The 144,179-nt window shown below is 41.1% G+C and overlaps 1 protein-coding gene across 4 annotated transcripts; it reads right to left on the bottom strand.

Moving 5' to 3' along the window:
* Positions 1-30,717: 30,717 nt before the first annotated feature.
* On the bottom strand, positions 30,718-134,417 carry SGK1 (serum/glucocorticoid regulated kinase 1). Of its 4 annotated transcripts, XM_081094575.1 has the most exons (15): positions 134,299-134,417; positions 133,866-134,012; positions 101,299-101,514; positions 62,276-62,351; positions 35,921-35,996; positions 35,403-35,478; positions 34,915-35,019; positions 34,724-34,807; positions 34,474-34,605; positions 34,124-34,236; positions 33,652-33,775; positions 33,137-33,232; positions 32,504-32,659; positions 32,322-32,411; positions 30,718-31,911 (listed from the first exon to the last, which is right to left on the bottom strand). In XM_081094575.1, exons 2-15 carry the CDS (start codon positions 133,932-133,934, stop codon positions 31,744-31,746), a joined length of 1,581 nt encoding a protein of 526 aa, XP_080950701.1. In that variant the 5' UTR covers positions 133,935-134,012; positions 134,299-134,417; the 3' UTR covers positions 30,718-31,743. The 4 variants fall into 4 exon arrangements, with proteins under 4 accessions (XP_080950701.1, XP_080950702.1, XP_080950703.1 ...); XM_081094576.1 differs by lacking the exon at positions 134,299-134,417 and having other exon boundaries at positions 133,866-134,263; XM_081094577.1 differs by lacking the exons at positions 62,276-62,351; positions 101,299-101,514; positions 133,866-134,012; positions 134,299-134,417 and adding an exon at positions 37,010-37,255.
* Between the last annotated feature and the right edge of the window lie 9,762 nt (positions 134,418-144,179).

The following is a 144,179-nucleotide window of genomic DNA, read 5'->3' as shown; positions in this document are numbered from 1 at the left end:
TATGCATGCATACAAGTCCTTCAGTTGATCTCTTACCCTCCCCCCCACCGCCCCCCAACCCTCCCCAGCCTTCCCGCTGTAGTTTGACAGTCTGTTCGATGCTGCTCTGCCTCTGTATCTATTTTTGTTCATCAGTTTATAAGCCAGTCAATGAAACAAAAAAAAACCACATGATCTCACTCATTTATGGATAATAGAAAAAATATCTTTTGGAAAATTGTCAATAATGTAAGTTTCAAAATCAATCCTATTTAAGCATTCCTTGAGCACTTGAATTCATGCCTCTGCAGGCTGAGTAAGTGAGTCCATTGCATTTGTGGTATGAGGGATCAAGATTCTGTTCTGACCCTGTCTTTCCATATGAGATTGGAACTACATAGAGTTGCTTCTTGTCATTTGGGAAATATTTAATTGAGATGTCTTGAACTCATTTTATATTCAGAAGGATAATTTTTCAATAGGTAGAGATAAAAGTGCTTAATAGTGTGATTTTATAGCAGCCTGTCACACATAAAGCAGTGATTGATATTATCTGATTGTGGGAGCAGATGTTGGTTATGGGCACACATATATACTCCTTTGTCCATTTTTACAGACGCACATATTTTATTAATGTTTGTCTCAAAAAATAGAAGTCCAATACAATCACTTTGGCCAAGTTGACTATTTATTCTACTTATTTTGGAATCAAGTCAGTCCAGATCCTTATCGTCCTAGCTATTAATAATTCCAGTATCCTAATCATTCTTTCTTCTTTATCAATCCTGAAATCAATCCATACTATACATTACCAGAAGTTAGTTTTCCAAGCATGGTAATTTTATTATCACTTCTCTGCTCAAAAACATTCAGAGCTCCCCTTCTCCCCTGTCATTTAAAAAAATTCGACTTCTTTGAAACACTTCCCAAGTGTTCCATTAATTGGTCTCATTCTATCTTTTCCAACACCAATATTTTTCATTTTTATATTTGATTTATAGATCAGCCTTGTATTGCCATTTAATTTTTTTGCCATGAATATTTTTCTTGGTGATAGATCTCATTTTCTGAACAGAATTAAAAGGTCAATAGTGATAATGCCCATTTTTTTTTCTGTCTCAGGCACAGGTAGCTTATAGCTGAACTGCTAGTCTCTAACCTTGACCACAGGAATTAATCACCATGTTCACAGAATCTAGAAAAGCATCTAAAATCGCATTTGTGCTCAATAAATTATTGAATTGAATTCATTGATAGGTCTTTAGTAAATGAGTTGAAGAATTCACCTTTCTCCCAGCAGATGTCGCTAAATTTAAGGCTTAGTTTAGCTACTAGTATAAACTGATACTTATTTTCATATTGTAAAGCTTTGCCTTGTAGTCTTGTAAAGTTCTTTATCACTGCTTGTAGTAGTTCTTTGGCTTGTTCCAAATTGTGCATTCTATTCTTATTTTTTTCATGAGTAGCTTGTGTTTGCTGTACTCACAGATGACGATGTGGTAATAACAATGGCTGACACTTATAGGGGGCTTACATGTGCCAGGTGCAGGGCTGAGCACTTCATCTGCATTAGCTCAGTTAAGACTCATGACAGTTCGATTATCTCCACTTTACTAATGACAAAACTGAGGGAGGTTAAGTAACTTAGTGAAAAAATCTCACCGTTGCAAAGTGACAGAACCAGAATTCAAACCTAGGCATTTAGACAATTTTAGCATGATGTCATTAAGCTTTTTTCTGTGTCATTATATATTTTTGTAAACAGAACTTTACTAAATATTTAACACGAGTGCCAATATGTTTGCTTAATACAAATAACCTGTTTGGCAGTGGAGTGGGCTCCTGCTCTTCCAGTTTTCTGATAAACATTTATGTTTATTAGATTGAAACTTTTTTTAACTAGAAAAAAGGATGACTGAAATTTAAAGTTTTAAAACTCAAGCTTCTCTCTCAGCTCCAAACTAACTCAAAATCTTTGGTGAAGTTTTCTTCAATCAAAGAATTATCTTTAAAAGGACCTCTTGCAAAGGACGTACACAGCCCTACACAGAGAATGTTCTGTATTAGATAGCACAATTGCTATTATTATCTCCTGTATAGAAACAAACCAAAAGGTCATTTAGTGCTTGTATACTTAAAAACTAATTGTTAAAAATAAAAAGAAAAGATTGAACATGGGTCTTAATTCAGTGCTTAAAAATAATTATTGCATTCATGAAATCAAGGCTGTCCAAATGTGGGGACCACATGGCTCCTCCACCTGTTTTCTCTGGCTTACTCGCTTTCTCAAGAACACTCCTGTTGACACCTGGTGATCCCAGGAACTTCACTAAAACTCTAAACTCTCCAATCTTAAACCTCATCGAAGCCTATCCTTTCTTTTATCTATTTCTTCAAATGATTACCTCAGACAAATTGAGTACTTTAACCTGGGTTTGGTGCCTTATCTTATAGAATAAATTCATGCATTCACTAATCCGTACACTAAAGATTTGTGCAGTTTACTGCATGTAGTTAAGATTTTTAAAAAATAAGCTGAGGACAATGGGAGATTTCCCACAACTATCATCTTGCCTTTTGGAGCCTGACCTTAAAAGTAAGTTGGGATTATCCATTTCCCTAACAGATGGCAAAAGAAACTGATTCAGACACACATAAGACCCAGGGACCCTTCCAAATGTTTGTGGAGATAAATCCTAAGACATCTAACTAATCAAGCAGATGGGGACCTAGAGTATCAAGAATTGCTCTGTTTTCATACAAAGTGATCTCATTTGTAACAGCTGGCCAAACAGAATCTCTCTGAGTCAACTAAGCGTTAGAACTATGTTCAACCACATCAGTTCAGCTATAAAGCTAGCTCAGCACATTTCTTATTTTTTTAAAAGAGCATTACTAAGATGATTCACCAGCCAAATGCTTTCACAAGAAACAACACCTGATTAACAGAAATAGCTTGGTTGGTCTGTGCTTCTTCATTTACAAGTTTCCAAAAATTGTCCTTTGGGCCAAATACCTAATTTCTCTCCTTGATTTTTACTTTCATATATATTTCATGTTGGTATATGTAGTCTCTGATAATTTATTAAATGTGATCAGATTTGAAGCCAATGAATATTGGTAGTCAAAAGAATATTACAAAGCCAAGATGGCTCATCTTTGATATAAGCTTTCTGCATCTTCCAATAACTTATGTTTGTGTTTAGAGCTGCCAGGTGTGTGTGTGTGTGCGTGTGTGTGTGTGCGTGTGTGTGCGTGTGTGTATTTTTTTAGTGTGTAGAGAGACAGAGAAACTGGTCTACTTCAAGTTCCTCAGTGTAGTTAACCAAATAATAGCAATATTAACAATAGTGATAGCAGCAGCAGCTTAGCAGCAAATTTTGTAATCGTAGTGTCATTTAAGGACGAAGAGTTGCTTTGAGCACTTTGTTTCTGCTTGGCAGGAACACAATTTCTCAACCTAAATATTTCTGAGTTCCAATTCTGGATTAGCCACGCATTTACTGTAATAGTTAAATGACCTTGGGCAAGTTATTGAACTTCACTGAGCCTAAGCTTTCTCATCTAAAAAATGGAAAAAATAATCTCTCATAGTTTTTGTGAGTTGGAAATGTCAACAATATATGAGTGTCTAGTACATAAAAGGCAACATACAAATATGTTTTCTTTCTCTTGTCCCAACTGATAGACTATCCTGATACCTTTTTCTGGAAACAACCAACTCTTCCCCAGTCCACATGTGGGGGAGTTTCTTTTAGACTGTTGTAGATTTAGCTGAGGAATAAACATTTTGAGTTCCTGCACAGGGTCACTGCCTTCCAGCCAGTAGATATATTTGGACTTCCTGTAATGTATATGTGCAGCAGGGTGGATTAAATTTCTAAAATAGCTTATTGTATCTGACTTTATTATTTTATAAATTAACTGGAAAATTAAAATATGAAAGTTGACAGGTCGGTTTATGAACAAAAAAGGATAGGTCTTATAAACAATACCTTTGAAACAAAGATGTAAATCATTAGTCATGCCAAAGGCTGTGAATGTTCAGTTTTGATGAGATGTTCACTGTTAGGTTTGATCAAATAACCAAATTGATATCCCCTCCCCTGGAAAACTGACCTTTAGATCATTTCACAACTGACATTCCCTTTCGCTTAGACCACATTCCATCTGCTATGACCAATAACTTTCCCCTCTGGACTTGCCCAAGATCTGACCCACCCAGATAATTCCCCGTCAAAAAAAAAACCCACCTAGAGTCCTTTACAATCTCTGACTCCCCATCCCTGAGTGCTGATGCCGTCTTGGGGCTCAGCCCATCTGGTTTCCAGATGACTTAATAAATTTATATTTTTTTACCATTTTCGGGCTCGTGCATACCTCCTTTGGCGACCCTAACATTTGGTGCTAAATCCCAGGATGGGCCTACTTGTACTCAGGAAATACCATCCCTAGACACCATCACAACCTCCTTTTGTGTCCAGGCCTCATTGTCCCTCTGACAAAGCACAAAGATTTTTGGCTCTGAAGGAAAAAAACGTCAGCCCCTTTCAGCAGGAAGCAGCTATAGAAAAGTCCCTACACCCACCTTTTCCCTGAAAGAATTCAATGCCAAAAATCCTTGAGGGGGGAAATGTTAGACAGATACCCAGAATGTTAGACCCCCAGAGCAAAGAGGATGGGCCAAGTACAGAAACTCATCATCAGGGCAGAAAGCTTCAAAAGCCTAGCAAGGGGCTAATCTGGGAAAACAAGAACAAGAACCTTGCCCCAGGGTAACCTATCTTCCCCTTTCATATCACTAGTCAGACAGCTTTTCCTCCCTAAAGATAACATCGAGGCCTCAGTTGTATTTCTACTCCAGGCCCAGAAAAGCAGCAAAACCAGACAAGTGACGCCCTGGCTGCCTCAGGACCAGCTTTTACCTCCCAAGTCACTCAACAGGTTTCCGCAGCCTTGGGTATCACCTACAAACTCCACCCACCCAGCATCTTAATCAAGCACTAACTGTAATTGCATGTACTAGAAATTTTTCTCTACATCCCTTCTTAGCAGGAGACAGAGTTCTACTCAAAATAGGGATGATCAACTAGACAGGAACCTGTACTCTAGTCTATCTCTCAGCCAGTGTAGACATAGTCCCCCAGCCCCAATAATCAATGTTTACCTGTCCCCGTGACCCCATCATATGCGACACAAAAGGGAAGTCCAAATAATCCCTCTCCTCATAACCCTTAGTATTTCAGCCGGTGCTGGGACTGGCATAGGAGGCTTAACCACTGCTCACTCATGTTTTGAACTCCTGTCTCAGGACCTACAGGAAAGCCTAGATGACATTGCCAAAATTTAGTTCAAATTTAGTTCAAATTCAGGATCCGTTAGATTCACTAGTGGCTGTCACCCTCAAAAATTGAAAAAGACTAGACCTCCTAACTGTGGAGAAAGGGGGTCTGTGGCTCTTTCTGGAGGAAGAATGTTATTTTCATGTCAATCAGTATGGCCTAGTCAGGGATGCCGCCCAAAAATTAACAGAAAGGGCCACAAAGATTAGAGAACATCAACCAAATTCATGGGACTACTGGCTAAAAATATAAATTGGTATACCTGGCTACTTCCCTTCATAAGACCATTAACATTACAATTCTTCATCCTCATTTTTGGCCCATGTACTCTGCATCATTTTTCATCTTTCCTTCAGGACAGCTTTCAAGCCATCACCAATCAGTCAAGAAAATCATGCTACTGTGACCCTTCTCTCCAACTGTGAGAAATATTTACAGTGTTCCGACTGACTACAATCAAATTCCATCCCCTTATGATCTCAATGTCCCCCTTAAGCAGATGAAATGACCTTGGTCCCGATTCCATAAAACAAAAAGGCTGGAATGTTAGGTCTGATCAAATAATTGAATCGATTTCCCTTCCCCTGGGAAACCAACCTTTAGATCATTTCACAACCGACATTCCCTTTCGCTTAGACCACATTCCATTTGCTAAGACCAGTAACTTTCCCCTTCGGACTTGCCCAGGATCTGGACCCTCCCAGAGAAATCCCCACTGAAAAAGCCCACCTAGAGAGTCCTTTAAAATCTCTGGCTCCCTGGGTGCTGATGCCATTTTGGGGCTCAGCCCATCTGGTTTCCAGGTGACCTAATAAATTTATAATACTTTACCACTTTCGGCCTCATGCATACATCCTTCGGTGACCCTAACATTCACTGCCCTATGAATGAAAAGAAAATTAAAGAACGCTTATGATATGCTGAAGCTGTAGCATCATGTCTAAAGGCAAGGAGAGAATAAGATTCCTAGAAAATGCTTAGATTTTTGGGAACAACCTTGTACATGAAATTAAAGAACTGGCTATAATGACTTTATTCTCAATGTATTTAATTATGGAGTAAAGGGTTCCTCAATTTCACCTTATGTTTATTTCAAAGGTAGGATTCCTTGGCAAATAAACTAAAACTCGTTACTAAAGATTTACAGTGTATAAAGCACCCAGACTTACTATGTAAAAAATTTTAATTCAAAATGTGGCAAATACTATTTTAGAAGCCATCTTGGTAGCAGAATGTCGTAGGTCAGTCTTTTGCTGTCCTCTCCTGCAGACAGGGGCTGCTTTTTTTCCTGGCTAGTAGAACAGCAGTAACAGCCTAAAGGGGAAATCGAAGAGGATTTATATGAATTATGTGGACTCCAAAATGCAAGCAGCTAAACCCTCTTAGAATACTTATCGTCTCATGTATTCCACTTTGCTATGTAATAGTACTAAAAACTTGTTAAAGAGAATGAAGGAAAGTTCTCAAGAGCTGCAAGTTGAGAAAAGATGGTGAAAATGTGTTGGCCTATGATAGACGGAAGTGCTGGGAACATTAAATGGCCTCTTGAGGGATTCCTTGGGGAGCAGGTTCTCAGGAAGCACTGGAAGAATTGAATGTAATTGAACTCCCTTTTAGGCGAAGAGGCCAATTTAAAGTAAGACTAGTAATTTTAGCTCAAAGGATCTGTGACTGTCCTTACCTGGTGGCACAGAATTATCCTGAGTCCCCCGAGGGCCAGGCACCTTTCTCGTCACAGGGAGGCATTTCCTTTATCCTATCCTGGCCTGATTCAGTCTCTCCACTTTCCATTCTTTCTTATTCCCCCTTCCACACACAGAAATAGACACCTTTCCCAGTCCCTTATAGAAAAAGTGATCGTTGATGTAAATAAGTGTTTCCAAAGCATATTCAGCGAAAGGTCTTCTCCTGCCCAGTGGTTTCAGTTCTCCCTAGCAACCAGCAATAACAATTCCATTCTAATTACTTTTCATAGTTATGGCAAAGATTCAAATCACTCGATATTTTTTACTGGAATGCCTTTTTTTTCGGTCATTGGAAGACCATGGGGACATTATGTTGGGAATGGGGAAGTTTGAGGCACAGCTGTCCTCTGAGATGCCTCCAGAGAACCAGATGTCTTTACACCAGGGGAACCTGCATATACTGGTTTGAGCTAATAAGACGGCCTCTCTGTGAGAGCAAGAGGCACCCAAGACTAGTATGTAACAGACTGTCTCTCCCGCTGATAAACAGTGAACGATTGACCTTCCCCAGTGAGTCGGGGGAAGGAGTGCCCTACGTTTCCCGGCACTTCATGAACCGTTGTAAGTGTACTCTCTGAACTGTGTAGTTTCACAAGAACACTTATGCAGTGGGACACAAAAGAGAATTCTGGAAAACAAACTGGGGGTAGTACTCAGAAACACTTGAATAGGACTGTTGCCTGGGAAATGCTGGGAACAGAGCAGTGTGAAAGTTACCACCATGGAAAAACTTATGATTAGCATAAAGACACCAGGAAGCAAGATTCTGAAAAACCCACAGTGATACAAATAGACTGAATTCTGGATAACCTGTTGCTATTGTTATTATTACTATTTTAAAGGTCCATGCTTCCAGAAAAGGTGTAAGAATTAATTAATAGAGTTAAATTAATTCAAAATGTTAGAGATCATTTTTAGCTGTAACAAAGTTAAATGGAGTTTTTCTCACACAACCAAAAAAAAGAAAAAAAAAAAAGCTAAAATATGCAAACCAAAAGTTACTCTTAAAGTTACACACCATTCTTCTTCTTCTCTAGCTGAACAAATAGGTCCAAAACCACCAGGTGAGGTTGAGCAAGGTAGATGTGCACACAGGTTGGGGTGGGGAGCATCGGAGAGGTGTCCGAGCCTGACAGTGTGTGCAGGTTGTCCAGGTGAGGAGTGGTGGATGGGTGTGAGTGTTGAGCCAGTGTGAGGTTAGAAGGGTGTCCGGGACAGAGCATGATGAAGGTGAGTAGGGCACCCATGCAGGGGAGGATGGGGCAGGAGCAACAGGACATAGGTTATGTCCAGGGAACCGATCAAAGGAACAAATGCTTGAAAGATAAAGAGAGCAGGTTTCTCACTGCTGGAGCCAGCAGTGATAATTACAATGGGCAGAAAATAAGAGTAAACTGAATTGAAATTAGTGATATCAGCGAAATTTGTTTTTTAATCTAAATTAAGAGGGAGAGAGAGAGAGAGAGAAAGTCCAGGCTCTGTGCTCAAAGAGGTCCTGGGAGCAGTGACACCCCAGAGACCAGCAAAGCAATGAGCACACCTAGCACCTAATCTGGTGTCTAAACACCATCCTCCACATAAAGGACTTCTTGGAGAAATGGTTGACTTAACACCTTTATTTTTATTTATTTATTTATTTTTGCCAGAAAGTGAAGAAAATGCTCAAAACATGTGGGGACATGTCAAAAAGTACATGGAAATCAGCTCAAAGGGACTCCCCACATACCAAATTTGGGACAATTTGAGCATCAGAATAAATATTTATAGTAACATTTGGACCTTTCAAATAGAAAAGCAATGACTATACTGAAATGAATGAATGAATAAGCTAAAAGTTTGATGAGGAATGGTGTATTTACATAGTCTTACCACACACATCAAATACTTATCAATGATAGCTTATACAAAGTAATTCACAGTGGAGAAGCCTGGCACACCCACCTTAACAAGTGATCCAAGTTGACATTAGAAATAGGACAATGGAATTATATCATCAAATAAAATGCAGTGAGAACACGTAAGTTCTGTGATATTCCTTCTAAAGATGTGTGATCTAAATGCTATCATGATAAAATATCAGGAAAACTGACATTGAAGGATATTCTACAAAACTATTGGTCTGAAACAGAATATGTCAAAGGTCATAAGGATTAGGGAAAGTATGAGGAACTGTTCCTGACTGAAGGATACTAAAGAGATGTGACAACGAAACGAACGGCATGATTCTGACCTGGATCCTTCTGCTATAAAGGACATTGGGACAAATGTCAACATTGAATTGAGGTTCAAGGATTAAACAATAGCAATGTTATCAATGTTAATTTCTTACTTTTGGTGGTTGATTGCCGTTATGTAGGATAATAGCTTTGTTTGCAGGGAATATGTCCTAAAATATTTGGGGGTGAGGAGGCCACAAATCAGTAACTTACTCTGAAGTAATTCAGGAAAGTATGCATTGGTACTGAACTTGCCACTTTTCTCTAAGTTTGAGATTATTTAGAAAATGTTAAAATAGAGTAGAATGATGCACACAATAGCAACACGAAGAGGATTTTCCCATCTTTCAGTTTCCAAGGACTGCCCAGAGGACATGCAGGAAGCCTTGACTGAGATCGGTTTGCTCAGACCTTACAGGTCGGTCCCTGGTTTGAAAGGCTTGGGCCACGCTCTTCAGTGAGGACAGATTGGCTCAGATAATTCGCCTTGGGTTCCCATCTCTGCAAAGTTTCTAACCTGAAATCTTTGCATCTCCTTACCGCCTTTTATATCACACTGGTGACAATGGAAGGAACAGTTTCTCTTTTCTTTATTTTGCCAAGCTATAAGGCCTACTTTGTCAAATCCAGAAAGTGTTTGGCTATGATTAGAAAGATAACGTATCAACCTGAAAAACAAACAAACAAAATCTCCACATATAATTTAAGAAGACTGGTAAATCCAATCAAATAAGTAGATTTCCATTTTTTAAGTTGCCAGCACACAAGAGTTGGGAAAAAAATAAATAAATAAAGACCATGGTGTACATTAGTAGAGTGTCTTGGATAAGAAAAGGGCCAGAGCCTCGAAGGAGATTCCCAGGAGACAAATCCTGGCTCTGTCACTTCCTGGTTATGTGACCTTGGGCCAGTTACTCACACTTGCCCTGTCTCTGTGTTCTCATCTGTAAGCAGGTTTAAGACTTTGTAAATGTAAAGCACTTAGAATAGTAACTGACAGATAGTAGTTTCTCAATAAGTACTATTTTTAGACTTATCTGTTAAAACTGCAACTATTTATACCTTGCAAATCCCCTTCTAAGCTTTGCCTCAGAGAAACAGAGGAACACCTTGTACAAGAATGTCCAGTGCAACATTTGCAATAGAGAAAAATGTAATAACGGAAATATCCATAAATCAAAGGTTAGCTAAAACTTGACACATTCCTACCATAATTCTTATACTGGAATTCAAAAGAGTAATCTTCATGTCCTACTGTGAAGGAATTTGCTACACACACTATATTTATGTGGAAAATTCACTACATAATGTTATATATTTCGTTACATATAATGTTATATAGCTCTACATAAATATATATAACACTTAGAAAAAATATCTGAAAGGATACACAAAGAAAGTGTCAACCATTTGTTACCTTTTCAGGGGAAAAACTAATTAGAGCCATAATCAAATGGAATTTAATTGCCTGTAATCCCAATTTTCTATAAAGAGAATATGGTTGTGTATTATTTATATAACTAAAGATTGGCAATAAAAATCATTCTGGTATTTCCATGCTGTAGGTATAAATATTTTAAGCATACGATTAATTTTTTATTAGCATTGTAAAGAGAAGGGACACAATATTTTAATCCAAAATATTGAATTGGAGAGAAAATTTGACATACTTTATTCTGGGAGGTAATAAATGTTATTTGCTTGTTTGCTTCTTCTCCTGGCAATTTCCTGTTTTGTTTTACAGAGACTAAAAATAAAAGTTGTCTTTATTTTCCAACCCAGTACTGACAGATTATCTGTAGCCCCTCTGGGAAGGGACGCTGGGGGAGGGGGGCAGTAAAAACGTGCAGAAGCTTAGCTCAAAGGTGACAATTTTGTTCATAGCTTTTTGTAGTTGTTGCTGCTGCTGCCGTCACAACCTAAAGTGCTGGACTAGTGAAAGTTTTGGTCTGGGGCGGTTGTGTCGATGACCTTTGGGAGTGAGAACGTTGGGTTTTCTCAAAGAGGCTTTCCCTTCCCTGTGTTCTTTGTTACCATGAGGACCCATCTATTATATAAAAAGCCTGTGGTCGTCACGCCATCATGCCATAATGACCGATCAGCAGGAGGCTGCGTGCATGGGGTGGGCGGGGACTTGACTCTGGAGGACTTGACCGGAGGCGCAGGTGGGTTCCTGGGTCCCGCCGAGCCAGGGGTCTCTGGGTCCTGGGTCTCACTCGATTGCATGTGCTGGGCCCCTAGTTTTAGAACAAGAAGCAAAGCTGTGGTCCTGAAAGATGAAAGCTCAGACCTGGTCCTATCTATAGGGTGCTCCAATCAGCTGCCCTTCTGCAGATTCTGCTCCAAAGGCAAAAGGGGAATGACCTTGCTGGGGAAATGGAGATGGGGAGTGACCAGCAGTGACCTCAAACCCTGGCTTGAGAGATTATTTGCACTTTAGCTAGAGGACATTTAGCTTCTCCCTTTTCCATTTATAAAATAGGAACGATAATAGCACCAACAAATGTAACCCAATGCCACATTTACGTAGCACTTAAAACTCTTGGATGAAAAGCAACTTAGAAAATGTCTCCACTTTACTCATTGGGATAATGGACCAGGAATATGCTTCCTTTGAAAAAGTTAAACTAATAATATTCTAACTGGTTATTTGATCTCAATATTTGTGCCAAGTGCAATGGAGACAATACGGTTTCTTATGCTGCTTACATTTTTATTACTCAGCCATAGAAAGTTCAAAATCAAACCTCTACTTATTTTTGAAGGTAGGGGAAAGCAAACTAAAGCAACTGGCAGTATAGCCATAATAAAGATTTAAGAGCTTTAACTTCAAAGAAAATACAATGCTTATATCCATTTAGTCAAATGCCTTAAAATAAGACTGATTTTAAAGGACATGAAGTTAAAGAGTTGGCAAAAATTAGAGACAACTGGGATGCCAGATTTTCTGATGGGCTCCAAGGAGAAAATGAGATAGAAAAAGCCAAAAGCCACAGGCGTCAGTGTGAAGCAGAAATAATCCATCCACAAATAGGCCTCAGAAAAGCTGAGCTTGGGGAAAACACCCAATCTCTTCAGTGGGTCTGGAACCTATACCATGTCCAGGATCTGCTAGCCCTTGCCCCCCACCCCCCTTACCCCCAAAACCTAAGGGATTATCCTAGACTCCTGGGAGTTTGCTGCTGGAATGTCAGCTGCAGGTTTGGATTTAGAAGTTGGTTCTCACCAGCTAAGAGCACTCAGAGTTTCTTTTACTTATTTTTCTGTCTAGAATTTGGATGCAACTCAGTGCAGTTGGCCTGTAATTTCAGGCAAGCACAAGGGCTGGTCTGAACTGTCTCCAGAAAGAATGTTATGAACTTGCCATGTACTCATATGCTAGCCCATGGGAGGACCTGCTCTCCACCTGAGTCTAGTGACCGTGCCACATCAGTGAACACAGATTTGCACCTACAGAAATTTATTTGGTCCAGACTGGGTGATCCTAGGCTTGTGTAGCCTGTATCTGAGCCACCCTGATGTAGGTGCTGGTAGTAGGTATGTCCTGGGTGCTCTGGATGCCAGAGACATGAGCCTGTTCTCAGTGGCTGCTGGAAATGGCCCCAGACAGAGAAGAACTATCCTGCTTATTTCTAAGGAAGGATTTTATGTTCATCTATTCCCAGAATGCTTTCCAGAGTTTACTAACCCACAGCCCACACAGTTGGGGAATTCTTCTGTGCAATGAGATACATGCGCTCTTACGGGTGAACGTGGGTGGGCTCGGGGGAATGGAGTGAGGAGGGCCGGGGGAAGGTCTGTTTCCAGGATGTACCCAGGTTGATCTGGCAGTTGATGTGATCCTGGCTTAAAATAAATGATAGGGGGCTTTCCCCAGAGATTCTTTACCCGAATTTCCCCAGAATTTGCCTGTGTGAAGTATCAGTGGCTACAACAGAGCTCCTATCAGGCCTTTAAAAGAGTGGGGCCTCTCCAAGCAAGAGACATGGGTACCTCTCTACCACGACTACTTAGAGTTAAATGAAGAAATTTTCCATCTTCCTGTCAAATCTAATTTTTGATCTGTTTCTTAGTTGTTTCAAAAACTACAAGATAGCTTGTGTTTAAGTAATAAAGTTTAGGCAGAAAATTTTAATGATAGATAAAAATAATAGGTTGTGTTTGTGGAGCACTTTTAAACACTTCCAAATTGTTTTATTTATTCTCAACAACCCTGCAAGAGCACTGAAAATATGAAATATTTAGAGCTGGAAGAAAATGTAGGGGTTATCTGCCCAGGTCCCTGCATGATACAAGAATTTCCCAAGTAATCTGCCCCCAAAGGTAGTTACCGTGCGTGATAGTTCATTGTAACTGCTTGACTGGGCTCATGGATGCCCAGATAGCTGGCAAAACATTATTTCTGGGCGTATTTGTGAGGGTGTTTTTGGAAGGGGTTAGTATTTGAATCTGTAGACCTGGTAAAGAAGATCAACCTCACCACTGAGACAGGCATCAAGCAAGCTGCTAAGGGCCTGAACAAGGCAAAAGGATGGAGGAGTGTTGAATTTTCTCTCTTTGCTTGAACGGGGACATTCATCTTCTGCCCTTGGGCACTGGTGCTCCTGAATTACATCACTGGTTTTCCTGGCTCTCAGCTTGCAGATGGCAGATTGTGGGGTGTCTCAGTCTCCATGGTCACATGAGCCAATGAGGCAATCCTATCTAATAAAGGAGAAACATGGTAATTAGCGTACGACCGCTACCCTTCCCATTGGCTAATCAGGGCAATATGCAAATTAACTGCCAGCCAAGATGGCGGCCGGCAGCCAGGCAGCTTAAAGCGAACATGAGGCTTGCTTGCTTCAGTGACGGAGGACCCCAAAGTTCCCCACCTGCCGCTGCCGGCCTCTGAGCTGCAACTCTAAGCAACTATGTTACAAATATAGAAGCTAAACAAAACCCCAGAAACCTGCTTTAGTTGGCCGGGCTTCAGCCAGCAGGATCGCAACATTGTTTCAAATACAGAAGGTAAACAAAGGCCAGAAACCTGCTTTCAGCAGCAGAGGCCTAAGAGCTGGAGCCAGAGCTAAAGCTGGCCCAGAATAAAAAAAAAAGAAAAAAAGGAGAGGTTGGGAGCTTCAGTCACCTGCCAGCCTGAAAACAGCCCTCAGCCGCTCACCCAGACTGGCCAGGCACCCCAGTGGGGACCCCCCACCCTGAAGGGTGTGTGACCAGCTGCAAACAGCCATCATCCCCTCACCCAGGCTGGCCAGGCACCCCAGTGGGGACCCCCACCCTGATCCAGGACACCCTTCAGGGCAAACCAGCCGGCCCCCACCCGTGCACCAGGCCTCTATTCTATATAGTAAAAGGGTAATATGCCTCCCAGCACCGGGATCAGCGGAGCCGCGAGGCCTCCCGGCACCGGGATCAGCGTGACAGGGGGCAGCGCCCAAACCCCCTGATCACCCTGCGGCTCTGTGTGTGACAGGGGGTGGGGCCACAACCTCCCTATAGGCCCTGCTCTGTTTGTGATAGGGGAAGGCACCCTAACCCCCTGATTGCCCTGTGGCTCTGTGTGTGATAGGGTGCGGCACCCCAACCCCTCCTCCCCCACGGGCCCTGCTCTGTGTGTGACGGGGTAGAGCCATAACCTCACCATCGGCCCTGCCCTGAGTGTGACAGTGGCGGCACCCCAACCCCCTGATCGGCCCTGCTCTGTGTGTGACAGGGGGCGGTGCCCCAACTCCCCTATCGGCCCTACTCTGTGAGTGACAGGGGGAAGCTCCCCAACCCCTGATCGGCCCTGCTCTGTGCGTGACAAGGGGTGGCGCCGCAACCTGCCCATCGACCCTGTCTTGAGTGTCACAGGGGGCGGTGCCCCAACCCCCCAATCGGCCCTACCCTGAGCGTGACTGAGGGTGGCATCGCAACCTCCCAATTGGCCCTACCCTGAGCGTGACTGAGGGTGGCATCACAACCCCCCAATCGGCCCTACCCTGAGCGTGACTGAGGGTGGCATCACAACCTCCCAATCCGCCCTGCTCTGTGCATGACAGGGGGCGGCGCCCCAACTCCCCAATCGGCCCTGCTCTGAGCCCGACCAGGGGCTGCACCTAGGGATTGGGCCTGCCCTCTGCCACCCGGGAGCAGGCCTAAGCCAGCAGGTCGTTATCTCCCGAGGGGTCCCAGACTGCGAGAGGGCACAGGCCGGGCTAAGGGACCCCCCCTTCTCCCCGAGTGCACAAATTTTTGTGCACCGGGCCTCTAGTTTCTATAATAAATTTCTCTCCTCTCTCTCTCAACCCCTCCCTCCACCCTGAACCTGTTGATTTTGCATCTTCAGAGAACTCTGACGAACACTTGGAGCCACAATAACGTCACTCTAGCCATCAAGATCTCACGAGGTTGCTTCAAAGTCGGCCTCCCTTTGATTTCCACCCAGGTCTAGTTCTGTCCGGCACACAACACAGCAAGATAAGGCTAATCATTCTTCTGCACAAAATGCTTGTGGAGAGCTATCATGATTTCCATCACCCCCTCTCAGGCTAAATGCCCCAAGACTCCTCCTTTCCCAGCCAGACTCCCAGCTTTTGCTTATGGAACCTGGTTTCAGTACCTTTCCCTTCTCACTCATGTTCATCTGAAGGGGTTTTCTTGAAACTTCTCCTCCTGCTATTGCCTCATCAGTAAGAAAATGGAACTGTTTTTTATTTGGACACAGTCTTTCTGTTAATCAGCCAAGAGCACATTTGATTTTTGGAAGCTTCACTTGCACTTGACTCATATTGGAATTGCAATTAATGAGATCGTCTAATTTTCACATGTACTAGTCCGACATTTTCAGTTTTATAGTTGTGAAGTTGATTCTTTGTTCTTTTCCCTGAAACTTTATAGTTATTTTTTACTAGTTTTCATCTTACTTGTTCCTCTCCACCAATAATGGTTTTGAATTCCAATTCTATCACATATCATGCGATAGCTCCTTTCTTTAGTCTCAAGTTTTAATTTTAAGCTATTATTTTATTTTGTTTATGTATAGTTTTTATTTATTTGTTTTCACATTGATCCAAGTATTACCACCTTTGCATTTCCAGTACAGAGATTTTTTTTTAATGTCTGGAGAGTATCATACAAGTACTCATTTGTTCATTCAACAAAAATTTATTAACCATCAACAAAACAACAAGAAACCCACTACATGGGAAACATATTTGCCAATGTTATATCTGATAAGGGCCCAATCTCCAAAATTTATAGGGAACTCATGCATCTTAACAAAAAGGAAATAAACAATCCAATAAAAAATGGGCAAAGGGCTTAAATAAAGACCTTTTGAAAGTTGACATACAGAGAAACTAAGATGGCGGCATAGATAAACACCGGCAAATGGTCGCCTCACACAATTGAAAAATACCGTGAAGGTCAGAGCAAACATCATCCAGAACAACCAGAAGGCTGGCTGAGTGTAATTTCTACAACTAGAAGAAAAGAAAAGCACGCTGAGAGCCGGAGGAGCTGCGGAGGTGAAGTGCAGAGGTACGGCGGCAGCTCGCGCGCGCGGAAAGCGGGTGGCACCTGAGGACGCGGCTGTCTTTTTGAATCACAAGCTCCCGACTGCTCTGAACTCCGGTTTCAGCAAGTCTCTGGGGACCCAGGACTCATACGGGGAGAAGCTGGTCTGTCAGGCGGCAGCGGGCGAACTTGAGGGCGGCTTTCCCTCAGAGGTGCTTGCAGCCGTTACTGGGACACTGAGACGCGCGACTCCGGGCGCGGAGAATCACCATAGCTGCTTTCTCCTCCCTTTGACTCCCTGAGACCCCGCCCCACCCAGGCTGCAGCAGAGGCTTTTGCATGTGAATGTACCTAACTACAGCCCAGCCAGGCAGACCCGGAGCTTCCAAGGGAAGGCCCAGGGCCCCGCAGCGGCTTGCATTGCTTCACAGCTGAGCCTCTTCGTGGCTCCAGCTGTGTGGCCTCAGGCAGGGGCTGAATTAGCACCTCCTTAGATCCAGGAGCCACTGTACCCAGTGGTCAGAGGGGGACCATTCTCCCACTTCAGACACAGCTGCTTCCCACAGCCAATTGGCCTGGAGGTCAGTTCCTCCCAGTGATCCTACAACAACCAAGGCACCAAGAGTGTCCACCCCAGGTAACTGGGGAGGCTGAGCCACTGGGCCCTACAGGACACCTGGCGCGCAGGGCCACTCTATCAACACAGGGAAGCAGCCAAAATGCGGAGACAAAGAAACAGGTCACAATTGGCAGAAACGGAGGAGGGCAGATGACTGGATATAGAGTTCAAGGCCACGTTTATAAGGTTTGTCAAGAATTTTATGGAAACCGCCGATAAATTTAATGAATCCCTCAAGGAGTATAGTGAGACCATGGAGGACATGAAAAAGGACCAACTAGAAATTAAGCATACACTGACTGAAATAAAGAATAATTTACAGAGATCCAACAGCAGACAAGAGGATCCCAAGAATCAAGTCAAAGATTTGAAATACAAAGAAACAAGAAATACCCAACCGAAAAAGAAAAAAGAAAAGAGATTCAAAAAATATGAAGATAGTGTAAGGAACCTCTGGGACAACTTCAAGCGTACCAACATCAGAATTATAGGGGTACCAGAAGGAGAGAGAGGGCAAGATATTGAAAACCTTTTTGAAGAAATAATGACAGAAAACTTCCCCCACCTGGTGAAAGAAATGGACTTGCAAGTCCAGGAAGCGCAGAGAACCCCAAACAAAAGGAATCCAAAGAGGACCACACCAAGACACATCATAATTAAAATGCCAAGAGCAAAAGATAAAGAGAGAATCTTAAAAGCAGCAAGAGAAAGACAGTCAGTTACCTACAAGGGAGTACCCATTCGACTGTCAGCTGATTTCTCAACAGAAACCATACAGGCCAGAAGAGAGTGGCAAGAAATTTTCAAAGAGATGAATAGCAAGAACCTGCAACCAAGATTACTTTATCCAGCAAAGCTATCATTCAGAATGGAAGGTCAGATAAAGAGCTTCACGGATAAGAAAAAGCTAAAGGAGTTCATCACCACCAAACCAGCATTATATGAAATGCTGAAAGGTATTCTTTAAGAAGAGGAAGAAGAAAAAGGAACTCTTACCATTTGCCACAGCATGGATGGAACTGGAGAGCGGATAAATACCACAAGATCTCACTTATTTGTGGAATATAATGAACAACATAAACTGATGAACAAGGACTGATCCAGAGACGGAGAGGCTTTGATTGGACTGTCGGGCCTTGGAGGGAAGGTAGGGGAGGGTGGGGGCAAGGGGGAAGGATCAACCAAAGGACTTATATGCAAGCATATAGGCCTAACCAATGGACACGGACAACGGGGGGGGGGGGGTGAGGGGATGAGGGGGGGGGGAGGGTACACATATGTAATATCTTAATCAATAAAAAATATTAAAAAAAAAAGAAAGTTGACATACAGACGGCCGAGAGACATGAAAACATGCTCAAAGTCACTAATCATCTGAAAGATGCAAATCAAAACAACAATGAGGTGCCATCTCACACCTGTCAGAATGGCTATCATCAACAAATCAACAAATGACAAATGCCGGAGAGAATGTGGAGAAAAAGGAACCCTTGTGCACTGTTGGTGGGAATGCAGACTGGTGCAGTCACTGTGGAAAACAGTATGGCGTTTCCTGAAAAAATTAAAAATGGAACTCCCATTTGACCCAGTAATTCCACTTCTAGGAATATATCCCAAGAAACCAGAAACACCAATCAGAAAAGACATATGCACCCCTATGTTCATAGCAGCACAATTTACAATAGCTAAGATTTGGAAACAACCTAAGTGCCCATCAGTAGATGAATGAATTAAAAAACTGTGGTACATCTACACAATGGAATACTATGCTACTGTAACAAAGAAAGAACTCTTACCATTTGCAATAGCATGGATGGACCTGGAGAGCATTATGCTAAGCAAAAGAAGCCAGTCAGAGAAAGATAAATATCACATAATCTCACTCATTCATGGAATATAATGAACATTATAAACTGATGAACAAAAATAGATAAGAGACAAAGAAGCATCGAACAGACTATCAAACTTCAGTGGGAAGGCAGGGGAGGGGTGGAGGGTGGGGATAAGAGATCAACCAAAGGACTTGTATGCATGCCTATAAGCATAACCAATGGACACAGACACTGGTGGAGGGGGTGGTGTGAGGGCATGTGCTGTGGGGTGGGGAGGCATTGAGTGGCGGGGGGTCAATGGGGGAAAAAGGAGACATATGAAATACTATATGTAATACTTTAAACAATAAAATAAAACTTAAAAAAAATATGTTTTTTGAGCACTGACTATATGCCATGTATGTGGAGGCTAGGGATTTAACAAAGATCTGATAAAGTCTCTGCCCTCAGGGAGCACATATTCTAAGAAGAGACATAAATGAATATTGCAGAGTGTGGTGTAATCCTATATAATAAAAGCCTAATATGCAAATCGACCAAACGGCAGAACAACCAGTGGAATGACCAGTCACTATGATGCACACTGACCACCAGGGGACAGACACTCAGTGCAGGAGCTTCCCCCAGTCCACAGGCCCCAGGCCAGCCAAGGTGTATGCCAGTGCCCCCCACCCCCCCGATCACCCTACAGATAGGCCCCAATCACTGGCCAGGCCTAAGGACCCTAAGGAACTACCCATGCACAAATTTTGTGCACCGGGCCTCTAGTAAAGGATATAAGTATAGTAGGAAGACAGAATAATTTATTAGAGAGCTGCTTTAGATAGGGTGGAGGGAACACATCTTCATCAAAAGGTAGAGTAAGTGAGGCAGACTTTCAGGAAGAGAAAGAGCAAGTGGGAAGCTCTGAGACAGGTGAGAGCTTGACCAGTTTGTCAAGGTCCTGAGACCTGTTTGCCTGGTCTGGTTTGGTTTCTGTCTATCTGGTTCTGATTCTGACCTTGGCCCCCAGAACAGGACTTCTTGGCTTAACTCGTGGCTTCACATACCAGAGCACAGTGAGAAGTCTTTCTCCAAAGCACAGCCTCGAATGCAGGACACTGGTCACTCAGCCTGGCCCTGCCCAGCGCTCACATGGCCAATGCAGGCCTTCTCTCTTATGAGCCATTTCACGGGGATTTTCATTTGGAAGATGACATGCAGTCAGGAATTACAGGCTAAGCAGGCACAGAAATGATGCGAAGTACGGGTCCCTTTTGAAAAGTCCCAGTTACTGTCAGAGTTCAGCACATGTATGCGAATGCAAATTCCTGTGCAGTGTTCTTACTTTAAAGTATGCACATTTCCTTGCAGGTGGAGTCCTTCCACTACCCTTATTACCTACTTTCAAACTTCTAATGTCACACAGCAATGCCAACTCAGCCACAAAGTCATCTGGAAAAGTAATATCCACATCAAGTGACACCAGCCTCTTGCCCAGATTAGCTTTGGCTTCCAATTTTCCTTCTTCCCGTATCATATTAAATGACAAGAACAGTAGTCAAGGAGGAAGCACCATTGGGCTCTTCTCAGAAGTCCATGATGCAGAAAAATTGTGTTCAGAATAAGCTTCAAAATATTTCCCCAAAACAGACTAACAAACAAAATGCACTGAATTTCACAGACCACTTTTGATTGTACTAATTTCTGAGAAGGATCTTGATCTCCCTAGCTTCCTCTGTAAAAATAAGGAGATGGACACTAACTGTGATCAACTTCTTGGCGCCATTTAGAGTAGAAGTTTGTGACTGCTAGTGACTGGATCGCATGAAGAGTGAATACATTCAAGGTCAGGGAGGAGTGTGTTCGCTTCCATCAGTCAGTCTTCTGACAGGGAAGGGATGGACAGAGGAGGGTCTCTTGGTCAGCAAGTCTTGAATAAATTCTGTCTCTGCCATTCATGAGCTCTATGGATAAATTATCTATTCTTGCTTGTCTCAGAGTCTCCTCCATAATCCAGAGACAACAGTACTTATCTGATTAAATAAGACTACGTATCTGAAATGCTTAACATATATGTAGGTTTTAACACATGTTAACTCTTTAATCTTTCCCTCCTTTCTCAGGTATGTCTGGGCTTAATAGGAGAGCAAACTTTCTTATAACTGGAACAACATTTGATACATTTCCTTTATTCATAAGTGAGGGAATTATCTGAAAGATTGCTTTCATGGCAAGATTTCCAACAATATTGGGAAGTCTTTTCTGTTAATAATGTTTAGATATTCAGAAGTATCCATTATTTTCAATGGTATCTAAAGAGACAACCCAGAGAGTTAGGACTCATGGATTTTAGGTCCATTTCTCTTTTTAACTTGTCATGAGAGTTATGCTAGCCAGTTAAGCTGTGCTCCCTTCCTCGTCTAACCAGTTTAATTTAGAACATCTACTTTAGCCCAACTCTTGGGCCTAGTAAATGAGAATTTAGATATACATACTGGATGTCTTTGAAATGTGAATAGCTTATATTTACATGCAAAGATAATAATGCTATCAATATACTGTGTTCACAAAACTAATAATTTTCTCTTATTTTTGATTCACTTTTACATATTTTTCTTATTGTTTTAAACTTCAAGGTTCAGTAAATATGAGTGATGCATTGAAAATCATGCGGTTTTTGATATCATGATGCTTTAGGCAATATATTTATTAGCCACCTATTACATACCATGTGCTGTAATAGTCATGGCTTTCCCCTTCAAGGTAGGTATTATTATTATTTCTATAGTAGAAGAAAATAAAAAGAGTATCAGGGAGATAAAATTATTTGCTGAAGGCCACACGAATAGTGAGAAATCACAGGATCCAAACAGTGGTGCTTCTGATTCCAAAGCCCACTGTTTCACACAGTTATGCTATAAGATGGAGAAAACTGCTTTCTTCCTGACGATTGGCAGGTTTAAACAAAACAGCTTCAAGCCTTTCAATTGTAAACCCACAGCCCCCAAAATCCAGATATATATGAGGACAAATTAGGTTCTTGCTTTTTTGGAAAAACAACAACAACCAAAAACCAAGGAACAAGTATTCTCATTTCCCGAGCTAAGCGAGGCAATGACATTTGTGTAGTTACTTAATTACTGTGTATCTCTCTGACTAAGTTTGCAACCTTCGTGAACGCAGGGACCACATTGCTTTTTGCTCATTGTTGTCTCTCTAGCACTAGGCAGGTGTGGACTTAGCAATTTTAAGCACAACTTATGGGCAAATCAAGACAGAAACAGACCTCTCCAACAACATTCACAGCTTTTCCTCCTGTGTTAAATAACAGTTGGTTTATAAGAAAAATACTGACAGCTATGCAGGCTGAAGCATTCATTACACATTAAAATAGGGGGTCCTGCCCTTGGCTAGTTTGGCTCAGTGATTAGAACGTCGGCCTGCGGACTGAAAGGTCCCTGGTTTGATTCCAGTCAAGGGCACATGCCTGGGTTGTGGACTCAATCCCCAGTAGGGGGCTGCAGGAGGAAGCTGATCAACGATTCTCTCTCATCATTGATGTTTCTCTCTCCCCCTCTCCCTTCCTCTCTGAAATCAATTTAAAAAAAATATATGGATTTATGCTCTGAAATTTGGTTTTCTTGTTATGATTTATGAACATAAAATTCAGTCACAAAATCATATAAATAAAAAATCTGAAAGAAATATACTGAGTGTGAGCACAAGGCCTGTGTAACAGGTATGTAATACAGATAATTTACCACCTGAAAACAAGAAGATACATACGAAGTTCAAGCATTATTGGGCCACTGGGTGGCGCTGCAGACTGCGGTTGGTGTTATTTCACACATTGCTGAGGGGTCTCGGGTCAGGCAATAAAAGTCGGGACAGTGATTCCTTACATGCAAAGACTCCTTCTTTCACTTGATTCTCACATCAGCTCTATGAGGAGTGTAGAGTACTGTATAACTATTCCTTAAACACAGGCCTCAAACACATTAAACATCAGAAACCGCCTCTCAAGATTTGTAACAAATTCTGATGGAGCTATAAAATGGCCCGTTCACATTTGAGCTGCATATTCCAGTTATTTACTGGTGACCTTGGTTTCTTTCTTCAGTTTCAAGTGCCTGACTCATAAAAGGGCAACCTCTATGGAAGGGGGATGAGACAGCTGGCTTATCCATTCCTGGAGACTCTTCTGCTCAATAACGACGCCCTGATGCTCAAAGGAGCGGTGGAAAGAGAAAGTCTCTGTTGTCAGAAACAGTGGGCTCACGTCTGACTCTTCCACTTACTCCATGGGCCTATTCATGTAAACTTCTCAGAGCCTCAGTTTAGCATATGTAAAATGAAATAGATGTAATTTACCCCATTTACCTTATCTGCCTGGTATGATAAAATGAGCTAACAAGAGGTAGTGTGAAGTGTTCTGTGAATGCAGGTTATTTATTTTTTCTCTCTCTCTCCAAGTGGTTTTCACGAAACAACAACAATAAACAACTGAAAGAATAGTGAAATGATTATTTGGATATTCTTTACTTAGTAATATGCATTATATTTTCAATTATTTGTTCATTGTTCACATATAAGATTTAAACATGTTAGGGGTTAGCAAAATGGAGAACAGTTCTTAATCTCTGCATTTGAAGATTTAATTCCTTGAAAAAGCTTTCTGCTTTTAAGTGGAAAGAATTTTCAAAGTCCATTCAAATAAACATATGTATTGAGATGTGTTTAAGAACTAACTTCTAGGTGACAAAATTCACAGTAGGACAATCTATTAGAAAAGTGTTAACTCCTAGAGACCTTAAGTCTTGAAGGACTGTGCAAACTAACATGACTGTGTAAATTGACACCTCTGAGGCATGGCGTTTTCTAAGAAGGTTCTGAAAGCAGGTGATCACTTCCCAAACAGCGGAGGCCCATTCTCATACGGTGTCTCTCTTATTAGAGCTTTGCATTGCCCTGTGAAGAAAGCGGAACAGTTACTAGCATCCCCATCGAAAAAGCGGACTTAGCAAGATGACAGAGGTAGAATCTGAGCCTAAATCTTCTGGTTTGCATCCAGATATTCCCTCAACAACCCTAGATTTTTTCCCCCATGGATTTGATGATACTGCTATTCGCAATGATGAAAAAGTGAAGAAGAGAGATTTTATGAAAGTATCATTCACCTCTTTTCTCTTTTAAGGTTGGCAGGTAATGTCAGGCTATTGGAGCACTACGCTAGTCTGTTTTAGTTGGTGAGTAGAGTAATACAATTCACTTTTACTTTATGACATGAATTTAAGAGAAGTAAAAGAAATTTAATTTACTCAATAGCTCTTTTCTTGGCTTCCTGTTCATTGTAACTCAGGATAGCTTGGCCAAGCTGATTCCTTGTCCTTTTATGGAAGACAGAAAATTCTTCAGATTATCTATACTAATAAAAGGATAATATGCTAATTAGACTGGGAGACCAGACATCTTCTGACCATTTGACTTCCTTCTGGACAAAGCCATGGTGGTGGGGGCTGAGGCAGAGGCAGTTAGGGGTGATCAGGCGGCCGGGGAGGGCAGTTGGGGGCCATCAGACCAGCAGGGGAGCAGTTAGGTGGCAATCAAGCCGGTAGGCAGGCAAGAGGTTAGGAGCCAGTGGTCCTGGATTGCGAGAGGGATCCTGGATTGGAGAGGGTGCAGGCTGGGCTGAGGGACCCCCCTCCCCCACTGTGCACAAATTTCATGCACCGGGCCTCTAGTTATAAATAATGTGTGATCCATTTTCCCTTGTGAGTGAGTGGTCTGTTAAAAAGGGGGCCTCTTAAAATGCTCCCAGATGATACACTGAAGAGCCTGCTTCCTTTCCAAAACTGGTTATGGAATTCAGATGGGATTTGGAACCACTAGGTGTGTGAATATGATTAGAAGCTGGGGATAATCTCTATCAACCTGGATGGCTGGACTTTGTGTCATCTAATGAAAACTAGTGCTCTTGTAAGCCCATTCCTTCCCCTCTGTTGCACAGTTGGGAGAAGCAGAGCTCTCAATTCCTAGTGTTCCTGGGCTTTGTTTTTTGTTGAGTTGCTCATAGGTAACAAATACAAATGGTCACGAATACAAAAGACAAGGCAGCTGATTAAAATTTACATAATCGCATATGAGATTAGACTAGAAAATTTATAGATGTTTCTGGCCATAGACTCATTTTACTTGGCTAACACAGTGGTTTCTGTTTTTTATCTTAATTATTATTTTAATTTCAATGCTTTTAAGAGAAAATACATTGAACATGGTTCTTATTGTCTTATTCTAATATGATTTACAAGCCTGGCTCCTGAAGGCACTGAGTTTATCACCTCTGAACCTAGTGATCTTTCCTACCTTGATTTTTTTTTTTTTTTTTTTGGTTCTATGAAATGGGAAATGAAAAGATGGTTGTTAGGGAGAATCACTGAAGGATGGTAAGAAATGGAAAGTATTACCTCTGAATCAGGTAACTTGTGTGAAAATTTTTATGTGGACCCTAGGCATAATAACTATTTAGTGACGGGAGAATCAAGATGGTTTCTAGCTGTTTTAGAAAGTGTGTAGCTCGAGTGACATTGCTAAAGTATTAGGACCTAAAGACTGAGGGCAAGGCAAAAAACATACACAGTTGCAAAGGGTCACCTTGAAAGGCAACCATTGTGTCTCAGTGAGTCTACCTCTTTGTTGAATCTGCAACATGAAACCAAATTGCTGTGTCTTCATTCAGTAGCAGATGAAAAATTTGGCAAGCAGTCTGAGCTATATTGCACCAAGTATTTTTAAACACTAGAATCACACAAGTGAGATGTTAAACTTTTAAAAAAATATAAACAATTATGATACCAAAAAAACCAAACAGCAATCAAGACACCTCCTCTACTCTTTTCTTTAAAATTCTAGCTCTGTGTTATTGGAAGACTTTATGGTTGTACATGCATACCAAATCTCTAAGAAGATATACCAAAAAAAGCTTACTGTTGGTTATCTCCAGAGAAGGGAAATTGGGATAGGCTGGGCTGAATGAGGCAATTGTAAAATTATTACTAATTTTGAGCTGTCATGTTTTTATTTATTTACTAGTAGCCCTGTGCACAAATCCATGCGCAAGTAGCTCGCTGCCGCTTGCCTCAGCTGGCCACCCACCCCTACCACTGCTTCTGGTAGCTCTCCGCTGCTCATAGCTCACTGCTGCACTCTCCTGTAGCTCTTCGCCCAATGGCCCACCCTCCTGTAGCTCTCACCACTTGTAGCTCGCTGCCTTTTCCTCCTGTAGCTCTCCACCACTTGTAGATTGGTTGTGACGTTATGGTGTAATGGATAATTAGCATATTCCTCTCTTAAAATATAGGATTTGGCCTTGAGCATGTTATCCATGTATAAATGAAACATCATTTCTTTTACATTCTTTCTTTTTCTCTGATTATTTTATTTTTTGTTTGTTATATTTTTTAAAAGTCTTCTAATATGTCTGATTTGAAAATTGCCCATTATTATTAGGTAGCATGTAATTTATTTAAAGCATTAGATAATTTCTGTGTCTCTTTTTTATGATCTTTTAGAGGAAAATATAATCATTATTTTCAATTTGAACCCCAAATTGTCCAGCTTAACTTCAATTAATCTAATTAAATAAACTTTAATAGAGGTTCCCACTTCTGAGTATTTATCTGAAGGAAACAAAAACACTAATTCAAAAAGATATATGCACCCTTATGTTTATTGAAGCATTATTTACAATAGTCAAGATGTGCAAGCAGCCCAAGTGTCCATTGATAAATGAAATGAGTCGGTAAGGAGTTGGGATACACACACACACACACCACAGAATAAAATATTGCTCAGCCATAAAAAAGATTGAAATCTTGCCATTTGTGACAACATGGATGGACCTCCTAGACAGTATTGTGCTAAGTGAAATAAGTCATACAGAGAAAGACAAATACTATATGATTTCACTTATATGTGGAATCTATAAAACAAAAAGAAATGGTGAAATAAAACAAGACAGAAACAGATTCATAATACAGAGAACAAACTGAGGGCTGCTAGAAGGGAGGCAGGTGGGAGGATGGGTTTAAAAAGGTGAAAGGGAATAGGAGGTACAAACCTCTATGGTTATTTTAAAAAACCCAGTATGTCACAGGGATATAAAGTGCAGCCTAGGGAAAATTGTCCATATCATCGTAATAACTGTATGGTGACAGATGGTTGCTACACTTATTGAGGTGACCACATTGTGAGAAATAGAAACGTCAAATTACTATGTTGTACACCTAAAGCTAATATGATATTGTATTTAAACTATACTTTAATTTAAAAAAGAGAGTTTATGACTATCTAAAGTGGCAATAAATAAAGATTGAGCAGAATTATGTTTAAGTCATCTGGATATCTGAACAAATTGGCAGCCACTTATCTGTTTTGTGTGTATACGTCAAGTGACACTATGTCTTTATGGCGTACTGTTCACAAGAAGTGATTGTCTTCATGTACATGTTCTTGTGAACAGTCTGTACCTCATATATTATTGTTTCAGCATCATCATCATGCCTGTCATGATACCCTAGGTGGAGCAAGAACAGGCAGCACAGAAAAGAGGAAATCAAGAACCCTGCCCATTGGAATCCATGGTTTCCAAGATCTCCAAATACACAAACATATCTCTGAACACAATGTTATAAGTAAACACTAAGTAAACATCAAGGATTGCTCCTAGTTTTGTTGCCAAAGTCCTCCAGAAAAATGTGGAAAGCAGGGAAAACATAAATTAAACACATTCTTACATAGCAAGCATGTAGTGTCCAAAGACCAGGAGAGATCACATATAAGCCACTAGTAAAGTCTAAGCTATAGTATTTAATTGTTGGCTTTGATGATTGGTTAACAATTTCCATGCCATATGAGAAAAACATTTAAGTAATTTCTTAAACTGGGCTTAAATAATTTAGAGAAGTGTGTTTTTCTTAATAGAAATGCTGTTCTGATTAACACCATCTTAAGTTAACATCGTTATGCTAATGACTAACAAGCACACAATTTTTTGCTTCTATATTCTGTTGTCACCTGTCAGGCAGAATAACGTAATGGTTGTAAACATAGGCTTTGGGGCCAGACTGTCATGATTTGACTTCTAATCACACCACTACTAACCTGCCAATCGCCTTTCTGTGCTGGTTCCGTCACTATTGACATCGCAGGGTTGTTCTGAAGATTAAAGAGAGTATAAAATACTTAGGACAATGTCTGGCATTGTAAGAGTTCAATAGTATAGGTTGTTACTGATGTCTAATTCTCAGGGCCTGAATCCCATTAAACTCCCTAGAAGTAGAATTGGTTAGAAGAATCGTTGGCATCCTTCTGTGACGCCTGCTCCAATGGGCCAACCCCACAGAGAGCCTCTGGACTTCGGAAGTCCTCTAAAGCCCTCCTTCACCACTTGCCATATTCCATGGGTCGGTGCTATGTCTCCCCAGGTAGACGGCAAGTTCTCTAAGCACAGAGTTTGACTTATTCTTCACGGGAGCAGTGGCTTCGAGTCCCACTTTAACTGGTGGGAATCTGAGCCCAGTGATTTCCCCCATACCCACATCTGAGCAGACCCAAAGCTGGGGAGTTTTGAAGAGAGCTGGTCTCCTTTTGCAACCATCATGCTCCCATGTAGTTTAGAATGCTGGCAAGAATGTGCACCACTCCTCTGGGTAAGAGAGCCCTCTGTGCGAATGCTTTCGGACTTGAATCATTTGACATCAGTGCAGAGTAAATATTTGCCTTTTTTTTTTTTTTTTTTTTTTTTTTATTGATCCCTTGTCCTTTCTCAGCTTCCCTGTTCTTGCCTGGTTCCCCGTCCCACCCACTTGTTTGATCTAATCTCCTCCCACTTGTGTGACAACACTTGGGATTCCTCTGGCTCCTTTCATTTCTTGAACAATGCAATTCAGATCGTATATAGTGATTGACTGTAACCCAATAAACCAAATTCCTATCCTTAAAAAAATCAATAAGCCTTGTAATGCATGACTGGCCCCTTTGAGTTATTTATAATCAGATTATGGATTCCCAGCCAGCAAGAACTGTGTTCAAATTAAAATGTGATGTAAGCACTTTTTGTTCAAGGAGGAATTCATAACTGTTACTTATAATGAGAATGAGGGGAAGACATGCAAATCACCTCCCTGTGAGAGTTAGCATCAGTCTTGACTAGGAGAATGCCGGCTTTACATTCTCTGTCGCTGTAGTTGATTTGGGCATTTGGGGTTGCTGGGGATTTAATATGTAGCTACTGATGGCAGGTAGAGCACAGCAACTAAAAGGCAGACCTTTGACTGGAAGCCACTTTCTGCAAGAAGTCGCTGAGTCACTTTGATCCCATTCCTTCAATGGATTATGAGGGACAAGGACTAAGTAATCTCCAAACACCTGTTCAGCCCTGAGAAGCCTTGGGGGTGGGGGTGGGGGTGACGGTGGGATTGAGATAGAAGAGGCACAATAAAAGGGAAAACGATGACAACTTTCCCTGGGGAAATACCTCTGCAGACTGAGCGGTCAGGGTAGAGGGGGTGCAGTAGGCTTAGAGGCGAAAACAGAAGCAAGATCAACTGTTGGGGGGCTGACTCCCCATTTGATAGGAATTTGTGTGAAGGGCCTAAAAAAGTATAAAAGCCAAAAAATTTGGACACAAGAAGATGCTCTAATATCGTGCTACTTCCCCCTCTTCCACTGTAAATATTCCAGCGACATGAGCTCTAGGAGGGGCCTCTGCACGCCAGCCCCCGAGTATGCTGGGTCCAAGCAGTGCTAGCTGTGCACAGGCAGCTGGTCCATGCCAGGAATGTGCTCCTCCTTGGGGATCGTTCGGAGCCAGCACTGGGCTTGGTTCAGCTCTGGGTACTCCCTAAACTAGAAGTCCTGCCAGCTTGGGTTCTGGGGAACACCTCCATTCATGACAAACGTCCTCACCCTCTTCGGTGGCGTTCTCCTACCCATGCAGACTATGATATTGATCCCCCTTTCAATAAACAGCTCCACTGAAGAAGTCTGCCTCTCCTATCAAGGCCGGGATTGGTCTGCTTTGCTCACTGCTATATCCGCAGCACTCAGAGCTTGGCCCAGAGTAGGTGCTCAAATATTTGTTGGAAGCATTACCTGTTACTTCAGACAAGCTAAATGTCCGAACAAACAGCTGTCAACGTCATAGGACATGCAATAAATATAGGGAACATTACATCATGGCTGTCCTTGTGAGACCGGTAACTTGAAAAGGATTTGTTTGGATGGATTTATGAATAACTGACTTCATAAATGCTAAGAAGACCTGGAATATAAATTTGACTCTAAGACCACCCTCTACTCCCCTGGAGTCAGTAGATACTGCTATTGGAAGCAATTACAGTAGCATTTCCCTGGTTTTAGATTTTAAATGAACCCATTCTTGTTCTCTAACCCCCTCTTTCCCCCAGACCTAAATACTATGTTAAAAGAACACGCATGGCACAATTTATGTAAATATTTTTTAAGGTTTTATTGCAAACCAAAACTGGTTTATCACACACACACAAAAGGTGTGTGATGGGAAGGGGGGAAGAATTGTACATATTATAACCATGTTAATTACAGTACATTAAAATGGTGGTTTACATTACAAATAAGCCTGTAAGTTTAAATATACTAGTGTTATAACCCAATGTACAGACTTTATACAATACATACAATTACCGGGAATGCAAAAAAATACCCCATAAATAATGCCCATTTTCAGGTGACATTTTAAACAATGAAAACACCAGGCTTGACCGACAACTGGGGCATTGGTCCATAAAAACCCTTTCTAAAAATAGAAATATTTATAGCAGCAATGCTTTCTTTAAGCATCTGGATACAAGTCATTGCAAGACCATTTCAATAAATTTTAATTAACTATATCTTACAAAAAAAAAAAAAACAGTCTACGCATAAATTTATCTTCCAAATATGGAAGAAACAAACAATGTCCCACATTGTAGTGTCCTGCAAGTGTCACATTGATGCTTATAACTAAATCCATCTGTGCTCAGGCATACCGCACTCAGACCACTGTTCGCACAGCAATCCACAAGGAAAGATAAAGAACTGAAACACTGCAACAGGAAAAGCTTTGGAGCTCACACAATCTCATCAGAAAAGGCACATTTCATAAGATTCGGTATCACAGCCCGGACTGACCCTCCCCGGAGACCCTCCTGAGGGCAGCGTCCTTCTGACGGGACCACTGCACCTGTCTAGGGCGGCACTCTAATGCGAATTTCAGATAGCACCACGTTGGAAGGAAGGATAAAAATGAAAACCTCATGAGCTCACTGAGAGGAGGATGTGCTCTTCGAAAAGCTTCCAGCAAACAGTGTGCAATACGATTGCCAAGATGTGCAAGCTCCCGGAGATGTGCAAATTCTCTCTGAAGATGTCCTGTCAGTTGGCAGCTCTGCCAAGAGGCTAACTAAAACATTTCCAAACACACAGAAAATCCTTCAAAACCCACCCTCCGACGGTTCAGAGGAAAGAGTCCACGGGAGGTGCGTAGGAGAAGCCCAGGAAGGCCTCGGCGGCCTCTTTGACGCTGGCTGTGAGGAGGATGCTGTCGGGGGACCTGCCGATGGAGTTGGGGACGGGCTCTTCAGTAAACTCGGGGTCGAAGTGCCGCAGGTCGCTGGGTCCACTCTGCAGCAGGAAGGGAAAACCACGTTCAGTGTTAAGAATCCACACTGGATACAGGGCTGGGAAGTCCTTATTTAGGCTTTAAATTCTGGTGCTCAGGTCTTTAGGGCACAATACGGAAACTCCCATCATAATCACCCATTTCAGGTAGGACCCCCAGAGGCTGCACAGAGTTTAAATGATGAGGGTAATGTTACCCTTTTTCGGGTGCTTTAATTGATTAGTGTGTTGAAAAATCCTGTGAGCTTTGTTGGGACAAATATTCGACTTTTTCTGTAGTAAAATAATGGTCCATGAATAAAATATCTGCCAATTTATTCCGTGAGGGCCTTTCCCTCCCCACCACAACCACCAAATCTGACTTTAAAGAAATGACCTTGGGGCCCCCCTATTTTTAGAAGAAAGATACTCACCACATTTGGGTTAAAAGGAGGAGTAATCTTCTTATTAATGAGATCATCCCAGTTAATTACAGAGAAGAAGACATGATTCTTAATCTCCATCTGTTGAGAAGAAACACCAGGGTTAACTTAAACAGGCCGCATTCAAGAAGGGCGCTTCCCAGCCAACCAGGAGAACAGGAAGCAACACTCACAAAGTCGTCCTTGGCACCCAGCCGCTTTGTCCGGTCCTTCTGCAGGAGGCCCTCCAGGAGGTGTCTTGCAGAATTTGTGATATTTGGCTTCAACTGGAGGGGCTTGTTCAGAATGTTGTCGTACATCTCAGCTGTGTTTCGGCTGTAAAAAGGAGGCTGAAAGAAGGGAGACAATCACTTAATATTTACCTGGGAGCTTTGTACAGCACATATTATCAAACAGAGAAAAAGATCTAAGCTGCAATATATGAACTTGGATTGGGCAATGTCTTTTTCTTGATATTTTTTTGGCCTTGGATTTTTAAGTGTCTCTTTGGCAACTCGTACCAGGGGTTAGATGCTGATCAAGTCATGTTTGTCACGCTCACATAGGTTAAGTGTAAGCATATCTACTAAAATGTGAATTTACAAAAGAAAAATCTACTAGGTAAGAATTCACCCTCCAACACTTATAAAATAACCAATATGCTTCTTACCAGCATTTGATAAACTTACTGATAAAGGTCAAGACACAAGGACCAGGTATGCAATGGGGCCTACGTGCCCAGAAGAGTCTGGATTGTAAGAAGACTACATTCTAGGGTAGCATTATCCACCGGGGCAATATTCCGTGGATCTCAATGTGCTACTCACCAGGCCATAGAGCATCTCATATAAGACGGCCCCCAGGCACCACCAGTCCACAGTCCTGTCGTAAGGCTGCTTATGAAGCACCTCAGGTGCGAGATACTGAAAGACAGACCAGGAGAAGAGAGCTTAGAGCCAGCGGAACCAGGCAATCCCAAGGCCAGGCATGCACTTTGAAAGAGCTGAGAGACCCTGGATCCACTTGGAGAATGTGTTTCTTTAGATGACTCCCTGAGCAAACTAGTGGACTTGAAAGCTGACTGGCCACCCAACAGCATCTTCCTTGGGGATTTAGAAATCTTTTTTTGACATGGATCTTGCAAACGGCTAGCTTTCATGAAAGCAGCATACGGCCTTGGAACATCTCATGCTGCATCAAATAGCAAGTGTATTTTACTTGCGCTGAATGGGACTAAGAAATCTCGGAGAACAGTTGAGTCTTTCTGTTGGTGAAACGCATTGCTGCGCTCTCTCTCTGGGAAGGAGGGGGCGGGCCAGGCAGCAGTGGCGGGCGCTCCTACCTCGGGTGTGCCACAGAAGGTGGATGTCGTGCCATTGGGCTCGATGTTCTCCTTGCAGAGCCCAAAGTCAGTCAGGACAATGTGTCCCTGGGAATCCAGCAGAATATTCTCTGGTTTTAAGTCTCTGTAAAGAAATGACAGAAAGGGAGTTGCACAAGTTAATTTCACTTCATAAGAAATCCTCTGTAAAGAGAATTGTTAGGGGTATTAGAAGCATTTTACATTCACTGCAGTTGTATCCTGAATAAAACAGGGAGTCCTTGTTCTGCTAACCTATCCTGGATCAGGTCCAATCCTAGTTGGCTAATTCCCTAGTGGCCTGGAGTCAAGACAGCTCACATGCTGGGGGATCTGGTTTTAGGTGACCAAGTGGTACATAAACACATTATTTTAAGGCCCTGTCCAAGGCTAGGCCTCCTGTGTCTCCTTTATACCCACGAAAGAAGGCTGCCTTAGGAGAACTCCAGCTCACCTATAAACGATGTTCATGGAGTGCAGGTAACCCAAGGCACTGGCTATTTCAGCAGCATAGAAACGGGCCCGCGGTTCCAGGAAGCAGCGCTCCCTCTGGAGATGGTAGAACAACTGCAGAGACAGAACAAAGTCAGTCTGCGCTTGCCAAAGCCTGACAACAATGCATTTAATTAGTCTCGACATATATAGCTGAAGAGAACAATTGCAGGAAGTGGCCCTAAATAGTCTACTTATTAACTATTTGAGACCTGGATGGTTAAAGGAAATGCTAATTCTGGTAACTTTCCTCCCCTACGCATCTTTTAAAAATTGTGCACGGACAAGTTAGCTCATCTTCCCTCTGCTCACCTCTCCACCATTAATGTAGTCCAGGACAAAGTACAATTTGTCAGCAGTCTGGAAAGAGAAGTGAAGGCCCACCAGGAAAGGGTGCTTCACATTCTTCAGGAGAACGTTCCGCTCCGACATAATATGCTTTTCCTAGGAAAAGGACAGTCAAGATTTAGTGGCAAATTTCAATGTGGCACCGAAATTGCAAGGTGAAACTACTCAATGGAAGTCTTATCTCCAACCGCAACCCATCCAGCACTGCACGTACCTCCTTCTTTTTCAGGATCGCTTTCTTCTGTAGAACTTTGACTGCGTAGAATGCTTCCTCTGCTTTGTGTCTTGCTAGAAGAACCTGAAATGTCAATTAAAAAAATCATTTTGCCGCCTGCATCCAGGGCGATGGTAAAATAAGTGCAGGGAAGGCTACCTAGGGAACGGGGACATCAGATTTGAAATTACCTTTCCAAAACTGCCCTTCCCGATCACTTTCAAGAAGTGGAAGTCAGATGGTTTAGCATGAGGATTGGATGATGGGCCAAGGTTGATTTGCTGAGAAGGACTTGGCTGAAAAATAAAATGCTTTCTTTTAATATCTTGGTTTCAAAGAAAGACATCGATAATAAAGTCTAGGCGCTGTCAAAGATGTTACATCTGCAAATGACTGAGGCAAACACTCAAAACTACTTTTTATCCATGTTAATTTCTCAAACTGGAGTGTGGAGATTACACAATGTTATTGTAAGCAGAGAAATATTTTATGAAATATGCCATTGAAAATACTCCACTGACTCAATTCTCAAGTGCTTATGTCACTTGTTACGCGTGAACTAAAGAGGCATTCCTGCCTTAATACTAATTCCTAGAAATGCCATTTCAATTCATCAATGTAGGAATACTGACTCATTTACAAGACTCCTTCACAGACATTACAAATGGAGAATACTTACTGGAGGAGAAGGGTTGGCATTCATAAGCTCAGGCTCTTGAGGTTGGGAGATTTTCAAAATGGACTGAACTTCAGGGCTACAAGGAAAAAAAGAACAATTTAGAACCTCCTAACTCGCCACAAGGGGGCGCACCAGCACAAGTAGTGAGTTTCTGGCTCGAATTTTCCGGAGAATTCAGTGTTTAAACTAGACATCCAAATAAATTACTCAGTTAAAGAAATTAGCCAAAGAAAATAATAAACCCAGTTAAATAAAGAGATGAGGGTTGCTCTTCCTGGAGACAGAGGTGAATTAGGCAATCACCAAAATTTTATCTTACAACTTTAGAACAAGCCAAACCCGCAAATTAATTTTAAATTTTAATGTTTAAAATGCTATACGTAAATTAGAACTTGAAAGGGGATCCCCATCCCCGGGGAGGTCTTAGGCTTCCTGATCAACACAGTGATGAGAACGTCCTTATTGCTGGTGAACTTAAACCACGCTAATTTTTATGTGCCCCAGTTCCCCCAACTTACTGTTTGCATGCATAGGAGTTATTGGCAATCTTCTGAATAAAGTCGTTCAGGCCCATCCTCCTCTGTTTCATGAAAGCTGCGAATTAAAGAGAGATAAACGTTTAGATGGCTTGGTAACACCCGACGCCGCGCGCACTAATCGGATGCGGGATCTTCAAAAAATTTCCACTTGGCATAGCCTCGGTGGGAAATCCAGCGACTGGGGCACTCACCGATGAGAATGGCTACCATGCCCCGCATTCTGGAGTAAGTGAGGGTGCCCCTAGCAGCCTCGGTCTTCACTGTCATCGCCGCAGAGAGGGGACAGAGGAAGCGAGGCGGCGCGGAGAGGCGGCAGCGAAGGGACCGGCTGAACCGATAGCTCGCTCGGGCCGCGCCGCCGCTCTTATAAGCCCTGCGCCTCCGCGGGGGCGGGGCCCGCGCACAGGGAGGCGGGCTCGCGGCCAGGCCCCGCCCTCAGCCCCGCCCCCGCCCCCGGCGGCCCCGCGGCTCTGCAGGCGGCTGGACGGCCGGCGGCAAGCGGTTCCGCCCCGGCGGGAGGGCGAGCCGGGTCGGGGGTGCGGGGCGCCGGCCGCCGGGGCCGCCGGGGGAGGGCCCGGCGCGGGGCGGTTATCTGCCTCCCTTGCTCCAGGGCCCGAGAGAGGGAAGCCGCCGGCGCTGGAGCGGGCAGCGGGGAGCGGAGGGAGCCTGCGGTAATTTTCCACCCTCTGCTCCGCCAGCGGGAACACCAGTCGCGGCTCCCCGGCGCGTTCCTCCCGGTGCGCGCCCCCCGGGTGGCTGGGTGCCCGCTGGGCTCACCAAACCCGCATTCGGACGCACCCGGCCCGGCGCCGACCCTCTCCCCGATTCCCGCGGCGGCCGCCCGCCAGCAGCGGGGTTATCTCCCGGGCACAGGGTGGCCGCGCCGGGGGAGGGCGGCCCCGCGCGCCCTTATCTTGGGGGTCAGCGTGGGGCCAGGCGCCCGGCCGGTCTCCCCGCGCCCCCCGTCCCCATCCCGCCGCCCTCGGCAGCCTCGCCGACACCCCGCCCCGCTCGCTGGAGCCACGCGGCGAGGGGGGCAGTGCCAAGCCCCCGCGCGCCCGGGCTTACCCAGTCCGGTCAGCAGGAAGGACTCGCTCCTCTTCTGCGCCTCGGCCCTCTTCTTGTGGCGGGGCCGCAGCAGCGACTCGAGACGGGCCCGGGCCAGCGCGCCCTGCATCTCCCCCATGGCGAGCGGCGGCCGGAGAGCACTGGCGTTTCCTTGAAGGAGCCGCCGTGACTCAGGCCGGCCCGGCTTCCTGCCCCCGTCCCCAAACAAACAAATGGCCCTTGTGCGCGGCCCGGCCGCTTCCGAAAACGCCTTTTTTGTGCTTTTGGCCAAAGCCAAGCAAGGCTGAAAAAAATCCCAGCACTTGGACGGGGAGGAAGGAAGGAAAGAGAGAGGGAAGGGGGAGGGAGAGGTCAGGAATGTGTAGGGGAGGGGGGGCGGAAATAAAACTCGTCTCTGCACTAAAGGGGGAAAAAAGTACAATCCGCATTTCACTTTTTTTCCCCCTAAAGTAATCTCTGAGAACATCCTGTCCGTTCCGCGTGTAATTTTCCCCCTTGCATTTTTAATCCCCGCCATGCCCAGAACACGTGAGGAGGTGGCAAGTTGGGGCGCAGCGGCTCCGCGCAGGGCACCGACCTGGCATGACCCCGGGACACCCGGGGGCACCGTGGGCTCGCCCGGCTCTCCCACCTGAAAACTAGGCCGGGTCACGTTCCAGGGTCGTCAATCCCCTGAGTTTGTCCTCTGCCTCCCCTCCTTTCCCCTCCCCAGGTTACAGCAAGCGCTGGCGCGTGGTGGTCTTGCAGTTTTACCACCTGGCTCTTTCTCTCGAGTCCCAGATAAACTGGGAGCCGTCAGCTCCCGAAAGACTAGCCAGGAGCCTCGGCCCCAGAAAGCACAGGAGAGAGGGAAGCTCTGTGGAGCAGCAGCCGGTGCCTCCCTGTAACCCGCCGCAGGGAGATACCTGGACCTGCAGTCTGACCTCCGGCGCCAGGAGTCGCGCCAGGGTTGGCTGGGCGCCGCCAGTACCGCCACCGGGCCTGGAGCGAAGAGGAGGCTCTGCAAGTTACTAAGACTTGCAGGGCCCGGTACCTGGTGCGGTGGCTGCCCTGCCATGACCCCTTGCTGCCAAGGGCCCTGCCATTTCAGAGAGGCCTGCTGCTAGGTCAGACACTCCGAAATGCCAGCTGTCAAACCAAGAATAGCATTGAAGAGGGTTTGCTTCGGTCTTGGGTAGGGCTTTGCTTTGCAGGCAGCACCACCACCACCACATTTGGCCCAATGTGATCTGTGGCCTCAACTGCTTCTTGGTTTGCTCAGTCACCACAGCCCTGCACTGGGAGAAGGGAACACACATCCTTTCTCCTGGAGACGGGCTGAGAAATTTGGCTCAGCATCCACTCTTTAAAAAAGCACTATCGCCTGAAATTGATGCTCCAATCTAAAGCCAGGCTTAGGAAACTCCAAATCATAGTCACTGAGCCATTTCTGCTTCATCTCGCATGCCTTCTTCATATAGTATGATTTGTTACTGCCAATACCGTCCAGTACCACTTCAATTAGCCTAGCTCAACCCAGCCCTGACCCCACGCCATTCCTTCCCCTGTGAGGTGCAAATTTTGCAAAGATTGCCTAGAAACAGCAGCCCGCACAAAGATTTTGTTTGCTTGCTTAAACACACACACACACACATTAAATTAAGTACCACCTCCTGGGCCTCCCCCATGCCAAGTAGCTCCAAATCCTCCGTAGCATCTTTGTTTTATCCACTCCGTCCAGATTACAGTAATAAAAGCAGACGAACCTTTCAAAGGGGATTTTACAGTCTCCTCTTTCATTCTTCAGGTCGCCTCGGATATGAAGGCTGGAGGTTACTTTCTGGGGGCTGGAGGTAGGTAGGGCTCAGTTAGGGCTGGAGCAGCCTCCTGCTACGCGCCTGATAAGGCTGGAGGCTGAGATGACAGGGGAGCACGAGGAGCCAGAGGCGCCCGTCCCTGCTGTGTTATCAACCCCACTTTATATAAAGGCAATTTACATACACGAAGGGAGCAAGCTGCAAAGTTCAACACAGGGCCATTTATCCCTTCCATTGCAACATCACTCAGAAAATTACAGTCTTCAGCGTCCTGGGTTTATTACACCCTCAGCAAGATACACACACACGCAAATGTAACTTGACTGATTATCGTCACAAATCAGTCCAGAAAATCAAAACAGATGCATAGGGTTCATTTTCTCAAAGAAGCCCTGGCGCTCCAGCATGCATTCCAGGAAGAGCATGGAATGTAAGTTAGAGGACTCTTAAGTGGCACCACCGTATGATTTGTGGTTGGAGCAGAACGGGGACATCTGAAGTGCCTCCGCCTCCCCCGCTAATGTTCAGCAGTCGGAGACGAATGGTCTGCTAAACTTATCATTTAAGGGAGAGAATCAAGTTGTTGAGACTGGCCTTTCTTCCAACCGGATACCTGACGGGTGGAGCAGGCGCCCCCTGTTCGTCCCGGCAACCCACTAAGACTTCCGAACAGGAAGGTGACACACGGGCGGCGGGCGCACGGAGCAGGGGGGCGGCCGGCCAGGGAACTGCGAGGCGCCTGTGAACTGCGCAGGCTTCAGGCTGCCCCGCGGCCGCTATTGAAGCGCTTGATCAGTTTCTTCCTTCCCGTCGCCAGCTTCTTTCTTTGGTCCAGAAGGTCCTCCCACCGGGAGGAATCCGGCCCCTTCCCCCTGACTCCCTGGTGGCGAGATGGCCAGGGTTGCGTCACAAAACTCCGCTGGCAAATGCAGCCTAGGGGGCGATCGTGTTCTCTGGGAGGACGGCTCCGAAACGCATGCTTTCCAAACCCACTTCTCTCCTGAGGTTTCATCAGTCCCAGAAAAATGTCTACAACACCTAGTGCAGTCATAGAAATATGGAGGACTTGATATGATTTAGACTAATTAATTACCTGCCCACTCCCCGCAGCCAGTCCTCTCACGTTTAAGGCCTCACACTGGGCAAACTGCAGTCAAAACTCAAATGGAAATGATTCACCGAGACATTTTCTCAAGTGTATGTACTTTAATAGTTCAGAAAATCGTTTTGGCGCTTCTACTTTATTTTTCTTGATGGATTACGACATAAAAAACAGAAACTTTTATTAAGATACGGCCCTTTCCGATGCTGGTACTTCAGGAGTTCCTTCATGGGCTTGCAGGCCATCTCCATGCGGACCTTCATCGCGTGGAGGTGCACAGCCACACCCTCATTCAGCTGGAGAGGTGGTTCACAGCCACAGGCCAGAGCAGGCAGTGGCTGTTGCTCATGATGGGGGACTTGGCGAGTGGGGGCTCCCGCAAGGAGGTGCGAGGCCTTGAGATGCTGCAGCACGGTGGAAGCCAACCGCTGCGGGAGGATGACTGGCGGCCATCCCCAGCATTCAGCTGCACCCCCCAGCCCGACTTTGCCAGTCAGGGTGGGAAGCTCCAGGTCCAAAAAAGCAGCAAAACCGAACCAGTGACCCCATGGCTGACCTCAGGACCAGCTACATTGAATATGACCCTGTCCCGGTGCCAGCCAATCAATCAGTGGAGACCACAACCCTGAAAGGCCACACCTGGAAAACTGCTGAATATTCTATTGAGATCTTCTCCTGGGACCCCCCCGCCCCCCTAAGAATCTTCATCCTTAAAACACGTAGGGTGGAGGACCCAGTGTGCTCTGCCTCCCCCAAGCACGCCTGTGCCTTTCCCTTTTCCCTTCTCCCCGCTCACTCCCAAGCTCCTAGGCCCTTCCTTTACCGCTATGACTTGTTTCCTAAACCCATTTCTTCTACTTTTTATACATCTGTGATTAGCTAAATAAATGTTCTCTTATAAATAAAAAAGATATGACCCTTTCCATTTAATTTAAAGGCTTAGAACACAAATTACTGGTATTTCCTAATATATTAGAGGGAATTTTATAAAAAGTATTTTTATAAGGACTTAGGTATTGGACTGCTTAAGTGTGTCAGCTGCATGAGTCTTCTCCCTAGATACAGTATCTTCCGTTGGTAACAGGGCATATAATTGTTTTGTATGGCTCAAAGTGCCATACATTCTAGAACAATCCTGTGTAGTTTAGGTTCATATGCTTATTGATTCATTCGTTGATGCTTATAGAATTCTTTCCCTGGAGCATCACCGAAGAAAGCACATAGAATGCCAGAAACATAATTATTACTCTAGAGAGCAACTAAATGGACTGGTTTTTGTTGAAGGTTGTCACTAAGTACATATTTTTTTTTATAGTATTCATCAAACAGAAAATGATGACAAATGAATTTATTCAGGATAGCTAATATAGATAAGTAACTGGCAAGGGTAATTAAATGTCTATTTATAGAACACAGGTTCTACAGTGATTATTACCTTCTGTAATCATAATTGTCAAAATTGACATGCATAGAGGAGATAAGAATGTAGGTAACTAAGTGAAGAACACATTTTCTAGAATAATAGAGTTAAGAGTTATTTAAACCCACAAAACTACATGATTTCGATTAGCCTGAATAGGCACCTCTACATAGGACTTATTTTTTCCAAAACAGTGATTTTGAATAAACAAGACTATACACATAAGAACCTTGGAAATGGTTTTGTTAAATGATGTACATGTAGCTGTCTAACAGGGAAACCTTATCTTGTTTTCCCTAATATCATTTTTTTTTTTTAACTATTAAGGATTATGCAATTATTGTTAGTTTTTTTTCTGAGTTGGGCAAATGACAGGCAAAGTTGTTAACTAGCAAAACTTGCTTTTAGGACCAAATTTAACTTCTTTCTGTACCCCCTTTTTTTGTCACTTTAGTTGACTCCAATGCTTCTCCCACAACCCACCCACAGCACTGGCACACTATATGGTCCCCCAAACTCTAAACTATTGCCTCTCACCCTCTTTCCCACTAATGCCAACTGCCTTAGAGCCCTGCTCTCTGCTAATTGCCAAGGGAGATGTTTACTAGATCCTTCTTTCTTCCTCCCTCCTTCTCTCCTTGTCTCCCTTCAGCTCATTCAGGCAGGCATTTAACAAGCACTTATTAAGTACAAATATGAAGATCAAGGGACAAATATCAGTAATCCAGTTATCTGACCCTACAGAAGCTCTCATTCTAACGAGACATTATGAGTGTTAAACACAGACGTCTGAGCCGGCTAGAGAAGAACAGAGGAATTTTCTATTGGGTTGAAGCAGCAGGCATGGAATTGTTGAGGGAAGTTTCCACAAAGGAAAGGTATTTGGGCTGGTCCTGGAAAGCCCTGCTTGGTACAAAAGAGGAAAGTTGTTCTAAGCAGAAGCAATAGTCTGAGTACCAAACTCTAAGGTGCTGTGCAGCAGCTTGGGAATAATTTGGAAATATGGTCCTTACCCAGACCTTACACACAAGCAAAATGTATGTGGCCACTAGTAGTGAAAGAGGAACATAGCACTTTCAAGTGAAATTAAAAAGTACTGCCGATTTTTAGCCTGCATAGACACCTGATACAGCTCTAGTCATGGTTGGAGTTTACTCATCCACTCATCACCAGATGCTTCTAGAGCTATGCATCAGACACTGTGCTACATGCAGGAGACACAACGGTAAACATGAGCTCACGGGATGACGGGCAGGTGGGGAATTTGCCTACAAGGTGAGATTGAGCCGTAGTGTCTAAAAACCAAGGAAAACTCCTCCACCAACACTTTTAAAGTGTTGTAGAGAGTTAATTCAAACCAAAATGTAATTGATAACTCAACTATTACTCCTTCTATTAAGGATATTTGCTTAAAAAAAACATCCTCCTATCACATTAAAAATGAGCAAATTTACATACAGACATATAAGGGAGTGTTGAAAGTTGGAACGGGGAAATTTATGTGGTTGGAAAATGAATGAAAGCTTAGACAAGCATAGTCAAGGCCTAGCACAGAGATTAGCAATCTTTTCGCAGTAATAACACCAATGGTCTGTACCCATGCCTTCTAGAAAGTCAGGCCACAGGACAGTGGGTGGGAGGATGGGGGCATGGTTTGTAGTAAATGTTATATTTTAGTCAGGGCACAAATTAAAGAGGGGAGGCCAGTGGTTGCTCTTGACCTAGGAAGAATGGGAATCTAGCTAGCAATAAATCAGTGGCCTGACGACTCGCCTTATCTCTATCTTTGGAATGTTGTAATGTCTGATGTGGCATAATCCAATGAACAATAAATAAAAATCATAACTGTCAACTAGAACACAATATGAAGGGCAAAGAATCGCACATGTTTGACAGATTTATATTTGGCTCTCGGGATTGACCTGGAAAATGACACCCAGGGAACTTTCCATATGATTATGAAAAATAATACAAGAGCAAGTGGAAAAAATGTTCAAGTCAAAGTTTAATATTATCTCTGACTTTCTAAACACAAGAGGACTATGGCCTTACTAAAAGCTTTATATATTATCAACATAGCTTTAGTGTTAGGCATTTGTTATTAGGCATTTGTTTATTGTTAGGCATTTGCATTTTAAAATACCTTTCCTTTCAATTCAAAAAAATTACTTTGTGTCCGGTGAAGGCCTGGGAGGGGTGAGTGTGGGGTGGAAGGTGTCAATGGGAAAAAAACCCACCACCACCAACAAAAGGGACATCTATAATACTTTCAACAATAAAGACAACTTTTTAAAAAATTACTTTGTAATGATAGATGGTCAGATTATGGCAAAGAAAGGCAGAGAGTTTGGGCTGAGGAGCCTCTCCCTTCACTGTCCAGGGCCAACCCGCAAGCCCACTTACTTCTACTAGTCCTTCGGCCCAGCCTTGGCAGTCAGGCAGCACAGGGCTTGGCATTTCTTTGCTGAATCCTTGGGACACACATATTGAAGTTGCAACCTACACAAAGACAGTATAAAGGGCTCTCTTTCACCCCCACTTTATTCACAAAGTGCCAATAATAGAAAATCAGGAGCCTGGACTTCTGGCAGACATCTGTAACCAAACTAAAGTGAAACCTAAAAGCTTTAATCGGCTCAGTATAAATCTCCCCCCCAAATCGCTCTCATTTCTGACCCTATAATCAATCTTGCAAGAGAAGCTCAGGCGTCTCCTAAGGTCTGTTTCCTGTAAATCCTGCCTACAAATTACAGCAACAAAATAACATAAATGTAATAGTAGTCAGCAGTGGGGAAAGCAGTGAGGTGGCTGATTGGCATCATTTTAATGTAAAGCAGTTTAGGGAGCTTCCTTTTGATTTTAACCCTGAACACAAAGCTACATAAATGTTTAAGTCACCTCCCACGGCAAGTTCAGGAGTGTCAGTAACAGGCTGAAGGTACACTTTGGTCGGCTACAACTGAGGCTCATTATCTGTGAGCCTAGACAAGATATTCTCTAAACCTTAATCTTTTCATCTTTTACTTAGTATAAATTGTGAAAAATAGTTGAAATAAAGAATTTGGGGGTTCGGGGGGAAGAATATGGTAAGTAACCTGCTCAAACTGGAATCTCACAGAGAAGATATGCCTATGTTCCTTACCCTCACCCTACACCTACCACCACAACAGAACACATCAACAAGTCAAAATAACAATGGTATGTGCTGTGTTTACAGCACAAAACCATCCCTGACTGCTGGGCCAAGGATGGGCCATGGATAGTCCTGAATGATGGGAATTCCATTAAGGCCTGAAAAGATAACCCACTTTGTTTTTCAAACTTCCCACTCCTCCCTTGGTCTCCCCACAGACAATGCTCCAGAAAGGGCTAGATCAAAGAACTAAATGCTATGATAACGGAACAAACACTTGTTTACCAGGTGTTTGAAGTAGAGGCTTAAGTGTTGGATGGAAAAGCAGAGAGGGAGCCAAAAGCTAACCCAAAAGGATTTGCAATTGCTCATGGTGGATGGGAAATAATAGGTGTAAATATGGACAGACAGAGAGGGTAAACTTATTGAAAGGAGGTCAGAGAAGGCCAACTAACACAGAAGATGCCTTTTCTAGGTCACTCAGCTTATCCTTCAGTTATGGAAAGAGGAACAAGTTCCCATTGGTCATCGCCTGTTACTTTTAATTATTCAGACTTCTGTGGAGCACCTCCTTTGTGCCAGGCACTGTGCTAAGCCTTGGACCTAACAAGAATGCCTCAGATAATCAGTATTGCCACATTCGGGCATGGTCTATAATTATTTGGTTAAATTGAACAGTGCTTTCCCAAAAGGTAAGCTTTCAGATACAGTAGTTCTACTTTTCCTAAGGCTGTTGTGCCTTAATGCCATTAACATGCAAGCTTAGGCATGTTTAACCATTTAGAATATTCACTTTTTCAAGTGAGGAATGAGCTGGGAGTTCTCTTGCCGCTCTAATAGTGTGCAGTTCTGTGATATCTGGGAAAAGAGAAATCTAAACAGAACTTCTGGTAACTCAGAACCACTTCCCATGGCTTCCTGTAATAATGCTCCACACCCAGCTAATCCTCTGGATCCCACCCTGCCTCCCCTCACTGTAGCTTTCGGCAGAGATTTTGTGCTCTTTGTTATTTGAATCTCAGGTGCCTCTCTGGACCTTGAGTTCCTAAATACTGGACAGTACAATTCAAGTTTCTCACCTACCTAACATCCTCCAACCACATCCCTCTCTACTCGCCCTCTTTTCCCTCTCCCCTTTGTCCTCCAGGCTGATGCCATCCTGACTCTGTTCCTTTAGCAGCACAGCTTGTGTCTGCCTTGGGGACATTGTCTGTGCTGTAACTCCACCTGGAATGCTTTCCTCCTGATACTCACAGGGCTGGATCCTACCTGCCATTCTGATCTCAGAGTAAACACCACTTACACAGTGGAACCTAATGTAGGCAGCTGGCTGTCCTTTGTCACTCACCCTATTTCAATTCTCTGCATATTAGTCTATTATCTGACATGCTTCTTGGGTTTACTGTTTGTCTCCCCAAACTAGAAAGTAGTCTCTAGGGTTGGGATCTGTCTTATTCTCCATAGCATCTCTATGCCCAGAAGAGTCTCTGGCCCATAGGAAGTGCTTAATAAGTAAAATGGTTTAATGATATTCCCCATATATATTTCTGGGCACATTACTGCTTCTCAATTAACTTTAGTTTTCCTTCCTTCACATCATCAAGGGTACATTTCCCTTGCAGTCATTTTGTAACTCACTATAAAAAGCAAAACAGCCTGGCCAGTGTTGCTCAGTGGTTGAGCATCGACCTATGAACCAGGAGGTCATGGTTTAATTCCTGGTCAGGGCACATACCCAGGTGTGGGCTCAACCTCCAGGGTGGGGTGTGCAGGAGGCAGCTGATCAATGCTTCTCTCTCATCATTGATGTTTCTATCTCTATCTCCCTCTCCCTTCCTCTCTGAAATCAATAAAAATATATTATTTTTAAAAAGCAAAATGAAATCAAAGCAAACAAAAACCCTTGGCTTTTAGCTATTTTATTACCTACTAGAGACTGGTGCATGAAATTCGTGCACGGGTAGGGTCCCTAGGCTTGGCTGGTGATCAGGGCTGATCTGTGGGGCAACCGGTGGGGTGATTGGGGCCTGCAGGCTGGGGGCAGCTCCTGCATTGAGTGTCTGCCCCCTGGTGGTCAGTGTGCATCGTAGCAACCATTCATTACAGGGATCCTTCTGCCGTTCTGTTGATTTGCATATTAGGGTTTTATATAGATAGATTATGCTACTCAATTGCTTCAGAAATCTGAGGGACAAAATTTTATGATATACAATGAAGATTTAAAAATTAAGGCTATTCTTTTAGTCCAAATGGATCATTAAACAATCATACTGAATAACCATTTTTCAAGAAAACTAAAGTAGATGCTGATATTTTTTACAGATACCACTGAATAGATACTTTGTCAGGTTCAGAGAGTCAAACCATTGGAAGGGAGGCCATCAAGGCTTTCATTCATCCAGCTTTCTTAAAATGTCAGGTTAGCCTCTTGTTTCAAGGACCACAGATAATCTTCCAAGGAGTCAAAAAGACATATCCTCTTTTTCTCTTCTTTTTTACATTGCCCCCCAATTCTCTTTTGCCCCCAATTCTTTGCTGTCTATAAAGATACATTTTTAAAATGAGAAGCCCATTGGATATCATGATTCCTTACTTCAGGTTTTAGCTGAAGGCCCTCTGGCCTATTCTGTTTATGAACCTCCTCAGTTTTGCAGGTGTGGGATGATCATATTTATGAAACATTGGCCGTTGACCAAGGAGAACTGCCTTTTTTAGAGTTTAAAGAAAGTGATAGCAAGCCATCTTCCTAAGAGTGTTCTAGCTCAGTCAGGGAGGCAGCCTTGTGCTCTGCCAGGTCCCCTCCCATCTTTCTAGGATTATCCTGCATAGCTGTAGAAGCACATGTACCCTCGGTAGGTGATGATAGCAAAATGTCACACTGTATTTGCAGATATATCAGAATAAAGGGAGGGAAAACCCTCTTCATTAACGATACCATCTGAGTTTAATAGAGAAGAATGCTATCAGAACCTGTTTGACTTCTGTTCTTCAACCAACTTTCTCCACTTCTCACCCACGCTGAGGACACGGCATTAACATGGCCACATCACAGTGTTTTATTTCAATCTTGAAATTGTAAAGTTCTTCCATAACTTTCACATCATCAGAAAGCCTGAGTGAACATTTGATACAAAAGCCTTCCACTTTTTTTTATTTTGTAAATATCCTTCTCTACACAATGGTAAGACATTGATTAAAGGGCCCCTATTGTGCAGTGCCTGGTGTGCAGTTTCAAACCCACAGCAGAATGACCATTAGGTTGAAAACCTATTAACCCTTATCCCAGAAGAGGATGCAAAGTCCTTGGGGGATGTTTATTCTTCTCCTTGATATCCTGTAACTGAAATACTATGCTGTAAAGTCCCTAATTCTTAAATACCATGATATAAAGTTAATACATTTTATGTTACATGACAAGGGGATAAGAGAGGGAAGAAAATAAAGACATTTACTTCATACACACAAACATATTCATAACAAGTAAGGAAGAGAGATTCATGACAATTATAATCCTTGATTCTATAATTAGTCATGTGGTCATAGCTGGTATTTTTAACTGTCTCCTTCCACTGTCTATTTGTCCTCAGCAAGCACCTCAACTGGTCATGGTTCTTTACCTAATGGAGTGACCCAAGCTTTCATTCCAGACAGGGTCTGGGCCATTTAGAGTCCTGCCTGGATTGGGCTGTTGTGGTTTTCCATTGACTTTATTTACAGACATGGTATTATTAAGAGACACCCTAAGAGGTCTCTTGTATTCCAAACATACTTTTCCTTACCTGCATTGTGGAGTGGCAATCCAAGTTATGGGTAGCCAGGACCAATCATCCCAGCCAGCACACTCCTCCCTTCTTTGTCTGTTGATTTAGGGTCACAGAGAGCCCAGAGCTGTAGTAATTTCTAGCTCAGTGGAATCATTGTTGTGTCTCCCAGTGGAAAAATTCCTCCCTTTCAAACTAAGACTTCTAGCCCAGCAGAGCATAAGCTTGGAGAGACAGGAAGCAAAAATGTTGTTAATAGGTCACTAGGGCTAATAGTGAGTGGCACCACTCCTATTTCTACACCTTGATTTTTGGAGCTGGAAATCCCAGCTATGGGGGAAACAGCACCAAATATGGATGCTAATTCAGAGTATAATAAACTTCCTGGAAAACCATGCCCCAGCCCTGCAAGGTATATTGCCACCTAGCTGGCACTGTAACTGAGTCTTTGAAAGGCCATTCCACCATTGTATCAGGCCAAGTTGCTTCAGAATAGTAGCATGGGTCCCCTGGCCTTCCTTCATTCACTGTGAAGTTCGTTCCTTGATCAGAGGCAATGCTGCGTGGAATATCATGGTGGTGGATGAGGCGTTCTAGAAGTCCATGAACAGCTGTTTTGGCAAAAGCATTGCACACAAAGAAGGCAAATCTGTATCCAGATTAGGTGTATATTCTAGGAAGAACAAAAAGCTGCCCCTTCCATGACAGGAGGGTTGAATGTAATGAACCTGTTGGTTGATCACTTTGGGAACGGTGTGATATTAGGGGCTCAGTGTTGGTCTCTGCTGTCAACAGATTGGGCACTAAGCAGTGGACTTCGACAGACCAGCCGTGGTTACTAGAAGTGCATGTTTCTGAGACTGTGCATAACATCCATCATTGCCACCATAGCCGCTTCATTCGTTAGCCCATTTAGCGCTGATGGGGTGGGTCATCCTATCCACTTGATCACTAAAACCTTCCTCTGCTGAGGTCGCTTTTTTTGTTGTTGTTGTTCTGTGCCCTTGACCGGAATCGAACCTGGAACCCTTTAGTCTGCAGGCTGATGCTCTATCCACTGAGCCAAACCAGTCAGGGCATGAGGTCACTCTTTGACAAGCATTCACATGGGACACGTATCCTCACATTTCTTGCCCATTCAGAGAGGTTTATCCATATACCTCTTCCCCAGACTTCATGGTCCCCCAATTTCTAATCATGTTCTTTCCACTTCCAATTGCCTGACCATCCAGCCAAACCACAGGTCGCAGCCATGAGCTGGTCTATAATCACATGTCTGGCCACCTCTCCTTCCAAGCAAAATGAACAAGCAGGTGAACTGCTCTCAAGTTCATCCCACTGAGAGGATATGCCTTCCCACTACCCCTCAGCTATGTCCCAGGAAGGGACTACAGAATTGCAGGTGTAATTCTATGTGACTTGCTGGTGTCACCCACAGCACAGGGCATGACACACAAACTTCATCTCACACAGAGGTATGGAAATGCAGTAACCCACTGGCGGGATACTAAACACCTGGGGTTTTATTTCCTGAGTATTCTGCATCTTCATTTACTTCTTTCTTAGTGGTTAGTAGATCTGGGTACATTTTGCTATTTTTAAAACATTCCTGGCTAGCTTTGATATTTAGGTTTTGTTGCTTTTCCTTGCCTTCCCACTCTCTTTTTAGCTAATAATTTGCAACATTGTTTGCAACCTTAAGAAAACTGGGCACTGCATCAGTTTATCAAGCAAAAATTTAAAGAAAGATTACTGTGATGCCTTACCTACACTACCTGACCATCCATTTAATATATGTGAAAATGATGAGTGAAAATGGATGGAAGGCATTGTCTTGGCATTAGACAACTTCTGTGGGAAATTCTCTTTAGGATTATCGGTTTCTGTAACGTTGACAGGGACCCTGTAGGGCTCCCCAGGACTACTATATCTTTTTTTCTTAAAACAGTTACAGAGAATTAGAATTAATATCACACACATTATATTATGCATATATGCACATTATATACAGCATGAATTGTATATTACATATTAAAATATTAATGTTTTTAAAATATTAGAAAGCACATTTACTTAAAGGTGCCATAACTAGACCACTTCTAGGAGTACAGTGTCTAGCACAGGTGTCCTTGTCGGAACATGGTGCGGCTGGATCTAACATCTCATCTTCCCCATATGAACCAATTATTTTTCCTTACAGAGCAATCCTTTCTGATTTTCACAGGTGACTTTTTGATAATTTGTCTCACAAAGAGACTGGGTGAAGGCATGCATGGGGCTGGATAATTGTGGACTCACTGCCATTTCTAAAAATAACCCAACCACCACGCACCTTAGCTCTATTGTATTCACATACTCATGTGTATGAAGACAGTTCAGTTCGTAGCCAGCACACCAAATGCCCATTTCCTCTGTTTTAAAGTTTGAAACTATTGTATATACATGAAAGTTGGGGTTTTTTTTTTATTCGAATAGCACCGCCAGCCTCACTTCATACTTTTCATAGAATTGTCAATTCTATGAAAGACTCTATTAGTGTCAAAAATGAGGCAGTGTAGGAAAAAGCTAGGAAAGTCCCTTGGCAAGAGGAATAGAGAAACTGAGGCAGATAGCTGAACAAATTGGCTGAGGAATGTATAGCTAAATATAGAAGGTCACCAGGGCAGAAAGCACCAGGTGCCCAGCAATGAGCAAAAGGGGCGCTGGACTTCACCCCCAGAGTGGCCTTGCTTTTCCTGGCATATCGCTGATCATGTGGTTAGACCCCTGACCTTCCATATCGCTGATCATGTGGTTAGACCCCTGACCTTCCATATCGCTGATCATACAGTTCAGACCTCCTGACCTTTCCTCCCTCGATTTAACATGGAGGCCTCAGTTGTATTTCAGCTCCAGGCCCAGAGAAGCAGCAAAACCAGGACAAGCTACAACGACTAATGACACCCTGCCCTGGCGCTGACCAATCAGTGGAGACCAGGACCCAGAAAGCACACACCTGGAAAAGCTGATGAATATTCTATTAGGATCCTCCCCTGTTTCCTCCCCTAAGATCCCAGCCTTTAAAACCTGCAAAGTGAAGGACCCAGTGTGTGTGCTTCTTCCCAGGAGCACACCTGCGCCTTTCCCTTCTCCCTCTTCTTCCCCACAGGTGAGCATCTTCTTAGCTCTAAGGGGCCCCATGAGACTTGCAACCAGGGGAGCACTGAGCAACAATAGCAGCTGTCCCAGGCTAACCCCCTGAACTCTATTTTCTCTGACTTCTCAGTGAGCCAAGCAGCCCAGCCTAGGCTCTCTCCTGTTGCTTCTTCTGTCCTATGTCTTCCTCGTTTCACTGTCCCCAGCTTTAATAAATGTACTCTCAAAATCACCTGGACTCATGTTATGAGCTCTTTCCTGCATGGAGTCAATAACACACAATACCACCACCCAAAGGCAGACCTACTCTGGGCAGGTTCCTGTCCGGTAACAAAAGGACCATAGGAACTATGAATATTCCTGATAACCATTTGAGCTCTCTTAATTTTTTCTCTAAAATTGCCTGCACTTCTAAGGCTATCTCTATCATTGTCAACTAGCATCAGTTGTTAGGGGCAGAAATAGAAAATTGGGGACTAACTATGAGTTATTTCTAAATAAGAAATATTAATCATGCTCTGTAAACTGTGATTGTTTTTTTCTGATTAAAGAAAGCACATTCTAACCTGGCTGGGAGTTGTATGCCCTTGGGACCTGGGAGTCAACCTTGGAATGCAGTCTATCCCTAGTCAAGAACTACCTAATATCGTGGAAAGATTAACAACCTTGTTGCCCAAACAATGGAGTCCTGCCCCAGCTCCTCCCGAGCCCATGTTGCCTACTTCCCCATGCCTGTGATTCCTGCTCCCCCATGTAATCTTTGTCCTTTCCAATATAAGCAGCTGGCTTATGGGGGGCTAGAGATCTTTGTGGATGACCTGCTGCTCTCCCATACTACTGGCAGCATTGGAATAAATGCTCATATATGATTCAACACTATCTCCACCTAATTGGCTCAATTCCCATTGATTATCTGGTTTCAATACTGATAAGCAGAAATGAACATGGTCCTCTCTGTAACTGCCACAATTTAGTGCATCTAATCTAATATTAGACAAGCATGGTAATTGACTGTACCTTCCCTACGCCTCCCATGGGCTAATCAGTGTGATATGCAAATTAACCACCAACAAAGATGGCAGTTAATTTGCATATGTAGGCTCCAAGCAGTGGAGCGAAGCCTGACGGCCCTGGGCCGGTGGAGCAGCGAGGCCTGATGTTTCTGGGGCCGGCTCCGGCCAGAACGCGGCCAGAGCGAAGGCCTGGGTCCCGGGTGCCGGAGGCAAAGTGGTGCCAGCAGCCAGGGGAAAGGAAGGCCCATTGCACGACTCTCTTCGTGTAACAGGCCTCTAGTCTATTATGTTAGCTAACACTCAATTATTATATTAAGTGGCAGACACTATGCTTTAGTGCTTTTTATGCAGTGTCTCATTTAATCCTCATAATGACCTTATAAAAACTGCTACTGTCCCTGTTATAGAATAGTAAGAAGCTAAGAAAATTCCAGGACAAGCAGAATAGGAAAACTAAGTTAAACAGCAATTTGCAGCCACCTATCTTCCCTAAATCAAGGGCACTCAAGAGTAAATGGTTTGTACCTCTTCTCCCCAACCAGAGGGTAAATAGCTTAAATCACCCTACTCTGGGAGACAGATAACAGAAATCCAATTAAATGCCATTTTCAACCTCACCCAAGGACAGACAAATTTAAAAGAATATCTCTCATTTTGGTTCATCAGCATAAAGCTGATGAATAGTCTATTGATCTGTCCCAAGACTTCCCCTAAATGCCCAGCCTTTAAAATCCCTGAAAGTGAAAGTCCCAGCATGCCCATAATGCCCATACCATTCCCGTCTCCCATCTCCCACCCCCATGATGCTTGCCACCAGGGAAGCAATGGGCAGTGGCAGCTGGTCCTGTCTTACAAGGCCCCTATTCTATGACTTCCCAGTGAGCCAAGGCAGCTCAGCCTAGGCTCTTCTGCTGCTTCTATGCCCTTCATTGTTTCACTCTCCTAAGTATAGTTTCACTGCAGTCAATAGATTCTCGCTTGCTTTTCTACACTTTGTCTCCTAATTAAAATCTTCCCCTCCAGAAAACAAGACCTGAGGCCTCGTCATCTCCCTGACAACAGTCCCCTTATACATTCTTATGAGGCTTAAAGAGGTAAACAGTTTTGAGACACAACATAACTAGTAATGGCAAAACCAGGATGCAAATCTAGGTTTTTCTGGCACCAAAAATTCTGCTTTGAACCAGAATTTCTGATTCAAATGACAATCTCTCATGAATCTGTAGGTAGCTGTCATTATGTTAACTTATGCTTACACTTGTTTTATTCATAGTTAGTCTACCTGTGTCTGGCTAGTGTAGCTCCCTGAGTTTTCAAAGGCGAAAACTATCTCCTCTATAGAACCTAGCAGAGCACTGAACAGAAAGGGACATGCTATTTCTCACTCCTGTAAAACAAACCCTGCATTTGCCTTAATGTTCCCCTTTTCCCAGCTTACCAGTTTAAATCTCACCCTGTGTTTACTGCTCTTTCCCCAAACAATGGTGCCCACATTAAAGCTACTTTCATTGCAAAGCTTCCCTGTACCTTTTTGAAGCTGTAGAAAGAGAACTGGAGGAGTTTCCAGGAAATCTGACTTCAGTTCTGTCTTAGATTTTGTAACTCAGTATGTAGCTTTGGCCAGATCACGTAATATCTTCAAGTACCCTGAGGCTTAACAACCATTTTGCTAATCCAAAACCCACAGGGCATTTGGAAAGATCAGATGAGATTAGATGTGGAAGAATAACTTGAAAACTGTCTGTTATGTAATTAAATACCTATAAGAGCAGTGCAGCTAAACTATTAATATAAATTTTTTTCTCTAAGAGTGAAAATTTTAATCAGTGGGAAAGAGTTGATTGCCTTGTATTTCTGAGAAGAGAGGGTCACGGATTCCCAGAGCAACATTGCTCATTGAAGTCTATTTCAAGGGCCCTAGCCCACCCTGAACCACTTTTCCCCCCAAATCCTTCTAATTTTCTTTTTAAAGTCAATGTCTACTTCATAGTATAAAGGAGTTTCAGAATAAGAACCTTAGACTTGATTGGCTTCAACTTTTTTTTTAATAAATGAGTTTTACCCTAAATTCTAATTCTGTTCCCATCTTGGAGCCTCCCAGGTTCACACTGACCTATTTCCCTGTGCTTCTCCTGCCCCCATCCATCCCACACCTCCATGCTCAATCCCTCACTCCATCCTGCCCCTGCCTTCCTCTGTGGGCCACTTCATTCCCGGGATAGCCTGTTTTCATTACTTGTCGTTGGCCTATTCTCCTTGTTATGCGTAATTTTAAAGATGCAAAACAATTTTTCTTCAGAGTTTGAAAACTGTTTATGTATGACTAAGTAAAATGCTTCAGTTATTAAGGGCAAACATCCAAATGTTAATTATTTTTTGGATTTATTTATTTTTTCAATGATAGACATATAAACTGAAATATTGTCTTATGTACTATGTAGACTGTATCATGGGACACTCTTTTTAGGCAAAAAGAAAGCTGTTAAAGGCTGAATATCCTTCAGCACGTTTAAAATAAAACACAGGGCATTTTAACATTAACTGCAACTAAAATTCTCTAGATTTAAAAAATCTGCTATTAATAGTCTGATGCAAACTAATAGAAGGAGAAAAGGTTTATTAAAATATGGGAAAAATAACTTTGCTAAAGGTATGAGGTTGTATTTAATCTACTTTCCTTGTATTTTTTATTTTTATTTATTTTTTAAATTTTTATTGATTTCAGAGAGGAAGGGAGAGGAAGATAGAGACATCAATGATGAGAAAGAATCACTGATGGCTGCCTCCTGCATGCCCCATAGTGAGGGGTCAAGCCTGCAACCTGGGCATGTGCCTGGGAATCAAACCGTGACGCCCTGGTTCATAGGTCGATGCTCAACCACTGAACCATGCTGGCCGGGCTCCTTGCATTTTTGAAGTGAGAAATTTTCCTAGTGTTACCAGAAAGGGGTCCTGGCCCTGAACAGGTCTGCCTAGGGCCAACCCTATAGTGTGGGGTTCTTGACTTCACGTAGGAAAAATGTCACAACATAAGCCCAGGTGAATTTTAGAGACTTATTATTTATTAAAGCTGGGGACAGTGAAACAAGGAAGGGCTGGGGAAATGAGCCCAGGCTGGTCTGCTTTGGCTCACTAAGAAGTTAGAGAAGAGGGGCCTTGGGGACAGGTTCGGGGGTTTTGTTTGGGATGAACTACCATAGACCATTGCTGTCCTGGTTGCAAGCCTTGTGGGGTCCCTTAGGTTTAGGAGATGCATGCCTGTGGGGGAAGAAGGTGGGGAGAGGGGACAGCATGCTCCTGGGAGGGAGAGTGAGGACTGGGATCCTTGTTTTGAGAGGGGTTTTAAAGGCTGGGAGTTTAGGGGTAGTCTAAGGGGGGGAGGGCATCTCAGTAGAATATTCATCAGCTTTATGCTGATGCACCAACATAAGGTTTATTCTCTTAACTTCATCTATCCTTGGGTGTGATTGGCAAATGGCACTACTTGGACGTCTGCTGTCTATCTTCCTAAGAAGGATGATTTAAGCTACTTACCCTTTGGTTAGAGAGAAGTACAAACCATTCACTCTTCAGTGACCCTGGTTTATGAAAGATAGGATTTACTGGATGGCTGCAAACTGCTGTTTCAATGTCTCAGTTTCCCCATTCTGCTTGTCCTGGCTTACTGGCCTGTCTCACTGGTACCACTGTAACCATAATAATATGTACTCTGGAAATCAAAGACCTCAGACATGAAATGAATGATTTGGATAAAAGGGGAAGAAGGAAAAACTGTGTGAAAATATTTTAAAAGAGCCCTGGGGAATCAGAAAGCTCAGCCATTGTGAAACACTGTTAGTTTAGCCTTAAGTAAAACAGCAGAAATAACAGTAATTTTGGTTATAAGAAAGAGGAAGAGAAAACTGAGAGTTCAACAAAGGCAGAAACAGCTTTTGCTCCAACGGTAAAGCTTCGGAAAACTACACTTTAAATGCACACAGCCCAAGGGAATAGAGCAGGGGGCTTCTCTGCTGAGCTGACCTGAGTAAGTGGTCACACGTTCACACACGTGGCAGTAAGACAATCACGAGTATCAGATTTGGCGAACTTCGCTGCCAGACATACTTAAATGCTATATGAGCATGACTCAGTATCTTTAAACAGAGGGGTTTTGAAATGACATTTTGCTACTCACTGGAATAAATACAAGTCCATGAACTTGGAACCCTCTAAATCATTGTATTGGTTAAAGTCACGCAAAACTCGACAGATTTTAGCTTATGAAAGCAATATTTTATCTAAAAGACTAAGCGATATCTAAGGTTCTCTCTAGTTTGAGGATATTATGTCCAGCCATATGTCTATTTTCAGGAAGCTTATCAGTCTGGGGCCTGAGACAACAGAAGACAGTGAATGATGAGCTCTGTGGTTCAGGGAGAAAAAAACAAGGTTTAGATCTAGCAAAGTACAAAATAGTAACAGTAATGGCATAATAAAACATATCATTCTTTCAACCCATAGTTGGTAGTCCCTATAATAGAGCAGGTTTGTATAAATGATATAATTCTTTCTCCAAGTAAGAAGCAGCGCTAACATAAATTGACCGGTAACTATATGCTACATACAGTTCTAAGTACCTTTCCCAGCATTATCTTCTTTAACCCTCACACACCTCTACGATCTATTACTAATAGTCTACTGTTGCAGGTGAAAGAAAAGGAAGCACAGAAGGGTGAAATCATGTGTCCAAAGACACACAGGTAGAAAGCACTGAAGTTGACAGCCAACTCAGGTGGCCTTACTCAAGAGTTCAAGGCACTAAACACAGCAGATGGCAAACTGTTGAGCAGGTCCTGCTGCTCCACCCGGGGCTCACTGGGAAGCTTGGCCAAGTGGCCGGCGGTCAGCTCTGAGGGGAGCTCAGTTGGCTGAAGGAGATGCGGTTCAGGACATCTCCTGAGGATGACTGTGGCTGCCTGAACTATGACAGAGGGAATGAATACCAAGTTCAGTTTTGAAAAGTGAGTTGGGGAAGTAAGGAAAGTCAAACGCAGCATAAGTGCGGAGTTCCTCTGACTGTGCCCTGTCATTCTAAAGGCCGTGCCCCTTTCTGCTCCCACTCACAGCATTATGCGATCTTCGGAATTCTTCACTGTGGATAAGGGGACTTTTATTACTGAGATAGCCATCGCTTTTAGTAGTTAGGACCTCAGTAAATGAGGTCAGTCTGCTTAAAAGATTTTCATATATCCATAGATTTTTAACTCAGTGATTTATCTCTAACAGCAAGTGGCAGAATCTACACAGGCCACCATATATCAGATGGAAAGTTTCCATGTAAACAGATCATGTTTACCATTTGTCATATTTTTCTTTTTGGTTAGATAATGCCATACTTTGAGGGATGAAGCAACTGTTCATTAAGTATAAATATGAGAGTGTTTTTGCTTTATTGAAAAAAAAATTGGAAATTATGTTTCTTCACTTAAAAAATCTATATAATGAAGTCCTTCCTTTTCTTATATTAATTCAATGTTCTAATTTAATATTATCAGAAATAATAAAATATTTCTGTGGCCCATCTGTTTCCAAACCAAATCATTTTATTTCTCCATTTGGTACATAAACTATTACTGGTCCTGAATAAATATGAATATACCACTTTGTAATGATTTCTGCATTTCCAGAAATTTGGGCTGAATTTTAAAATATGGTGAATCACTAGAAAATATCAAGAAACAATGCATAATCTTGAAATATAAGCAAAAACTAAATTTTATCTCTGGGAAAAATTTTGCACAAGAATGATTCATTCTGTTTTCTTGAAAGAAATGTAGACATTTTTAACATCGCAGTGCTACAGCTGCATGTTCTTATTAAAAGGAGACTTCAAGTAAAAGCCCAGGGAGGACATCAGAGACTTATATTTTCACCTGGCAAAATGAGTGCCTGGTTAAAATCATGGCCCTTGCAAAAGAAACCTTATTGCTTAACCATTTCATTACCTGACTTCCTCTAAGCAAAGAATATGATCTGTGTTGCCAATAATAGTACTGGGGAAAACACACATTCTGAAAGTATGGGGAAACCCATCCTACCTTGAAATTCTAATTTAAGAGGATGTTACAGGCCATTGTGAGGACAGCATATGAAAAACAAAGATGTGCAAACTCAAATTTTATAGCCGAAAAACAAAGATAATAGAAAAGAGCCTAAACTTGTGCAGCCTGTTTGTGTATTCTCAGAACAAATGCTTGGAATGCATGAGAGACTCAAGTCCAATGAAAAAAAGTATGGGAGGTAGGATTATGGGTGATTAATTTTCTTTCTTTTTCTATTTTCCATTTATTTCCTATGATAAACATATGCTACTTTTATATTTTGTTTTAAAAAAACTTTTTAAATATTACTTTTGTTTCTCCAACTATCAATATCTGCATATGGCAACTGAGCATGCCAGGCCTGTTCTCTGGTAGTTGATGCAAAAAGAGAGTGAGATGAAAATCTAGACAATCTCACCAGATTTCAGGGTAAGCTAAAACTTCAATAATTCCTTACATTAGCACAAAAATAATTTTTTAATTTAAATTTTATTTTTATCAAGGAAAGTGGACAAGTTGCCTCTAATATTTAACTCTCCTTAAGCTATGTATCAAGAGACCATAATATTAGGTTAAATAAGTAAAATACTTTCTGATGATGTTGGCTTTGACTGAAAATATTCCATTCACTGAAATATATTTTCCATGGAAAATTATGGAATCATCACAATTATTTCAGGAATTGAAAAGGTTACCATAATAAAATTCATATTGTGACTAGAGTATTGCCTTTGTAACGAATGCATTTACAGGCTCATAAATTTGCATGTTGCAGAAGGATGGCTGTGGAGTTGCTTTAGCTTGTATTTGCATTAAACAGAATGGAAGGCATTTAGGAAAGGTTTTAGTTAGAGTGCTGATATGCTGAAGAAGAAAGGGCACACTGCTGTGTAGAAATCACAGCGGAAACAATTGCATCCCTCATTCAAATTCTTAAGAAAACTACTAATAAACTAGAAGAATGTTTTAACTTCTTAATCCTGAAGGGTATATATCTTAAAATCATAGATCATAGTCTAAACACATTACAGTCAAACTGATAAAAACCACAAGATTAAAAAAAAATTAAAACATCCAGTGAATGACAATACATTACATTCAGGGTAACAATAATTTAAAAAATCACTGACTTCTTAGAAACTATAGGGATCAGAAGACCATGAAAGAAAAAAAGAATATTCAGAATTCCAGATCTAGAAAACATATCTTTCAAGAATGAAAGATATTTTTTATTTACAACTGCATATCATTAAGAGAAAAGAGAACTAAGAGATAAACATTTCCAGAGAATCATTGCATTATAAGAAATGCTAAACGAAGCTTTTCCACACTAAAAGAAAATTATCCCTTTGGGAAACTTGGATTGTCAAGAAAAAATGAAAAACATCATAAGTGGTAAACATCAGAGTAAATATAAATTATGTTTTCCCTCTTGTTTTTCTTGAAATACATTGTACTATAGGCTTTATTTCATATGTAAAAGTAACATTTTTGAAAACTGTAATGTAAAGGATGGGAGGGGGCGTGAGGAAATGGACCTATGCTGATTCTGTTTTTAAAAAATATATTTTTCTTGATTTTTTACAGAGAGGAAGGGAGAGGGATAGAGAGAAACATCGATGAGAGAGAAACATCGATCAGCTGCCTACTGGGGATGTGCCCGCAACCAAGGTACATGCCCTTGACTGGAATCGAACCTGGGACCCTTCAGCCTGCAGGCTGACGCTCTATTCACTGAGCCAAACCGGTCAGGGCTGATTCTTGTTTCTATAGTAGTCTTTGAAAACTTACAAGTTATTCATTGTAATCCCTAGAGTCACCACTAAGTCAATAGATAAATTAATATTGATTTCTTAAAATTTTTCAAATAATCTCAGAGAAGTCAGGAAAGGAAGAACAAGCAAATAAAGAAGAGAAGGGATATGAGGAAAATAAATAACATGATGGTATAGTTTTTATCTAATGAGGTCAACTATCACATTAAGTGTAAGTGGTCTAAACATTCCAAGTAAAAAAAACCAGAGATTGTCAGAATTTAAAGGAAAACCTAAGTGTATGAGGTCTGTAAGAGAAGCTCTTTAACTACAAGACACAGGTAGATTGAAATAAATGGATAGAAAAGATACATCATTGAAGAATAGGCATAAGAAGACTGGCTTGGCTATATTAATATCAGAAAAAGTAGAGTTCAAACAAAGACTTGTACTAAGATAAAGAGGGACAAATCATGACAATTGAAAAAGTATATATGTGCTTAATATCAGAACTTCAAAATATATGACACAAAAATAATTTTTAAAGAAATTTTTAGGTAAGTATTCCTGTTTCCATTTCTTTACATGTTCTGCACTAGTGTTTCTTGTAACCATTTCTCCAGCTCTGAAAAGTGGCCGAGTATCATTTTCCTGGACCTGTCCTGTACAGATCCCCCTCCCATTCCTTTTTAGTTATGGAACTTCGAGAACCATTTATTTTTTAATTGTAACGTTTTATTCTCCACAGCTTCTTCACAATACATGTGCTGTGGCTCTTAATAGCAGTCTTAGCCAGTGGATGGCTTGCTTATTTTGTGGTTGTTCTACTAATGGACCGAAATGATGGCATTGAATAGGCCAATTCACTTTCATGTTTATTCATCTTTCTTCAAAAGACATAAAACAAGACAGAACAATTCTGTTGACAGACGAAATTGATAATAACTTTAGACCATAAGCCTGGTCTTTGAAAAGAAGGCATCAGAGAGTTTTTTTACTCCTCTCCTGAACCTCTCTCGCTTCTGCTAATAAGCATGGTCTCTGAGTCTCTTTTATGAAGAAAAGATTAAAGCACAAATTTAGCCCACGCTGCTTCTCACAAGAGCTGCTTCTTCCTAGGAAGTGAAATAAAGAACTGGGCATGCAGGCTCTTAGTCTTACTCCTCAGCCTCGCATTTTCTGCTTATGAGCTTTAAAGAAGTCGGCTAACCCCTTTCAGCTTCTGATCTCATCTCTCACTCAGGGAGAGGGAGGACAGGCTGCTCTCCTCTTTCATGGGCCTGCCATAAACACTGAATTAGATTTTTTGTGAATGTACTTTGTGAAGCTAGGAGGCTTAACACAATTAATAGGTGTCAGCACTGGTTCTCTATTTAATTAGAAAAGGTGAGAGCACTAGTAGCACTCTCTCAATTACTTTAGCTCTTTTTGCTCAGCCTCCCCCCCATGCTCAATGTCTTTACTTGGTGTAATTAGGCCTATGGCTCAATGTGTTTGTGAAAAGGAATGAAAAGGTATCTTCTATTTCCTATAAGAATTTCCTATTTCCTTTATCTGAGTATAATTATACAGCCTGAAGCATATTCTCTGATCTTAGAAAGTGGCATTCCTCTGGTTCTGATTAGATTTATACAACTGGATTGATAGAATAAGTCATACCTGCCCTACACGAAGCATTCTGAAGCGTGACTTACCTGAGGATTTTTAGTCCCTTCCTTTCCCTGGAAGACAAACTGGGATGGGTTTGCTTGCCCTCCTTATCCTGTTTCCCTGTCACCCACTCCAGGAAACAAACTCATTTCTCTGTCCTCCCCCTCCCCCCACAACACTTGAATATACTTCGAAATCCAGAAAGCTGCACCTGATGGTATATATGCTTTAGCTACTGAAAAATATGTCATAAAGGGTCCTATATCATTAAAAAAAAAATAACTGTGAAGTATATTCAAGTGATGGACTAGGTATAAACAAGCAAAACCCAAAATTTCCCTTAAGCCTTGTCTTTGTGCAGCACTTTACTACAGAACACTTTCTGGGCATCGCAGGACCAGAGAGCATTTTCCCAATAATACCTGAATCATCATTAGTCCAGAAGGTTCTGTGATCAGGCTTGGTCAGGATGTTGGCATGAGTACATGGTTCTTTCACCTTGAAAACATAAGGAGAAAAGAAGTGATGTAAAGATGGCTTCATGATTGCAGCTGTGTTGGGAGTACAGTTCTACAGGCAAGATTCCAAGGTTGACCCTACACACATGGCTCATCTCTACCCCAAATAGGTGACCAACCCCCCCAGGTTGACCAAGACTGACGTGTTTCCCAGGATATAGGGTTTTTAGTCCTGGGCACTACCAGGATGGCTGCTCACCCTAGGTTTGATGCAGTTTTACTGTCAGGGTTCACGGCTGGGTAAGCACATGGGGCTGGGGTTCAGTCCCAATGCACACCCTCCTCATTCTGTGCTTTGTGCAATCTGCTGTATGCAGAGGCCCTGAATAATTAACAAACTTATTAGTGTAAGAACACTCATCACATACAAAAAGTGTTTTGGATTTCTGCCTAACAACAATGGTACTTGTAGTCTATTATATGCTTGGAAAATATATATATTAAGGAAGAAGTAATTTTAATTCAGTAATGCTTTAAATTAAATTCTCCTTTTATAATCATAACTAGTGGCCCAGTGCACGAAATTCATGTGGGGGGGGGGGCGGGGCGGGGGGGAACAGTCCCTCAACCCGGCCTGCACTCTCTCCAATCTAGGACCCCTCGAAGGTTGTCCTACTGTTGGTTTACAGGGATCAGGCCTAAACTGGCAGTCGGACATCCCTCTCACAATTCAGGACTGCTGGCTCCTAACTACTCACCTGCCTGCCTGCCTGCCTGCCTGATTGCCCCTAACCACTCTGCCTGCCAGCCTGCTTGCCCCCAACTGCCCCCCCGCTGGCCTTCTCACTCCAAATCCCCCCCCCCCGCTGTCCTGATCACCTCCAAATGACCCCCACTGATGACCTGCTCGCCCCCAACTGGCCCCCTGCTGGTCTGCTTACCCCCAACGGCCCCACCCTCCATCAGCCTGATCACCCACAACTACCCTCCCCTCTTGGCCTCTAACCACTTCTACCTCAGCCCCGCCACCATGGCTTTGTCCAGAAGAATGTCTGGAAGGTCTCCTGGAAGGTCTCCCAGTCTAATTAGCATGTTACCCTTTTATTAGTATAGATAGAGGCCTGATGCATGGGTGGGGGCCATCCGGTTTGCCCTGAAGGGTGTCCCAGATCAGGGTGGGGTCCCATTGGGGTGTCTGGCCAGCCTGGGTGACGGGCTGATGGCTGTTTTCAGGTTGGCCAAGCCTCCCAGCAGGTATCCTCACCCCATGGGGGTGTGGCCAGCCTGGGTGAGGGCTTGAGGGCTGTTTTCAGGCTGGCCACACCCCCTTCAGGGTTGGGATCCCTACCGGGGTGCCTGGCCAGCCTGGGTGAGGGGCTGAGGGCCGTTTCCAGGCTGGCCACAGCCTCTTCAGGGTGGGGGCGTCCCACTGGGGTGCCTGGCAAGCCTGGGTGGGGGGCTGATAGCCGTTTTCTGGCTGGCCACGCCCGCCGGCAACCCAACCTCCCAGACTCTCCTTTTTTTCTTTTTCTTTTTTTTTCAGCGCCTCCTTGAGTGGAGGCCAGGATGGGCTGGAAGCAGGTATCTGGGATTTATTTATCTTCTATAATTGAAACTTTGTAGCCTTGAGTGGAGCCCAGGGCCAGCAGGGCAGGCAGGAAGCTTGGCTTCCTCCATCGCCGGGGGCAACCCAAGCCTCCTGCTCTCTCCAGCTCCATGGCCAACGCCATCTTAGTTGGGTTAATTTGCATACTCACTCCTGATTGGCTGGTGGGTGTAGCGGAGTGGCAGATTGATAGTTAATTTGCATGTTTCTCTTTTATTAGTGTAGACATTGTATATATATAGATATATATACCTATATCTATATATACATATAGATATAGGTATATATATCTATATCTATATATATATATATACATATATATATATATTTTTAATCCTCACCTGAGGATATTTTCTCCTTGAGTTTTAGAGAGAGTGGAAGGGAGAGAGAGAGAGACAGAGAGAGAAAAATCAATGAAGAAAGACATATCGATTGATTGCCTTCCCACATTCCCTGATGAGGGCTGGGGATTGAGCCTGCAACAGAGGTACCTGACCAGAATCAAACCCGGGACCCTTCAGTCCATAGGTTGATGCTCTTTCCACCGATCCAAACCAGCTAGGACCAGAATCTATATTTTTAAACGGTAGCACATGTATATATGTAATATGTATTATTTTTTTATAAAGGTTCTGCCTAGTGCACATCCAACTAATAGATTTCTTACAGTAAGTTCCAGGGAGCAGCAATTATCCTTTCTTTTTCAACTTTCTACTATTGTGATGTGTGCTTTTTCAAACACATTCTTAATCAGGGAAATATAAATCTTATTGTTCAAAAGGTCGTTCCATTTAAATCTACTTTATAGTGAGATAATTTGATTACTGTTGAAGTCTATAGTATTTATTATTTATTGAATAAATTCCTTTCATTGCAAAGGACTAAAAAATGTTACTATATATATTGTTTAGTTCCATTGACTTGTTTTTCCACAACAAGTCTTTATTGATGAGGGAAGCAGTGCATCGGTTTATAATCTGGCACAAACCCTTTCTCCTTTTGTGAACTGGTATCAAAGAATGTGTGGAAATCAGAATATTGAAGAGTTATTTGCACTTCCAGGTTCACTGCAGCATTATTCACAATAGCTAAAATGAAGAAACAACTTAAATGTCTATGGACACATGAATGGACAAAAATAATATAGTAGATACATACAATGAAATATTATTCTGCCTTAAAAAAGGAAACTCTACCATCCACATCAACATGGATGAAACCTGAGGACATTTTGCTAAGTGAAATAAGCCAGACACAGAAGGACACATATTGCTTATAAGAGGTGTCTAAAGTAGTCAAACTCAGAGAAGCAGGGCTTGGGAGGAGGAAGTGAGGAGTTGCTAGTCAATGAGCATAAAGTTTTAGTTATTCAAGATGATTAAGTTCTAGAAATCTGCTGAACAACATTGTGCCTATAGTTAACACTGCTGCATTGCCCACTTGCAAATTTGGTAAGAGGCTAGATTTCATGTTAAGTGTTCTTACAATTTAAAAAAATCTATATCTGCTAAAATATTAGATAGGCACATAAAATATTTCACGCATAAAAATGTGGGATTATTAGTGGAATTTTATGGTAATGTAAAATGTTCTTAATATATAGAAAACATAATTTTAGAAGTAAAACTGTGGTGGAAAATATCATCAAAATGTAAATCTCAAGAAAATCTCAAGCTGCAAAATATCTCTCCAACTTTACTAAGTAGCTTAAGTATAAATTTCTTTAAAGTATGTATGTATTCTACTAAAATATTGCTCCATATTGTTATCAAGCTCTTTGTTCGTTTAACTGAAATCTGGTTCCTTGAAACTTCCTGCATTCTGATATAGAAAAACAAACTGATTCTACATAGAACAGAGGTAATCTCTGTTTTATAAAATAACTAGAGGCCCAGTTTACGAAATTTTGTGCCCTGGAGGAGGGGGGAGGGGGTCCCTCAGCCCGGCCTGCGCCACGCCCTCTCGTAGTCTGGGACCCCTCCCTCCTTACCGCCTGCCTGCTGGCCACTCCTTACTGCTCGGCTTGCTGCTCCTTAGAGCTGCTGCGGAGGCGGGAGAGGCTTCCGCCACTGCCACTGGGCTTGCTGGCTGGGCAGTGCCCCCGCTTGTGGGAACACACTAACCACCAGGGGGCAGCTCCTGCATTGAGCGTCTTCCCCCTGGTGGTCAATGGGCTTCATAGTGACCGGTCATTCCTCTGTTCGTTCCACCGTTCGGTCGATTTGAATATTAGGTTTTTATTATATAGGATATCTCAAATATTTGAAAGTAGCTATTCTGTGTCACCGTAGTCTCCCATTCCCAGGTTAGCAGCCCTTTTCCCTTTTGCTGTTCCTTATGAAATGATTTTGTCTTGTTACTGAGATCACTCTGCACCAGAAGTTATCCTCTCTGGCATGTGAGCTAATCCCCTGGGAGTTCCCAGGCAAGGGCCAGATAACAGCCAATAAAATAAGGAATTGGTTTCGAGAGACAACTCTTGGGGAAGACTATAAACATTATTTCCAGATGTGAGTAATTAAAATTTTTCTAAGAATTATAAACAACTAGGGGCCCGGTGCACGAAATTCGTGCACTGGGTGTGTGTGTGTGTGTGTGTGGGGAGTGTCCCTCAGCCCAGCCTGCCCCCTCTCACATACTGGGATCCCTCAGGCGTTGACCCCCATCACCCTCCGATTGCCTGATCGGCCCCTTTCCCAGGCCTGACGCCTCCGCCAGAGGTGTCAGGCTTGGACAGGGGACCCCCATCTCCCCCCGATCACTGGCTCTGGCCCCCGCCCAGGCCTGAGGCCTCTGGCCCAGGAATCATGCCTGGGCAGGGGACCCCCATCTCCCTCTGATCCCTTGCTCCACCCCCCACCCAAGCCTGACGCCTCTGACCCAGGCTTCAGGCCTGGGCAAGGGGACCATCATATCCCCCCAATCCCCGGCTCCGCCCCCCACCCAGGCCTGATACCTCAGCCAGAGGAGTTGACCCTCATCACCCTCCGATCACCAATCACCGGATCGGCCCCTTGACCAGGCCTGAGGCCTCCGGCAGAGGTGTCAGGCCTGGGCAGGGGACCCCCAGCTCCCCGCGGTTGCAGGCTCCGCCCCTGCCCAGGCCTGACACCTCTGGCCTAGGCGTCCGGCCCAGGCAGCCGGGACCTGCAGTGGCAGCGGGGGGCGCCGCGATCGTGGGCTTCGCTTTAGGCCCAGGCAAGGGACCCCTAGCTCCTGGGACTGCCAGCTTCGACCGTGCCCAGCTCCCATCGCTGGCTCCACCCCTACTTCCTGCTATCACTGGCCAGGGCGGCAAAGGCGCCTGATTCTCCGATCATGGCTGGGGGGGCAGGGCAAAGGCGGCCCCAGGGCCGCCTTTGCCCTGCCCCCCAGCTCTTAGCTCCCCGCTGGGTTTCAGATCACTGTCAGTGGCAGGGGGCTTCTTCCTGCTTTCCCTTTCGCCTCCCTGCATTGTGCCTACATATGCAAATTAGCCGCCATCTTGTTGGCAGTTAACTGCCAATCTTAGTTGGCAGTTAACTGCCAATCTTAGTTGGCAGTTAATTTGCATATAGCCCTGATTAGCCAATGAAAAAGGTATCGCCGTACGCCAATTACCATTTTTCTCTTTTATTAGTGTAGATTCTCTATTACTTAGCCACTTTTTAATATTTTTTATTCCAAAAAGTCCTAATTCATTTTATAGCTATAGACCCATTTAGGAAGACTGCTGCATATGAGCATTTTTTCTGCATTGAGCTCTAATTACCTGTGTCCTTGTGTCAAACAGTTGTCATTCTTCCAAATCTCATTTACTTATGAACGATTTTTTGTCACTATATGTTTGAAATATTTTCTACAGGTTGAAGCTGCTCCTGTTAAATTCAGGGCCATGGAAAATTTATTCTTGCTCTTTGGGTTTTTATTGTGCAATAGATCATGCGATTCTCCATGAACCCCAAGCTCCAAAGTACCTACAGCAAATTATCTATAAAGTACACATAGTGAATTTTCAGCAGGAGTTTATATAAACCCATTAATTACTGTATATACTGCAACAACTTATCAACAATGCCCTACACCTGACTCCTGTAGTTTTAGGTGCTTCACATAAGTGAGAAAATTCATTATCGGCTGTCAATCCTGCTCAGTCTTCACAGAACCCTGTGGCTGAAGAAGTGACTAGCATCTTGAATTTGACCTTTGACCCCTGGCTGAATCCACAGTGGGCTCTTTGGTTCTTTCCTTCTTTTCCTAGGAAAGGATATACAGCAATATATATATATACCTTGGAAGTGTGATAGAGAGGGGTGAGAAGGTAATAATATAACAAGAACAGCAGAACATTATGGAGTGTTCAAACATTTCATTATGAACAATTTCAAGCATACACAAAAGTAAACAATATAATATATCTCTATGTAGCTCTCATCTAGTTTTAACAACTATCAACATTTTTTCAATCTTATTTCATCTATCCTCCCTTTTATAGAATGGAACATTTTAAAGCAAATTCCAGAATCATGACATTTCATCTGTAATTTCTTTAGGAATGTATTTCTAACAGAAGATTTTTTTTTTTTTGGCATAACTATCATGCCATTATTACAACTAACAACTTCAACAATAATTAGATTTATTAAAGTTTAATGAGGGTCATTAAAGTTTATTTATTTTATAACAGCATGTGCAGTCTGAAAAAGAAAATAAGTACTTCCACTGTTTTGCATACAGAACCATTTGAAACTAATGAATAAAAATGATCCTTTAACATTGTGAGTTCTACAAAGTCAATGGAACTTCTGACTTATGTAAATTCTTATAGGTTTATTTTTGGGGGCGGGAAGGAGCCATCATAAAAAGTCATTTTTCTAATAGAAATGGTATACTTTTTCAACTTATTTCCAATGCATCCTTGGAGAGAAAAGAGATAAAATTTCCTTGCTTGGTAGAATTGAAAGTGTTGGAGTGTGAAGGTGAAAGCAAGAGGGTCATTTCTGGAGGTCACTGTTGATTGCTTAATCCCTATAGTTTTGAAATCGAGTGCTTTAATAAATTATTATAACATCGAGTCATTAGAAAGATAGGGGCAATTGAATAAGGAGAGAAGGATTATAAAATTAAAGTGAGGGTATATCAGAATATCACATGTAGGGAGATGTGAGATATCCAGAAATTTTGGATAAGCTCTGGGAATAAATCCTTACAAATTCCACTGATATGAGAAATTAACCAAAGTATTAATTCTACAAAATGCCTACAATTGTTGGCAAGTTGCAATATTGGTAAGATTGCTAGAAAGGAAAGAGTTATGATCATCTTTCTCTGTTCCCTCTTACCCTGATTTAAAGAACATTGGTCCAAAATCATTAAATATAGATGCCTATCCACATTTAAATGCTGATATAGGAAAAATAAGTCAGAACATATGGACTTCTTCCTGATTTACTTTTGAGTTAATCATAATGATTTGTATATGACTTTCCATAAATCATTTTAGCAGTAAATGCTAAAGTCATTAGTCCTTCTTAAAATATAAACAGAAATTCTCAAAATGCTTGTCTCTTATTAGCCAAGGCAGTTGGTTCCCTCCCATCTCAGGTTACCTGATGTTCAAAAGCAAGCAAGGACTCTTTATATGTAGGAGAATGTAATTTTGCTTCTCAAACTGCTTTAATGAGGCTTTAGAAAATGTCCCCTGAACACTATTACAGGATGTAAAGTGATCCTGCAAATACTAATTTGAATTCAGTTCTGTGTATTCAGGAGAAAGAAAAGTCCTCCTTGATTGTTTGTCTTGGATGGCTCCAACAAGTATTTCAGGAGCATTTGTTTACTTCCCAAATGCTGCCCTGGTTATTATAAGGACACAAGGGAAACTTGTTGATTGCTAGGACTTTACATTCTGATTTGGGAGCAAGACATTAACATAGAGAAAGTGATGTGGAACCTGATATTACCTCTAAACTAGTATGGTAGTATGAAGAATAGTAGTATAGCTATTAAATTTCGTCAGCGTTGAAAGGAGGAAGCAATACTGTGGGGAAAGTCATTGAGCAAGGCTTCGAAGTAGAAGGAGGATTTGAATCAGTTTTTAAAATTCTGACAGTATTTGGCTTGGTAGGCAGGCAGCAAAGAGGTATCCAAGGTGAGAGGGAAAATGCAAACGAAGGTCTGGAAGCAAAACCTAAGAGGCATGTTTAAGCAACTGCTGATTGAATAATTTCCTGGGAATAGGAGGCTCATGGGAGAAATGATTAGAAACTAGGTAGAAGCCAGCTCTAGCTGGTTTGGCTCAGTGGATAGAGCATTGGCCTGTGGACTGAAGGGTCCCAGGTTCAATTCTGGTCAAGGGTACATGCCCAGGTTTTGGGCTCAATTCCCAGTGGGGGGTGTGAAGGAGGCAGCTGATCAATGATTGTCTCTCATTATTGATGTTTCTATCTATCTCTTCCTCTCCCTTCCTCTCTGAAATCAATAAAAATATATTAAAAAAAAAGAGAAAGAAACTAGATAGAAGCCAGGTGGTGAATGTCAATGCATCCTTTACTTTGGGGGAATTTAGCAGTTTCTATGAAAGACCAGTCAAAAAAGAACAAAGCTGAAGAGATAAGGAGGCTGCTTGTACCATCAGAGGAAAATTGTTGAGAGCATGGTGGGGACTGTGAAAATGGAATGAAAGGGATGGTGGGAAGGATAGCTGGAATGATTTGGTAAGATTTAACTACAGCAAACATTCCCCAGTCTGTGTATCTGGCATCACTAACCCCTACCCTCTTAAAGCTGACTGTTTAGACAAGGACAGCAGGAGTCTGGTGGGCTAAGGAAGGAATCTCATCGGAGATCATAGGTCTCAAGTTTTGATCCCTGCGAGCTAATGATTTATCCTCATTTAGTTGCTTAACATTTATTACATCCGTATAACGGGGCGCATAGGGACCATTCCTGGCCCCTGAAGAGACTGTGATCCCAAGCCACTGGGCACATGTCCTTCCTTTTGCGGCTTTATTTCACTTGCACTCTTATTGGATCTTGATATTTTTCAGTTTGGTCCTTGTGACTATGAATTGCTTAAGGCAATTTGCCACCCAACCCACTTTACTTATTTCTGATTCCTGCCTGGCCCAGCAAGTGTCTCAGTTTCAACCTCTGGCCTACATAAACTCAAGATACCCGGGTTAAACTTCACCAAATCAAATGTTTTCTGTATTCGATCTCAGTAGTATAGTTCAGAGAAACAGCAATTTGGGGAGCTGACAAAGATCTTTTCTCATCTCTCCGCTGAAGACTAGAGGGCAAGGTACCTTGTTAGTGATGGAATGAAGGTCAGAGTCTAAGTTTGACTGTTATATTTCAAGATGCCAGTTGAAACTGGTATTGGTTTCTTAAAGCTTGGAATTTCCTCAGTTTTGAAATTGATTCAGTTATACATTTAATTCAAAAATATTTGTGGATAACCTGTTGTATAGTGGGCAATTACTTAGGCTGTTTATAGTACACCCACTGTAGTTAAGAGATGCCTCCTTACATTTCCTTTAGAGCAAAGTTGATGGAAATCGTTAGATATCTCTTTAGAGCATGGCTTTGGAGTCAGACAGACCTGCAATAAAAAATGGCAGCCCTACACTTCTATTCGGCCCTGGGCAAGTTACATAGTAATCTTTTTTTTTTTTTGCCTTAGTCTCTTTGTTGGAAAAATTGGCAAAATTGGAGTTATGGTTAAGGTTAGCCCCTTCAGGGGTCAATAATTGAAGACTTATTTATTATATCTGGTCATAAAATAAAAAATGTTAATAGAAGTATAATGACTTAGAATGGAGGCTAGAAGAGATATAATCTTTGAAAAAAAAAAGTTTGCTCTCCACCCTAGCTGGTCTGGTTCAGTGGGTAGAGTGTCGGCCTGCAGACTGAAGGGTCCTGGGTTCGGTTCCAGTCAGGGGCACATACACGGGTTGCAGGCTCGATCCCCAGTAGGGGCCATGCAGGAAGCAGCCGATCAATGATGCTCTCTCATCATTGATATTTCTATCTCCCTCTCCCTTCCTCTCTGAAATCAATAAAAATATTTTTTTAAAAAGAAAAAGTTTGCTTTGTTAATGGAATTACCATATGCAAATAAGATTGACAAAAGTAAAAATACTTCTTTCCAGGCATAGTGCTTGCAGAGCACTCGGGCCAGAATTTACTTTGCTCAGATAGCTCATAACTTTCATCTCCTTCAGGTATCTGCTTAAATGTCACCTTCTCAGTGAATGCTTCCCTGATATTCCATTTAAAATGGAAAGTCTCCACCCCTTCCTGCTTTATGTATTTCCATGGCACTTAACACCTTTAGTATATAACTGTCTTAGTCATTTTCTTATGGTCTCCTGTAAATTTCATGCATCCTAAAGGGGTGCTTTCCATATAGTAGGCATTCAATAAACATTTGCTGAATAATTGAATTATTAATCCCTAAACAATTAAAAATAAAGATTTTAAGTCCTACTTAATTTAAACTATTAAAAGTAAAGGAGATAGTCATATGCCAAAATGTTGTGGTGTGACACATACATGTCTTCTCTTCCTTTTATGTTTTAACCCTCCTGAATTCTTGGTGTTTGGTGTTAGTGATTTAGAGTGGATTAACTCAGAGTACTTAACACCTCCATGCCTACATCTAAGATGCATTGCTTTTCAGTGGTTCTCAATCATAGCCACACATTATAAGGAACTGAAACACCAGTGCCAGGAGTGGGGAGAAGAGCCTGAGTATCAGTGCAATCTTAAGGCCCTCAGGGATCTCTTGCTTAAACCAGCTTCTGCCAAACAGAAGTAATATGGATTAAGTGGTATTTATCCACTAGCTACAGGGAAAAACTAAATGTAGCTATTTTATGGTCATATTACCATATAAGGGTAATATAAAAAATGATTCCCAGACCTAAGTTAGATGATCAACAAACATCCACTCCTTGATTTTACTGGGAAAAGGGAAATGTTTGAATATCTCTCATTGCACAGAACAATATATTCCTTAGTATTTTTCTCCTTGAGCTTACCTCCAAAAGGGTATTTGACAAGAGGAGAAAAAAAATTAGAAGTTTGAATCTGAATTTTATGTGAGGTTCTAGGAGAAATGTCCCACAGTTTCCTTACACAGAAGCTATGTGAGATTCAAGGCCAATGTGATTACAATTTACTCTCTGCTATAATTCTTGATGTTTAGTTTTCTTTTAATAAAAATGTCTGATACTCAATCTTCCAATAACACTTTAGCCAAGTGCAATTGCCAACAAATGCATAGTTTCTTTTTGCTTCTGCAAATGGAACGAGACATCTCCATTTAAATACCTACTGTTTGTCTCATGCGGTAGGCTAACAGTACAGTACTTAATGGTCTACAGGTCTAACAATATTTCTTATATGCCTTGGCTTGCACAGAGTGCTTCTGCAAAACCAGTTAATAATCTGGCCATCCCAAGAGTCCAGAATGTTGAGTTAACTTTTTTACAGAGGTTCCCAGATGTGCTGGAAGACTCACTCCTAGCAGATCTGGCCAACATTTTTTTAGATTTCATTTGACCTTCCTTGTATCTGATATGAAACACATGTTGCAAACAATACCTGGCCATTATGAAATGTATTTTTTGCATAAGCAAAAACACCATGAATACATCTTTTACAAAGTTTTGAATGGCAGAGATGGGAGGTTTTCATTGCGAAACTGTGTTAGCAGTTAGCCAAGTTAATCATATGTCTTGACAATGATTCCTTATCCAACATCTCTTTGGTATTCAGTGGGTAGGTCATTAGACCCATGGAGAAATAAGTGGGAGAATGTCCAGGGAATAAAAAAACATCTATACAACATGTGGAGAAGTGAATACTTTTACTAAGTACTGAATTTCAACTTCCAGAGGTGCAGGTTCTGATCCCAGCCAGATCACTTGAGCTCTTAACTTCTGGGAAGTAAGCAGAATAACAGTGTGAGGCTGTGAGGGTTCCAGAAGATCCTGCATTAGTTGTTTCCCTTTGCAAGCATTTTCCACATGTGGTTTTTACTTTGACCTTTTTTTCCTGCCTTGATTTTCTTTTCTATTTATTTTTCAGTGGGCTTTGGAAAGTTCTAACATAAATTGAGTTTGTATCTTATCATTTCTTATAGAGAACCTACAATATTTATGAAATATAATTGTAAATCCACAGTTTGGCCAAGGGTTAAAGAAACATTCTAGATTTTTAAAGGCAAGAGACTGCTACTGAGGAGTGAATGATTCTACCTTTACCAGTTTTTATTTTATTTTTGTTGTTAATCCTCACCTGAGGATATTTTTTCTTTTTCTTTTTTCCAAGGATATTTCTTCCATTGAGTTTTAGAGAGAGTAGAAGGGAAGGGGGAGAGACAAAAAGAGAGAGAGAGAGAGAGAGAGGGAGAGAGGGAGAGAGAGAGAGACATCAATGTGAGAGAAACACTGCAACCAAGCTACATGCCCTTGACTGGAATCAAACCCGGGACCCTTCAGTCCTTGAGCCGGCACTCTATCCACTGAGCTAAACTGTCTAGGGCAGCCTTAGTGTTTTTTTTTTTTTTTTTTTTTAAATCTTTGATTTCTTTATTGGTTAAGGTATTACAAATGTGTCCTCATCCCCTCATTAAGCCTTAGTAGTTTTTAAAAAGGAAGTAAATACTACTGTAATCTGGTATTAAAGTTTGTCCTAGACCTAAAATCTCAAGCATTTAGTCATACCAAATTTCAACATAATAATTACTAATAATATTTTTATGGAGTGTTTATAATGGGCCAGGTACATTTATTATATCATTTAACTAAATTGATTACTGAGGGGAAAGGTAATTCCTGATTATCTGATGAAGAGCCTAGAGAAGAGATGATCTGTCCCCAGTACCACACCCTAGTAATCAACAACAACATTTTTTCGTGGGTTCTTCTGGAAAATATTCATGCATATATACCCAAATATAAACTGAGTGGCCAGATTAGCCCACGTTCAAAGGCTGTTAAATCACGTTGTTTACCCATATCTTCAGGAAAAAATCACTTCTGTCGTGGTAAACAACCTGCTTCCCTATTTATAATGGTTTGGACCTCTAGCAACTTCAGTGCGAAATTATAGCAAATTTGCCTACAAATGTCAGGTGGTCATAATAATCTGGCCACTCAGTGTATATATGAAATAATTTCTTGTGTGCGTGTGTGCACATGTGCTCGCTTACACATACATCTCTGGGTTTTATCCTCTGCCGAGAATCACAAGCATGAACCCTCAGGGTCAGGAATAGGGAACTAGGTAAAAAGAAAGGAAAAGGCTTACTTAGGATCTTTCTAATTTATTTCTTGAACTCATCACTTCTGTCAACACCTTGGTTCCCAATTAAAGCCACGAAAAATTCTAATGCAAGATGACATTTAGTTCAGGGCATAAGAGTTTGTGGTGATAATGAACAGGACAACCTTGCAATATAGCTGCTGAATGTGGTTGGAAGATTAGCAGCTCAAAACACAACAGTTTATGTAGCTCCTCAAGAAGAGACAGAAATGAAAATGCTACAGAAAATCGGCCTCAGAGATTATTGTGGCAGATCATAACTGAAGATCGTGCACTGGTTTATCACCACACTCCTCAAATAAGCCAAGCTACCTGTGGAAACCCTAAGTGGTGAGTGCTTTGTCCCTATATTTTAAATAACACATATTTGACTTTTTCCCCCATATGAAAAAATAGAGTTAGGAATGATGTTACTTTGTTGGGATATTCATGCTTAAAAAGAAAATTATCTATATATATAAAAAGCCAGCAACTGTAACGCAGTAACAACTGGAACGACCGGTCGCTATGACACCCACTATGGCCAGCAAACGGCCCGATCAGGAGATGGGGCTGGCTGGCCAATCACCCGCAGCCCCTCCCCCCCAGCCAGCCCAGCCCTGATCGGCCCTGATCAGGGTGGGCTGGCTGGCCAACCTCCCACCATCTCCTCCTCCCGACAGGCTCAGCCCTGATCCGCCTCGATTAGGGCCGGGCTGGCCAGACCCCACCCGTGCACGAATTTGTGCACTGGGCCTCTAGTATTTATCATAATCTATGGAACTAATTTTTAAATGGCAATATTCAGTGTTGGCAAGGGTTTAGTAAAACCCGTATTCTCATAGATTGATCACTATATTTTAATTTTTGAAACATTTTCTGAAAGCAATTGTAGTATATTTTAGATGCTCAATAGTTTTACCCCATTAATCTTATTTTAGATAATTTATCCCACATAAATAATTCATAAATCTAAATGTACAGACGTTGTCCCGACATTAATCAAAATGACAAAACACTGGAAGCAACCTAACATTTAGTGGGGAAATGATTGGGTAAAGAATGGCATAGCCACTATTCACATGGTGTCCCTTAAGTATTTTTAGTAGTAAGAAAAATGTTATCTATATTATGTTAAATAAAATAAATCACAATATATAATTGTATTTCAATTGTGTATAGAAGGACAGACAAGTCAATGAATGAAGCAGTGTTTATTGTTTCACTGTAGTGATAATATGGATGCTTTTCTTTTGTTTCCTACTTTTTAAATTTTAATAATATTTTATATTATTGTCATAATTTGAAAATTATCTAGCATATCTACCTATCATCTATCTCTCCTGCAAACAGAACAGATTTGCCCAAATCTAAGAAATGGAGTGGAGGGATGAATGTCCTAATGATTGGGAAAGTTTCTGATATAAAGTGTTACTATAAAAAAATAAATAAATGATAGGCATTTGGTGGCTGTAGTCTCATATTCTTTCAGCATAGAATTATTGATGAACTTGAATGCATGCATTCCCTACCTTCAGTCTTCTAGTTTGGGGTTCTCAAGTTTCTCTGGATTGTGCAAAGATAAGACTCTCTAGTAAGAGCTCATGACAGGTTCTTTATATGGCACTGGGAAAAGGGGAACAGAGAGTGTCAAAATCTCCCTGTGAATATTTTCCTTTACATCTTATGGGCCTTCATCATTGTTTCTATTGCCCAGTTTCCCCATGGACCTGGTTCTTTCCCAAGGTAAATAAAAATTCACAACCCAGGGCAGCACTTTGTTGAACTTCCCAAGACCAGTAGTGGAATGCCAGATAGGCTTATCCTTTCTGAAGGCCTGAATCTTCAGAGGGATAAATGAGATTAATAAACTACAAGTTACATACTTCCATATGTTGTAATTATTTTCAGCTTGCTTTCAAAAAGAAAAGAAAAAGGAAAACAATAAACCTGGATGGAGAAATAATCCAAAACATTCCTAACGCTCTAAATTTGTTCATAATCAGACTGATGCCGAACTAAATTGGCATAGTTATTGCATTAGTATTATGCAGCTAGTTTCTGACTCTCTTTTTTTGGCCAGAAACTTGCTGGAAAATTCATCCAAGATTAAATAGAGGAAAGATATTAGACAAAATATTAAATGAAGAAATAATAAAACTATTTTAGCTACAGTTCTAATTTCTATAAATGCTTCTTGAAGAAAATTTACATATGTATCAGTGTTGCATTAAAATGTCAGCTCTGTATAGATAGATACCATTATCCAAAACTAATAAGTTCCATAAAAAAATCCAAATCTAGACAAAAAATTGTTTTTAATACTAGGACACTTAAAAAGACCAATGTAAAAATAAATAAATGTAAAATGAGAGTATGATATGAAGGAGCTATTAGATAATCTCAATTTAGTATTATTCTGAAATGTGAACTCCTGAATTCCATGTTTAAAGGCTGTTTGGAGAACTTGGAAATTATTTAGAAGGCAACCACAAAGATGGCAAAATGATTCAAGTGTTGGAAAATAAGACGGATGAGGAGAGGTAAACAGGACTGATATTCATTTTCTTGAAGAGAAGGCTAAATGGTTATTGAATACATTTTTTTGAGTATATGGAGAGTTTTGTTTTTTTTTTAATAAGGAGATGGTTGGCTATCTGCATTGAGTATAAAACAAGGGAAACAGAACACGTTTGGAATATGAAGGCTTTGGTTGTTAGACAGAGCAGTAGCATTTAAATGTCAAAATGAGATGCAGGTTGAGGTTGTGCAACCTTCTCTAGAGCCATGAAAAATAACCTTTGTGTGGCATCCTCTTTAGGTGGCTCTGTTTAGAGGTGAGGGATGTGCAATGTAAACTTTCTCATCCGTTCTAGGTCTAAGATTCAGGTCCCTGTAGGAAATCTTAGAGTCAGGGTCTTAATGTAAACTCTGCAACCAAGTTAGCTGAACCAGTAAACAAAAGAGAGAAAGCAATTAAGATCAAGGTGAAATTATGGCCCCAGGCCCTTTTCAGAAAAAAAAAGACAATAAGGAATTACTTAAAATAAAATTCATTATAAAAAATATTTAGATAAGTATTGACAGGAAGGAAGTAGAAAAATAGGTATTTTAAATAAAAAACAAAACCAAGTTTTAAACTACAAACTACATAATCAACTCATTTCTTCAAACATAGCATTAGGAAACAACTTTGAAACAGGGAGAGTTTAGGTTGGTCTCCACTTGGAGGCCCAATGCTCAGTGTTAGCACAGGGCCACACATGTGTGCGGCTCCTTAGTCAGTCTTATCTGATTATTCCATTAGTCTCCAACTTTTCTGTATAAATTTTAATGTATAGTGAAAGGGTCATAGTACTGGCAGGTTTGTCCCAAAATAGATTGTGAGTTAGAAAGATTCCAGGAACTAGAGTTTAATAGTGAAGTAGTTTTAAAAAATTACATATGACTCAGTTCCAACACATTTTACATACTATTGGGTACTTTCACTTCCCTATAATTGCTTCTATTGCTTTATCCTTAAAGTTTATTGTTTCTATCAATAGCCTTAGATAAGTGACTTGAAATAGTCATTAACAAATGACTACTTGGGGGTAGCTTGCCAGCAACTCAAATATCTGAAATAACCTTATTCCAAGTACTGAATGTTAGTTTTTTAGATAATTATATTAATTGCAGAATAAAATGGCTCCCTACTAGTAGAGTTCCAATTCTCCCCTTCTCAAAAACCAGGAGGCTATTAACTCCCAAGTGCTAATGGGACAGAGTTAGAAGCCACTGCTGCTATTTCCAGCTTCCCTACGCTTCCCACCAACATTACAGCTGAACAACAAAGCACTCACAGCAAGCATCCAACACTGTTATTAGTTTATTTATAAATAAATTCACTGTTGAGTGAATTCATTCCACTGGTGGAATTCATTTTCATTGGCCTTATTTTCACAAAATAAACTCAATTTCATTTATATATACTTTTTAGGTAGGTGTTTTTCCAGTTTTGTTTTCTATTAGCTTTTTTTTTTTTTTCTGTTCTATTGCATAGTCTGACTCCACTGAAATAGCTTGCCACCAAAATATTCTCTCTCTCAAGCAAAGGTATACTGAAGGGAGTAAATGAGTTATGTGTTTGTAATTCCAAAGGATCTAAATGGGAATAAACTTGCCATTGAGAATAACATACTATAAAAAATTCACATAAATCACATTTTATATCAATAAAAGTGTAATTAAAAATCTTACTCTCCACTATGATGCTCCCTCAGTTTATGTGACTTAATAATTTTTTAAGAGTAGAATTTTTCTGTAGTCCAGAAATTTTTTAAAAAGTGCTTATCTGTATCTCTGGGAAAGGACTGCTTTCCAGCTGGAAAGATAATCTTTCTTCCATTCTCACACCTTTTGCATAGAAAAGTAAGTAACCGACTTCCTGCCTGAGCACACCTGGATTGTTTCTCAGGAGAGTGAGAAATGGGTTGATTTATGAATTAGGACAGTGACGGACTGTAGGTCTTAGAGAATCATGGACTGTAGATGGGGGAAGGATCTTGGAAACCTGGTTTAACTTCTTCATAAATGACAAAAATTAGATGAAAAGAAAACAAACAAACCCTGCTTCTGAGAACCCTATTAGCATCAGAAGTGAGGTAAGTCCCTTTTCAGCATTAATTACACTAACTGCTGTATAACGAAGGGGGATTCTGGCAACGAACTACTTCCCACATGGCAGGAATCCAGAACAGACCTGAGACCAAAGAAGTAGGGTTGAAAGTCAAATGCACTGACCTAAAAACTTGTTTGTTTGTTTGTTTTTAATTAGGACTTCAGAGTATTAATATTTTCACTTGATTCCCAAAGTCATTTTTTAAAAAAAATTCCCTCAAAACTTTCATGCATCAAAAGATGGTCCTGGGATACTAGCATGGAAATAATTAGTACTTTTAATTAGTACAACTGGGAAATAAGGCAGACAGGCCTTAATAAGGGTCTCCAAATCTGGAGCACATTAAAGTAAAAACATTTTTTTCTAATATCAAAGCACATCCTCCTGACGAACACACAAAATGAGTTATTTTGCAAAATGGAAACAGTATAATTGGATTCAGAACAAGTTCAATGTATTAAGAAAGGAGACGCCTGGGAACTCTGGGACCTGGGAATTAGACTGTCTCGGATGTTCCCCACTACATTTCTAGAACCCACAATTCAGACGGAAAGGTTTTTAACTACTTAACCTCTAAATACCTTTACATACTGCACAAGGCCTATTTTGCGGTTCAGAAATTAAAATGGAAAATTAGCGAATATATTAGAAGCAAGCCAAACAACATATCTGAGTACCATCTCACAGCCGAACACATACTTGGCAAGAAGAGAGCTGCAGTCACATTACCCCAGATCGACAGTAGCAGACACATCTGGAATCTTAATGATCCCAGGAGCTTTAGGGCCTTTGGGGGACAGCCATCTGGTGCAAAGGAAATCTGGACAAAGTGTCCCACCCAACAGAAAGGACCTCATTGTGCTGCTATGAAAAGCAGTCAGCCCTACTTCCCTCTGATAACACACAAGTTTCTCAATTAATGAGTGATCAAGAGAAATATATGTGTACAGAGTGTTCACTAACAGACTTAAATCTACAACCTGGCAGAGAAGAAGTAGTCAGGAATATATTCTTGAAACAAAGGCCTGTTCTATGACTTTTATCTAATTTTCCAGCAATTTCTGTTTACAGGCTCCTCCAGGCCACAGTTTTTTATTTGTAAAATGAAGGGGTGAGCCTATATACATTTTGTGGCCCCTTCTAATCCTAATATCCCACAAGTTTGGGATTTTACAGAATATATACTGGGCAGTAAGAGAAAGGATCACTGAGGAACAAGGAATTTGAGGCTGTTTCTGGGAGAGCATGTTAATAGATGGCATCAGATCGTTAGAGGAAAGCTGTGCTCAGAGATGACCTCTCAAATGATTATAAATGAGTTTTATAATCCTGCCAGCAAATTAAGTGGGCGTCGCCTTTGCTCTAAGCTATCTGCAAATTATGCACAGTTTGTGGGGTCCGCCACACATTAAACACACAGCAGGAACTGCCAGTGGATGAAGAGCGGACTTACAGCTTCAACACATCATAGTGGCATCTTGCGTGCTGAAGAGCAGCAGTACAAGGACAATGATGGGAGGGCACGATGAAGGAGAAGGGCAGACAGTGGCTGTGAGTGAGATCAAAAGGCAGAAAGCTTTAGTCAAGAACTAACTGCAAAGTTTAAAATCTTGGAGAAAGAGCAGTTCACAATAATTAGAAGACCCAACAAATGATGGTGGCTGTAGGTTGATGAAAAAGTGAAGCTAGAGAGATGTGGTGGAGCTAAAGAGTTTGAATAACTATAAAGTAGGGGAAGATATATTAGATCATTTAAATATGGCTCTGAATCTTGATTCTACCACTTAATATCCTGTATATTCTTGGACTTGCTAAATACTGTATTTTCTTCATCAGCAAATTGGAAGCATTGGTATCTCTTTCTTACAGTGGTTGTGGAGATTAAATGAGATAATGCATGTTAAGTGTTAAAGATATTTATTGGTGCACAGTAGACATTTCAAATTATATCATTACTACTACTATTATTGTTATTGTTAGCTGAATTATGAGTGTAAATATTGAATTTGCCCATAATGATTGCTTGTGAAAGAATAGAAAGGAAAATTATAGCATCAGGCGCCAGTGATTAAAAGGTAGGAAGAAGTGTCTTGAATAGAGGTTAATAGATGATAATAAAGGCTGTAGTATTTTCAGGTCCTTTGTCTACTTTTTGATTGGGTTGTTTGTTTGGTGTTGAGTTTTACAAGTTATTTATATATTTTGGAGCTTAATCTTTGTCGGAGCTACAGTTTGCAAATGTCATCTCCATCTGGTTAGCTGTCGCTTTGTTTTGTTGTCAGTTTCTCTTGCTGTGCAGAAACAGTTTTAGTTTGAAGGGATAAAATAATGCCATTTGCAGCAACATGGATAGACCTTGAGAACATTTTGCTAAGTGAAATAAGTCAGTCAGAAAAGGTAAGAACTATATGACTTTACTCATATGTGCGATATAAAACTGAAAGTCAGGAACACAAACAGCAGTGTGGTGATTGGCAGGGGGGAGGGGGTGGGGAGAGAAGAGGGTCCTAATATTTGGCGACAGGAGATTTGACTTTGGATGGTGGGTACACGGTGCAATATATAAATCTTGTAACACAGAAACCCACACCTGAAACCTATATGTTCATGTTGACCAATGACATCGCAATAAATTTAATAATAAAAGAAATAAAACATAAAATTTAAAAAAAGTCTGTGGTTGAGTAAAAGTGGTGAAGTTCTCAAAGGCTAAGTTAGAGAGTACCTGCCAACCTTTTGGCCTCCAGCCATATCTGCTTGAGCGCGTGGCAGAGGATGTCGTCACTAGATGTCGTCAACCCAAATATCAACTAAGGCAGCACTTTCCTGAAGATGTTCTTTAAAAGAGCTTTTTGGTCCAATGTATCTGGGGACCAGCTCAGGCTCTGTCTTCTTGGGGATTCACAGAGCACATTGCACAAATGAAGGCTCTGGGAAGTCTAACTAACCTGGCATTTTCAAAGCAAACTTGGCCAACAAGCTCTGTTTAATATATGGCACATGTTATGATCTTGTAGAACAAAGTGAGAGGGCAGAAAGGAGGGTTTTGAGGAAAATTTAATGATTTAATGGAGTTTACTGACAGAAGTCCCAGAGGATGTTGTTTAAAGGGGAAGCAAGGGAATTAATGGTGTTGCTGAGTGAGAAAAAGGATAGACCAGAGATGAGTGGGATTAAGACTGTGAGAGGGATGGAAGGAGCTGAAGTGATTGCCAAGGGAATGGTACCAAGGAATCAAAATTGAAGAAGAAGAGCAGTTTGAGGAATATGGTGGCTGTGTGATGCACTGTTAGTCCAGATGCCTGTCCATTTCAATCAGTGTTGAAATGGAACTTTGAAAGAAGGAAGAGTGAGGGAGATAGGTGGTCTGGGCCAATGGGGAAGCTATTTTGAGCAATGTCACCATGTGAAATTTATCCAATGTTGCTTTATAACTCCTCAAACATTTAGAAATTTTTTTAAATTATTAATCTGTTCTTGAGTGGGAACTGGATTACATAGTGAGAGTCTGAATGGGTATTTGAACTAGTGATTTAAAAAAAACCTTAAAAAGATTCTCATGTCTTCCAAATAAAATACTTAAAAATGTTGTTATTGATAGGTTTCCCTATTTAGCTTTTGCCTTCTGGTATAGGAAATACAGAATCATGGATTAACATCTGAATAATAGAGAATATTATGCCATCTTCAATGTACTAATGATTGTTTTATTTCTAAATTGCCTGAATAGAGGCATATTAAAAGTAAGCTATAAAAGTATAACTGAAATAATTCATTATATATCAAGTTATAGCCTTGTTATTTTTATTGTAATTTACAGTTTTAAAGTAAAATCCTCAAAGAAATTCAATCGCTAGTGATTTTCTGATTTATATATTATCTGGCTTACATTCAGAAAGCTCAAGATGATGCTCATTCATACAAAAATAATTGTTATTTACTCAGGAGTATATTTTTAAAACTCTATTGCATTTTTATCTTTATAGATGAAGGAAAATCAAGTCTTGATGAGATTAAAGTTTAAAATAATAAAATGGACTTTTAGAAAACTCTAAATAACAATAAAAAATCTAAGAGTTGTAGCTTTAGACCAGCCGTGTGAGGCAGGGGGTCCCGCGGGGGTGAGGCCGACGGAGTCCTAACGAAGCATGCCCGACTCCGGAGACCAGGTTCAAAGACGCAGATCTGAGTTTATTGTGTAAGTGCAGCAACATATATAACATTTTGGACCAATCAGAAGTTTACACCATCCTTAGGGCAACCAATGGTAGGAAAGATCAGGGTACTATGTAGGGGCTCTAGGGGGCTTACTCAGGCAGGCGCTGCCACTTCCCGGTGTGCCGAGGAAGCTTGTACAGGCGGAGTGCGCTCACGCCATTGCATCTGCCACTGCGCTGAGATAAATCTCCTGAGCTCTTCCCACAGCCGTGGGCAAACTACGGCCCGCGGGCTGGATCCGGCCCGTTTGAAATGAATAAAACTAAAAAAAAAAAAAAAAAAAAAAAAGACCGTACCCTTTTATGTAATGATGTTTACTTTGAATTTATATTAGTTCACACAAACACGCCATCCATGCTTTCGTTCCGGCCCTCCGGTCCAGTTTCAGAACCCATTGTGGCCCTCGAGTCAAAAAGTTTGCCCACCCCTGCTTTAGACCCTCATAGTTTAGTCTTCTAGTCAGCAATTATTTCCCAGAAGTAAAGATAGGAGATCTTGAGATGCCTTTTCCTGAGATTGTATAGAGAATCTGTCCTTCAGAAGGCAGGGGTGCATGTGGTGTGTGTGTGGATGTGGGGAGTGCAGGGATGGGACAAAATGCCAATGGAATTCTTTTTAAAAAATATATATTTTTTATTGATTTCAGGGAGGAAGGGAGAGGGAGAGAGATAGAAACATCAATGATGAGAGAGAATCATTGGTTGCCTGCCTCCTGCACGCCCCACACTGGGGATCGATCCTGCAACCCAAGCATGCGCCCTTGACTGGAATCGAACTTGGAACCCTTCAGACCACAGGCTGATGCTCTATCCACTGAGCCAAACCAGTTAGGGCCCAATCGAATTCTTCTTTGGCAAGAACATTCTAGGTCACAGTGAGGGCTGGCTAAATAATCTGTGTGGTTTTTTCAATAGTAGATATTCCAAAAAGATCTAACCTTTAGAATTAGGGATGAGAATCTTAAAATTTTGCCCTAGAGAAATGTAAACTTGAAGACCTTCCTTCCAGTTTTCCCACTGGTTTAGCTTGGGAGATTCAGAAATGAGACATAACAACTGAGACTAGAAACAAGTTGATAAATACCTTGACTAGTAAAAAGCTCGCTTGTCCTGCAAGTTATACTGACACAAACTCATTTAATAATGCACTTGCTTTGCAATCTCTAGTTCCTCTGCTGAACAGAAAGACATAGAGCATAGGCTTATGATTAATGTGTTGTATCCAATGGACTCAAATTACAAGGCAAAGAGAAGTAATAGATTGGCTACATTACACACAGTTCAGAATCCCCATATAATTTTCATTGTGTAGGCCTCTTTGATTTCTTTTAGGCTTGGGTTTGAGGGCGGATGGAAGCAGAGACAAATGAAGTAAATGCCCATACGCTCTCTTGTTTGAACCTCACAGCAACCCTTTTAATTTGTATTATTGTCCATTTTATAGATGAGGAAACTCATGGATATAGCTGGTAAGTGTCAGAGCTGGGCTTCAAACTGAGAGCTGACACGAAACCCATGCTTGATACATTGTAGGCCAGTTATTATTTTCACTATTGGTTTTTATCAAGTAGCATGCTCAGAGACAAGATGGGCTGACCAGATTGTTCTGGGGGTCTTGTTCTTACTGTCCCTTTGTACCCCAGTGCTCAAACTCACCCTCATCCCCTATCCTTCTCCTCTCCCCATACAGTCACCCATGACAGGATAAATTATTAACTGTTTTGAGATATTTTTGTACTGTAGAGTAGAGGAAGGGGAAGTAAGTAATGTGTTCCAGAGCAGAGGGGAAAATCCCTCTTTTGATGAAACATCCTGTGTGGCAACTACGAAGCTTGGATTTCCCCAAAGTGAGGTTAGGGTAGCATGCTGCAGCTAGTCACATGGCCTCAGTTCAAAGTCACATCTGCTGTGGCCTTCTGTAAAATTTACCTATATATGGTTCACACAAAGCCACAAACAGAAAACCCAAAATGTCATTCATTTCTGAGATAATCAACAGAAAGATATAGCACTGCTTTTATGAATTAAGTGCATGCATGTGCCATGAGGAGGAAATGAACCCTATTAGCTTAAATTTGCACATCCTCTCAATAATTGCAGTGGCTAAGGTTAATAATATGGTTATTTGTGTCTGGATATGAATGTAACCTGACTGATTGGGAAAGCAGGTGCTAGATTGATGCACCATGCCTGTGACCCATGAGTCACATCCCTGATTTGCAAGCTGTCTTTGCCATGAAAATGAGAGCCAGAGCCAACTCTGTGTCATACAATTTATGCCATTCACTGAAATTATAGATAATTTCAGCCTGTGCATTTGTAAAATAGCCTATGCCATTTTTGCTTTAAACATCTTTTGTACTTGGTAGTTCTGACTGGCCTAAATAAATATTATCACCCACAATAAGCATTACCAATCATGAGACCTTGTGAAAGTACATACAGCCTTTAGACTTAATCTATGAAATAAAGCCTACGACTTCTGCTTGTGTCTTCATAAACAGTTGAGTTCTCACAGCTGCTATGATTTCAATTATGAAGAAAATTGGAACTTTTGATTCTTTGGTGGCTAAAAAATCACTCAAGAAAAACACTTCTTCAAATTCTGTTATTACTTTTCTTCATATGCATGGCAAGGCATGAGTCTGATTAACATAGTTGATTAGAGCATTGTGCTAAAATGCTAAGGCTTCTTGTTCAAGTCCAGGGAAGGTCAGTTAGATTAACCCTCCAAGTCTATTGAAAATTTGTTCTGTTAGTCTTCCATAAGTTTGGTCAAGAGAATATAAACAGAGAAGTACAAATTCAGTCTTTAATGCTAAGAAACACACTTAACATTCATGGTCAGTAATGTCACCTTCCCATACAAAGATTCATGACAGCCATGCAGAGGCATGTAAGGAACATCTGCTCTCCTCCACTTTCACAGCTGTGTGCTTACTCACACACTCAATCCTAGCAGAGAGAACTCCCTGGCTCTGACTCAGGTGGGCATTGCCTTTTCTCTTTTACCTTTTCTCTTCACTCACTAAATGATGAGGAACTTGGCAAATGACACAGTTTGCTTATGGTTTCAGACTTCTCTTTTAAATCACTTTTCCCCCTACCCCCCATCTCAGTAATGAGAGCTCTTCAGTTAATGTTACCCTTTCTGAAATTTAGAATCCTTGTTTCTCTTTGCAAAACAAGAATTAAGCTTATTGCATTAAAAATCTCAAGCATATTCATTTATTAACAGAGTCAGAGCCATAAACCAAAAGCCAAAGCCATAAATCTCCAATGGAAGAATTTCTGGAATTTGGCCCTTTCCTATCCATTCCTTATGCCCAATGATAACACTGTTGTGACTAAAACATTTCAATGGATCTTTGTTTCCTGAGGACAGCGTATAAATTACTTAAATACCTTGCAAAAACCTTAAAGATCTGAACACTGGTTCCTCAATTTGGCATTACTTTCCTTCCTTTAAATTTACTGTCACTTCAGTCTTCAGACCTTTGATAATTTGTCCCATCGGTCTGGGCTTCTCTTCCCCCCCTTTTCCCTACTTCATTAATTTACTCATTCTTCACTTTAAAAAAAATTATTTTGTTGTTGACAGTATTACAGATGTCTTCCATTTTCTCCCTTTTGCCCCCCTCCACCCACCTCCCTACCCCAGGCCTTTCCCATACTATTGTCTGTGTCCACGGGTTATGCATATATGCATATATGTTCTTTGGTTAATCTCTTCTTGCCCTCCCTCCCCCAACTGAGACTGGCTATTCTGTTCCATGCATCCATAACTCTGGCCCGATTATGTCTGTCAGTTTCATTCTTCACGTCTTAGTTTAGTTATTCTATTCTGCTGAAGCCTTCATTAATCCCAAAATATGGGCCCCTTTTATGTGTAGGTATAGTTTCTCCTGTGGTAGCATGTATCATGTATCGTAGTTGCCTGGTTCCTTATCAATATTTCCTGTCCCTTAGAAGTACTGAGTGGGATACCTATCTTACAAACTAGCTGAGAGAACAAACCCAGGCGCCATGGGGGCTGGGAAGGGCTTCGGCTGTCTGATGCCCCATCACCATTTTGTATAGGTGGTCACTGCCTGGAAGGTCTGCCTTCCTGCTGATATCGGATTGTTTTAAAAATATCTCAGTGTTGCTGATACATGAAATTCTTTTTTTTTCTTTTCTTTTTATAGTACCGCCAAGCTAATGTATTAAACATTTTCTATCTACAAAAACTCAACCACTTCACTCTGTGTTACGTAACAAGGGTGTCACCTGTCTGCTTCTTATCTAACCTGGCCAGAGGTGTTGAATTCTTGCATTTTCCCCCAAGTAGAAATCTAGGTGAATCTTTTGAAATGGTCATTTTATTTTATTTTTTAAAACTATACATATTTCTTTAAAAATTTAATTTGATTGAGAGAGAGGGGGGGGGAAGGGAGGGAGGGAAAGAGAAAGAAGAGAGAGAGAGATATCGATTTAAGTGAAATGGTCATTTTAAGATAAACTCAACAGGAAAACAACCTACCAGGGTGAAAGGGAAGAGGGAATTGAGAATAGAATTGTGTGTTTATAGTTAACAAGACTGATGGACATTGGAAAAATAAACTAAAATTATAGATAGCAAGCTGTGGAGCTTGGCTTGACTTCAAAGGGAGTTTTCATATACAGTATATATTTTTTACCAATGTCTGCTGTTCAGGGTCAACAAGAAGAGTTTAAGCCTCTGATGAAGTAATAGCTGAGTCACATGGTATTGGTGGACTTTTGCTGGCCATGGTGAGTCTCTCAAGAGATAATGTCACCCAAATTGAGCTTTGTTAGAATCTTGCCTAGAACTAGATTGATTGATTTACTAGCTCACAAGGACAAGGGGATCTAACATAGTGACAAGTGGAAATGGAATGATTTATTTACCCTGAACACCATGGACAAATGTGTATCTTGGCACATTTAGGTGTTTTTCCAAGGTGCTCCCTGTAAGCAGAATGAACAAGAAGCAATTTACTCCATGTGATAAGGAAATATCAAGGTGACAGTAATCATTTTTACTCTTCTTTCTTAAGAGAATTTTATAAGAAGAGACTTTTCAGGCCCCCAAAAGCAAATTTTAGAATTAAGTTATACTGTCTCAAGAAATAATCATAAATATGTTTCTGAAATTCTTTATGTTTTTGTTTACTGTGTTCTTTAGAGAGTAGTTTACACCATAGGGATGCTACTTAATAGAATAAATTTTATCATTTCAATAAGCAATCCAAGGAAATACATATAATTGTAAACTTTGAGAAAACAAGAAATAATGCCCAAAAGTCAAATGGCATACAATTAAACTTCATTTTATTCCTTAAATTCTGTTCTTGCTTGTAAATTTTTAATAGTTTGTAAGAATTCTTCTTTTAAAAATTTCCAAATCTCAAAACTACTAAGAAGGAATATTAGTTTAGTGGAAAATAGCCATATGGTTTCTGGGAAACACTGTACTAAAAGGAATAAGTTTAATTAGAAGCAGGAAAGATTTGGTTACATACAAGAGCCAAAACAATATGCTCCAACCCAACGGTAAGTGTAACCAAGGGTTAGAGATTTCCAGGAGAGGACAGGGAGCAACTTTCTTGGAATATTTTATGTCCTAAATAGCCTGGATGGAGTCCCTTATCTCTTTCTAGATTTATCGCCTGGGAAAGAGACATATGGTGGGATGTAACTCATAGGAGAGCTTAGGTAATAAAAAATGAAGCAAACTATGAGTGCAGACACACACTTGTTTTACCCTAAAGTCCTGAAGCTAAAATTTAATCTTTGTGATTTGATTCATGTCTTTAAATACAGCAGAAGTGTTTGCCAAGTTGTGGATAAAGCAATCCTTTGGTTAGTGCCTATAGGGGAGAGAGAGTGACTTGGAGTCCATGCTGCCCCTTCCTGTGCCCCGCATCCTGGCAAGGCTCCCCTCCTGATTCTAGGCCCTTGCCTCTGGAAGAGAAGGCAGCATTGAATCAGAGAGAGGGGGCCTCCTGGCACTAAGAGGCCTGGAAACAGACTGGAAGCATGGAAATACTCCTGGAAGAGTAGCCAGCTTCCCGGTTATCAAGCTGTCTGGCCAGATCAAATGTGCATGTGGCACAGACAGAAAGCCATCATCACCCAGGACCTGGCATTCCTTCACATGCAACCTTTCTTTTGGCAATAGGACCTTTTCTGGGGAAGAGAGTGTGCTGATTTCAGCTTTAAGCTAACATTGGCATTCCCTCTCTAACAGTACGGAAAGCAGACCTGGTTCATTTTTGAGTGTGTAATTACCAAGAACTCAGATTGGGGGGGGGGGGGGGGCGGGGAATCTGCCACAGATAGGATTAAAAGAAATTTTCAATCTACATTGAAATAATTCAGTTAAATTGACAAAATAAATGCAAAATTCCAACAGATAAAGAGGCAAGAATAGAATGAAACAATTCCCATTAGAAATTACAAGGAGCAAATTAAAAAATGGATAAATTCCTAAACTTTTTGGTAATCAAAGAAATGCATATCTCATTATTTAATTAAATTCACAAAAAATAAAAACATGCCCTGACCTTCAAAGGATGAAGTGCTAGTGCAGTAGATTTATTTAGATAGTGCTGGTGGCATATTTTATTGAGTTGACTCTAAATTAGTCTCAAATGTATTTTGGCAAGAACCATAATTATCTTTAAACTGTACTCCACTACTAGGAATTTATATGAAGGTTCAATTTACCCTAAGATCATTCAAATTGAGGGAGAAAAATAACTTGAAGCCTTATCAAAAAGAGAAAAAAATAATAAAATGAAAATGCTAACAGTAGGTATGTGGTTGCATAAAATTATATCAATTTAATGCAATGTTAACCATAATGATAACTAAATATATGTTACAACAAACAAATGTTTCCAACAAATGTTAAGTGAAAAAAGGCAGCTTTAATATCATATATACACTATGACAATAATCATGTACAAAGGAAATGCATGCAGGGAAAAGCAAAAAGGCTCCAAAAAAAATAAAAGCAGTTGGTATGTAAAGAAAATGAAATTGTTTATTTTTAAACCTCTCAATAATGCCATTATAATAATTCCACCTCCTAGCCAAGAAGAATTGCTTGAATTGAAAGCTACTTAGGACATTTCAAATCACTACGGAACAAAGGAACAAATATTGAACACTTCAAGGAGAAACCAGAAGAGTTTTCTCTATTTTACATACCCCTATCAGAAACAAACATCTTTTTAAATGCTGCCTTTCTAGGGAAAAGAATTCTAAGCTTTTCTGTGTAAAACTATCTTTTCTTCTAATTCTCCCTTAGTATTAGAATGATAATTTTCAGATAAATAATAGAAAGAGTAATTACAGGGATTTTCACTATCCTAAGAGGGCAACTTCTTAAGTCATTTTTAATGTTTCCCAAGACATATTTTCCAGGTAGTATTATTGTTATTATTATTATTACTAGAGGCCCGGTGCATGAAATTTGTGCACTAGGGGGTGGGGTGAGTCCCTCAGCCCAGCCTATGCCCTCTCACAGTCTGGGAGCCCTGCGATCGATTGCCCCAAAGAGGTAGGCCCCGCCCATCTGCAGAGGGAGGCCCCGCTCACCTGCCACAGCGCCTCAGCTGGGTAGCCTGGGCCTCCCTCTTTGGGACGATCGTGGAGCTCCCCGATTAATTGATCGCCCTGCTGGCCGGTGGCCTGGACCTCCCTCTGCAGGGTGATCATGGGGCTATGGCCAGGCCCCCAACCAATTGCATCGCACCCGCCTTGGCTGGCCTGGCACCTGGCATCATAGCATGGTCATCCGGAAGGTCGTCTGGATGGTTGTTCTGCTGTTCAATTGTTTGGTCGATTTGCATATTATGCTTTTATTATTATAGATTATTATTAGTAGTATTGTAATTACAAAAGCTGGGACATGTAGTGATGATTTGCTTAAGGCTGATTTACTTGCTTTAAGTCTTTTCAGATTTTAGTACCCTTAGGTGTATTTGCCAAACTAATAATATTTCAAATGATACTTACAGTTATTATTTTTCAGAGCTTCCACATGATCTCTCTCATTTGATCCCCATCCTCTCTCATCAGCTAAGTGAGATGGGGCAGCACTGTGCTACTCAATACAATATGCAGGTGAGCCCCAGGAGATCAAATAGCAAGTGTAAGGTCACATGGTCACATGACCCACCAGTGAGGAATAGTTTCCATACTGACTTACTTTCAGTGCAGAGCTAGGTGCAGAACCCAGTCTTTGTCCTGGATAGCATGTCATCCCCTCCATCACATTCTAAGTATGCAGAACAAAAGAAAAGGGCATTTTCTTACTTCTTCTTTAGTCGTCTAATCTTTCATTTTATGCAGTGAGTGCTTCCTCAATGATTACACGACTTAAAATGTGGTGCAGAATAAGGACGATTGTGGGTGATAAGCTTAGAAATCAGCAGATATCCCCCAGAGACCCTAACACATCATGTCAAGAGCAGAAAACGGGGAGGAGGGCAATTTGAAGCAATATTACTTTATTCCCCATAGCCTTCGTAAGAAAACATTTTTACTATGTAAATTGAAAGAAACCAGAAATCTATAAAGCCTGATTTAAGAATATATTTTACAACCTCTTCTTAAGAAAGATCAGAAAAACTCAAGACAATATGAAAGCAAGTCAGTATGGAAACTATTCCTCAGCTGACCACTTTACCACGAGCTTCCTGGGCTTCAAAGGCACAGCTCAATTTTGAGATGAAATCAAAGGTCAAGGCACACCTCTGTGGACGGTGGGAGCTACCCGATAGAGGTATGGCATCTGAAACACAACAAGCGCTGGGAGGCACACTCCCTCCCAGAACGGTGTGAAGTCAGTTTAGTTAAAAGAGCCTTCTATTATTGTCTTTGGGGATTTGTTGAAGAGGAAGGAAAGGAAGTAACCTTATATTGAATCATGTCAAAGACTGCATGTTCATCTTGCTATTAGTAGGGACCTGGTAATAACTTCTCCAAGTGGGATGGCTCCTCCCAGAGGCCCAGCTTCACTAAGCCTTAAAAAAAAAAAAAAAAAAAGCACACGCTACCCTGGCTTCGGCCGTTGGCTGCTGACTCAGCGCCTTTTGAGCTGTCTTGACTTGAAAGACAGAGCAGTCTGAGGAAATCCTCACTCAGCCAAATCTATTCCATATGAGAGGGCGATCTTAATGAAAATCAGGCGTGTCTCCGGAATGCATGAGATTTACAGCCAGCACGGGCTGGAGAGTTTCCTCACTCTCTCCTTTTCATGTTAAAAAACAATTTGCATGAAGAAAATTTCAATTTGAGCTAACAAAGGCAAAGAGAGAAAGAAGGCACATATCTCTATAACATGTATGTAAGGCCCTGGGAGTAGATAGGAAAATAAATACATTAGTTGTTTCATTTAAAAGATAGGTTAAAAAATTTTTAAATTTATTTTTAGAGAGAGAGGAAGGGAGAGGGAGAGAAAGAAACATAGAGGTGAGAGTAAGACTGGCTGCTTCCTGCATGTCCCCTATGGAGGATCAAACCCACAACCTGGGCATGTGCCCTGACTGGGAACCTGCAACCTTTCGGTGCACGGGACCACGACCAACCAACTGAACCACACTGGCCAGGGCAAACATGATACATTTAAGGAGTGCTGGGAGCTTAGAGAATCAATGGACACAGGGCAGGGCAAAATAATTGACAGAAAGAAGTAGAAGCAAGGTGCTGTGAGAGCATAATTATTGTGTGTTTTCCATTTTCTTGTAGGAGTTCTGTGGTGATGGAACGGTTTCATGGTGTGAAACCATCTTTATGATGGTACCTGACTTTCTACCAATAGGATTGAGTTGTAAATACTCATTTTCTACAAGTGAGTCTACTGGTGGGCTTTCTCCAAACCCACAGCTAATACAGTAATATAATCTTGAAAAATTCAACCAATATAGACAAAGCTAAAGTCCTTCTTGACTACTCTCTCCCACCTCATCTCCTCTCAAATATAATGTCTTGACAGTGATAAGCACCACTTCAGTTTGATGTACATATTTCTAGATTTTTTTAGTATTTGCATTTATATACACACAAGCATGTGATACACAGATATGGAGAGAGAGAAATATAAAGTCTTAAAAGTATAACTATGATAATGCTAGATACATATTCATTTTTAACTGCTTTCCTGACTTAATATACCTTTGGGATATGTCAGTACGTAAGGATTTCATTTTTGAAAAATATTTTTTTATTGATTTCATAAAGGAAGGGGGATGGAGAGATAGAAACATCAGTGATGAGAGACAATCATTGATCGGCTGCCTCCTGCACACCCTCTACTGGGGATCGAGCCTGCAACCCAGGCATGTGCCCTTGACTAGAATCGAACCCTGGACCCTTCCTTCAGTTCATAGGACAACACTATCCAAACCTGCTAGGGCAGGATATAATTTTTAATGAGATTCCATCATATGAATATATCATAGTTAATAATCTCCTATGAGTTTATGATTTTGTTAGCCATATAGTATGAATTAGTATGACTATGCCATAATTCCATAGTATTCCATATATGAATATGCCATAATTAATAAGTTCCTATGAGTTACAGTTTTGTTACCCATGAATGTTACCTTTTTTTTTTTTTTTAGCATTTCCAATATTACAATGGATATCAGTGTACCCATCCTCATTATTACATAAATAAGTACAGAGACCTAGATTTGCTAAATTACAAGGTATGAGATTTGAAAATTTTAAATAGAGGAACATTGCCAAAAAAAACTTCTTCACCAACAGTGTTTGCCCCATACTTTTACCAATACAACCGTTGACAATCTGATGGATTAAAACAAATGGGATTTCATTGTTTTAATTTGCATTTTCCTGGTGGTGATGTAAGCACTTAAATTAGTTTTTAAACTCCTTTTTTTATTTTCTATGTAAGCCCAGAGTTACCAGGAAGGGTGCTCATGGATTCCAGGTGGATGGATTGTATGGGGATGACAGTTGGCCCTTTATTGTTCTTAGTTTCTAATTTTATCAAATTGTAATCAGCTAGTGTGTATGGTCTGTGTGATTTCTGTATTTTGGAATTTGATGAGATATTCTTTGTGATCTAATTCTTGGTCAGTTTTTGTAACTGTTCCATGCATGCTTAATGTAATGTGTATTCTTTATTTATTAGAAACAAATCTCTACATAAATCATAGCTAGTCAATTGTTTTATTAAAATCCTCTACCCTTACATATTTTCAATCTTCTTGAACTGACAATTTCTGGGAGAATTATGATAAAAACGTCCCTCTGTGATGTGGTTTGCCAATTTCTCTTTGTATTTCTATAAATTGCTGCTTTAAAGATTTCCATGTTATGTTGCTAAGTGCACAAAGGTTTATGAGTGCTTTATCTTCTTAGTAGATATCTTTTATCAATGTGAAATATTCTTCTTTGTTCCTTTAAAAAGTGTTTTATATAGCACATGGTCTGAAATTTATATTGCTAAAACTCTTTTCTTTTTACTAGGCCTCCCCAGGAGCATCTTTGAATACATAAGCTTGCAATATCCCCATCTGCTGCAGCAGTTCCTTGATGTGATCATTTTGGACTGTGGTTTCCTCATCAATCTCATAATCCTACCAAAAGTCTTAATTATTCCTTATCCATACAATAGCATACTTTTTCTTTTTTTTTAAATTAAATCTTTATTGTTCAGATTATTACAGTTGTTCCTCTTTTTTCCCCCCATAGCTCCCCTCCACCCGGTTCCCACCCCACCCTTTGCCCTCACTCCCCCTCCCCCCCATCCTCACTGTCCTCATCCATAGGTGCACGATTTTTGTCCAGTCTCTTCCCACATCCCCCACACCCCTTCCCCCCACCAAGAAAGTCTCTTCCCGCATCCCCTACACCCCTTTACCCCCAAGAATAGTCAGTCCACTCCCTTTCTATGTCCCTGATTCTATTATAATTACCAGTTTATTCTGTTCATCAGATTATTTATTCACTTGAGTTTTAGATTCACTTGTTGATAGATGTGTATTTGTTGTTCATAATTTGTATCTTTATCTTTTTCTTCTTCTTCCTCTTCTTAAAGGATACCTTTCAGCATTTCCTATAATACTGGTTTGGTGGTGATGAACTCCTTTAGCTTTTCCTTATCTGTGAAGCTCTTTATCTGACCTTCAATTCTGAATGATAGCTTTGCTGGATAAAGTAATCTTGGTTGTAGGTTCTTGGCATTCATCACTTTGAATATTTCTTGCCACTCCCTTCTGGCCTGCAAAGTTTCTGTTGAGAAATCAGCTGGCAGTAGTATGGATACTCCCTTGTATGTGACTGACTGTCTTTCTCTTGCTGCTTTTAGGATTCTCTCTTTGTCTTTTGCTCTTGGCATTTTAATTATGATGTGTCTTGGTGTGGTCCTCTTTGGATTCCTTTTGTTTGGGGTTCTCTGCACTTCCTGGACTTGTAAGTCTATTTCTTTCACCAGGTAGGGGAAGTTTTCTGTCATTATTTCTTCAAATAGGTTTTCAATATCTTGCTCTCTCTCTTCTTCTGGCACCCCTATAATTTGGATGTTGGTACGCTTGAAGCTGTCCCAGAGGTTCCTTACACTATCTTCGTATTTTTTGGTTCTTTTTTCATTTTTCTTTTCTGGTTTGGTGTTTTCATATTTCAAATCTTTGACTTGATTCTTGAGATCCTCTAGTCCGCTGTTGGAACTTTGCATAATATCCTTTATTTCAGTCAGTGTATGCTTAATATCTAGTTGGTCCTTTTTCATAACTTTGAGGGTCTCACTAGATTTCTTGAGGGTCTCATTACATTTATCAGCGGTCTTACCAGTCTTTTTGAGGGTCTTACTAAATTTATGGGCGGTTTCTAGAAAGTTCTTGAAAAACCTTATAAGTGTGGTTTTGAACTCTATATCCAGTCGTTTGCTTTCCTTCATTTCTGTCATTTGTGACCTGTTTCTTTGTCTCTGCATTTTTTATGCTTCCCTGTGTTGGTAGAGTGGTTTTCTGTGCTAGGTGTCCTATAGGGCCCAGTGGCTCAGCCTCCCCAATTACCTGATGTGGACACTCTTGGTGCACCTCTTTGTGGGCTTTGTGTGCAGTCTTATTGTAGTTAAGCCTTGATTGTTGTAGGTATCACTGGGAGGAATTAACCTCCAGGCCAATTAGCTGTGAGAATCAGCTGTGTCTATGGTGGGAGAACTTCTGTGCTGAAGACACACTTATGAGGCTAGACTTGCTTCAGTGGGGCTTTGGTGCTCACTGAGTCTGCCCCCTGAGTGTGTCCCTTATGGATCTGAGGAGTTGTAATTGGATGGTCCCATTCTGACCACTGGGTACACTGGCTCTTGGATCTAAGGAGGTGCTAATTTAGCCTCTGCCTGAGGCTACCCAGCAGGAGTTACAAGGAGATCTGAAGATTCCCCTTCCTTGTTTGGGGTTTGGAGGTGCCCAAATGAGGCCCAGCTGTGAAGCAATGCAAGCTGCTGTGGGGCCTTGGGCCTTCTCTTGGAAGTTCTGGGTCTGTCTGGCCCAGCTGCAGTTTGTTAGGTAATTTTCAGATTGCAAAGGGCTAGGGCATTCATATGCAAAAGCCTCTGCCGCTGCCTGGGTGGGGCAGAGTCTCAGGGAATCAACAGGGCAGAGCAAGCAGCTATGGCTGATCCTCAGCCCTGCCCTAAGGGGCCCCGCTTCTCAGTGTCCTGGTAATCGCTGCAAGCACCTTTGAGAGAAAGCTGCCCTCGAGTTCTGAGTTCATCCCTCTGCCAGAGAGTGCAGTTTCTCCCCGTATGAGTCTGGGTCCCCAGAGACTCACCCCGACCTGGAGTTCAGAGCAGTCGGGGGCTTGTGACTCCCTCCTGATTCAAAAAGACAGCCGCGTCCTTAGTTGCCAGACCTTGCCACATGGGCCTCTGTACCTCGGCACTTCCGCATGTCCTCTGAGTCTCAGTGTGCTTTTCTCTTTCCTTCTAGTTGTAGAATTTCCACTCATCCAGCCTTCCTGTGGTTCTGGATGATGTCCGTTTTGTCTTTTAGTTGTATTTTTGAATTTGTTGTGGGAGGCAGCAATTTCTGGTGTTTACCTATGCCACCATCTTGGTTTCTCTCTAGCATACTTTTTCGTCTAGCACTATTATAAATTAAAATACAGGGTGTGTGTGTGTGTTTTCTGTCATTTAAGGCAGGAGGGAGAGGTGACATTGTATGTTTAGGCTGACACCTTGATCCATTCCTATGGTTGCGTAATGGATTTCCTTCCCCACTCCTACTCTCAAACATTCCTTTCCTCCCCTTCCAACTTGGTTGATCCGGATATTATAAGTGCTGTGAGAGATATGGTGCAGAACAGTTTGTGAATATGTTTAGTTGGCATGCACCCATTGAAAAACTAGTTTGGTTTCCATCTCTTTATGGCCTACACCAGTGATGGCGAACCTATGACACGTGTGTCAGAGGTGACACGCGAACTCATTTTTTTGGTTGATTTTTCTTTGTTAAATGGCATTTAAATATATAAAATAAATATCAAAAATATAAGTCTTTGCTTTACTATGGTTGCAAATATAAAAAAATTTCTATATGTGACATGGCACCAGAGTTAAGTTAGGGTTTTTCAAAATGCTGACACGCCGAGCTCAAAAGGTTTGCCATCACTGGCCTAAACATTGATTTCAGACTGAAATGCTACAACTTGAATTCCACTATCATGCATTTTCAGTTTCATTTACAGAAAGGTCTGCTTAAGTCACAAATAGTCCTCTTTAGTAACAACTAGTAACATTGCAATATCACTATTCTTCTGGGTAATGTATTGGCAATACGTGTATCCTACTTTCTCCCATGGGTGACACACGTTTAAAGGCCAATAACTACACCATTGGCAAGGCTTGGCCCAAGCTAACTGCAATGTAACTCGGAGATTGTTGGCCATGAAAGGTAGCATTTAGAATGTACTATTTATAAAGTCAGGAAAAAAGATTCCACAATTACTCATAAAAGACTCGTACTTTATTTGCTGTCTCCATTATTTAAATTATTCTCACTTCATTTTCTATGTTTTATCTTGACACATCCAATACAGAGTTCATTTTTACTTAAGGTTTATCAAATTCAAACTGTAGGATTTCAGATTTAAAAAGTTAATTAGGTTAGGCCTATCATCTGATATTTGAAAGGTTTTGTGACTTTTCCAAGTTCATATATTGACTTTGAGGTTGAGCTGGCCCCAGAATGTTGCCTGAGTCGAGCACTATTTACACATATGTTTACATTTACAAGAGATTTTAAAAACCCCATCTCATCTTATTGAGGGAACATTGAGAGGGAAGGATGAATTAATGACTTTCTTAAAATAATCCACATCAAGAGTTGTCAAGGGAACAGGTTGGCGTTCTTATTATCAGGTCTCTCCACTTCCTAAAAGGAGAGAGGTACCTTCTCAAGGAAATATTTCATGGTTTAATCCCTACACTCACACAAAATATAGATTCGTTTTGAAACTGTTGGAATAGAACTGTCTTCTTGATTTGTGGTGACTTTAAGAAAAAAAAAACTAGCCAGAACTAGGTAATTCATTATAAATTGGAGAATGATTCACCTGTTATCCCAGATAAAGTAAAAGAATGAATCACAGTGTTGCTTTAAATTCTTTCCAGCTTTTTGTTTATTGTTTCCTCTTGCATGGAATTCCATTTATTCATTCATTTATCCCAAGCCCCTAACAAAGGGGGCATGTAGTAAGCCCTTAAGTACACATTTAATCCTAGGCATTTCTGCTATGTATTATCTGAAGAGCTCTCTCTCTGCATCTGCCATGAATAGTTCTTTAGAATCGAAAGAGTTGGCAAACTTTTTTCAACACTAAGAGTCTGCAAACTATTGCTGGTAGGCCAGGCACATGTTTCTGTAAATAAAAGTTTTATTAGAACACAACCAGGCCCATTCATTTTTCTATTACCTATGGCTGCTTTTCCTACAAGAACAAAGCTGAATGTAAGTGATAGATACTGTATGGCCTGCAAAGTTTAAAATATATACTATCTGGCCCTTTACAGAAAAAGTTTGGCAATCCTTGCCTTTAGAATCTATTTATTGCCTTTTATGGCCAACCTGGCATGAAGCCAGAGAATAGCTGAACAATAAATGCACATGACAAATGTTCATCAATCAGCAAAGTGCTCACCTAGTTGTGGAAGTCTAATTTAGTGTTATAAAATCACAGACTTAGCTAATATATAAATTAGCAAACATAAGTACTAATGGTTTATATTATAGTCAGTAATCTGGCCTTCTTGGGTTAGCAATATTAAGACAAAAAAAAATTCTTGGAGTAGCAGAAGAAAATAAATTTTATAAAAATATGAGTATATATGAAAACATGGGCATATGATACAGTGCTTTGTTATGGGTCAAGTTATTTTGAGCTAAATATTTCCGTGGAAGCTACACACCTGTAGATGACTGTTATGATATATTTCTCATACCATACAAGCATTGGTCTCTGTGTGAGCAAAAATGAGACTTTTTAATGGACCAAAAAATTGCTGTATCAGTCTTGTAATGGCATAAAATAGTGCCGGATACTATATGATTCCAACTATATGGCAATTGGAAAAGGCAAAACTATGAAAAACAGTAAAAAGAATCAGTTATTTCCAGGGGTTTGGGGAGAGAGGGATAAATAAGTGGAGCACAGAGGATTTTTAGGGTAGTGAAACTATACTCTGATACTTTAATGATAGATACATGCCATTATAAATTGGTTCAAAACCAGAAAACATACAACACTAATAGTGAGTCCTAATGCAAACTAAAGACTTTGAGTGATGGTATAAACATAAGTGCTAATGGTTCATCAATTGTAACAAATACACCACTCTAGAGGGGGAGCCGTTGCATGTGTGGAAGCAGAGATATACAGGAAATCTCCATCCTCTTTATTTTGCCATGGACCTAAAACTGCTCTAAAAAATCCAACATATTTTTAAAAATTAGTACAATGGGCTAAAAAAAAAAAAGCCAAATTCTATATTCTCTGAAGCTGAATGTACATTAAGATTTTTTCTTTTGGCATATTACAGCATAGATACAAACAATAACAATAACAACAAAAACACCCCCCCCCCCCCACCAAAAAAAAAAAAAAAATCAAAACAAAGGCCGAGAATTCTTTCAGGAGAATTAATCCAGAGCGAAAATAAACTTACTTCACACCTGGGTTGAGTTTCCCATGGACACGACTCCTTCTCCTGAGGGAGAACCCCTCTTTGGAAAGCATGGTCTCCTAGGCACGTCCGACACAAGGAAGGCTCTAAGTCGGGCTCCCCATGGGGGCTGTGCACCACTGAGGGGCCCGTATACTTCAGACTGGGACTCTGATGCTTGTCCACACTGACCATTGGATTTTTGATCCATCTTCGGACCTACAATGTGCAAAAGAGAAGAATAAACAAATGCATTTGACCTCCTTTGATGTTTAATTGGGCTTCAGTGGGAAATATGGTGCATGGGTATTCATGAAAGGAGAATTCAGGCTCACAACTTCTCTATCAGGCTGACCAGTGGCTTTCCAGAAGTGTATGTTTTTTGGCTTCTTGTTTCATCTCGCTGAGTCCGTCTCCCCATCTGTAGGACTGGGGAAATAGTATTTTCTTTCTGGTTGTTGTGAAGATGTTATCAAACGCCCAAGTGTTTTGTCTGGTGCATAGTATTCAGTAGATGATGACTATTTTACTTTGACTCTCACTATTATAATTATGCTGATAAAATGGGAGTTCATAAATCTCTAAGGGGGATTATAGTAGTTATTCTAACTAGAGAAAGTACTAACTGCATAGCGTAAGATATAATTGCTGTTAAATGAGTTAACCTATATTTCATCATTGCAAAAATTTTATTACAAAAGAAGTTGCTTTTTGAGAGTTTTCATCAGTATTTCTTGCACTCCAGGGCCCCATAAGCATGTTAATAAGTGTAGTCAAAGTATTTATTTGATTCATTAATAAAAGTCTAAATGAAAATCTGGAAGTTTGAGACTACAGTAGAATCTCTCTTTGTTTTTAGTATCAATTATGTTTTTGATCAATCTAAAAAGTGCTAAATTTTATTAAAGATGAAAAATGTTTTTATTATTTTTATTTAGAGGGTTTTGAGCTTGATGTTTCGTAATTGTTCCTGATTAGTTGCCAACATTGTATTTTAAAAACAATCTTTTATTCTGGCTTATTTTCAATGTCTCTTTTGTCAAATAGATTTAACTTTGGGGTTACTATGAATAGAATTTTAAACAGATATATCTTCAAAAAATTTGTATGACCTGACTGATTAAGAGTCTAGGTATATTGAAATGTAAATCGTATATTTATGAATCACTATATATATATATATATATATATATATATATATATATATATATACACATATATATATATTTATTGATTTCAGAGAAGAAGGGAGAGGGAGAGATAGAAACTTCAATGATAAGAGAGAGTCATTGATTGGCTGCTTCCTGCATGCCCCACACTGGGATGCCAGCTTGAAACCTGGGCATATGCCCTGACTAGGAGTTGAACCCTGACATCCTGGTTCATAGGTTGATGCTCAACCACTGAGTCATGCCGGCTGGCCAGGACCACTACATTTTAAGTAAATCTCATATAATATTATTTTACAATTATTAATTTTAATGGAATAATGTTCATGTGACTGAATCTAACCTTCATTAGGTTATAGAGTGGTTTTATCAAAAGACAGAAATTTATATACATTACTAGTATATCCCACTTCAAAGTATAAAAATGATTGATATATTTAAATGATCTGTTGGATATTCAAAATCAGAAGGATTAAGAATCTCATAAGGAATTGTCATTTTATTTGGTATCCAGCTAAGAATTCCCAAAATAGTTCATATGGCCTTGAGCAAAGCTGTCAAACAACTAACTGATTTTTTTAATACAATTTTAGAGTCAGAAGAGACTCAAAGATGTTAGTAAGTTGCCCAAAGTCACACTGTAAATTATTAGGTGGTCAAAACTACACCTCTTGGTTAAAGCAAACATTAAATTATTTTCTAGTAGGGTATAATTGTCAAACTGAATGCTTTCAGATGCTGGCAGGAACAGAAAGTTCATAAAGCCCTATGACCAGGGTATAAAAATAGGGAGTGGTGAGGACTGTGGCAAATGTCCCAGTTTGCTAAGGACATTTAAATTTAAATTATAAAACAAATGAAACCCCCAAGCAAACAAACAATGTTGGCCAAACAAAACCCTAGTCAAATTTACCCCACACCTTCATGGGTCACTGTCATAAAGTTATTCTATCAAGTTGAACAAGTATGAAGTGGAATTCTATGAAGTAGAAATAAAATGATTTCACATCTTCTAATTAAAAAAAAGGCACAACAAAAAGACAATCTAATGTTTTCAACATTTTAACTTTCATTTATTCATTCACCATTCATTTTTGAAGACCAACTATGTGTCAGGCATAATCTGGGCATCTGCAATACACCAGTTAACAAAACATCCCACATGGAGCTGGAGTTAAAGTTAAGGGAATACATTTATTTATTAAGGGAATACATTATTTATTTAATAAAATAAATAAACTATAATATGTAAGGAAGAAAACAAAGTAGAGACAAGTGATCAGTATCATTTGGGGTGGGAGGGTACAATTTTAATTGGATGAGAAAGGAAGTTCTTCCTGAGAAGGTGGCTTTTCAGTAAAGACCTGATAAGGCTGTAAGACATCTAAGTGAGCTATCTAGTAGGCAACTGGATCATCAAGTCTGGATTTCAGGGGAAAGATTCAAGCTGCAAATATAAATTGGAGACTTGAAACAAATAGCTGTATTCTATTTAAATCTCTCAGGGGAAAAACAAAGAAATAAATGGCTTGCCTGGATCTACTTGTGAAGTATGTGTCAGGTATTAAGTTCATATTTCTGGGGCTTTGATTATTATAATCTATATTTCACTTAAACTTACTGCAACATATGTTAAACTCAAGTCTTCAAAGAGTGGGTATGTGTTTTGTTTCCCTACCACATTCCACTGGGGGCAAGGTGTGGGCAAGGCAATCTTTTATTAGAAAGGCCCAAGATTTGAATGACTTTCAATGAATTAATCCATCCTGAGCCTTTTGAATATTGGAAGATGATATTCCCTTTCTTTCCACAGAGAATGTGGCAGGGGAAGTGTAGAAATATTCAATTTCTCCAGAAGCATCAGGGAGAAAGGTGTTGCAAAAATAGAGTCATACATTCTGTAACAGCACTGTTCCTGGCATTAATTGCATGATTTGTCTTGAGATGTTTTGTCTGTTTTGGCTAAGTCCTCATACTGGCTTCAATGTGTACCTTCCCTGCTACCCCTTCACACATTTCACTGGCTTTGTAGCCTCCCAAGTGGTTTTTATAGGCCAGCGAATGAAGGGTTTATGATGTTTACTTGATCTTGAGAGAGGCTGGTTGTCAGTAAACTCACCAGGCTCTCCTCTGGCCTTAGTCAGGCCGGGTGCCCTCCAAAACTGCTGCGGGGAGCCGCTCTCTGCCCCTGAGGGAATTCAAGCTACAACTGGCCTATTGTGTTTCTCCAGGCGGAGAATTGCTCTGCTGGAGGGAGTAACTCAGAGACAAGTCACAGTGGCTCTCAGAAAGCTGTAGCAGCTGTGTGTGTGAGCAAAATGAATGCCCGGATACAAGTGACAGCCCTGCTCCTTGGCCACCTGGGCCATGGCTTTGTTCAGAGCTAGACAAGCGTTGTGGAGAGCATTGTATACAAACGTAGACTGGGGCAAGACATCCTCCTTACGCGGAACAAATCAAGAATTCCTTCACCCTGGCTCTACAGGAGCCTGGTCTCCTGAGCCAGACTAGAAGCAACTACCTCTCTAGACACTGGGGTGAGAAAGCAAGGCCCTCTGTCAACCATACAACTACTCTTACTGAACAATGCATGCAAAATATTAATCTAATTTCTCTGCTAAATCCAGTTGGCTCTGATTTTATTAATTTATTTATTTGAAAAAAAAAAATAGCTCAAAGCAATGCTCCCTCCGACTACAAAAAAGCCAGATGTGATTAAAGAGATGGGCCAGCTCCTGGGGATTTTCCAAGTGTGTTTTTTTCCCCACTTTGTAATAGTAAACAGATATTCTCCTTAATTTAAAATGTGTTCGCTGATAATAATATCAACTGATGCAGAACAATTCTAGAGTGTTCAGGTACTTACCAGTATTTGTGAACCCAAGGCAGTGCCTGCTAGTCCCATCATCCCTCTTGTTTTCCGGGAGTGGAAACCTAGCTGTCTTTTCCTTAAAATCCAACTAGACGTTGGACACAACTTATGCAATTTCCAGAGAGGCATATTTATTGCAGAAAACTGACTTAATTTATATGATGCCACAGTAACTTTCAATTCGGATATAGTCAAGCAAGTTTTCCCGTGAAATTATTTGGCTAATTCAGTTGATTATAAACAGGGACCTCCATAGCTACTCCTTTTCAGAGGGTACCTGTCAGCAGGTTGGTGATAACATTAATGTAATTCAGGAGAAGGCACCTGGAAGCAAATTCCTCTCTCACTGGTGCCTGAGGCTACTTCATAGCATGATCCCAATATATATATATATATATATATATATATATGTATCTTGGAGGCCCGATGCACAAAATTCATGCATTGGGCCCTCACAGCCTTGGCTGGCCCTTGCAGCCCTGGCTTTGTCCAGAAGGTCATTCAGATGGTTGTCCAGAAGGTCGTCAGGACAGTCATTCTGCTGTTTGGTCTAATTAGCATATTAGCTCTTTATTACATAGGATATATATATGTATAGTCTACATGAGATGTGAAGGAAATGAGCTGAAAGGGGAGAGGTGAGAACTGAAACTCCACAGAAAGGTTAGTAAGTGGTCAGTGAAGTATATGCAGGAGAGTGAGATTGTCAGATGTGTCTTTCAATGCAGAATGAGGGATGAATTTAAGATGGTCAAGAACACAGCTAGCTGGCTTACTCAGGAATTGATTATAAAAGAAATGGTAAGGGCCAAGCAAGAATAGTAGTAGTGAGAATGGAAAGAAGTGATGAATCATCAAGTCTATTGATGATTTAGCTCTCCAGTCTACATCCTTTTCTCTATCCAAGTATCAATGTTTTACCGTCTTTCTTCTGGATTCCTAAAGCCATGCTTGAAATGGCCTTCTCTTTACTCTGTTCTTACTGAAAGCACGGCATACTTATAAATGCAAACGTCCCAGCTCGTTAGTGGTTCCCTATCAGCAGAAGCAGTGGCTTTCAAACCTTTTTGATCAGGACTGACGTCCTGTAGGAATTACCTGTGCACATATGCATTTATAATAAGTATAAAGGTTCCATCAAACAACTGGTTCCATCCCAAAATTTACCCTTTATACATGAAATTCACTGACATTTTCTATTCTAGTCTATTCCTTTAAGTTGCTGATGGCAACCCACTGACTTGATTTCACCACTAATGGGTGCTACACACATTGACGAACCTCTCTAAAGTGATGAAACCTAAATTCCTTGGTCTGGGATACCAAGTTTTCTAGGATTTGAAGTCTCATCTCCCATTATGTCCCCAGTGCATCCAATTCCTCTACAAAATAACTTGATTGGCATTGTCTTAAAGACTGCTCTCCTACATCCTTGATTGTGTACAGACTCTTCCCTCTGAGCTACTTGTCCATCTGGGAACTCCTGCTAAGAATCACACACTTGGGACAGTCTTCCGTTGTCTTACCACCCCTTGACCCTTTGTGGTATTTATTTAAATGAAAACACACATTTGCTCTGCTTTACTTGTCTATATCCTCTATTAGAACACGAGTGTCACAAAGACAAAGACACTATTTTCTGTCATATTTCATTAATGGGACATTTACAAAGTTTCTTCTATGTGTTTTCTCTTTTTAACCTACCCCCTTTCCATGTTCTGTCTGCCTCACTTGGAGTTGCAGCTCCCAAGGACAGAAGCTTACTCTTACCCATTGCTTAGCACAGCTCCCAGCATATAGTAACTGGTGAAGACATTTCTGTTGATTGCTTTAAAGTCAGGTACTATGCAAGACACAAGGAATAAAAAAAATTCTGGTTCTAGCTTTGCCACTACCTTGAGCAAGTCACTCAACCCATTTGAACCTCAGTGCCCTGATCTGAGAAATGAAGGGCTTGGAGCAGGTGAGCTCTGCAGTCCTTTGTAGCTATGTCACAAATTCAAGGCTATTTATTTACTGGAGTTCTGTGAATATGATTTGGATGCTCCTACTTCCATAGTGTGCAGCACTCAGCCTAGGTTTATTGAATGAACAAGTGACCGATATTGCTTTACCCAGTCACATACTTCCATAAGTTCGTGTCACTTATGTTAGATAAACTGGACAAAAACCCCAAAAACCCACAAGGCCATTAAAATAATTTTATAGTGTTAAGGACAGTGGTTAGAAAATCCATTTAAATTGCAATGAAAAAAAAAAAACTGACTGCAAGTCTTATTATTTGAACTGTGTACATTACTTAATTAAATTGAAAGTGTTAAATGAAATGGAAGATGATTAACATCCAAATTGGGGGCTTATTACTAGTCCCTGCTGTTTCTGCTTCTCCGCTGAGTCCTCTTATACAGGAGGCTGCACAGCACACTCCATTTCAATTTTATGCAAAACCGATTTTCCTCCAAATGATGCCCGTGCTGCCTTGGTAATTTAGGTTTCTATTTTGGGATTCTATTTTTTCTCACTTCATATTTTATAAAAGAAAATGGCAAGACTTAATTGTTCCCTGAAAACAAGAAGAGAGTCAAAGCGAATGAATAGCTATTTGCTAAGTACCTACTGTGTCCAAGAATTGTGTGAGGTTCTAAAAATGTGGAAGATGGGAGAATATATTGAGAATGAATTGCAGATGTTTGAAGAGCCCACAGAAATTGCTGAAATTGGAAAACTCACTGTGACCTCTGGACAATTGAGATAGAGAAAAATGATTGTTACTGTGAGTCTGTGTAAGCAGGGAAGGCAAGAAGATATTTTTCAGAACAAATGCATTTTGTAATGTGCAAAATAATAATAATATTAAAGCTAAAGGGTCAGAATCAAAGAAAGGTCCTGGCAACATTACCCCTGGTGATCTCATCCTCTCCAGATATGGTGTGACCTGCCAGTGGATATCAATATTGTGCCTCATGGGCTGACTTGTGAAAGAAAAACAATGGGAATGGGGTATACAGTTTAGAAATATGCATTCATTGCATTACATTAGCATGGTCCTCATTAAACCCCAAAAGGAAATAGCAGACCCTTCAGCTTTATGAGGAGAGCTTTATATACATTGTGAATGAAAAGGTGGTTTGTAGAAACTTCTGATCAGCATGCTGTGCCAATCTTTTACCATAAAACCAACATTCAGACAAGTCAGGTATTGAGCTCACATACAAATTTGTAATCAACAGATATTCAGTAAGTACTCTGCAATCTTGTAAGCAAGAATGTAAACACTCAGCCTTGCTTAGAAAGTCTAGTGTTGGGGACATTCATTGTTTGTCATCCTGGCACTCTTTCCTCTTTTTATGGTAAAAGCAGCCCCACTCCCATCCCACCTCCACTTTCTCATTTGGAAACTACTCATCCATGGATACCTCACAGGGTAGGTGTGTGATTCAGACAAAGTGAATTATAGAACCCCATGCTTCTGGCCATGAGGACTGGTTCAAAGGTTGACATGTGACACAAACGGGGCCAAACAGAATCCTTCTCTGTGATTTTTTTTATTTTGAAGCTGGAGGTAGAGATCTCTCTCTCTCTCTCTCTCTCTCTCTCTCTCTCTCTCTCTCTCTCTCTCTCGGGATTGCAAGCTCTAGAGGTGTGCCACCAGCAGCACATCTCTTTTCACATGGAAGAGCCTGAGATGGCAGTTCCACCTACTGAGAAGCAGAAGTGAGAGGCAGAGACATATTAAACCCAGATTCCAGAATGTGTATTTTTAAGTGTGGACCGAAGTGCAGTTAGATGCAAAGAATGAAATTGCACAGGAAAAATAAAGTTGCTTTTAGATAGATATACTAATTCAAAATACTTTATAGGCTGAATAGCACAGCACAGATGTTGACTTGGGGTGGGGATGGGGTTGTCCCTCAGGGTGCCTGTGGTGCCAAGCATTACCCCTTTGCTTGCTGGAGTGTGGGGTTTTTGAAGAGTCCTCCGGGACTGACAGAAACAGCTGACTTGGTTGGGGGCAGGGGGCACTTAGAGGGTTCTAGACAATAGCTATTTATTAACCATTCCATAATGGTTATATGGAAATATTTCAATATTTTATTTATTTATTTATTTATTTATTTATTTATTTATTTATTTTTAACTCTGTGCTCAGACACTGTGATAGGTTTGTTTTAATATTCACACACTACAAACATTTGGGTATGTTTGACAATAAGTAGCAACAAGGTAAGGCATGTTTAAAAGACACTCTGAGAGCTATAATTTTGCACCAGAGAACTCCAGTCTGATGTCACTATTGCTTTGGTTAATTTACTTTACTTAAAACAATAATTATAAAGAATTAAACAAGAAAGACTATGGACTACATTGCATGCAAGTTTTACAGAATTCCATATCCCATAGGAAAAATTAATATTCTTGAAGTAATGTGAGAATCAAACTTTTTATTTTCTTCAGCATATAGAGATGAAAGAAAACAAGTTTCCATGGTATTAAATTATATGGCCAGTGTCTAGGAAATTTGTTTCCTACAGAAATTGGTAGAAGAGTTTGGGATTTGTCCTACTTTATTCCTGCAAACATTAAGGAGAACTGTTTAAGTGCCATTTCAAAAGAGGTCAGAGTGAGCAAAAACAAAATTAGTCACTATAGTGAATATAAAGAATATTAAAATTAAGCTTTCTTATTTGTAAATATGATTAATAGATTTTAAAGGAAATGTCATATGGTTCCAATTTAAGGAAGAATAGAATTGACATTTTAATATCACAGAGAAATGGGGTTTTATGTGTGTGTTTTTTAATAATGGATAAATAGATTATAGATATTGATGGGCTATTAGTTTATTTGAACTAAAAGTATGATAGAAGCAGAAAGAATAAAATGGGATGCCCACAAAGGCAGTAAACTAACCTTGGACAAGTAAAAGGGCTGTGGTGGAAACAGATTGGTAGGCAAGGCCCTGGAGGTGAGTCGAGGAGAGATTTGAGAGAAGAGATAGGGATGATGGCACTTAGGAGGTTAGTTCTTGAACACATGCTCCCACTTGCTAGTAACATGTTCCTGTGTTGTGGCTGGGACAAGCGTTATTTTAAAACCACCATGGCTTACAACACATACCAACTAAACATCTGATTTGGGGAAAGAAGAGATGGAATTGGGGCTGTTTTTGTGGAAATGACAGAGAAGACAGTGTGATATAGATTGCACATGGCTATTTAAGAAACCTGTCACATTGCTTGAACTCAAATTGTTCTTACAGATCTGGATCTTGGAGTCTTTCTTTACATTTATTAGTTGGCATCTCTGAGTCCAATGGCTTTAGTGATGTACAGTTTCTACAATTTTGGGGGAGATTGTGGCAACATAAACAAATAAATTCAATACTAGGTAAGCATAGAATCTAGAACTGAATTTTTAAAACGTCTATCTTTGAAATGAACAAATGGCATTATGTTGTAATGCCTAATGCTACTGTCTATGTCTCCCAAAACTACTGAGTGAACCTTATGAAAATGACTTCAAAGCTAGCAGGTGACTTTAGAAATCAGCCAACTATGCCTTTGAAATATATACTTTAAATGTGCCTCATACACCCAATTCTGGGTGCCATCATGCAAGCACATACTCGTGGAGGGCTTCTTTCTTAAATTTTACCTTCCCCAATGTACACTTCATGCAATTGCTTGCTATAATTATTTTTCCTACTCTTCAGCAACTCTGGCTGAAATATAGAGCCAATATAAAATATAATTACAATATAATAATCATCCCTTGCCACTGGAGATGAATATAATGGACTTCCTCATTTAAAACGAGACACCTTTTAACTCTAATCATTAGTTCTTAGATGAAAATTATACCTGTTTTAAGTCCCTGTGTCTAGGTACCTTGTAGGATTTTTTATGTGTTCTAATACTGGTTAACATAATCTTGTTTCTGCTTCTTTTATTTCATTAAATTATATGCAATTATATGAGTTCAGTAGGATGTAGACTTTGATATTTTAAAAATAAATTTTTAAAAGGGGAAAGGTATTATTTCATATCAATCTGTAAAGAAACAATAAACCTTATAATTGAATATATTTTTCACTACTTTCCTAAAATCTCCATGGTGCTCTTAATTATTTGATACTTCTCATTTTCCTGGAAATGAAGAAATTTTTAACAAATATATTTTAAAATCCCTAAACTTATTCTGAAATTGAAGTTCAATTGATATTAATTTTTTAGTTAACCCAAGTTTTCAGAACTATTGCATAATTCTACAAATAGTAGCTCCTTAAAAAGAAAGCATATTTTAGAATATCAATTAAATGATCAATTCAACTTAAAACATATAAATAGGCAACCAGAAATATACTAACTAAAATTACATCAAAGTCAATGATCATAGAATTTCTTGCTTTCCTCTCCAAGACTAGGAGATTTCTAAGAGAGAAAAAAAAGTCTTATTTCTTCTCAGCAAATGAATAATTTGAACTGGGATCACCTAGGTTGCCTCTAAATAAAACTGTGAATAGACGGTTAGTCCTGGACACTCCTTAGATGTCAGTGATAGTACCTGGGGCTGCCTGAGGCCCCAAGCCAGGACATCTATCTCCACTCTTGGCGAGGGGCCCCAACTCCAACCCCACCCCTGCCCCCCTACATCACTCAGAGGTCAACCTTAGGAGGGTGGGTCCTGGAAGAGGGCTTGGGGTCATTGGTAGAGGAAACGCCAGGTGGGTGCTGGGGCATGATCAACAGGGGGTTAATGCTTTGGTGGGTGGGGGCCTGGGCTGTAAGCACTCTGCTCCCCACTGGCAGATAAGGCCAACCAAGCAGGCATTACAGAACCTGGGCTCTGAGGGGCTCCTACTCCCCCAGCCCTAAGGGCAATACCAAGGCCAGGGCTCCCTTCAACAAACATCACAGATCCTCCCCCCCCACCCCACCCCCACCCCCTACCTCTGTTCTCTCAACTTCCTCTAGGCTAGTGGTTTGCAAACTTAAGCCTGCAACAGAATCACATGCAGAACTTGTTAAAGCACAGATTTCTGCACCCCTATCTCCAGTAGATCTACGGTGGGGACCAGGCTTTGCATGACTCTGAGTTCCCAGGTGAAGCTGATGCAGCTATTCCAGGGACCCCAACTTTAAAACCACTGCTCTGGGCCTTGCAGAGTTCTTGCTTTTTCTGCTCACCGTCTCGCCTCCTCTTCCCTCAAATCAAGCAGGGGTTTTTGTAGCCCTGGTTTCCTCTCTTTCCTCACAATGAATACATACTCTTTTTCTATCCCACAGGCAAAGTTGCCAGGATTTTCCAAAGTGACTATTTACTAATCTGATTTATTTGACTATGTCTCAGCTCTCAGGAGTCTGATGGTGCGAACAAGGTCAGTTTCAAGGTAACAGCCAATTTATGTCTCTTAGTCACAAGTCTCCCTTCAGCGTGTTCCCAGATATAAATTCAGTCGTGTGTCTGTATGTTCTCTAACCTCATCTGTGCCTCCAGCCCTGCTTGTGGTTCCTGGTTTCTCACAGCCCCCTTTGCTGGTGACTATCTGGCATCCTTGTGATGCCTCAGCTGCTCAGTGTCAATGCTGGCACGAAGGGGCAATGCTGGGGTCAGATAGCTGGGGGTGGAAAACACCCCTCTGGCCAGCTCTGTCTCATTTGGTCATCACCAGAACCCAAGTAGCACAATTCGCGAGCAGAGTTCCAAAGCCCATGGAGAACACTACGCTTCCGTGTCTCGTCCTGACATCCCTCCTCCACCTCTGCACAGTCAATCCCTTGATGCGGACAGGGAAAGAGATGCTGGAATTCTCTCCCAACTCTTCACCCTCTCCATTCTCAAGGGCCTATACCCCCTCCTCCCAATTCCCCTCTTATTCCTGTGCAGTGCCTCCTTCTTCCTTCAATTAAAAATCAAAAGCACACAGGCATGTCATTTTGAATAAATAGTTACTTATTGAGCAACCCTCTCCCAATTCTAGATAAAGATTTCATTTGGAGTTTATCTGGGATACTGTGTTATGTTGTCAATGCAAATCTTTTTGTTTATATGCTCATACATTCTTAAAGCTTATTACTTGTTAGGAGTTTGTAGAAGCATAAAAAATATATGGTTACAGTGACAAGAACATGATTGTTGGCATTTGGCAGGATGGGATTTGAATTCTGGCTGGAACACTTGCTGTAACCTTAGCCATGTTACTAAACTTCCTGAGCATCAAGGTCCTTATTTACCAAATGGAAATATTGCCTGACAGGACTATTGCAAGGATGAGATAAAATGTGTGACAGTTACTGTGCACCTAATTGATATTAGCATCTTCCTTCCTTCCTTTTATCCCTATTGAGGATTAGAATCAAGAACTCTGGCCTCCTTGGTTTGTGCGTTCTTATATATGCAATCCCTCCTCTACCAGGTGATATTACTATTTTTTCCCTAATAATTATCATTATGATGGCTATCATCATTCGGTAACTATCTCCCAAACAAAATAGTTATTGTGAGGATTAATTAAAATAATATTTAGAGATTTATACAAATGTACATTATTATTAAAGGCTACTTTGATTTGCCACAAGGTTGTCCTGTTGGCTACCAAATACACTAAAATCCAAATAATTGACTAGGAAGTTGTTTTGTTTTGTTTTCTTTGGCTACTTGATGCCATATATAATCAATGACCATGTACAATGTCATAAATTTCTAAATGATGTAATTTCTGAGGTTATAGAACCTGAGTTCAATGCTTCTCCTCCATACTAGATTCATAAATGTTCAGTACTCAATAAAATAAGGACTCATTTCAGTAAAAATGAAATCAATTTTCTACCATTGTATCCAACAATAATGTCCCAACACATTAAAAGCAGGTTTCTATTTTTGAAGGTCTGCTGTGTCCAAGACACTGTGCAATTATCACCTTTTATGCTGAATACACCACAAAGCCAACATCTTCACCATTTTATAGATGAAAAATACTGATGCTCAGAGAAGTTGCTTGACTTGCCTAAAGTCACATAGCAAGTGAGATGCAGAATCTAGCTCTGATTCCCTTCAGAGTCTTATCTACTACCTCCTGTTGCCTCTCCAAAGAATGTGCTGGATCTCAACAACAAATTGGCAAACCCATTTCAATCCTAGCATCCATCATATACAGTGTGATTGATGTAATTAAATAAATCATTTCTTTAAAAAAGTTTTCCGAGTTTAGGAATGAACAGAAACAGCACTCCCATACATAGGTATGATACTTGGGGTAATAGAGAGGAACTTACTAGTCCTAGGTGTCTGCCACATCCTCTTCTCTTTGTGAGGAAAAAACAACAACATGACCTTGTCATATTGGCCACAAACAATTGTACCAAAACGAGGCGCCCGGCATGGGGGCAGCCTCCTGTCTGAGAGGGACTAGTTGCCCTATGAGAGGGACTAGTGTGAGAATCCTTCCCGTACTTAATCTTCAGTAGCAGTCTGACAACATTTTGAGGGGAGTCTGACTGTGAGACTCTCAGAGAGAACCCTCGGTCAGTAGCAGGGTGAAGATACAGATAACATAGATAAGTAGCAGGCATTTCAATAGTCAATGAGGAGGCAGGTTTGTTTGAAGCAGAAGGCTCTTCTGTGAGAGTAACAGAAAATAAGCCTGGAGAAAAGTTTAAAACTGAACATCTTTTCTAGGTATAAGACGTAATATCCTCAGAATTAGGTTTGCTAACTGGCAATGAGTTGTCCCCAACCATCTCGTGACTAGAAACATGTTTGTTCATCCTCAGAGGCCCCTTAACATAAAAGAGAATGTGTATGTAGGTCACCATGGGGGAGCCTCCATGAACCCCACAGAGAAGTCAGCCAAAACAAAATAATGCATAAAATTACAGATGTGGTTCCGGGAATTCCTAAATGCTTTTTTCTCATACCAGAAATTTTATGCTTTCTGTACATTTAATAATGTTTCCTTGGTCTATGTCTCATCATTAAAGAGGACCAAGTCAACGCTAGAAAATGTCCATTAGTAGGAAACCACATTTTATTCAATCACTCATGAACCATAATTTGTAATAATCAGTGTCAGTTTAGCTATAGCAACAGATGTTAAAACACACATAGAGACTACAAAGGCTCTTTTAATGTCAGTTTAATTTAAACCTTAATCTCAGATTTTTTCCACAGATACAGCGAGAAACCACAAGGATCCTCTTGTCCTAATGTTCCTTCCACAGACTGCAATAAAAGTTCATGTTTTGGAAACAGAGAAACCTCCTGAATCAGCAGTCAGAGCTCCTGTGTTTGCCATGGTCACACCACATGTTCCATACATTAACCTTCTTAGGGCCGATGGAAAATGTGTTCCCCTCCCCCACCCATTGTCTTCACTGTGGAGTTCTGGCCACACATTTCAGTTAGAAAGTAGTGTACTAAAATTGTAAAGTACTTTTTCAAAAACCTGGAGAGAACAGCAATAAATTTAAACATTATTTACTGAGTCTTTACTATAGACAAGTTAGTGTGTTCCTTAGGGGGATAAACATGCATAATTGAATAAACACTCACTATTCAGGAAGTGTATAGTCTAAAGAGTGTTTCCAATAGAAATATAATGTGAACCACATTTGTAATTTTACATGTTCTACTAGGCACATAAAATAAAGAGGAAATTAATTTTAATAATACAATTTGTTTAACGTAAATGTATCTAAAACATTTTCATTTCAAAATGTAATCCATATAAAATTACCAATGAGTTTTTTGTATTTACTTATTTATATACTAAGTCCTTAAACTTTGGTACACATATAGCACATTTCAATTCAGACTTGCCACACTTCAGTCAGTAATTTCACACGTGTGCTCATAGCCACACAGAGCTAGTGGCTTCCATATCAGACCCTCTATATCTAGTCCTTAAAAGAGCTGAGGATATTAATGACTGCAGTAAAAGGTCAATATGGTATAGGGAGAGAAGGAGATGTTCCATGGCAGAGAAGGCATTGAAGTTGGTGTACTAAACACTGGCTATAAGTTGGAAAGATGAAGAGTCTAGCTCACGCTGAAAGAACTGTAGAAGCAACAACTTGGGGCGGGGGGGGGGGGGGGGAGAAAGATTACATGGTATTGCAGTTCCATTCAATAAAGGTGTCTTCATTGTGCTTAAGCCAATGACAGAACTTTTTAAGGAAGTCTATGAGTTCCTGTTGAATTTTTCTACTTTACTCTCTAAACTTGTCCCCTGTGTTCAGTCCCTCTGCTTGAGTCCCGTGGTCTTATGTGGTGCCTCTCATAAACTACCTTCTTCCCTCCCGAGTCACAAGAAGTTCCCTCCCTGGAACTTAATTGGGTTTGGTGCATCATTGCTTCTAGCATTCATCATGGTGCTCAGCAGGTGGTCAGTCCTCAGTAAATATATTTAAATGGGCACATGAATGATTGCAGGGAACATGCAGAGAAAAAGAAGATGGGAAGGTGGGAAAGGTCCTGACTGAGGTCCTGTTGCTATGGCCATGGGCTCCAGCTTAAGGGTTTGTAATGAATCTTGTGAGCGGGCCAGTTGCACACCTGTCACTGCATATTTAATGTTTATCTGCAGCTCAGCCTGTGGGAGATGGTTTGGAGTGAGGAGTGGTAGATGGTGGAGAGCTCTGTTAGGAGCTTTTTGAAGGAGCTGATGAGAATGTATCGGGTCCTTACTGTAGGGGAGTGGTGGGTGTATGCATTGCTTACAAATTACAGCAGGGGAGCAAATCATTACACAGAAATTGTACTTAGAAAAGAACTTCTGCCATTTTACAGGCGAGGAAAGTGAGACTCAGAGAAATTAAGTTACTTAAAAAAATGAAACCTTAACGAGTTCATAGCTCTGCACAAATGGATTTCATTATAAAAATGAAGCCCAGGGATAGGTCCCATGTTATAGAGAAAGGGATCATTTTACAAACACATTAAGTAGTAAACACATGCAAGTGGGAAAAACGATGAAAGGGCTCCAAAATGAAAGAAATCGCTTTAAAAAGTGTTCAATGCTAGACATAACTAACCTCAAAGCCAGAAGCACGTCACCTAGTATTTGGTCAAGGTTTCTGATTTAGCAGCCGCTTAAATATTCCCCTTTTTATACCAATACACCTCACAATGACAGAAATGTCAAAGGGTTTCCACCGGATAGAGCTTTTTTAAAAGGACCAAGAGGGAAATGGAATGGCAGCCCATGACTAGGAAGCTTCTGCTCTGAGTCATATGTTGTTTGTAAATTAGTGACTCCCTTGTTTCTAGGCTGTGTTCTCAGGTAAATTCCATGGTTCTTCGTCTGTCTCAGAAGAAGGTGGGAAGAAGAGCGTATTTTCATTTTTGAAGAATTACACTGTAGAAATCTATACTTTAAGATCTAGACAATGTAAGATGTTTTATAATTTGCTGGTTTTTAATAAGCTATAAAAGTCTTACAATTTAATTGAGAAGTATTTGTAAATTTAAAAAATCTTAAAAAGTTACAGTTAATCCCCAGCTGTAGTGGCTCAGTGGTTGAGTATTGACCTATGAACCAGGAGGACACGGTTTGATTCCCAGTCAGGGCATATGCCTGGGTTGCGGGTTCAATCCCCAGTGTGCAGGAGGCAGCTAGTCAATGATTCTTTCATCATTGATGTTTCTATGTCTCTCTCCTTCTTCCTTCTTCTATGAAATCAGTATCTGTCATCTATCTATATTTATCTATATCTATATCTAATCTATATCTATATTTATATAAAGTTACAGTTAACTAAGATAAGATTACAAAGGAGCATTAGACTTAATATTTCATGAGGCTTTGCTGGTTATAGTGTCCCTAAATGGTGGAACCATTAGGGAAGAGACAAATAAGAGCATTAGATCTCTGTTTACTCATTGCTCATACTCCACTTAAAAAAAATTCAGCTAGGGCTATACAGTTGACAATGTAAATCCCAAACAGAGTCAATTGGATAGAAGTTTTACTTTATAACCAGTTGTTTTGATATCATGTAGATCAAACTTTAAATCTCAAGATTTGATAACATTTGCTTTAATAAAAACTTGTATTTAAAATGTTGGCAAAACAGAAGTCAGGCCACTTACTAAAGGATTATAATTAGACTTGGAATCCATATTGATTACATTTTGTGAGTTATGAAAAGTAAATAGTGTAAAACCAGGCTCAGGGAAGCATGGATATTAAGGTGATTTATGGAGCCATTAGAGTTATAAATCAGGTATAATTATCTGATTTAAAAAAAAAACTCGTCATCTTCACCTCCTCAAATGGTCTCATAATTCTTTGATGACGCACAGCAGAGAAGCGCTTATGTCAAACCAAAATGTGGACAAGGAAAGATAAATCGTAGGTCTGAGTTACAATGTGAGATGCAATGTTCTCTCGAGGATTTCACTCACTGACTGATTTTCAAGGCAGTGCCAGGGAGAATGAAAGGCATCAGTACTCGGGGATTTAGCAATGCACTGGCCGTATCAAAAGCTGTACTTTTGTACCCACTGGTAATCAGACGGAAGGTTGGGGTCTTTCTGAATCTTCTTCCACACACATGGTTGTGCATGTAGCTCAGGCCCTGAGCAAGCAATCTTTGTAGCACTGAGGCCAGCCTCGCCTCCTTCCTCTCAGCCCTTGCTCTCCCCCCTTCCTATCTTTCTTTTTCTGCAGCACATTTCCCATCTAGTGTGTTTTGCTTTTTTAAAAAAGAAATTGTGGTGAAATATACATCAAATTTATCATTCTAACCGTTTTTAAGGGTGTAGTTTTGAACATTCACATTGTTGTTCAGCCATGCCAACATCCATCTCCAGAACTCTCATCTCCCCAAACTGAAACTTTGTACCCATTAAACGCTAACTCCTCACCCCCACTCCCTCCAGCCCCTGGCACCACCTTTCTACTTTCTGTCTCCACGAATGTGACTACTCGATGTACCTTATGTAAGTGGAATCATACAGTATTTGTTTTCTTGTGATCAGAGTGCTTTACATCTTATTTATTGACTAGCTCACTTCTTGAGAATATGAACATCAGGGGCAGGCATTTCTGTCTGTATTATTCTGTTCTATGTTCGGTGCCTACAAAGTCCATGGGATTTAGTAGAGTCCCGATAAATATTTGTATGGATGAATAGTTCAGGAGGAGCCACAACACTACAATGGGGTGAGAACAGTCTGCATTGAACAGAGGACCGCGGAGCATTCACTATGTGTTGGGCACTGTGGATACGGCAGAGATAAGCCACAGGGCTGGCCTCAAGGAGCTTGTGTCTGTGATAGAGTCCAATGAAGGAAAGGCAGCCATACCATAGTGATATCAGAGTCATACCTGAGGAAAGTTCACTGCTAAAGAAGCAGAAAGGAAGTGTCTTCAGTCTTGGAGGATCAAAGAACAGGACTCTCAATGGTGTACCTAACCAAGCCTTGAAGAATGAGTGAATATGGGCCAGGTCAAGAGTACGGATTTGAGATCAGAAGAACATTTTAAGGACGTTTAAGGCCTTGACTCCTTCTGACAGATTGGTGAAACTTAAGGATTCCTTCCTAGAACAAGTTTTTAATGAATAAAGTAAAATCATAGGGTAATGAAGGCAAATCAATCATATTAAAATACAGTTAGCAAAATATTTTTAAAAATATTTTTATTGATTTCAGAGAGGAAGGGAGAGGGAGAGAGAGATAGAAACATCAATGATGAGAGAGAATCATCGGTTGGCTGCCTCCTATACACTCCACACCTGGGATGGAGCCTGCAACCTGGGCAAGTGCCTCGACTGGGAATGGAACCATAACCTCCTGATTCATAGGTCGATGCTCAACCACTGAGCTATGCCAGCCAAGCAGCAAACAATTTTTAAAAATATTTTTAGTATTATATAAATACTCTTAGTACTATAAGTGATTCTTTGTTAATGCATTAGATAACAAGGTTTATATGAGAGCTAATAACTACAAAAATATCTCAGTAATGATAAGGATACACAATATATTGTGATACCTTCAACAACTGTCATGTGAATGAAAATATCTGTGATTTCTATTAGTGATAACAAACACAGGTCCATTTTTTTTCATCCAAGTTTCTGTAAAGGGTTTGTAAACCCCAGGTTTAGCCCCTGGACTGATGGCAGGATGGCACAGTTGGGGAAAGGTAAACTAATCCGCACATTTGGAGAACGGAATTCAGTGGGTGAGGAAGGGGAAGAAGAAGGCAGGGAAAGAGATGAGGGGGCGAGAGAGGATTGGAGGATTGCAAGCACCACATCTTAGTAAGCTTTATATGCAATGCTAAGGAGTTAGGACTTTATTTTGAGATTGTGATGCATCGTTGAAGTGTTATAAGTGCAGGGATACCAAGCTGCAGCTTGTGTTTTAGGAAGCTCTTCTACACTGCAGTTTGGAGGGTTCCATGGGGCAAGACTGGCAGCAGGAGGCCGATTAGGAGATGGAGGCACTTCTCCAGGGAAGGATCTAGGTCTACTGAGCTAGGAAATGACAATGCAGACAGTTAGTAAGCAAATGGAAGTAAGAGTTAAAAGTGGGTTCCCTTCTACTTCCCACTAGTAAACCCAAGACTCTGACAATGCTAGCATGAAACTGAAGAACTGCATTTCAAGTCTCTGAAGTTCCTACAATAATAGATCGTGAGCATCGAATGCACGGTGAAAACCACACCAGTTGCCAGAGAAGTGATGTGATGTAATGGAAAGAGAATGTCACATGTCATCCATTGATGTGGGCCTTTCTATCTGTGTGGCCATGGGGAAGTGACTTAATCTTTCTGATGCCCAGTACCCCTGTTAGTAAAGTAAGGTTAAGGACACTTGCATTCCTGAGTTGTGAGACACAAGGGAGAAAAAAAAAATCATCAGACATTTTCTAAATGAAGTGCTATGAAAATGCCACTTGTGCTAGCAGATTATAATCAAATAAGGGGTAATTACTACTGTAAGTCAGCATTTACTAAGAGGTGAAGAGGTATTTGAAGAAAGCAATCTGAGCAATTCATAGTAGCTGGGTAAGCATTGTGGATCACATGGAAGTACAGCTGGCTCTGGAAAATACGTAGAATTTAGTTCAGTGTGGGGTCAGTGTGGGGTCAGGGTGCAAGGTGAACAAAAGGAGGACTTTCCAGGCAGAAGAATGGTTAGAGTGATGAGATGGAAGCCCAGGTGGGGAGTTGTGCCAAAGAGTGCAGGGGAGAAGATGAAGTATGCTAGATGTGTGCAGAATGGGGAGGGCTTTGAAAACTATCCAAAGTGGTCAATTGGCATAAAGTAAAACCTATAAAAAGTATGGTCCCTAACATTATTATACTCTGGCTCAGTAAGCCACCAGGGCACCAGGGGGGTGTGTGTGGAGAGGCGGGGAGGGGCAGTGTCCCAATAGGAAAAAAGATTTTCAATCTGGACTCTTCAATGTTTGGATATGTCTGCTTATTCTAGTTTCAAAGAAAGAATTAGGCTACTTCCTTCAGACAGGGTTTTAGAGCCTCTGGTAGCTTTTCCAATCCCCGTGAGTTTCCTTTTGTAGCCCTCCCCTGAGGTAGGTGGGGATGAACAATATAATTTAAATGAAAGCATAATATTAGCTATTCTCAAGAGGGTCTCAACATCTCAGTTCTTCACAAAATAAAATGCTTCTTTTATTCAGGAAAAGAAAATATATCAAGAAGGCCAATGAGACCAGATAGCCGCAAAATAGTAGCTCTTGGAGACAGTAAACAAGTTCACTGCTACAAAGAAGGAACCTGGCCTCGCAGTTAAGTTTGCCACTTCTCTCGATGAGGCCCCTTCCACTCTCACTGCCTGTTTCCACAGGAAAACCTCCTACTGTGGGAAACTTGTCCATCTGGCTAAGTGCTGTGATTTTTTTGTGGGAAAGTCAAGGAGGTGAAAGACAGGAAAGAGTAGATATGAAGGGAAGAGTCAAGAGGCTCTATAATAAAAAGTTCAGTCAAAAGACAATGATGGGCCCAGCTGGTGTGGCTCAATGGTAGAGCATCGACCTAAGAACCAAGAGGTCCCAGTTCAATTCCTGGTCAGGGCACATGCCCAGGTTGCGGGCTTGATACCCAGTGTGGGGTGTGCAGAAGGCAGCCGATCAATGATTCCCTGTCAGCATTGATGTTTCTCTTTCTCTCTCCCTCTCCCTTTCTCTCTGAAATCAATAAAAAAATATAAATAAAAAGACAATGATGGTTTGCACCAAGGCCCTGGAGATCAATAGAAGAGGGTTTTTTTTTTTTTTTTTAAAATCTGTTTTAGAGATAAACTCAGTAAGATGGGTCGATGGATTGCATTGATGTTGGAAGAAAAGAAAGAAGGATATTTGTAGGTTTCTGGCTCTAACAAATTAGTAAATGACAGTTTTATTTATTGAGCTGGGGGAAACTGGAGAAAGAACAATGCCAGGTAGGGAGGAAGAACAGCGCTCAATTTTGGACGTGATGGGTTCAAGGTGTCTGTGAGACATCTGAAGGGGAAAATTAAGTAGACAACGGGGAATAGGCATCTGGCATTCAGAGAACTGATGAATTTATGGAAGTCGTACGGATTGTATTTAAAGTGTGGGAATGAATGAGCTTGTGTGTTGCTGGGGAGGAGGCAGTGTCCGGGAAAGTGAGAAAGGTGGAGAGCCAAAGTAAGAGGGAAAAGAGAGAAAGAGATGGTGGGGGAATGGGGCTCATTAGCCAGGGCTTGAGCCTCAGACACTCCTCTAATGGAGGCAGAATAGAGCAGAAGCCTGAAAGGAAACTGTCCAATAGCCCGGAGGTGGGAGAACCTGGGGAGTCTTGTGCCCAGAAACCACACTGAGTTTCCATGGTGGGAGTGGTCCCCCAAGGAGGCAGGCAAAAAGGGAATCCTGAGGGGGAAAAAAAGTGGATTTTTCACTAAATTTTGAGTATTTTGTCATGAAACAATAGATAACAAATTTAGTGCAGTTGATACAATTTGGAAAAATCGACTAGATTTTGGTGGGACAAACTGCAAGCATTCTTATACTTTTTACTGTGAGTCCAAGTGGCTTATGTTGTCTATCTGAGGTAATAAGTCTACAGGTTAAAAGTTAGCTCTGCTGCAGCAGTTAATTTCATCTGTTCTGAAATAAGCATTTTCAAGAAGAAAAGTTAGTAGAGAAGCACTCCATACTTTAGAACTACACTTTTTCTATGTGTACTGGTTATCGTCATGGTAATGCATTAGTATAATGATGAACTACTTTTAATATTTGCAACTAGACCTTCATAGTTGCTCTTTGCTTTTTTAACTAAATGCCTTTTACATTATTTTTAAAAACATCAGAAGCAGTTTACAATGAGATACACATTAACAACAGTTAATAGCATAAGATTAAAACCAAATTCAGCAACTCAGAGTTATTTCTAATGATGTGTCTAATTCGTTCACTAAATTTCCCTTTAAATTTAGCTTTGAGTTTCCTGGCAACTGAGACAGATGTGTGGGATTGTATCAGGCTAAATGTAATTTCCTTCAGAAAAAAAAAGAAAGCCTTTAAAGAGGAATTTATTATGTGGATCTTTTCACGAGGGACAGTAAATGATAGAAAACAATGGCTTCAATAGAGGTCTCATTCTCATTTAGAATACAAAAGTTCCTCCCACATGGAGTCTTAGCAGATGCCCTTGTTTAAAACAAAACAGAACAAAATTTAAAGGACTTTTAATTTTTATGTGGGATTTTAGATAAACTCCTTTTCACTCTCCCTCCTAGATCAGATTTTCATAATTTCCTCTTTTTATTTGTTTCAACAAGAATTTATTGATGACCTTCAGGAGCTTGACCCTGGGGTGTAAATGTACAGAAAAGCTCCTGTCCTCATAAAGACCATAGTTTAAAAGGATATTGATTAATGTTAAGGACATTAATTAAAAGCCTATAGCAATATGTGATTATAGATTGGCTGGTGCCATAAAGAAACGTACAAGGACCTATAAAGAGTGTATAACAAGGAGATGTGATCCAAGTTCCTAGGGATAAGGTAGCTGGGGAGAATAAAGAAAAATGTAATTTCTCATACCCCCACCCCTATCATAATGCCTGTCACATGTAGGTGCTCAATTCATGTTGGCTGTTCATGCTGCAAAGAAAAAAGAAAATAAAAAGGGAAGGGGTAGAGTTTCAACACCAATTCTGAACCTGCTGTTTAAAAGTTAATGACTTCAGGAAGAAAGGTACTGATAACTTTTCATTGCTCTATCTTTTGGAAAAGAATGAAGTGTATCACACAAGAACTGACTGTCAAGATATGAGATGAAAAAAATTACACATTCTGAAATTCCATCTGAATGAGGTCAGGTCTCAAGGGTTACTCTTGACTGCCTGATTTAAGGTGTGGGCCCTTTTACGTAAAAGCTGGCAATAGACAAATAGATACGACTACTTCATCAGAGCTGATAACTGAGGCCCTGAATACAATAAGTGCCGGCTCCTACTTCTTACTAGGTAACCGTTAATCTTTGAGGTCAAGTAGTTAAAGGAGAAAGCAAATTTTTTTTGTATGTTCTCTATTGAAGCTCTTTAGAGAACTTCTTTTACAGATTGTTATTAGTTAGTTGCAAGCTCTTAGGTGCCACATTAGACATCTCATCAATGTAGCTCCTAAAGCTTCATTATATAACATTGAGCAGCAATCTTTTTCCCAATTACTATTCACTTTCCCTTGAACCACATTACCATTTTCAACATTCCCTTGCCTGCCAAACCTCTGTCTTACCTGATATTCTGCAGTGTTACAGATTTTCTGCAATAATGTTTCCCAGAACTTCAAAATTTTTAACAAAGTAAAAAATACTACCTTAGAGCCCATTCTCTTGGGGATGCTCCATTTCAAATAGAAATGGGGCTTCAATGGCAAGGATAAACCTTTGTTAATAGTTAAATTGTGTCCACCCCCAAATTTATATGCATTTGACCCTTGAACAAGACAGGGTAAAAAATCCAAGTATAACTTTTGACCCCTTCTCCCCAAACTTTATTTTTTTATTATTGTTATTTTTAAAAAATATATTTTTGTTTATTTCAGAAAGAGAAAGGGAGGGGGGAGATAGAAACATCAATGATGATAGAGAACTACTGATCAGCTGCCTCCTTCATACCCCCTACTGGAGACTGAGCCCACAACCCAGGCATGTGGCCTGACTGGGTATTGACTCATGACCTCTTGGTTCATAGGTCAACACACAACCACTGAACCACATCGCCTGAGCAATACTCACAGTTTTCTTTCTTATGATTTTTTTTTTCTGTATATAAACCAAATTAGTACTGGTCTAAAAAGATTCTGGGTTAAAAGGAAATATGGTCTTTTTCAGAAAAGATTATATTTGCGAGTAATAAACATTGAAAAAATATTTATACCCAATGAACATCCCCCTCCCTTGGCATATTTTAATGTTGATCCTATAAAGACTTGAGTCTTAAAATGTTTTAACAGTTTTGGGAACCTTTTCACCTTGCTATTCCTAGAAACAAAAATCTTTGAATGGCCAAGGTGTTCTATATTGGGCGATTTCACTCTAACAGACTCAGGTGGTAAGATGTTCCTGAAGCCACTGGGTTAGAAAAAACACAAGCTCTGTGTTTTCTAAGGAGTAAGAGTCTAGGGGTATTTCACTTCAGGATTTTCTCTGTTTTGCCTTAATGTGAGCTTATTCTCCAGAGATGGGGTGGGGAGGGGGGCTGAGAGAGAGAGACAGAGAGAGAGACAGAGAATGGGGAGGGGAGATATTAAAAAGAAGAGAGGAAGGAAAAAGGGACAGAACCATATGATCAGTCATTCCCCAAGCAAATGGCATTTTGGGTGAATTCCCTGACCTAGGAAGGGAAAAGAAACCAAGGTGACCCCAATGCTATAAAAATAGCTAAGTGGACTCTTCCCAGAAAACTGTCCCAGCAGCCTCTGGAAAGCAAATAGAGGAATTTTGGCATCCTGCACTACCAAGGGGAAGATTCTCCTACTGCCCTAGTTACAGCCGTGCCTTTTATTTTTTTCTGCTGTAAATACTTACAAAATTGTTATAGAATGTTGTGAATAAATAGGTGTGAAAGTAAACAAACTCTAACAGTAATCCTTTCTCCAACTGTCGGAGCAGTTGCATGCGGAAGCCAACGTGGTCCCTAATGTGATTTGCTGTTTGCTTTTGTCCTCCTCCTGCCTCCTTCTCCCCTTCCTTCTACACATAATCTTCTAAAATTTGCCAGCTGCACTGTGTGGTCAGTCTGCCAAAGAAGCCTGGCTACTTGCTGGGTATGCCTGCTCTTAGACCAAGGGCAAGAACAGGTGGCTACAAATGCCCTTCTAATTTGGGGGCCAGGAGGGTGCCCTGAGGCTAAGGGCCAGAGAGTTTGCCTTCCCAATAGGAAGAACTTGGAGAGATCCAAGTGCTTATTCCTTTTGCCCTGTGAACTTAACTTTCTTAATCCCCATAGAAGGAATAAAAGTCTTTGTCCCCGTGTTGGTGTGGAGCCAGCAATTCCATACTCAGACAAGCTGACAAGCTAGGAACTGAGTCTTGAGTCAGCAGGCAGGAAACAGCATTCCACTGGCAAGTCTGGAGTTCTGGCCTGATCTGCCAGTGTTAAGATTGCTGATATTTACTACTTAACTTTTTGAGCTTGCTTCTAAAAAAAGTAACTGGTATGCATTTAAAGAAAACACCACACTTTAAAATATGCTTTCTCATCTGTCTGTAGCTTGACCTAAATTTCTAATTAAACTTTTCTATTGACCCATTTCTAATTACAATTCTAACACTTATGCTTTTCTAATCAGAAATCTCCAATTGAGGACATGTATTTTAATGGCTCTCCCCACCTTCCTCCATTTTAGATTTGCTTTGTCTTAGTAAGCATTGACAAAGCATCAAATATGGGTGAGTTCAGGCTATATAGCTTACTCCTGCGTTATATATGAAACCAATACTTCAACACCAGTTCTTAAAAAAGACAACATAAAACTTTCAAAGAACTCTGCTACAATTTTCACTCAAAACATGTCCCAGGTACGACAGCAGAATGAGAGCCTACCTCAGACAGCTTTCTTGAGAACTGCATAGGGGACAGAAGAGCTACTGCCTGGGAATGGCTTCTCACCAGTGTTCACAAGCAAAGCCAACCCTAACCAGACAAGGTCACCCTGCTCTGTCCATCCAAACCCTCCGGGTCTTAGTGGTGGAAGTGGAAAAAGCATCTGGAGTTCAAACTTTTTTCATACTCGGTGGCTCCTAAGACCATGTTGAAAATGAGAGGAAGTAATCATTGGAAAGATGTTTTTAGAACTCTAGGTAGAATACATAATACAGAGCTGTATAGTATTGAAGTCAATGATTTGTGTTAATATAAAGCAAAAAGAGATGAATTAATCAATATTATGTCTGTCTTGCTTGGTCTAACAGGAAACACATTGTCGTGAAGTTGTGGTGTGGGCGTTGGATGAGCAAACAAGCTAAGGTCAAAGTCTCCCAAGTACTTGCCAGCTAAGAATAGTGACATTTGTCTTTGAATCAGATTTATTTTATTTTTCAAAGTCTTTCTTTATATATAATCCATATCCTAACATCGAGAGAACTAAAATGCATTAGATTCCTAAGCCATTTATTTGTTTCAAGAAGGAAGAAGGGAGAGGAGGAAGACAAGACAATGACTTAGGGACAAATACAATAATTCACTCATTCATTCATTCATTCATTTAATTCATACTTTCATTTAACAAATGGGGTTTGACAAGTATGGGATACAGTGGACAAGGGAACAGGGGATCTCTGTCCTTAAGGACTCCAGCAGCAAGCACATGGCCCCAGTCACACTGCACTGCAATATCAGAACTGTTGCCTCACCTGTAGCTCCCACAGGTGTGCTGTGCTGTTGGAGCACATACAGGAGGAACTCAGCTCAGATTTTAGCTACTTCTGAAGAAAGCACAGTAGAAGCTATTGAAGTAGCCACCATGGTTCCAGAAAGTATGGTCAACTATATCTTGGAGAACTCTACGACAGACTTCTGATTTGTTGGGAAGCATTGTTACTGCCCTCAGGAGTCCCTCGGGAAATGTATCTCTCCATAGCTGTAGCTACCAGCCAGCTCCACCCTCAGTCCCCTCTGGATCATCTTCACAGCTAGTTTCCAGTGGTGAGAGCTAACCCTGCTCCTGTGTTAGCATCACAGAAGTTCACTCCCATGATGCAAATGTGAAGCTTGGTGGTGCCAAAGCTGACCGCCTGAGTTTGAATTCTGGCTCTATGGATTCTGGCTCTCCCTAGCACTATGATCTTGGACCACTTAACCTCTCTGACCCTCAGTTTCTTTGTCTGTAAGACAGGCATAATGCAGTGATTACAAGGGTTACACTAGTAAAGTACTTTGAACACTGACTGACCCTCAGTAAACACTCAATAAATTCTAGAGCCTCTGAAAAGATATGGAGGATTTCACATAAGTAAAGGACCTTTGTTATCATTCCAATTCAGATGCTTTTAAGCAGACATAATAGAACAGAAAGAAAAAATAAAATGCAAAGGCATGCTACTGTTCATGGGACAGTTATGGAAAATAACCACTTCAGAGAGCTTTATTTCATTTCTCAGCTCTGTTAGAGTGAACGTCATAACTGGGCTGAAAACCTTTGCATGCTTCCCCATCATGTTTAGAGAAAGGAGGAAGCTGGAGGCAGTCATACCTTTTCACTTCCCTCTGACCAGGCGGGATTGTATAACAGGCAGGATAGACAGTGGTTAAGGATATGGACTCTGAAGCTGGGAGCTTTGAATTTAAACCCTAACTCTGCCACTAACTAACTGTGTGAATTAGGGCTGGTTCCTCCACCTGATACATCTGTGAAATCAGGACAACAATAATATCTACCTTCGTGGGTTTTGGTTTTTTTTGTTTGTGAGAATTTAAATAAATAATATACTTAAGCCTCTTAGAACAGTGCCTAGGAATATTAGTGCGATATAAGTGATTGTTATTAGAAAATTTATTGTCATTAAAGAATAATACAAGGAATTGTTCACAAAATCATAAAATACCACCTCAAGACAGAAGTATCTTACCGAAGTTGTGGTCACTATGCAATTAGCTCTATGAAGACAGGAACTGTACTTTCTTTCTTCTTTTTGTTAAAAAAAAATGCACGAGGTTTTTTTTTTTGAGAGCATAATGAAGAGCAAAGCACACCAGATCTGGAAGTGAGGTCCAATGAGAGGATTTCTAAGGTTCATTCCAAATCCAAAATTCTATGTGGCTAGATGCCCTCTGACATTTTACAAAAACTAATGTAATTATGGCTGTGGAAGTCTTTTTTACCTACTGTGTTTACAAAATGGATGATCAAGTTGAAGAGAATGTCATTTGTTTGTGTTTTCTGAGTTACCGTGCAAGAATCTGAATCACAAACAAATCTTTAAAGCCATGAAAGTAAATAATTTGTAGCACAACTGATAACTTTTAAAGGGCTTGGATTGTGACACTAAAACTGTTAAGGACATTTTCCCATTCATCTGAAATGACTTTTTAGAGACTCTAGGAGTAAAACATAATCCATAGGTATCCAGTGCTTATTAATGCATTAGAGAATGAAAGTAGAACTCTTACCGAGTTTAGCTTAGCAACTCTCAACTATACGAAAACAAGCTGATTTAGCTGAGCTTTTAAGACATGAAGGTGGAAAGCACGAGGCTTTGGGGGAACAAGTACCAGGACTGCATTTCTTCAGACTGTGTCCCTGTATGCCGGTTCCCCAGAGCTGCCTGGTCATGGTCATCGTCACGGCCACTACTAGGGCTAAAAGGAGTGTCCAGAGGCTTGTCTGCCTTCACAGGTCTGATAAGCTAGGTAGTGGCACAAGAATTTTAATTGGGGGGAAAAACAAGATTCTGTTATAGAAAAAAGGAAGAGAGGGTGATTTGAAATAAAAGTCTGGATTAAGAATATGGGTTTTGGATCAAACAAGGTTGAAATGTTAGCTCTTTCTCATTTTGGCTTATTTCACGTAGCATAATACTTTCCAGGTCCATCCACTCTGTCCCAAAGGGTGAGAGACCCATTTTTTTTTATAGCTGCATAGTATTCCATAGCTTTTTTATTCATTCATCTACTGATGGGCACTTGGGCTGTTTCCAAATTTTAGCTATTATAAACAATGCTGCCATGAACATTGGTGTACATATATTCTTTCTGATTGGTGTTTTTTATTGTTTTTTTTTTTTTTAGGATATAGTCCTCGAAGTTCCATTTTTAATTTTTTGAGGAGACTCCATACTATTTTCCATAGTGGCTGCACCAATCTGCATTCCCACCAGCAATGAACTCGTGTTCCCTTTTCTCCACATCCTTACTTCACATGATCTCACTTATTTGTGGAATCTGATGAACAAAATGAATTGACTAATAAAATAAGACCCGAAGCAGGGAGGCATGGAACAGAATGACATACCTCAATGTGGGGTTGGGGGGACGAGAAGAGATAAACCAAAGAACTTATATACTTATATGCATAGCCCATGGACACGGCAATAGGATAGTGAAGACCTGGGGCGGGGTAGGGGCTGGAAGGAGAGGGGGGAGGGGAGAAAAGGGGAGATATCTGTAATACTATAACAATTAAAAAATACATTAAAATAAATATAATTTATATATAAAAAAATAAATGTTAGCTCTGCTACTTTTTAGCTACATGACCTTGCTCTGGCTGTTTAAAGTCACTAAGCCACACTCTTCACACACAATTATTTCTTCCTACTTCATAAGGTTACTGTGAAGATTAAATAAATAATACATGCAAAGCACTTGGCCCATGATGTCTAACACAGAATAAGCACTCAATAAATGAATGGTAGCGTCACTTACTCTCCTAAATGAATGGCAGGGGTAGATAGTCCATATTCTCTTTGGATGAGCTTCTCATGTTCCCTCTGGAATGTCTCAGAGGCATAGGAAGCACTGTCTAAGCTTTCTGTAATCAAAATTTGGGTTCAAACCTCAGTCTTTTTAGTAAGTCCTAAAAAAGCTATGACCCCCCCCCCCCCAAGATCCATTCACGGTTTTATGTGGGCACTGAACAAAGGGTTCATTTTGTAAGACTGTCCAGCTAGGTTAAAAATAAAATATGCAGAAATGTGTGTAACTTTAACAATGAAATGTAGGAAAAATGGATTCTTCTTAGCTGAAAACAAAGGCATCCTAGAATGTGAGTGAGTATGTAAGTTCACAGACAAGGTCTGCAAAGCAAGGGCACCAACATGGTAACAGCAGTTACCTCTGGGGAAGGAAGGAAGATCGGGAGGAAGATTGGTATTGTCTTAACAGCTATTTACATATTATTTGTGTAACTAAAAGCCAAAGCAAACAAACAAAAAAGCAAAACCAAAAACAAAGTAATGGTTCAAATTGAACCAGTAGACAAAAATCACGGAATTTATCCCTGGGGTTGTCATGACTGGACACAAAGTCATATTTTGCGTAGTTTGCCATCCTTGAGGAGTAAGAAAAGCAGGAGGAGGGATTCCTGATCCTATCTCTAGCAAACGACAGACACAGGTTCAAGGCAGATGAAGCTGCCTGTCAGATCTTGCTGCAAACTTCTTTCTCATGTACTCAGATAAGACCTCAGTACCCAGGCTAGTTCTTTGCAAAATTCAAGGTCTACAGAGGCACCAACTGAAGGCTATTGGTAAAATTATGCTTTTAAGGGGGAAGGACAATGGTAAATTGGTATATCAATTAGAACATTTCAATAGGAAAAAAAGAAACAACTTTTAAAAATCTACTTGACAGCCCTGGCCAGGTAGCTCAATTGGTAAGAGCATTGTTCTGATATGCCAAGGTTGTGGGTTCAATCCCCAGTCAGGGCACAGAGAAGAAACAACTGATAAATCAATAAATCAATAAATAAAAATTTTGAAACAATCTACTTGACAAACACTTGGTCAATTAAAGATCCCTACTGAGGAGTTTTACATGATCACATCTCCCTGTGTGATGACCCCCTCTCCCCCAAAATCACCAAATAAATTCACTAATTAAAAGAGTAAAGAGTTTAAATACTGAAGTATGGGCTATGACCGCTTTTATCCGCAAAACAGTGGCTTGCCGTTGGAACTTACTTCACAAAGGGCCCTTTCCTTGGGAAGAACTATTTGGGCTGCAAGGAAAACTAAGAGACACCGGAGCTCTGAGAACTTGCACGGCCTCGCTTTGGTCCGGCTTGTTGTCGGCACCGGAGAGACCGACCTCGCCTGGCACTCGGACTCCTGCCCATGAGCAGCAGCCAGGACAGGGTGGTGTTTGCTTTGGTTTTAACACATACGTTTTGGCCATGGGCCTGGAGGAAGATTTTGATTTACTGAGCAGAGCTCAGTCAAAGGCATGTGGGAGCCTGTGCTGGCCCTCTGGCTGGGCCTGACCTGCTGTTGCCAGCCCGGGTCCACTTAGTGCAGGGAGGGAGTCCAGCCCGGTCCGTAACTCACTGGGTCCTGCTGGTGGGTTCAGTGAAGGACTGTGTCGGGAGCAGCATAGAAAGAACCTGAATGAAGTAGCAATGAGTGGAGAGAGCCATTTGGATGGAATTGCCCTGGGTATTAAATAGGCCGGGCAGCTGGGGGCTGAAGGAAGCTTCTGTTGCTTAAGAAACTCTCCATAAGAGTGTCATTCACCAGCCCATTAACAGTTATTCATTTCGTACCTCCCACTAGTGTATACATTTGTAGATGTATGCAGAGCGCCAGTGGGACCATGACAATGAACTGAGTTTATTATGAAAAATCTTTTTTTCCTCCTTCATAACCAATGCAACATTAATGCTATGACTGGACAAACAAGGACTTTAAGACATAAATGTATACAGCAGCATGACCTGATATTACCGCTTGGATTCAGACCGCCCAATGCTCTCTCTAAGAGATAGGCAGTCTACTAAACAACATGAAGGCAACTTGAGACAGAGGTTTCAAAACGCTGGATCCCATCCTTTCTGGAAAAGGTCATTCCAGTCCTCTGTTAGTTTTACCGGGATACACTCAGCAAGTTCCTGGCTGAATGGATTTGGGAAGCCAGAGCGGCTGCTTCTGACAACGAAGATAATGCAGCACTTGAGGCTGAGTGAATGAAAGGGGTGAAAAAAGTTGAACCCTTCAAAGATAAGAGAGAGAGAGAGAGCTGCTGAATTAGTCCCTGACTAAATTACTAGCCACAGCTGTATCCAGGTCAAGTCACTTGGAAGCTGCCTGTAGTCTTGGGGCTTTGATTGGGAAATTGCCATTCCCAACTCAAATCCTCCTGAAGGCATCCCAGTCCAACCCCTGTCCCCAAAGCAACTCTTCCTGGGCATCCCACCCGACTCCCCCACATTTGCATCAAGGCAGGTGTCAGTCCCTGCTGGACCCCTGCCACCAGAAGCAGGGCTTTCCTTCAGGGCTGGGCAACAAAACCTTAGGCTTCCCACAGGCCAGCAACCAAGGGCGTTGAAGAGAGGAGCAGAACACAAAAGGAACAAACAAGACCTGCCCTTACCCGCTTCTTAAAAAACTGGAAGGCTGAGCATTTCTTGACTGGGAATCCATTCATGTCTTTGTTGACCATTTTCCACCGCGGGAAGTTCACAGTGACAGATCCAGGGTGGCACTCGCCCGGTTAGTGCATCTGGTTCCGAGTTCCCTCCTGGAGACCGCGAAGGAAGACAAGACGAGCGGGATGGAGACTCCAGCGGGGCCCGCAGGTTGTCACTCACACATTCTACGGCAGTGGCGACTGCAGCAACCTCTCCCCGCTTTCAATGGTCACCGGCGGAGGCTTCTCTCTTTCCATCATTGTTACGAAACACACGCATCATTGCGACGGGACCCTGGAATGCAGCGGACTCCCAGGAGATGCTGTGGCTGCTGCAGAGAGCGGGAGAAGGACCCCCCCCCACACACACACACACCCCTGCCGCGCCCCCAGCTACCTGGATGCTCTGCGGCGGCGGGTGCAAGTGGGCGATCGCCCTGCTCCAGGTGATGCGCTTCTGGGTGCTGCTCGGGAGGAGAGCTGTTTTTAATTGTGCAAGTTCCACTGGGAGCTGTAGTTAAGCAGCTGAGAGAAGGAGTAAGAAAAAGCAGATGCCAGAGGGAGGGAGGGAGGGAGGGAGAACCGCGCCAGAAAGGCACAGGGAGAGAGAAAGCGATGCTGGAAGACAGTGATTCATGAATATCTGAGTAGCGGATGGAGAGAGGGCATCAGCTCAGGACGTGCTGGCTGAAAAGCACTTGACTCCCCGCGGGCGGGCGGGAGGGCTACTTTAATAGCTTTTTTTTTTTCCTTTTTGTTGTAAGGAACCATTGACATCAGAATTTCATATAAAATGCAGATCGTTTTTATTTCGTGCTCATTCAAATTCTTTTGATACCGATTCCTGGAGAAAAGCCTCTTGATGGAAATTTCATCAAATTTATTCCTGACCTGTCCGTAAATGGAGAAAAATGAAAGTGCAAGCATAGGCATGACAATGGACGCGCTCTCTCTATGTGGAGCCTCTTTGAGCATCCTCTCCCTACTTGTCATAACAGTAGCAACAGTAAAGGCAATTGTGTCTTTTCCACTGAAGAAGCCTGTTAAAAAAAAGAACACGGTAGGCATATACAAAACTGTCTTATGAAGAAGCACAAAGAGCAAAGTCCATTTAAAGGAGGACTGGTGAATAGGAGAGGAAAGTATTCTTCTTATCACGTGGAAATCGGCCCCTAAAATCCTACCTGTGTTATATTTGCACACTAAATTCATTTTTTGAAAAGCCACTTCATTTGTGCCTGTCCTATTTTTCCATGTTTCCTTTTTAATGTTGATATTTTATGGGGACATTTAAAAATTAGCGCTGATAGCTAAATGGAGAGAGCAATGAAAACACACTTGGCATCGGATCAGGCACTGCCCCCAGGACAGCAGTGTGTGGCTTTCTGCCAGCCACCTGACCTCACTGCCTCTCAGAAGTGCCTCATCCATGAAATGGAGGCAACCACTCATTCATTCCTTCATTGACTCCCTCATTCATTTAGTCATTCACTTGTTTGCTGTGTCATTCCATTTGCCCATCCGATCCAATCCAAATGTAGCAACTGTTCCCAGGATGTACAGCCTTTTCACAGTCACCACAAGGGAATATAATCGATAAATAAAGGGCAAGCACAATGCCTACTTGATAAAAACAACAGCCAGCTCATTAAAAACAAGCTACCTAACATTGTTAAAATATTTATACAACAGTCTCTGGTAAGAAGAGAAACCTACCGGTTAACTGGGAAAGAGATGTATTGATTTTATTAAACTGGAATATAAATATTTATAGTTGGACCAGGTATTTTTGTTGTTCCTTTTTTTTCTTTAAAGAGCTGTGAATTCTTATTTGCTAAATGCTTTGAGGTTTCCAAAAGAAAAGTACAATACAACCAAATGATGGCATTATGATCAAGGGAAAAGAAACTATTCATTTTGGAGAAATATGTTAAGTTGTCCAAGATGCAAGGGTCTGTTTATCTGCAACATTGATAGGTTTTGTGGTTTTTCTAAAGAATTCACTTAAAATTCTGGTAGCTAAAGAGAGAATTTTTGAGGATAATAGAAATGTTCTCCATAACAACTATGGTGGAGGTTATATAACTATCCATTTGTCAGACCTCATCAAACTTCATACAAAAAAAGATTTTTTTCTGTATGTAAATTATAGTTCAATAAACCTGATTTAAAAAAAATCATGGCCATTCAAATTCTTTCCAGTTCCCCATGTGGCCTTTAAGATTTATTGAGTTTGAGTGATAGGTAGGAGTGGCTCTTTAAGCATCTGGTAGGGAGCCGGTGCTGGGGCCTTGTCCTGATTCCACATGGCCCTAGCAAGCATATTGGGATTAAGTACTGCATGTTAATTTGGGGTGAAGAGGGAATGGTTAATAGAAATTATGAGGGAGGAGGTTATAATTAAATTATATTCCTCCTCCTCCTCCTCCTCACTATATGCCACCCCTTGGAGATGCTGCCACTGTCACCTAATCTATGTAAAGTCCTTTGGAAGATCCTGTGAATGTAAACATCAGTAGTTTTTGTCACTAAGAGAGTCACATCTTAGAGAAGAAACATACTGTGATAAGAATAACGTGTGTGTGTGTGTGTGTGTGTGTGTTTCTGTGTGTGTGTGTGTGTGTGCGTGTGTGATATATAAGCATTAACTCTATCTTGGCTTAATGGTGGGGGGGGGGGCACGGTGGCTTAGAGTGGGTGGGGAGGCCCACGGAGGTTTCCCCAAAGTAGAGGTTAGAGGTTGGCAGATGAAGAAGCATAGGGCAGGGGCTCTGACCAGATCAGGTAGCCTCTTATTTTGGGCCATATTTTGGTCATTGCAATCACAGAGAAATGTGTTCAGTACAGTGTGTTGGCTACTCAGGGTAAAAAGGCATCTCTCATCTCACTCTTACTTCTATTTTCATAAATAAAGCTGCCTGCACATAGGCCCAGAGTGACTACTACGCACTAAGTGCCTCCGTTACCAGGTGTGTTAATACTTACAAAGAAACACAGACTACTGCTGATGGCAAAACAGAAAATCACCCCTGGCCTCTGACAACATCCTATTTGCACATTGAACTTGTTTTAATTTAATTAATTTATTGACTTACTTCCTTTTCTCATTAAACACCCTTATTCATTTTTGTAGTCCCAGCATGCAGTGGAGTGCTGGGGCCAGGTTAGGTGCTCAATGAATGCTTTTAAAATCAACTAAATAAAAACTATGTAGAGCTACATAGACCTGGCACCTGGTGCTGTGTCACATATAGAAATTTTTTTATATTTGCAACCATAGTAAAACAAAGATTTATATTTTTGATATTTATTTTATATATTTAAATGCCATTTAACAAAGAAAAATCAACCAAAAAAATGAGTTCACATGTCACCTCTGACATGCATGTCATACGTTTGCCATCATTGTTCTAGGCTATGGTTTTAGCTAGATTACCAAATAAACTGAAATTTTATTTATCTCTATTATAAAACATCTACACTAATAAAAGAGAAAAATGGTAATTGGCGTACGGCGATACCGTTTTCATTGGCTAATCAGGGCTATATGCAAATTAACTGCCAACTAAGATTGGCAGTTAACTGCCAACAAGATGGCGGCTAATTTGCATATGTAGGCACAATGCAGGGAGGCGAAAGGGAAAGCAGGAAGAAGCCCCCTGCCACTGACAGTGATCGGAAACCCAGGGGGGAGCTAAGAGCTGGGGCCGCCTTTGCCCTGCCCCCCAGCCATGATCAGAGAATCAGGCACCTTTGCCGCCCTGGCCAGTGATAGCAGGAAGTAGGGGTGGAGCCAGCGATGGGAGCTGGGCACGGTCGAAGCTGGCAGTCCCAGGAGCTAGGGGTCCCTTGCCTGGGCCTAAAGCGAAGCCCACAATCGTGGCGCCCCCCCGCTGCCACTGCAGGTCCCCGCTGCCTGGGCCGGACGCCTAGGCCAGAGGCGTTAGGCCTGGGCAGGGGCGGAGCCTGCAACCGCGGGGACCTGGGGGTCCCCTGCCCAGGCCTGACACCTCTGCTGGAGGCCTCAGGCCTGGTCAAGGGGCCGATCCGGTGATTGGTGATCAGAGGGTGATGAGGGTCAACTCCTCTGGCCAAGGCATCAGTCCTGGGTGGGGGGCGGAGCTGGGGATTGGGGGGATATGATGGTCCCCTTGCCCAGGCCTGAAGCCTGGGTCAGAGGCATCAGGCCTGGGTGGGGGGCGGAGCCAGGGATTGGGGGGATATGATGGTCCCCTTGCCCAGGCTTGAAGCCTGGGTCAGAGGCGTCAGGCTTGGGCGGGGGGTGGAGCAAGCGATCAGAGGGAGATGGGGGTCCCCTGTCCAGGCATGATTCCTGGGCCAGAGGCCTCAGGCCTGGGTGGGGGCCAGAGCCAGTGATCGGGGGGAGATGGGGGTCCCCTGTCCAAGCCTGACACCTCTGGCGGAGGCTTCAGGCCTGGGCAAGGGGCCGATCAGGTGATCGGAGGGTGATGGGGGTCAATGCCTGAGGGCTCCCAGTATGTGAGAGGGGGCAGGCTGGGCTGAGGGACACTCCCCCCACCCCCCACACCCAGTGCACGAATTTCGTGCACCGGGCCCCTAGTCCTATATAATAAAAGGCTAATATGCAAATTGTCCCCTCACCAGGAGTTCGACCAGGGCGCGGGCCGGCCGGATCCCACTCGTGCACAAATTTGTGCACTGGGCCTCTAGTTTTATATAGAATTACAAAATTTAGTTCCTCAGTTTAAGAGAAGTTGTAACAGCTGATTAAAAATGCATCCTGCCTACTTGTATCTCTGCTACTTTCTTTTTACCTGGACCCACACTGACACCTACATACACACCCCTCTCCCTTTGTCTTTTGTCTCATTGGTTCTATATTATAAAATGTTACAGAACATATTTATGACATGGTCTCTTTTGACACAAAGACATAAAGAAATCCTCTTTCTTGTGGCAATGTGACAACATGTAGCCCAAGGGGACAAATCAATTTGTTAGTAATTGCTCATTTGAATATTAATGATAATTCATTCAACATAAACAGTGAATTTTACAGCTTTCCCAGATTTCACACATATGCATTCATTTCCATTCTCTTGTTTAAATCATACAAAGGATTTAGAACCTGCAAAGATAGTTTACTTTGAAGAAAATATATTCTTTTGAGCTCTTTTTTGACCCAACTGTCCTTATTATAGTGATATTTTATCTCTTCAGTCTGGGTATTTCCCATGTTGTAGCAATATTTTGACATTATATAAATCTCCTTGATGAAGACCTGGCAAACATAAAGATAGACAATTCCATACAATCACACATGTACATGGTCACTGGGAATGAAGAGAGCAGGTCAGCAGAGCATTCTACAAAGGTCATTTTTTTATTATTGATTACAGAGAGGAAGGAGAGAGAGATAGAAACATCAATGATGAGAAAGAATCATTGATTGGCTGCTTCCTGCACACCCCACACTAGGGATCGAGCCTGCAACCCAGGCATGTGCCCTGACCAGGAATTGAACCATGACCTCCAGGTTCATAGGTTGATGCTCAACCATTGAGCCATGCAGACCGGGCTACAAAGGCCGTTATTATTTACTAGAGGCCCGGTGCACGAATTCTTGCATGGGTTGGGTTGGTCACCCACCCCGATCATGGCCGATGGAGCAGGGCAGGCTTGGGGGAGGGGATGTGGGAGATTGGCCAGCCAGCCCTGCCCCCAATTGGGGTGAGGGGGGCAATCAGGGGTGGGGCCTAGTTGAGGGGACAATTTGCATATTAGCCTTTTATTATATAGGATGAACTGGATTGCCTTCTGAATGACTGAAAAATGAAGGAGAAACTAGGTGGTAATGAATTTTATAACCTTTTTATAAGATGCATTTTTTGGGTATTTTTACTGATTTCTCTCTCTCTCTTTCTCTCTCTCTCTCTCTTCAACACTCAATCTTTCAGATCAGGTTTAATATAATTCCTTAAGTGAGGCCAGGAGGTCACATTTTTTTTTTTAATATATTTTATTGATTTTTTACAGAGAGGAAGGGAGAGAGAGAGTTAGAAACATCGATGAGAGAGAAACATCGATCAGCTGCCTCCTGCACATCTCCTACTGGGGATATGCCCGCAACCCTGGTACATGCCCTTGACCGGAATCGAACCTGGGACCTTTCAGTCCGCAGGCCGACACTCTATCCACTGAGCCAAACCGGTTTTGGCAGGAGGTCACATTTTTAACGTGACTTGTCCATAAGATGTTCATTAACTACTTTTCTATGTACAGCACAAATGAACTGTGGTGTGGGAGGGCTGCTCCTGTCACTGTGTCACCAGGCTGTGCACGTGATAGAATAGGCTATTGTGATTAGTATTGATTGAAAAGACATTAGAGGAAAATTGGTAGCCTGGTACCAGAGTCTTGTTTTCTATAAGCATGACCTTTGGCTTTATCTCTATGTGCACCATGAAATGAAAAGCTGATTTTTATAATACCTATGTAACAAATTTTCATGAGAAGTTACAGCTACTCATTTTGATGATTTTCCCCATTATTAATTATAAGATCAGTCAAATAGCCTCTCCCTATAAGTAACCTTCATAATCAAAAGAGATGAACTCATCCAGACCTGATTCTGGTAGAGATGAAGAATTTGATTGAATTTGAGTCATAAGATTTACATTAACCTTTCCATCATTTCCTAAAGTAAAGAGACCTATCTGTAAGGAGTTGGATGAACAGTTTACGCATTTCCAGATGAATTGGAAAACATAATTTTTAGTTAAAAATAGAATAACATTCTGAAGAGAAGCTGGCTACTTTGGAAAGTTATGTGCAACCAAAGTGATTTGAATTGTGAAAAGGCAGACATTGTAAATGATTAAACACATTTTAGTGAATGTGTTTCTCCTTCGATTTGGCTTTTCCTTGCACACTATCTTGTCACTGAAGTACAGACTTGACATTGTGGATGGAAGCTGTTGAACTCGATAGGGGAAGACCAGTATGTTTTTCTAAAATTCTCCTGTTTATTTAAATTTAAAAATACTTAGTCCTTATCTAGCCTATCATTTTATATTTTTATTTTTAATTTTTAATGTAGGGTTTTACTAGATAGTTCTGCCTAGAATTCCTTCTCAGCTTTGACTGAACAGAGTACCAATATTTTAGCTCTTCTGGAAGGGCTGAAGGTGTACTTAAAGTCAAATGTTCTTATTTTTATCCAATATGTGCTATTTTTATAATGAAGTGGGCCATTGAAAGGTTCTTAAAATGTAATATAAATTAATGCTTTATTGAAGATACTCTATAAAATAAACAAACATGAAATCTTAAGAAAAAAGAAAGTATCTAAAGTAAATCTTCCCCTTTATTTGTAAGGGTCTATGTGCTAAGCTGTATTTATTTATTTTACTAGGAATTTATTACTGCTGTTTGGATGAAAAAGGAGAGACAACCTAAATAAAGGACATGAGTTTCACCTCTTCATCTCAAGGATTCAATATGCATATTTAAATCAATACCAGAGTAATAATAGCACAGCGAGTTACTGCATTAGAAGCATTGTGGTCTAATGGCCAAGAATGATGATGCCTAGGTTTGAATGTGTCCACCACTTCCTGGCTATGTGACTTGGGACACATTATGTAAGCCAAGTTTGTTTCCCATCTTTAAAGAGGTGATAATAGTTGTACCTATGTCTCTGAGTTCTTATAATAATGAGAAAGTATACTTTGTGCAAGTTAAATTATTTAACAGAGTGTGTGGCACACTCCAGGATAGCAGTAAGGGTTGGCTATTGTTGTTATTGCTACCTGAAAACATTCATAGAGAAGGTTCTCATTGAATCCAGTGACTGGGAAAGAGCATGCAGAGCGTGGAAGGCATGAAGAGTTTTGAATGTCCTGCCCAGTGTTAGTACTTTCAGACCTACTTTCCAAACTGGTCTTAGGGTATTAACCCACAACAGCCACCTGCATGTAAGAATTTTCTTAATTATGTTTTCTCTTTTGAAAAAATCATGCTAATTTTGAGTTACAGTCCATAATATATGCCGGTAGTTGTTACTATAAAAGTAATGTGCCTCCTTCACCTCGCGCTCCAAACCTTCAAATACAATTTCTGCTCTTGGGGCTGAGACCTACTTACTCTGTGGCTTCTGGCACTCTGTACGTTATGCCAGATGGAGAAACACAAGGAAAAGCTGAGAAAGGGGTCACATGCAGGTTGGAGGCAGGAATTTCAGATTTGTGTCTGGAGGTAACTTTAAAAAAAGATGTTGAATGGAATATTGTAGTACCATTTACAACAGTAGGTACTATGTTGTGAGTGCTTTCTGCATGCCAGACACTGGGTTAGGCACTTTATAAGTAACTCATTAACTACTCACAATATCTCTGAGCAAAAGCGATTGTTTCTGCATTTGCAGAGAACATTGCATTGGAAAGATGGGAGGCCAGAGGCACTGTGACCATTTAGTAGGAGGTACTTGGCCAGATTTTGACTGATAATAATTTAGCTCAAGAGGGTAACAATACAAAGTTTAAAAAGGATATATTTTATTATCTTATTCAACAAACATGGGTTAAATGTTAATGTACCTCATACTGGTGAAAAGGATACTCTCCTGGCTTTGCAGAAAGGTTGACAGTCAATTGCAGGGCTGTCTGATGAGTGTTAAGAAGCATAGGGTATCTGGGAACCCATAGGCAAAACCAGTCCAACTTTGGGAATCTAAGTGCCTTTAATAGACAGATGTTGTGAAGAATAAAATTTTTAACTGAGTAGATGCAGAGCAGGGAAGCACACTGGAGTGAGAATACTTAGGTTCAGTCTCTCACTCCATTGCTTCCTAGCAATGTGATCTTAGGTAATTTACCTAACCTCCAACCCTTAGTTTCCCCATCCGAAAACAGAAATCAAAATAATACTTGCCTCATGGGGTTGTTGTGCAGAATGATGTCAGGTAATATATGAATTGTGAAATAGTGCCTGACCCATAATAAGTTCTATGCAATTATTTGTTTGTTTCTATGGGAAGTAGAAAGAGAAGGAAGTTATGAGTGCAAATATGCAAGAAGCTGATGCTACAATCATATTGATGCATTCACTGATATTTTTTGAGGTTTCTCTCACTATTATAAACTTCACACTCTCACCTCCAGTGTTTGGGCCAGAACTTAAAACTTGTTAAGGCCAAGAGGGTAAAGGAAATGACTGGAGAGTTGGGCACTGCCAGGAAAGGAGCTGAATGGGGCCTTCTGAAAAGGGCAGCTGCCACTCAGCTCCAACCAATTATTGCCACAAGGAAATGTCAGTTCAGTGATGCCAGAGCTTCTGACATTTTAGAGAAGCTGCAAAACCAAAGCTATGAGTCAAAACAATTGTCCGTAGGCTGGATTTAGCCTTTTGAGACTTTTTAGGTTCTCTGTAGCTTCGGGGGATATATAATGGCCTTTTCTTTCAAGTTCTGCACAACAAAGAGGGAGGAAGAAAGAAGTTGCTGGGCTCTGGGGAGACAATTTCAAACAGGCTGTGGTTTTCTCCGGTCTCGGTCCCTCAGCAGTGCAGGCTGGGGTGCTCCCTGGGTTTGGAACCCTACTCCTGCAGGTCCATTTTCTACCTCATCCCCAACAAAGGGTGTGTGTGCGTGTGGGGGGTGGCTGGTTATGTTATTGAATGTCCCACAATGGTGATATTTATTATACAGTGGGGCCTTGACTTACTAGTTTAATTCATACCGTGATGGAGCTCGTAACTCAAATTACTCGTATGTCAAATCATAAAGTGAACGAGTGAGACACATGATGCTGGACTGATGTTGTGGCGCTCACTGTGACGTTTGCTGTGTCATCTAGCGGTGGGGTATCTGAAGCTGGCTCATAACCCGAATTTTAGCTCGCAACTCAAAGCAAAAAATTGGCCAAGAGATAGCTCGTATCTTGAAAAACTCGTTAGTCTGGACACTCGTAAGTCAAGGCCCCACTGTACTTAAGTGTCAGGGAGCAATTCATATTTGTTACATGTGTAAATGACTAGATTTAGTACCATTCAGACTCCTATCTTTTCATCCTCAGATATATTTTGCAATATGGAAGAACCAAATTTAGCTTAGAAAGGATGACATTTATGATAACTGCTGCCAAAAGTAACATTCAAGTCTGTAATTTCAACCAACATTCATTCTATAACTCTTTATTGAGCATCAACTGCATGCTGCTCTCTTCATGCTCCTTCATCTGGTCTTCCTGTGACAAGCAGTGTGACTATGTGAAGGTACAGTGAGTGACAGTGAAGGCG

The sequence above is a fragment of the Myotis nattereri genome, assembly GCF_964212035.1.
Source record: "Myotis nattereri genome assembly, chromosome: 6".
NCBI classification, from domain to species: domain Eukaryota; kingdom Metazoa; phylum Chordata; class Mammalia; order Chiroptera; family Vespertilionidae; genus Myotis; species Myotis nattereri.
Note: the sequence above shows the minus strand (reverse complement) of the source record. Positions and strands in the feature narration are given on the sequence as shown.

Bases quoted from the DNA above. Each gene is read 5' to 3' on its own strand.
- SGK1 (XM_081094575.1), bottom strand. From the start codon at position 133,934: ATGGTCAACAAAGACATGAATGGATTCCCAGTCAAGAAATGCTCAGCC. The intron at 35,997-62,275 runs GTATTATTGGGA...TTTAATTCGCAG, and splicing joins CTGGACTAATGATGATTCAG to CTTTCATGAAACAGAGGAGG. The intron at 35,020-35,402 runs GTAAGTATTCTC...TTTATTTTTCAG, and splicing joins ATGCCAACCCTTCTCCTCCA to CCAAGTCCTTCTCAGCAAAT.